The 144,179-nt window shown below is 45.4% G+C and overlaps 2 long non-coding RNA genes and 1 pseudogene across 3 annotated transcripts; 2 read left to right on the top strand and 1 right to left on the bottom strand.

Annotated features, from left to right (window-relative positions):
- The first annotated feature begins 25,081 nt into the window (after nt 1–25,081).
- LOC147017055 (uncharacterized) lies at nt 25,082–48,618 on the top strand. Its single transcript, XR_015049711.1, has 3 exons — nt 25,082–25,945; nt 47,493–47,665; nt 48,391–48,618. It is a non-coding gene; the product is annotated as an uncharacterized LOC147017055 (long non-coding RNA).
- An 8,557-nt stretch (nt 48,619–57,175) lies between these two features.
- LOC147017054 (ribosome maturation protein SBDS-like) lies at nt 57,176–61,915 on the bottom strand (annotated as a pseudogene).
- Nucleotides 61,916–63,965: 2,050 nt separating this feature from the next.
- LOC147017053 (uncharacterized) lies at nt 63,966–137,104 on the top strand. Of its 2 annotated transcripts, none has more exons than XR_015049318.1 (3): nt 63,966–64,105; nt 126,650–126,748; nt 135,989–137,104. It is a non-coding gene; the product is annotated as an uncharacterized LOC147017053 (long non-coding RNA). The 2 variants fall into 2 exon arrangements; XR_015049319.1 differs by lacking the exon at nt 135,989–137,104 and adding an exon at nt 127,327–127,518.
- Nucleotides 137,105–144,179: the final 7,075 nt, after the last annotated feature.

Below are 144,179 nucleotides of genomic sequence, written 5' to 3'. Positions count from 1 at the left end.
CATGAATCAGGAACCACCGGGAACCTATCCACCTTTTTCCATTGAAAATGCACAACATTCGTGGCTTTGCCATGAATCAGTAACCAGTGGGAACTTATCCTCCATTTTCCATTGAATCTTGCTCAACATTCACGGATTCGCTATGAATCACGAACCCCTGGGAACCTATTCCTCTTTTTCCATTGAAACAATGCACCACTTTGGCGGCTTCACCATTAGCGGATTCACATTGAATCAGGAACCGCCAGGAACCTATCCCTCTTTTTCCATTGAAACAATGCATGACATTCGCGGATTCGCCATAAATCAGGAACCGTCAGAAACCTATCCACATTTTTACATTGAAACAATGTGTGACATTCACGGATTTGCCATTTTCGTTTTGCCATGAATCAGGAACCACCATGAACCTTTCTCCCTTTTCCCATTGAAACAATGCGTGACATTTGTGGCTTCGCCATTTGCGGAATTTTTCATGAATCAGCAACCACTGCGAACCTTTTCCCGTTTTTCGATTGAAACAATGTACAACATTCACAGTGTCAACATTCATGGATTCGCCATGAATCAGGAATCGCCGGGAACCTATCCCTCTTTTTCCATTGAAACAATGCATAACATTCGCGGATTCGCCATAAATCAGGAACCATCAGAAACCTATCCACATTTTTACATTGAAACAATGTGTGACATTCATGGATTTGCCATTTTGGTTTTGCCATGAATCAGGAACCACCAGAAACCTTTCTCCCTTTTCCCATTGAAACAATGCGTGACATTTGTGGCTTCGCCATTTGTGGATTCGCCATGAATCAGGAACCATCCGGAACCCATCCTCCTTTTTCCATTGAAACAATGCATGACATTCGCAGTTTCAACATTCACTGATTCACCATTCGCGGTATTTTTTCATGAATCAGGAACTGCCGGGAACCTATCTCCCTTTTTCCATTTAAACAATGCACAACATTCACGGATTCGCCACGATTCAGGAAGTGCCAGGAACCTATTCCCCTTTTCCCATTGAAACAATGCATGACATTCACGGCTTTTCCATTCCTGGCTTCATCATGAATCAGGAAATGCTGGGAACCTATCCAAAAATGGAAACACCATTGTAAAGTCACTTAATTGGACATTGGGCCACCATATGCAGCCAGTTCGGCCTATATCAGTCTGGCATGGGTGTCCACCAGTGTTTGGAATTCTGCAGGAGGAATGCGCCACCATTCTTCCATGAGAAAAATCAATCAACTCACACCTGTTTGATGGAGGTGGAAAATGCTGTCTCAGGCGTCATTCCAGAATATCCCATAAATGTTCGATTGTGTTCAGATCTGGTGACTGAGAAGGCCATGCCAAATGGATAATATCAGTATCATGCTGGTAAAATTACTGGACGACCACACATGCTCTGTGGATGGGGGGAGGCATTGAGGGGGTCTCCTCTTGCAGCCATAATTATAGGCAATCAGGCCTGTGCATCATTTTTAGACATGATCCAAGCATGCTGGGGTGTTATTTACTTAATTAACACGTGGGCCACACCAGTGGAGAAGCCATTGTTTGGTGTCCCTCATTTTTTTTTGTCCACTGCCATTTTTTTGTCCAATACCTGTATTTGCAATACAATCTGACATCCTGCCATACTCTCCAAACTCTCTGCCTATGGCATCCAAGGCCAACTCCATGCATGGCTCACTGACTTCCTCTCATTGTAATCCTTTCCCTCCTCTTCCTGTTAAGCCACAAGGGTGAGAAGGTTTGGGATGGAGAAGAAGATAGGAGGAGGGGGTGGATTTAGGATGGGGGGGTGAGATGGGAGGGGCAGGATGAGGTGGAAGATGGGAGGGGTGGAATGGGAACAGAAGGGAAGGTGAGAGGGGATGGGAAGGGGGGGAGATGGGAGGTGGCGGCATGGGATTTTACGGGATGGGGAAAATGACAGGAGGCAGGATGGGGGATGGGGGTGCTAAGGGGGGAGGACACTGAGAGGGGCGGGACGAGTCTTCATCAATGGTCTTTCTGTTAAATCTACTTTATCTAGTAGCTGATGATATTTATTTGCGATCTTTTCACCGATATTTGCTCTCTGGAAAATCCACTTTATCTGTTCCCTGCCATGACATCCCTCATCCTTCAGATAGGCAGAAAACCAGCCTCTTTCCTCTCCCCACAAATGTAACAACTCATTATTCCCTCCAGGTCACCAAGACAGCTGTTCACTTCCATCTTTGATCATCGACATCCAAAACCATGATCTTTTCTATCCCCATTAACTTGTCCCTCCATCCCCAAGCCCACCTCCTTCCAAATTTCTAGTTTTTCCTTCCTGAATTTGTGGCTGAATCCATCATGTCTACCTTGTGTATCTTCCCCTTCCCCTCATTCCTCCCCACATCTCTTATTTGTCCAAGTCGCCCTCTATTTTATCTTCAAACCCCTGCTGTTGGTGTGTTTCCGCAACCTCTTTCGCTTGTTCCTTTTGTTCCGTTGCATCCTGATCCATTCAGTGTGATAGCTGTTCCATGAGCCTTGACTTTGTAAGCAAGAAAAAAAGTCAGGAAATGTTTTTATTTGTGATATTGTTCACTTTTCGAGAATCAATAACTAGTGCAGTAATTGGCATCCACAACCATCCTTGACCATGTTGTGGAACATTGACAGAGGCTCTCACTTTTTCACCTTTCATCGATTTTAAATTCCTTTTGTCTGCAACCGCTTGAGCAATTGACACGAAACTTTCACCATCGGAGCACCTACCCATGGAGATTTATTTAACAAAGTTACATGATTGGATGGAAAATGTGGCCAGCGTTCTAAAAAGCCTAATTTCTGTAGGCTGTTTCAGGGTTTTTCAGGGTGTTTCACATGTCGGGAATAAATAAACAAGAAGACGTTGTGCAGAGCATGATACTTGCAAAATTCATAAAACAAATTTGACCACAAAAATAATTGGTGGTTGAATTAAATGACCAAACATGCAAATCCTCTTCAAATTGCAAGTGAATCGGATGAAAATTGATAATTTTGGCCTATATTGACCTCCAAAAGAATTGGTGGTTGAATTCAGTGACCTGAAATATATATCCTGTTCAAATTTCATATGAGTCTGATGAAAATTGAGGAATTTAGAAATCCCACCTAATTTGTTGACCTTGGGCCTATGTTGACCTTTTGGTCAACGTTGACCTCAAAAATAATTGACTGGTTGGATTCAGTGTCCTGAAGTATAAATCCTCTTCAAAGTTCAAGTTAATCGGATGGAAATTGAGGATTTTAGAAATGTCACCGAAGATGTTGACATTTGGCCTATGTTGAACTTTTGACCTCAAAAACAATAGGCTTCTTCCTTATGCCAAACTCTACCACATGGTGAAGTTTCGTGAAGATCGGTTTAAAATTGTGACCTGGAGGTGACAAACAGACAGACAAACCGAATAACAAAATCGACTAACCAATACAGTTGAAAAATCTTCGATTTCGCAAGTAATAAAAATGTGGGTATTTCTTAAACTCTTGTGTATAACTCATTCCGAGGACTGGAGAGGTATGCAAGAAATAGTAAGAGGAAAAGAACAATCATAAAGGAGTGATATGTCATCGACTCAAAAAATTGGAAATCAATGTTTACTCAGCAATGCAAATATTCTTTGCTGAGTTATGAAACCCGTTACAAATGCATTCCCCATCGAATTTAAACCCATCCTCACATTGCCAACTCCTTTGCAGTTTGATTCCGAGCGATCACTTTGTGTCGTTAAAACCTCTAAAGCGGACAATATTCCGTTCAGACGAATCTTCATGCAATTACCTTTGTTATATGTAGTCACAGCAAACGATGCCAAATCCACCAAAGCATACTCTTTAATAATTTGATGGGTATCCATTTTGGCAGGTCTGGTACAATGCCTGCAGGACAATGTACAATATTAGGTCGACTCCCTCGTACCATTCCCTGTCTCTAACCGTCTCAGAGGCCCCATAATCCCTTTACGTGACAATCTTCTAAGAGCAGATTAAATCAGATCAAATTCCAAGTACAGTGCTCTGTGCTATTTCCTTCTGACGTCGATCTTTATTGTCAGCTCTGCCTTGGATTTTGTAAGCTCACTTTGTGGCTGGCTTGAGTTAAGCCAGGCATTTTCTTTTGTCAATAAATTAAGCTTCCTTCAAGAGCTTGTTTCTACACAGACCTTCCACGCAGTCTGAGCATGCCCTGTGGCTGTTTCACCAATCTGGGGTGTTTGACAAATTGTTCTCAACATGCAGAAGAAGAAGAATATGAAAAACATTCAAGCAATGGCAGAACTGAAATTGGAACAGGAGATCTCGTGATCTTGATTTGGGCAAAATCGTGGCTACTGGCTACTTGCATTTCAGGTTTTAGAGGACATGATACCAACCTCAGCGCATACATCATCAGGGGTGACTGTGCCAATGTTGCCAAGCCAAATGACAGTTTCTAACTTTGGTCTCCTTACACACCGCCATCAAAGTAAGGTGAGATAAATGTACAAGAAGGGACTTTTATTGTCATGTTCCTTAGATGCAAAATGTAAGCTGTTTTGCATTGCTTTGTTTTGATATTTGTTGGGCGGGGGGGGGGGGCAGTACGTGAATCCGTCGATCAAATTGTGAAAAATAGAAGGAAAAAGGGGAAGCTTGGAGTTGGAAGGTGTTGGATGTTGGAGTTGGTCAGAGGAAATGGAAAGAGAGTTAAAATTTAAGAAGATGAAGAGAAAGGGAATATAGAGAAGGGGATGAGGGAAGGAATGGAGGATTCCACCAGTTTGTTAATGATATATATATATATATATATATATATATATATATATATATATATCCCCCATTATTCTTCCCCTGTGCTTTCAACAACTCAAACCTACATGCAGCTCCCTATCTACTCTCTTTACATCTGTTTCTCCATTAAATGATAAGCTAATAGGTAAAAAGGAGCCAACGAATGATCCGTGAGAATGCAGATAGTCTTGTAGTTTTAAATCTCCTGCCTTTTAATCCATCTGCTCTTCCCAACCACAGGAATCTATCCAAATTCAACCATGAATGCTCTCCTTGTTAAACTCCTTTAAGTTTAAAAATGTTATTTCCCTTACATACTTTTGTGCCTTTTCTCCCCATTTAAAGAATCCCTTTTATATCTGTCCAAACCTGCTCTTCTCTCCACTCTTTCAAGACATGAGCTTATCACATCACCACCTCATTTCCCATTCCTATCTTTTCCATCCTCCCGAATACTATTATGTTGACCTGTAATCTTTTCGACCCCCCTATATTGAACTTCAAAAGCTTCAATGTATGTATAAAGGGACTTCAATGTATTCGCATTTTTACTATTAATACACTCTGCCTCTAAAATACTTGGTCTTGCCACCATTTCTATAGTGATCATTTCATTATTGTAAAATTCACTATCATTTCCAAATTTTCTTTGCTTCAAAAAGTTATGCGAGTAAGATATTGTAACATTTGTGGGGTAGGAGCCAAAAGTTTAATTAAGGCCTTAGGTGGCATGTATGTACTGTAGTTTTAGAAGTTCTTACCCCATATTAAGTGTGTTTAAGATAAAGTGTTCGTATAAAATGCTGCCCGCGATGGAGACTGGAGGTTGTGATTTTAGAAATAGATACCTTAAGGTGTCCAGTCTCTCCCATCTCTAGTTCTTCGCTGTACACCTTGTTGGAGGGTGGAGGTAACATGTCACATCCCCTGCCAGTAATTTGTATATTTGTGCCGACCATGTGTTCCTCTCCAGCCACCATCATTTGGGCTCACCGAGTCCTCTCCGGCCCCTGTGGCCATCTTCCTTCGCTTGCCATATAGCCTACTGTTGTTGCTGCCAGACGCTGGCATATTATTTCTAACACTTCCAAGGTTGTGTGAGTGAAGGTGTGTGTGAGATACTTTGGGTGTTGGGGCATAGGAGGGGGCAGTAAGATATAATGTAGTCAAAATTTTTTGTGGATACATGTTGTGTCCTCATTTATTAGTATTGTCATGTAAGAGGGTCTGCCAGTGCACGTCATCTGAGCAAGAGATGTAAGACCTCCATGAATGGCCAAATGTTCATTAAAAGTCTTGCTGAGTGGGCAGGGCATGAATTTTCCTCTTCACACTCTAATAGCAAGAGTCTCTGTTGCAATTTAATATTTCCCCAAGGCTGTTCAATATGACCAAACGGGGCTGTCTTTTCTATACACGGGAAATGAAAAGCATAACCACGCTTCTTACAAATGATGGTTTCTGAAAATAAATGACAAAGGGAGTCGAGACAACAAAACTCAGGATAAATTCAGCGCACAAGACAAATAATAAGGGGGACGAAAGAAATGAACTTTTCATGCAATAAAACTAAAACCACACAAATGGCACCAATCTATCAGCCTCAAACGAAGAACGTGGACCGGTGATGACTTGAGTGAGAATAAGCAGATCTCACAAGATTGGGGGTCTTTGCGCTACTCCGATACAGCAGAGATGGTCCAGTGGTGTCTGCTGGCAGCGAAAAATGTGTTGGCTGGGTGTCCCTCGGACTGAAGAGCAGAGTACTCATCGGCTCTAGCTCCACAAGAGTTCAAAGCTAACAGAGTTCGCATGGATATGACATCCAGGGCCTTCTGCAGCTCATTACACCTGCTGGTGCACAGTCCTCCTTAAAGCGGTCATCGGGGGAGAAATCCCAAAGCTGTGCATGTAGCGTATTATAGACCCATTTGCACTCACCTCAAGTCCTTCACCTGACCTCGTCTGCAGACAGGTTTTACACAAGACGTGCTTACCCTATACTGCTCTATGAGAGATGCCCACTGCCTCCTCAGTGTACATATTACAAACGACTTACCTACGATGTGTCCCTAGTACAGGTGTAAATCTAATCTACATGATGCAGACGGTCCATATGATATTTATCCCATTATGGCTATGGACAAACCCCCTTCCCCCTCCATCCATATAACAATATTATTATTTGTATTTTTGGAATGACCTACATTATGTCACTGGAACATTGTCTCATGAACAACCAGGTTCATTTGAGGTCCCAAGAGAGTTAAATTATTGTAGCTTAAAAAAAAAATTGGGTGTGAATGACCTTGCCACTCCATGCAGACATGTGAGGAAAAGCTTACGTTTTGCCATCTTTTTGTATTCAGAGTCGAGGTTCGTGGGAGAGCTAGTCGACTGAACAGATCATAATGCTGCATGACAAATGGAACAGCACAGACAAGAGGGAAGAGGGTGAAACACAAACATCAAAGTTTAAGGATAAAATAGAGGGAGACTTGGACAAACAATGGGTGTGGGGAGGAATGGGGACAGAAAAGGATGCATGGGGTGGACAATATGGATACAGAAGGAAACACTCAGGAAGGAAAAGCTTTAAATTTGGCTGAAGGGCTGAGGGGGTGGGGTTAACAAATAACGAGGGTAGAAAAGATCATGGTTTTGGATTGGGGATGATCTGAGATGGTGATGAACAGCTGTCTTAAAAAACTTGGATGGAAGAATGAGATTGAAGAGAATGTGGAAGTTGGTTTCACAGGTGGGGGGAAAAAAAAAGAAGGAACGAAGGAGTGGAGGTGAGTAATGATCCCAGATTTTTAGAGTTTCACCAAAAAGGGTTGACGGTGGACCATGTGCGCCCTGCAGCAACCTTGGGAGGACAGAGCATAGAAAGGACAGAGGGTGCAAGACCAGAAAGGAGGTGGTTGAAGACAGACACACCAGCAACCTAATTTTGTCCAAAAAAAAAAATAAAAACCCTGCTCTGCTGTTCTTGCTCATTCTCTTTATACTCTGTTCACTCAATCATTCTCCCTTCATCAATTTTTGTCTTCTTGGAAATTAGCCAACATCACTAAAATAGACAAACGTAGTGCAGAAACAGATCCTCTTATCCACAGGCTGATTCGCTTGCTTCCAATTACCAGCAAGGTCATAAAATCCATCACTGCATTTGACATAAAATCCTTCATTTTTTCCAACGGCCTGATCTCAGATCATCAGTTGTTTCAGATTGTAATTCTTGTTTTTTCTTTTCTCCATTTTTTCTTCATTTCTTTTTGTTTATCTATCTGTCTATGGAGAAGTGAATTATTTCAGAAAATTTTCTGCTCCTGGATGGGTTTGAGCAAAGAGGAGCTGCAACTGAAACCCGAATTATGTCCAGGTTCCTCCTGATGACTCCATCTTTGCTCTTTACTTATTCAGGTTCCTTCTGATGACTCGAATGCAGTATTTGGTCTTCTATTTGATCATTATACCTTGGGCATGCTGTTTATATTCTCACAACAATGTATGAAGCCCTCAATCTCAGAAATGAGATCAGGGTCGCCCCACTAGACATATCTCGAGCATGTGATACAGTCTGGCACCCCACCTTGATTTCCAAACTTTCTAGTTATGACATCCAAGGTTATAACATCCTCTCATCGATCACTAACTTCCTCCACTGCCGTCATCAGTGTGGTAACTCTTAACAGGATCCTCTCATCAACTATCCCTGTCAAGGCTGGAGTGCCCCAAGGCAGTGTCTTCGGCCCACTCTTGTTTCTCATCTTCGTCAACGATTTTTCTCATTGCATGGAAAATTCTGCCTATCTCTGCTGATAATTCCACCCTCTGTCATACAATTTCTCATCCTTCAGAGAGGCAGCAGCAGCCTCTTCCTTTTTGCAATCCTTGAGAGAATCAGTCGCTGGTCCAACACTTAGAATGTCTCTCAACCCCAACAAATCACATACACTCAGCCTGTCTTTCCAAAAGGACCAGCTGATACTGCTGGTACTGTTGACAATCGATTCGGTTGAGGACGAAAGCCCAAATTCTCCAAAAGGTGATGTGAGGTATCTGAGGGTGTATTCTCTATGTGGCAAACAACGATCCAGTAGAAATGTTGTGAAGGACCTCACTGAAAGTAAGACACTCATTTGCACCAATTTAACTCAATGGATGTGTGGCTGGCCAAAAGCCATTGATGAGGGGAGGTGATCAAGTAAAAAGACTGAAATGAGCAGCAAAAATGAGATGACCAAACACGGAGGAATGCACTCTTTACAGATGATTCCATGTTTGACTTGTTTGCCGATAATCAACAACTTTATTTGAAGGGAACCAGCGAACAGTATGACGGTCAGTGTCCAACAGCTGCGGTGAAGCATGAGGGTGGATTAATACAAGTTTGAAGCTGAAACTCATCCAAGTTTGTCAGAGAGTTCATTAAAATTAAGCTACAGTGATTGTCGACAGGTACAGGCAGGTTCTGATCCATCATTCCATTCCCTCAGGAACACGTCTCATTGCTTTTCATGACGATGAGCCCAAGAATAAAGCCAATGTGATGAAAACTATCTGGAATGCAAGTAGGCCGATAGCTCACATTGGTCAACTAGATTGGAGTAGTTCATTGAAAGACCTGTGAGCCTGAGTGAAGATATTAATCTGATAACACATGTGACTGCAGGTGAAAGCTTTTCTCTTACAGGCTTGTTAACCATTTTGTACGTCTCAGTTGCAGATGTACCAAGCTTAATTGATTTTTTTTTTTTAGCAAGTCATTGTTTTGTTGGGGTTGTTATTGCAACTGAGCTCTCATTTACGTCTGTGCAGCATCTGGCTGTTGGCTACGTCATCTTCAGAAGGTTCACTTATGCCACTGATGCAGTGCCCCCACGACCCTCACCTTTTCCTATCTCCCCAAAAGATCACGGTAGGAATTTGGAATTTTGGCCAATAGAGTGGCATACAATGGCCCACTTATTTAAAAAGTTGTTGCATGCTCTTCAACATACACCAGAAATTGCTAGAAAATTGGACAGTTGGCTTATTACCCCCTACCCAACCCCCACCCCAAATGACAATGTACTGATTGATGTAATGCCGTGCTTTAAAATCACGACGGATGATGGCTTACAGTCGAGTCAAAGATCAAAAGCAGACAAAACAACTCAAAAGAAAGTGGGCCATCTTCAAGCGATCCAGCCAGCCTTCAATGAGCAAGCACTCATTTGAGAGAGCATCGAAATCTCCAGAAGATGATGTAGCCATATGCAAAGAAAAATATAAAGATTTCTTCACTCAAGATAATTTTAGACACACGCGCTCATGATATTACAATGTCCGTTCCAAAGGTGATCAACCCGTTTTTTTTTGAGACGGGAGCCATTACTACAGTCTTTTAAAAGGAATGATTGATCCTGGCATTTAAGTATGGATTAACGAGACACCGATTAGTGAGAATGTCTATTTTTGAAATACAATGCTTAGTTTAGGCAGCAGTTCATTAATTGCAATGATGTTGCAGTCTTTCATCCTCCTTCCACCCCTCCCCATCTCCTTTCCATTATCTTCCATCCTCACCTCTTTCTCGACTAATGATTGTCTTTCTTTCTTTTCTGCACACCTTTCTCTACAACAGATTTTTCAACATTATACAATGAAATAAATACACAGATTTTGTCAAATTTGCTTTGTCTGTTTCGATCCTCTCCCCCTAAAGATTAGTAGTGTTGTGATGCGTATGCTGTCTCTAACCTTGTTAATCCTATATTACGAGTACAAAAGCCAATCAAAAATGACGGGTGGGAATTATTTTATTTGAAATATTCAAGGAGACTGGAAGATATGATGTTTCGCAGCAAGAAGCGTTATTTTATAACACTGCATGCACAAATGCGACCCTATTTTCTTGATCTTCTGTGACGTTCCATTTTGACGTTACAGCCTCGTGAGTGTGCCAATGTCTGAACCCTCGGCCTAGTGTGGGTGTGCTTTTATCTTCTTTATCTATCGGAGATACTACGGACGTAAATGAACACTCGTTTTGCTCTGTGTGCATTGCACATCATGTGCAGCGAATTTCACCTCCCTGCACCTTGTATGTAGTTTTTGTTATTTTTTAAAACGTTTCTGCACACGAGACCCGGTTTGCAAGTCACCTTCTACATTTCTAATACAACAGACGTAATTATCGTTCATGAAAAATGTTTTTCGAGATTTTTTTATCCTGAAAAATGGACCATAATGAACACACATTCATATTAAAAGATTGACGTTTAATACCCGACTTAAATTGTCCTTATAAAGGGGGACAGACATCCCATAAACAAATACACGAACACACAGAAACACAGACACAAAATACACACTATGATTGTTATAGGTAGATATTCGACCACCAACAGTGATATCTGTGTTGGAGTGGCGACCCGTCCAGGATTGTGCCCAATAGCTATGGAGACTGCTTCGGCAGCACCAACGCTCTGCACAGAGTATGGTCCCAATGGATTGGATGGAACAGTGATATCTGGCCAGAGAGGAGTTTAATTATTTTTTTTTTCCAATGGACCAGAACACTGCCCTCAGATTTGTGTGAGATTCAGCAGGATATTGTAACTTACACACAAGCAGAAACTAGCAGGTGTGACTCACAGGATGAATGTCACATCGTAAAGTTTGGCATGCTTCATGATGCAGCATCCTTCTGTGAAGCGCCATTCCTGGTTTTTGGTTGGATCGGACTCTGTTGGGAATCTAACCCAGACTGGAAAACTCAATCGTAAGAAACGATATCTGTAATAAGGTTTTCGTAAGAATTTTTGTAACACTGTGTTCTGATTCTGATTCCGATGTACCATACTCTCTTACAGAGCCTCAGTGTTGCCAAAACAGTTTCTTGGGAAGGGTTACATTGGGTGGCTTGCCATTGCCTTCCCAGCAACACTGGGTCGATATCCTCGTGGTTTCTTTTTTGTATCAAGAAAGATTAATCATTTCGGCCTGAGTTTGAAAATGACAGCTTATGGAACAGCAATGACTCCACCATGGTAAAGGACGTTATCACTTTTATAACGGAGGTAATGCAATTTGCTTTGCCAAGCCTTTTCTCCACACCTCCTGAACCCTGAAGATAATGGAAGCACTAAAATATCAATATGTATTTCGAAAACAACTGCACCTACAGTGGGATATTCTTTCTGTGCTGGGATCAGCTTTTCAATAATGCTGTAGGTTGCAATGCCTCCCTGCCTGCTCTCAGGAAAGGTCACCGAGCTCAAGTCTCAACACTTTCCACCTACACCCCACACCAGTAGGCCTCAGGCCAAGTCTACCATTACTTTAATAGAGAAATCAGAAACTCTGCTTCTGCACCTCAATGAGGCAGCATTGTGAAGGGGAGACAGAGTAAAAATTACATTAATGTTTGAATCAATGTGCACTTGTCAAACACTTTTTGTTGCTCGAGCCAGCAAAACGACACGGAAGCCAAATCACCATCTTTCATCTGATTTCTTGGGGTTTTATTTCCTCAGGTCCTCCAGCACCCAGTCTTCCGCTCACCCATCCCCCACACCCGGGCATGCCTCCATCCTCCTTCCACGTGCCCTCCCTCCTGCTCTTCCCAACAACAGCCTGACCACCTGTCTTGTGAGCTGATGTGGAAAGGACAGAGCACTGGCTGTGCTCGTGGCTTCCATCACCTTGTCATGAAAGGAAATGGCAAATGCAAATCCCAGGTCTCCGTGGCATGCAGGAAGCTCTCCATGCTCATGGCACCTCGTTGGTTAAAAGAACGGTGTTGGTTGAGATTCCACTTTAATCCCCATCATCAACACATCTGACATTCACCCTGGGCAAAGGAAAGAATAATAATTTTGAAAAAAAATTCAATATCATCCAAAAAAAACAAAAAAACAACCACCTTAGGACAGGCTCCCTTCTCAAAAGGGTCAAAGGTTGACAATGATGAATGAGGGGTCAAAGTTTTCCCCTACTAGGCAACTGGCTGATTAATACTGGAAATGCTCACTAAGGGGAATTCATGGTGTGCGGTAAGATAGTGAGAGATGTACTTGTTCCCTCCACCACCAAAGGTGGATGGAGGTTATGTTTTCACCTCTGTCTGTCTGTCTGTCTGTCTGTCTGTCTGTCTCTGAGCAGGATATCACAAAACGTTACGAACGGATTTGGACGAAATTTGGTCGACAGTTTGCGGGTGTGACAAGGACGAATTGGTTCGATTTTGGTGAAGATCCGGATCCGGATCCAGATATACGAGAATTTTTAAAGTGATTCTTCACAATTGAGAGATGGGGACAAATACCATATGTAGCATGATATTTCAAAAAGTTGTGGATGCGTTATGACAAAACTTAATGGATGAGTTTGTTCATTGAAAAGAACAAGCTGATTAGATTTTGGTGTCGGTCTGGATGTAGATCCGGTCCACCAGTGGGATTACAAAACATAAACTGTTCAGGCCTGGCAGAGGTATGCACACTACCGAGTTCTATTCTCATTCTACTCTGATATACTTGGCTCAACTTGTTGTTGATCATCTTTCGGCTGCTCCCGTTCGGGGTCGCTACAGTGAATCATCCGTTATGATCCGTATACTGATTTGGCATAGGTTTTACGCCGGAAGCCCTTACTGACGCAACCCTGGTCACCTCTTACGACACAGGGATAGGGATTGGATTTCGCCATGATTCTGGGCTGCCCTACACCCTCTCATAGCGTAGCCCAGCGCAGAGCTCCCGTCCTCAAGCGATCCTCCAACCCAAGCCTCCGAGTAGCCGGATTACAGGCGCACGCCACTACGCCCGGAATATATACTTGGCTCAAGTAGAAATTGAAATACAACTAAAATAATACATCTATTGGTATAAGTAGATAACAATTTAAAAAAGATGCTTTATAACTGATTTAGGATTGAAGAGAATTGGAGGACCTGGGAATGACAAATGAAAAGGGTTGAAAAAAGTATCACAAGGAGCTGATACTCTCGGTCCCCACCTTTGGGTGGTATGAGGATTAGATATCTGTTATATAAAAGCTAATTCTTGAACGGTTTTAGAAATATCACATACACAAACCAAGTTACCTCGATGGTTGCCATGGCAACATAATTCAGCCAATCACAGCCCTGATATAATCAGGTTGAGATAATGTCATGATGAATCGATATCTGCAATATGAAAGGTAAATGGTCAACGGTTTTTGAAATTTCGTGTACACAAAAGTACATGGATGGATGATTGGTCGGTCAGTCAGAGCTCATTTTAATGCCTCGTGTCTCTGACCTTGAAGGAGAGGCAGGGGGACAAAATCAGAACAGGATTGGACATACACAGGAATGTGTCCAATGACAGAGAAAAAAAGGGGGGCAAACAAGTACAATGGTGAAAGTAAAACTGGGTGGTGGGCTCAGCAATCATAATCTTATGTATTGCTGTGGGTTTGCAGATGGCATTGAGAAGAAGGTAAAAAAAGAAAGAAGTTGCCAGCCAGTTTCCATTGAAGACAAAGCAACACCATTTTCTCATCATTATCTTAAGAGTTATTGATGGTGTTCAAGATTTTTTTTGACTCCACTGTGTTCAGTAATTCACTAATATGAAGAGCTTTCATGCAACAATGGACTGAAAATGCTGAGAAAGTCTTTTATGGAGTATAGTCGAAAATGATTTCTGACAGATTAAGTCCAAAGAAAATCGTACTTTACAAAGAAGAAAGCAGAACGGTTTGTGCATGATCATGAGGACATTCAGTGATATGAGCTCAAGAGAATGGCTCAATCATCCCAGCAAGCTGGTACTCGTTTTGTCGACCTCGGAAGGATGACGGGCTGAGTTAATTGAGTCATTCGAGTATCTTGCGTCGGAGTGGCGACCCGTCCAGGATTGGGCCCAATAGCCCAGGAGACTGCTTCGGCAGCACAGATGCTCCGTACAGAGTATGGTCCCAATGCAATGGAATGGAAGAGAATGGATCTTTGATGGGAGTCATCTAAGATGGAGAATGGATATCACTTTAAAATAAGAAAGAAAAAAACCTTTTATTCAATGAAGTGCTTGAGATCGGGAAGAATAATTTCTTCTTCTTTTGTATACAGCAGAAGCTCGTGGAGGAGCTGGAACATCGAATGGATGAGGACGTAACAGAACAAAAGAAACAGTTGAAAGAGAGGAGTAAACACACCAACAGCAGATTTGAGGGACATAATAGAGGGAGACTTGCACAAATAAGTGATGTGGGGAATAATGAGGGGTATGGGGAGGATGCACAGGGTGGATAAGATGGATACAGAAGCACTCAGGAAGGAAAACTCAAATATCGGAAAGAGATGGGGTGGGGGAAGGTTAACGGGGGTAGAAAAGATCATGGGTTTGGATGGGGAAATGATCTGAAATGGTGGGGAAAAGCTGTGATGATTACCAAAGGCAAATTATAGGGTAAAGAAAGAAGAAAGAGGATGTGCAAGAGCAGCAGAGGTTGGACAGATGTTGCATTCTGGTTCTCCTAAGAGTGGACACATACTTGTTATGGGCTTTGTGGAATGATTTGAGATTTTCTTTAGTAGGGTTTGCTTTCCAGGAAGAGATTCAGTGTACCATGGGTGGGAAAGAGGGGAGGAAAACTGAAGACGAGATGAGATGGATCTGTGCATAAATGAGAGTAGGTTTTCTTTAGAAGAATTCCTAGGCCGAGTTAATACCAGGGAGAGTAGATATGGGAGACCAGTTCTGAAGATAGATAGCTCCTGGCAGTACCTACCAATCTGCTTGAGTGAAATCCCAGATCCGACGGCATTGAGGCAGCTCTCTTTGAATAGCGTGAGATATGTTGACTCTCACAATCATATGATAAGATGAACCAATTGGAGTAGAGGAAGAGCGTGACACATTTACAGGGAAGTTTGTCATCACCAAGTCGAGAAGGGAGGATTTGCCTCTGGGAGAAATCCGGGTGGGAAAGTTTATAGATTTCTTCAGTCCCATGGAGTCACAGAAGTCGTTTGCTGAAGTGTCATGGCTGTTGAGAGAGATCGGAACAAGCAGCCAATTTGCATGGCGACAATTGAAATAACCACAGATGAGAAATAGAGAGTTGGGATGAGTGGATAGAAGTTGGTCCATGTTGTCTGAGAGTGATATAGATGTTGATGCAGTCATCACTGTTTGAAGGATGGTACAACACAGACTAACAAGAGGTGGCAGTGGAGGGGAAGTTGCAGCCAAAGGTTGATATAAGAATCAAACAAGACACAGTGGTGTGGCTGCTTCGAAGGATGTAGTGGGAGAGAGTGTGCCATTGAGAGAAAACAAAACAGCATTGCTTGTGCATATTAAAGGAAAATGGTTATCTGATATCAAATAGAACCATTCACACACCAGGCAGAAGTTGAGAAAACAAAAATTGAGTGATTAATGTGAGGGAAGTGCATGCAGTGAAGTTGTCTTGAGTTCGTGTTTGAAGTTCAAGGTTTTCCATTCATTGTTCAATCAACAAGAAGAGCATTGAACAACCAAGAACAAAGGCAAACTTATTTTTGTGATCAAGGGCTTGAGAAAGAAAAGTGACTTGAGGGCACTTGCAAATATGGATTCAATTGCATTGTGACGAATGTTCACTCATCTGCCGCTCAGATGTTTTGTTTTAATTGTACCCTTCTCACTTGCTACTTGATGTTACTCCATGGTCTTTCCTATCATCTATCCAGTAGATGAGCAGAATGAAAAGGATAGGCAAGAAAGGCAGTAATACATAATTGTAAGCCATGAGGACCTGAAATATTTCCACAAAAGAAGACACCCTTTTTTTGTTTTATGAATGGGATATTGAATCAGATACTTCTTAGTCTTAGATAGAGACATTTCTCATGACATTTGCTGAGTTTTTGCTCAGATCTCATGAGAAATATATATAGGCCAAGAGTTGGCGCACTTATATTTGACTTTTATCTCCCATTTGGTTGGAGGGTTGTTTATCGGCAAACATGTCTCAGGAATCTGAAACTGGCTGTCTGATAAAAAAAAAATCTACTTGGACACTTTTTCACAAATTAGTTTTAATGTGTGGCTCCCCCAAAAGTATTTTGTGCAAAATTGCTCATGTGCAAAAGTGGTTAACAACATTTACTCGAGTAAAATATTATGTAATATGTCACTATATATTCCAAGATATATACCTCGTAATGGCCAAGAACACCTGGAATAACTTCTCTTCATCCACTCAGTGGCCAGGAACCTAAAAAGTGCCATCTTTAAGGCGGAGCACTTCATAGTTGCTGAACAATCCTTTGGCTGATTCTGGAATGAACCAGTGATATGCAATACCACATCTTGAGAACTATGTCACTGTCATTCAGAATATTTGATTGATGGGTTGACACAGGGTTGGCTCTAAATAAAATGACACCCAAAGAAAGGGCATCTTTGGCACCCCCTCTCCATTTCAGGGGGGTAGCAAGTGCAGGCAGTGGCGAGGGGTAGCGAGTACAGGCAGTGGTGAGGGGATAGCATTGATCAGAGAGTGGTGAGGGGGTAGCATTGAGCAGGCAGTGGTGAGTGGATAGCATTGGCAGGTAGTGGTGAGGTAGTAGTGAGGGTATGAAGTGGTGAGGGGGTATGCATTCTTTAAGTCAGGTCAGGTTTCGGAACATGCACTGGAGCAGCATGTCACTGCATCCACTTTCCATCAGAACTCCAGGGGACTTCGTCTGGCCATCCCCCAGGCAGACGCTTTGCCCATCCCCATCTCCTTGAGATGCCGATCCATCTGCTGCAACCACAAGAAACATGGTTGACCAGTTGGCCTCGTACACTCATGAGGCTCCCTCACTAAGAGAATCTGGTGAGCAGGATCAGCGACAGGAAATGAGCCACATGTGCGTACAGCTGCAGCTGATGCTCACAGACTATACAGGTAACAAGTCTCATTTTTTTCTAGCTCGCTGGGCAAAGTCTGACCAGCGACAGCCAAGGATTCTCCGAAGATACTTGGCACTGAAGGAGTTAAGTCTTCATCTCAGATGCTAGGTCAGAGTCCAAGTCTCACATCCGTAAAGAGAGACTGGAAACACCAAGGACCTGAAGACTTGGACTTTCGTCCTCCTGCACAGGTACCGACAACGCCACACCCCATGATCCAGTGAATCCATGACTCCCCCGGCCTAACCCAGACATCTATTGTCCTCTGGCTCACAGCCAGCAGAGACATGAATGTTACTGCCAATGTAAGTGAATCTCTCCGTGACCTCAACATCCTCACCACAAACAGGTACAGAGAGACAGCAGCATCCAAGATGTCATTGAAAGCCTGGATCTTAGTTTTTATCAAGGAAACTCATAATCCCAGCAGCTCCAACACCTCATTCAGCACCTCAAGGGCCCCCATAATGATATCCAGCGTCTCCGCAAAAATGACGGCATCATCTGCAAAATCAAGGTCAGAGATCATGACATTCCCAAATGATGCACCTCAACTTGATCTCTCCGACATCCACCCCTGTTTCCAGTCCATACAAGTGCTGAAAAGTGTAGTAGCCAGTGGACACCCCAGACAAACTCCTGTAACAACTGGAAATAAGTCAGAGATGGAACCACCACACCTAATAGCACTCTCAGTACCAGAATATCGTTCAGAAATCAGATTGATCAGTTTTGGTGGCACCCTTGAAGACCAAGAATCCTCCAGAGGGCAAACCGATTCACTAAATTGAACACTTTGCATGCAGAGATCAACAAAGGCTGTGAGCAGACCCTGCCAAAACTCTCATATGCATTCGGTGAGGACAATAGAGCAAGGATACTGTTCATCATTGACCTCTTTGGTGTAAAGCCTGACTGCTCTGCTCGTGCTCAAGCAGTTGGTGGTGAATCCGATAAATAATTATCACAATTCCTCCTGGAATTCATCACACTAGGCCTGTCTCTTTTCAAAGAAATTCAGCATTTGATATTTTATAGGATCATCAACTCATCTTCCCATAAGTGAGACAGTACAAATTATCATCAGCATCTTGCATGAATGAAGTGATTGTAGAATCAAGACCAGCAATCACTCCAGTTAGATCCCCATTGTCCTTCTGAACTCTGTAATCCTTTAGGTTTTTGTGATGTTTTCTAATACCACAATGCCTGCCTTGGAAAATAGATTACCAAGTATGGAGCTACACACTTCTCTCATCACCATCTAGCACTTCCTTGCTGTTTCAGGCTGTGTGAATGATCCCATAAATTGTCAGCCGAGATGCAGCATCAGCATTCACTGTCTGTTCCACAGTCATGTCTACTGATGTGCATGAGAAGGTCTTGCTGGTTCGAATCACCAATAGAGGTTCCCCTTCTAACATGTATCAGACACCAGAATGTGTGTTGTCCATATTGAGAAGTGATAGGTGATAGCAAACCATCCATCTGGCATAATTGGGCCTATTTATCATCTGCCCAAGAGGATAAACAGGTCCACATTATTTGACCCACGTGCCTGGCTGAACACCATAAATAGATTTACGAGCTCAGCATTGATCATCCAGTACTTGGCAGTACCTCCATGGTGACCTGTTTCTATCTCCTCTGTGTACCTACTGTATTCTGTCATTAATTGCTGCAAGTCATCAGATTTTTAAATGGTCTGCATCATCTCAGGAGAGAGATCATTTTTCAGCTCTGTTATCAACTGTAGCATCCGAGTTGGGCATTTGTCCATCGAGTGCCAATAAACTTCTGAAATGCAAAACTTGGATGGCAGTAGTCAACAATGGATGGATATGTTTACAGCGGTTGAAGTGTTTCTCCAAGAAGAAAACCATTCAGTGATCCTGGTGCTTGTGTGGTATAGTCTTTGTCAGTGTACTCGGTTCACTAGAGCCATCAATGAATTATGCCAAACACCCAAAACATGCCGGTTATTTGTGAAATTGGCCAAATCAGATAAAGACATTGTCAGATGTTGGTGTTTCACTTGCCGAGATCTGCATCACTGGTTTTGTCATGACCAGGTCATGCGTAACAATTGCATAGTATTCGCTACACTTTCTGGCTATCCTCGGTGAGATCTTCAGAGTTTTGAAAACATTTAACCTTGTTGGAGGTAAGCACATATTCTCCATGTAGCCAGTTTGTTGCCTTGGCAATGGATCATACTTCTGGCACTTGAGCATTCCACCTAACCCACACTGGTGTCGGCCCAAAAGACAAAATGATCATCCACAATGTGGATTAATGTCATTCAGATGAAGGGGTCGTTCGATACTCTTGATACCATGTGGAAATGCCAGTCTTTGGCTTCTTTCTGAATGGCTCCAGTGCTTTATATTTTGGGGTGAACAATAGTGACAACATCAGTTTATTTTGCTGTGGTGGTCTGGGCTTGTCATCTTTGGGCTCCTCATCTACTGTATTATCTTCCCTTTCATCTTCTGTGTCTCTCATGATTATGTTTTGGTAACAAATGCCGACTTGTCGTGAACCGTGCCACTGACAGAGAGAGCTTCAGTATTTTTGTATAATTGTCCCATGTTAATCCTGTCGACAAGCCAGCTTGCTGCAGCAATCCATTGAGGATGGCACACTTTCTGTCAGTTATTTAAGTAGCCTGCTTGGTTTCAAGTTCTTAGACAGTGTTATAAATGATGGAATGACCCAAACGATTCAGGAGATGTACAGTATGACTTTATGTGGACTCGTGGTGGTCTTCATTCCAAGTCCCATGGTAATGTGTTTAGCTGGTTTGATTCTACCTCCATTGGAAGCAAACATCACATCATCACGTAGTGGCTAGATTCACCTCAAAATTTTCTCCGATTCTGAAGCAACAGATGAACCAGTACATATAACCCTGAAGAATGTTAGGTCATCTGGGGTGTTTCGCTGGCCTCTGCCCAATATCTTTTCTGGTAGGTTGTCTAGCAGGTCTTCCTGTGTTCGTTGCACCTGTATTTTGAGTGACCTTAGGTGGAAGGCCATTTCATGGATCGGATCTCAGACAAAAAGGGCTATTTGGGCAGTGACATACTAGATATCACATTTTCCTTTATTTGTTTATATTGTACTGTTGGAGATGTCGGGAGAATTCCTTCAGGATCTTCTCACAAAGATATTTGGCTGGATATGTAGGCATTCCAAATAGATATGGAATGGAGTGAGGTGGATAACTTAACTCCATCAATTTCAATGACATTGTGTGTGATGTGGGATATCAAAAGAGTAAGCACTATCTCATGTGCTGCTGTTTTGGTACCCTTAACTCTCATGAACTTGGGATTGTTTCGCTTTGTCAATATATGCTCATCCAAACGTGTGATGGTATTTCGCTTCCTTGGCTTTCAAGTCAATGCCTCTTATTTTAGCCAGCATTGTATCATCAAACAGCTTCATTGCTGCATCTTTGATGTCTTTTCACCCTCTTCAGTTTCAGAACGACCAAGAATTTTCCATTTGCCTTTGCCAAATAATTTGAGAAATTTCCACAGAATATGCATTCAACGAGAAATATTCCAGTGGAAGTAGTACTTGGGTGGCTGATGTCAGATTGAAATAAATGCTATTTTTGCAAGTCACTTTCCTCCACACTTGTTCGCCTGATGGCTGTAATATCTTTATTACACCACTTATGATATCTAATGGAGTCATCATAAGCATCAGGAATTTTCACGTCAAAGTACTTGGATATATTGATTTGACTTCTTCAAAGTGAGTCAACAGATATGTATATATATATATATATATATATATATATATATATATATATATATATATATATATATATATATATATATATATATATATATATATATATACACACATTGGTACTCACTTCACCGACCGCGGAAGGATGACAGGCTGAGTCAACCTCCTGGTGTGTATTAATTCAAGCGGCCAACGGGGCTTGAACTCAGGGCCTTTTGGATCGCAAGCCGCTACCCTAACCACAATGCCAGTGTTTCTCAACCGGGGTTCCCCGGAACCCTATGGTTCCGCAATAGGTCACTAGGGGTTCCGTGAGAAACAGTAATAAATAGGCTAATGTATTTTTGAGTAGTTTTTGTTCGATTTAATACTCGTAATTTTACTATACACGTACGGCATATTGTTGGAAACTCCTTGGTTATTATAATAGAGGCTTGAACCTCTTATATTATTTCGAATTATAACAACAATAGGGAATGTATTTAACGATGTCTATATGGCGCCAGTGTGAAACCTCCCTCACTGGTTAGTGGACGTCCTGTACGCGGCAGATTCGTGCATCATTGAGTGACTGACTCAAGTACGGGACGCATGCACGGTGTCCATCTATCTTCTCTGTGCTTCCTCGCGTGAAGTCTCTCTCTCAAGGTTTGTTCTTCTGTTTACCTTTATTGCTTCAGCTTTATTTGTTTAAGTTTTGTTTATGAAGTTACATGAGGTGTGTTTTTTAATTGTCAAACAGACTCGGGGTTGACAAACACTTTCAAAAATGACGTTTTTTAATTGACCAAGCAGCACAACCCAATTACAAAGCAAGCAGATTGGCCCAATTCAATTAGATTTTTTTCATTGCCAATAAATTTGAAAAAAAGGGGGTCATTTTTTCCTTAAACTAGGTATCCGAAAAAAATATATTATATTTACCACGTGAACTACGATAAAAATATAAAAGAGCTAGATATTAATAATAGTATATAATAATTTTTATGCAGGGGTTCCCTGAGACATGAAACCTATTTCAAGGGTTCCACAAAGGGAAAAACGTTGAGAAACGCTGCACTACGCCAACACCAGTGAGTACCAGTGTACTGGGCCTGGTGTATGCCCCGGTTAGAATAGGTGTACCATATCCCTGTGTCGTAAGAGGCAACCAGGGTTGCGTCAGGAAGGGCATCCGGCGTAAAACCTGTGCCAAATCATTATGTGGATCATAACAGATGATCCGCTGTGGCGACCCCTAACGGGAGCAGCCAAAAGAAGAAGAAGAAGAAGATATATATATATATATATATATATATATATATATATATATATATATATATATATATATATATATATATATATATATATATATATATATATATATATATATATATATACACATGAGCAATTTTGTGTAAAAAAACTTTTGAGGGTGCCACACTAAATTTGTGAAAAAAAATGTCAAGGTAGATTTTTGTCAGATGGCCAGATTCAAATTCCTGACACATTTTTACCCTCGAAAGAACCTTCAAACCTTTTGGGAGATAAAAGTAAAACAAAAGTGTGTCAGCTCTTGGACTTATCGAAGTGTTTTGTCAGGGAAGCAATATTCATCATTAATTATTGCTCGAAACAACTATTGCTAAGCCATTTATCATTGGGATCGACATTGCAACAAGAATTCCAAAGCAGCATTTGATGGACATATAGTCTGTATGAGAGCTGTTTTGCTGTTCGCAAGTGCATTCCATTATGGCATGACCTTGTGAAGGCCTGTGCTAAACGCTTGGCTCCCTTACTGCATAAAAAAGAAACACCTGTCAGAGTATTTGAGACTGCAAGAACACATAGAAGTTGTGACTACACTGCAGGTGATGGAGCAGGCTGTTGACATAAAATTATGATCATTTCATCTGTTGACAACTCACTAGAAGGTCGTCAGAACTTACCAATTCATTCGCACCAGATTGTCCTTGGCATGGTGCTGGCATTTCCCAAAATGCCATAAGATTGTGTGTAATTTGAGTAAGATTGTCATGTCTGAGCCTTGTTCGTGCACAAAACTCACAAAATAGTCAGGGAAGATGCGATGCCTCGTAAGGAATAGGGCACAATTGTTCCAAGTTCTTCAGAGTCATTTGAATGGTTTGGTTGTGCAGCTAAGTTTACCATGCATTTTTCGTTAACTCAATGTTTAACATTCATGATCCAAAATAAAGGTGTAAAACTTAATTGCTGAAATTATATGAGAATATAAAGTCTGAGTGGAATTTATTAACCTTTGCTAGATTTCTCAATTTTTTTGAAAGAATATGTATGACCAGCAGTGAAAAAGAATTCTCTGGGACTGTGCCATCAAGGCTGAAATATGCTGATGTTAAATAATCTCACCAGATGGAAGATATAGGTGGATCACCGATATAGGTGACTACAAAGAAAAAGATAAGAAGGCATAAGGAATAAAATGTGGAGATATACGAGTGACAGGAAAGAGACCTAAGGAGGTCAAGTTGGTATCAAGGAGTATGGACTTGGAGAAGAAAGAAGGAAGGATGGCAGGATAGTGACAATATGAAGTTAAATGTAAAACGAGATGGATAGAGCACACAATATCACTATCAGCGAAACGGTATTGGTACAATGGCAAGAACTACAGTGGTTTGCTTAAATGTTTTGCTTGTTTCGAGTGCATGTGTGCAGTACAGTTTTTCTCGCCCCAGGACAGATGGTCGAAAACCTGCCTGCACATGCAGGTCCTCATTCTGAGCCATCCCCCTCTCCCCACTCTCTCCCTCCCTCCCCGTCTGTGATACTGGAAGCTGCCAGCTGCAGCAAAACCCAATGTTCTGCTTCTCCATTTTCCTGCGCAAACGTCGGTCAGGGCGGTTGCCTGGTGAGAAGCCACCAAGGCCACATGACTCATGAAATGAGCATTTGGGAGGGAGACTGCATGCGGGGTAGCGGGGCATAATGGCCTGTTGTTAAATGTGACGATTTTGTCTTTAACACTGAATGCCTAATGAACCATTTCAGAATCACATTTGCATAGTGGGTAATTCACGTTTCCTAATATTCCATGCAGTTAATTATGTTTCTAATTCTTCACAAAGGCATCATAATAACATTCCTGGAAATGCATTCACTTTGTGAATTATGCCACTATAAAGGCTTTATTGAATTGTCTTACATTACTATGATTTCCATTGCCAGAGTGGTAGCCATTTTAAAATGGCTTGCCCTATTTACACCACAAAGATCTTTCCTCTCACTGTAACAAAAGAGAAGTGAATACAGTTTTGATGACTATATGTATATACATATATATATATATATATATATATATATATATATATATATATATATATATATATATATATATATATATATGTATATATACCTACTGCACATGTGTTTTTAACACAAATATATATAAAGCATTTCATTTATTTCTCCACATGCCCTTTTCAAATCCTAGCCCAGATTTTGTGTTAATACTTAAGCTTTCCTCCATTTCCACTGTGTCCCTTCCCCACTGCCCCCTCCCTCCCTTCTATGTCTGCCCAACCCCCTCTCCCCCTGACTTCTCAGCACACCCAGGAGCCATTCTACTTGCTGCCAAGACTGCTTGCTGTTTGAGTCAGCTGAAAGGCAGCCAATACAGATGCCTGACATGCCATCCACTGCCCTCGCCCTACTCCCACCCGAAACCCCTACTAAATCCACTGCTGCTTAAAACCAACATATCTATCTCTCTCTCTCTCTCTCTCTCTCTCTCTCTCTCTCTCTCTCTCTCTCTCTCTCTCTCTCTCTCTCTCTCTCTCTCTCTCTCTCTCTCTCTCTCTCTCTCTCTCTCTCTCTCTCCCCCTTTCTTATTTATCTTCTTCTTTCTCTTACTCTTCTTCTCTCCACCTCTGTCCTTCCTTCCTCCACCACAAATGGCTTTTTGTGCCATTAATTCTCAGTCGAGACTCAAACTTTCTCCGACAATGCATTGCTGTGGTCTGCCTCGGGATAATCATATTCTCTTTCCTTAAGGAGAAAAAGCATTCTATTTGTGTCCACTGGTGATATGAGGCAAAATGCTCATGCTCTGAGCGATGTGGAGTGTCCTGAAAACAAATGCCACATGGAATGTGGCATTGCATTTGTTGTTCACACATTCCGACTGGGCCCAGCTAATGGCATGTAAAAATGTGAATACTAAGGGCAGCAGCAGACCGAGAGACACAGCGCTGAAGTCTGGAGCAATTAAGAATCAAAAGGCTAACAAGATCACGTGGCTGCAAAGACGGGCGTGGCATTGATTCAATGCCAGAAAACGTCCAAACAAGTCTGCCTTTGTTAAAATGGATCTCTTAACATATATTCATACCAGATAATAATAAATGGAAGATGTTGAAAATCCTCCGTAGTTTTTGGGGTTTTTTGTTCTTCATTTTGAGGTTCAGTCTTTGGGCAAGCGGCGAGAGCAGGTCAGCCATGGGACGTGGCATGTTGACACGACAGACTTCAAATATAATTGCGTGCATGGTGCAATGATGTGTTTGCAAAGTCATTTTGAATCGGTTTTAAAGACATAACAATCTTAGAAACTTTCAGCATCATGTGGTACAATACACTTGATATCATGATGTTTCTCAACTGGGGTAGCAGATGTTCTTCAATATCCCATGTATGCATCTGGAAGGGTTTCATCACTTTCCTCTTTCAGACATTTCTTGCTCTATAACCATCTCTGTGGTGCCTTTTCCCATTTTAGGCATGGGTATATATATATATAACTAACAAGATTTTTTTTCCGATGCACACGGCACTATTATTTCACCACTGATGCAACGACAAGCAAAGTGTTGTCATCACTTCCATTGTTTTGCACTGTTGTCATCAAAGATTTTGGCTGCATTTCCAAGTTGGTGTACAGTTGGATTTGCTCCAATTTCTTAATTGGATTTTAAGAATAGTTTTAGCATTTCGATTTTTTTTACAAGAGTGAAGCTCATGGAAGAACAATGATTTGGTGATTGTTTTTTGTTGTTTTTATCAATAGCTGCAGACGAGACTACACTTCGCTGCCACTGGAATGAGTTGATATAAAAGTCAAACTTGTCGTTTTGTGGGTGATTCCAGCCTGATTATTTTGGTTAATCCAACGGAGGGATTTCAAAATTGGAATAGCATTACAATTTGAGTCCAATCCTGGTTGGTGTTCCTAGAGTATCCCTTTGTTCATGATGCTGGGAACCCAGGTTCAAATGTCATGTGCTGTCCGTGGAGCGAGGAGAAATCATCAGAAAGCTATCATCAGAAACTCTGGCCAAATTCCAAATTCCTGCCCTGACATTCGGTGTCAGAGTGACAACCCAACCAGGGTTGTAACGCAAGACAAGAAACTGCTTCTGGGAGAAGTGACGCTCTGTATAGAGAATGTTTGAAGATGATGATGATGATGATGTTGATGATGATGATGATGATGATGATGATGATAACAATGATCTCTGGAAAAATATCGATATTATGATATACCTCCCTCCCCCCTCCCCACTGAAAACCCACTCCGTGGGAGTACTTCCTGTGCAGCTTCCCTTCACAGGGCAGCTCACCGGATGACAGGATTGGGGCAAAGCCTTCGGGACCCCCAATCTTTGATGACAGGAGGGAAACCACGGGGTAACATTCCCGGGTCAGATTGCGGGAGAGTGTGTCCGAGTGGTGCTAAGGTGTCGTCCACTAGATGGCGGTCTCCTTGGGTTAACCTGAGGCGGTCTCATCAGGTGGGTGCCTGCAATGTCCTATCCCTACGAGAGGATGATCACCTGTATCTGTTATCATCTGAGCTTAAGCGTTTGGACATCGGTATTGCAGCACTCTCTGAGGTTCAGAGACCAGATTGCGGCGAGATCATGGTGGGTGGTTACACGTACTATTGGTCTGGTCACTCTGATGGTTACCATGCCCAAGGAGTTGCTGTAGCTGTGTCCAATAAGCTGACTCCAATGATAATTGAGGTAATTTCCCTGCTCTCTGTTTATGCTCCGACTGAGGCGAGTGACCTCACCGTGAAAGATACATGCATTCTACACCACGCTCGAGTCTGTGGCTTATCAGTGCCCCAGACGAGATACACCTCTCGGCTTGAGGGATTTGAATGCAATGACTGGAAGTGATAGGGATGGCTATGAGATGTGAGTTGGTCCCCATTGGCCTGGAACTATGAACCAGAATAGCACGAAGTTCCTTGGCTATGCAAGAAGTCATGGACCGAAGGTGGCCGGTTCATGGTTTCAGTGCCAACAAACTCATCGCTGGATTTGGTATTCCAACGCTGGTGGTGTGGCAAAAGAGATTGACCATGTCCTCGTTGATGGTCACTGGAGGATGATCCAGAACTGCAGGGTCTACCGGAGTGCTCAGTTGCTCAATACTGACCACCGGCTTGTAGCAACTCTGAAGTTGCACTTGAAATCCAGGAGAATGGTACCATCCCAGCCTCGGCTGGATGTTGGCAAGCTCAAGGATGAGAGGGTAGCTGAGAAGTTTGCGAACAAGCTGAGTGGAGATTTGGGGGGTCTGGGTGCTTTGGGGGTCCTGAAGAGTTGTGGAGTGCCTTCAAGACCACCATCCTTGATGTTGCCAGTGGATGTCTTGGAACTCACCGTAGGGCAAAGAAGAATTTTGTCTTTCAAGGGACACTGGATACCATTGACCAGAGTTGCAGGGGCAGGCTGAATGGCAGAGCTGAGCTGTTCAGGGAGCTGAGGCATAAAACTGTACGTGTGCTAAGGGTGGACAAGGAGGCCTATGTGCGAGGAATCTGTGAGGGGGTAGAGCATCACCTGTGATCAAGAGATTCTCGTCCCACTTACAGTGGAATTCGCACATTGCGTTCATCCAAGCCCATCCCTCGGTGTACTGCAGTTCGAGCAGAGAGTGGTCGGCTCTTGACAGAGGAGTCCGAAGTGAAGGCCCGCTGGGCCGGTTACTTGAGCGGTTGTACCAGCCTGATCCACCAGCTGTCGAGTTGGACATCAGGGGTGTTACAATCCCTGTTGCTGACACTCTAATCAACTGTGGTCCACCTTCGCTAGTGGAAACACAGGCTGCGGTGAACTGGTTGAAATGGGGTAAAGCTCCAGGCATCTGTGGCCCGTCCATGCTGAACTTTTCAAGGCTGGTGGAAATGTTGCACTCGTGTCATTGCATGCAGTTCTGTGCTCTGCCTGGAACACAGGCATCATCCCAACTGACTGGAAGAGGGGCTTCGTTGTCCCTCTCTGGAAAGGGAAGGGTGATCGCCAAGACTGCAACAACTACCGAGGGGTGACGCTGCTCTCAGTGCCAGGCAAGGTCTTTGCTCGGATAATTCTTGATAGGGTTCACCACAATCTGCTTGAGCACCAGCATACAGAGCAGTCAGGTTTTATACCAAAGAGGTCAACGATTGATCTTATCCTTGCTCTTTGGGTCCTCACCGAACGCAGACGAGAGTTTCGGCAGGGGCTGCTTGCAGCCGATGTTGATCTCTGTAAACCACTCGATTCAGTGAATCGGGATGCCCTCTGGAGGATTCTTGGTCTTCGTGGGGTGCCACCAAACTGATCGATTTGATGTCTGAACTCTACTCTGGTTCGGAGAGTGCTGTGAGATGTGGTGGTATCATCTCTGACTTATTTCTAGTTGTTGCTGGAGTTTGTCAGGATGTGTGTACTGGCCCCCACACTTTTCAGCACTTGTATGGACTGGATTCTTGGGAGGATGTCGGAGTGATCAAGCTGCCGTGCATCGTTTGGGAATGTCAATATCTCTGACCTTGATTTCGCGTATGATGCAGTCATCTTTGCGGAGACTTTAGATATCCTTATGGGGGCCCTCGAGGTGCTGAATGAGGAGTCGGAGCCACTGGGATTACGGGTTTCCTGGGTCAAAACTAAGATCCGGGCTTTCAATGACATCTTGGATTGTGCTGTCCTGTCTGTGATGTTTTTGGTGAGGATGTTGAGGTCGTGGAGAGATTCACTTTCCTTGGCAGTGATATTCATGTCTCTGCTGGCTGTGAGTCAGAGTTCAATAGACGTCTGGGTCGGGCCTGGGGAGTCATGGATTCACTGGATAATGGGGTGTGGTGCTGCCGGTACCTTTGCGGGAGGACAAAAGTCCGAGTCTTCAGGTCCTTGGTGCTTCCAGTCTTGCTCTATGGATGTGAGACTTGGACTCTGACCAAGGATCTGAGAGGGAGACATAATTCCTTTGCTACCAGGTCTCTTCAGAGAATCCTTGGCCATCGCTGGTCTGACTTTGTGTCCAACGAGCGGCTGCTGAGAGAGACACAAATGAGATTTGTTACCTGCATAGTCCATGAGCGTCAGCTATGGCTGTATCAACATGTGGCTCATTTTCCTTGCGCTGATCCTGCTCACCAGATTCTCTCAGCGAGGGAGTCTCGTGAGTGGAGGAGGCCAATGGGCTGACCACGTGCCTCATGGTTGCAGCAGGTTGATTGGCATCTCAAGGAGATGGGGATGGGCCAGGCATATGCTTGGGGGATCGCCAGACAGAGGCCCCTGGAGTACCAGCGGAAAGTGGACGCAGCGACGCACGCTCCCTTACCTGACATCCCTTACCTTCAGATAATCAGTTTCCTGGAATGTCTGGTGTTGGCTTTATGTTTAGGGTTGTGGGCTTGTGGTCCTTGGATCCTGAGTTCAAATCCTGCTCAGCCATCGAGTTAATACCAGGTGGGGTTGACTCAATCTGTCATCCTTCTGAGGTTGGCAAAATGAGTACCAGCTTTCTGGGATGATTGAGCTATTTGAGTATCCTGTGTTGGAGTGGTGGCCCGCCCAGGATTGTGCCTAATAGCAAAGGAGACTGCTTTGGCAGCACCAATGCTCTGCACAGAGTATGGTCCCAATGGCTTTGATTGATTATTCTTGGGACACTCTAGTTCAAACATGTTCATTTTTGATTGAATGAATAAACATTAAAGTGATGAGGCTATCTCAAAAGTAATGTCTGCTGTTTTATTTCTCAATAATGACTAATTTTTTGAAAGAACAACTACTAAATACATGCGGATGATACAATGCCAAGAAATTGCTGAATATTTCAACATTTTCTTTGGCTGCAAATTATTTTATATACTTCTTCAATAAAAGGGAGACATCAATTTTGGACTTAACAGGAAACACTAAATGGAGGGAATACAAAAACTATGTATCTCTTCCATTTATGAGTGGAGTAAACCTGATTCTTAACTTTACTCCTTTTGATTGAAAGGGATGAACATCTTGGACTCCTTCCTTGTATCAAGTGTCTTTTATTGGACCGATTTGTACGACTTGTGAAGATATCTTGTTATTTTTCAATGGAATAATCATGCTTTTTCTGTTTTGTTTTTTTTGTGGAGCTCCAGCTGTTCATGTGTCACGACTGAAGTTTCTTTTGAGTAATGGACATAAAGCATTATCATAGGAAATTGCATCTAATGTTGCTCATTGACCCACCAATTTTGGAGTTCTCTGATGAGGAGCATGACCTTTCCATGACGCCTGTTTATTTTAATCATCCAGCAGCTGTTAAAGGAAAATAAGCATGCCTTTACCCCCCCACCCCCCCAAAAAAAAAATTGTAAGTAGATGGGAATATCCTTATTCGAAAATTAAAGGCATGATCAACTAGTATAGCTGTCCAGAAGAAAGACTAAAGTCTGACATATATTGTGTATGTCATTACTGGATAAATCTAACTCAGTGGTAAAAACTTGAGACTTACTTATTGGTAATAATCAATCAAAGTTGGTGGTGCCTTCATTTTTGAATATCAACTTTAATCTGACCTTCTTTTGATTTTTCTTCTGAATGTATCTCACAAGTCACCTGTATTGTCTCCCCACATATTTTTGGAAATTTTTGGTTTTCTCTTCAATCCTCACTCAGGTTATGAGATCCTTTAAACTTTGTTCTGGTTTAAAGAAATTGCTCTTCAGCAAATGCTGATGAGCCCTCTCACTCTCTATGATGTGTTCTACACCTTTTGATTTGATGTACAGTGTTTGTTTTTAATATTATTTTAAAAGTGTGGAAATGTAATGCCATTCTTGTGGATTTGACTGAGATAAGAATAATATATTAACCCCTCATTAAAATCAGTGACTGTGAAGAATAATGGGATCATTATTTTGTGATGTTCCAAAGATTTAACAGTTTATTTTTTTGTTTATTTATCCTCCTCATGCCATGAAGCACATAAGGCGACCGAGGCAGTTTCATTGGCTGGGGGATGCAATCCTGAATGGGGGACACTTCGACCCAGAATAATTGACTGGGGGAGTGATAATTTGTCACTTGCTCTGGGTGCTAGCGATAGCTCACCTGCTCTTTGTAAAGGATAATGTGGGATCTTTAACCTCCACCAGCTGACGTTAACACCAGGGTGCCAGTTTATAACTGGGTCTCGATTTTAATCCAGGTTAGACATATCAAAGGTGAGTATACATAACTCGAGGCTCTACTGCCAGCCCCTCAACAGCTTACAATACCTTTCTGTTATATTTTCAGACTGGCAAAGTTGATTTCCACTCTCATGTAATCATTAAACATTTTGGTCTCATTGTGGCCTTAAAGACTTAGGAATTTGTGGTGTGGAACAATGAACTCCATGTTATTCATTTTTCATGCTGGCACAAGCTATAAAGCAGTTCTGGACTCACAAACACAACAAAATGCATTACTAAATGTGATGTGCACAAAGCATGCCAGAATCAATATACTCAGCATGTAAGCTTTCTTTTCCCCAAAGGGCTATTGAAAGAGACAAATTTTCAAGACCAGCTTCATCGTAAAGATTTACTTGCATCCAATTTTGTTCCTTTCATGACATCACAACAAAGAATGAAGAGAAAAATAAACGCAAACAAACAAGCTCTATTTGAGTAATAGTAGTCGGTATGTACCGATTACTTTAACCCTACTTTCTTCAATTTCCGTTCACAAACCCAGTAAGTAGAAAGTAAGGAACAAGTCATTAAGACAGCTTTTCCTCACCTGCCAATCTGGAACATCATTATCTTTCGTCATCTCTTCCATCCTTCACCCAAACCCGTCAAACACCAGGTTTTAATTGAGACTCAAAGACCCAAAGAATGATGTGCTTGCAGAAATGGCAAGGTGTTTCCAAGGCAAACATTTTTACTCTCTGCTTTTCAAAAGATTTTACATTAATACATAATTGATGGGATTCAGGATATCTTGAAGCCATTTGCAGTGGTACTTCGAAGCACCACAGTCGCAATGCATTTATCAGTCTCTGTGGTGCATAACTATCCACTAAACCAGGCACGGATACCCATCGCTTCACTGACGGGTTTAATCAAAACACGGCATGTTGCACTTCTCAAACATATCACATGTCTCAATGAGGATGTAAAATGAAATGAAACTCACAGAAAAGGATCTTTTATAACACGTAGTTTTTGTTATCGTGGTTATGTTTGTTGTTGTCTGTGAGCTATGTATACGTACAGTACTATTATATATTTTTTCTATTGCTTCAAGAAGTATTACTATATTTAATTTTGTGTGCTCTTTCAGAGTCTGTCATGTTTAACATTCTAAAGGGTTCCTGCTGTCATATAATAACAAATATAGGGGCAATACCCCTGGACACTCACCTGGTAGTGGCTGGATACGAAAACCAGAGACCACTGGTAGGTGTGGATGACTGAGAAAATATGTGATAGAGAAGAAAGTAAATACCTATTGATTTATTTTTAATGCTGTGAACAAACTTTGGAACATCACGGGTGATGAAGGTTGTGGTCAAATTTCATCGAAATGATATGTGTAGTGTCAGAGAAGTTTAAAATGTTTGTGGATGGACGGAGGGATGACGTGCCATCCCATCAGCTCCCTGGAACTGCGTTCCAGGTGAGCTAAAAATGGAACTGTTGGAATCGCTGCATTACGCTCCAAATCCTGCTTCTTCCTATGGCATTTAAAAGGAGATGGCTTTTTAAAATGGCATTTTTATGATTAAACGGACACGAATATTTGTTCCAAGTAAATCGATTATTACATTTCCAACGAAGTAAATTGATTATTATCTTTTCGACAGTACCGATTTTATGATTCGACAACAGCAGGAACCCTTTAGAATAAAATGTGACGGACGGACACTGTTCCTTTTTGTAATAGGATTATGATATTTCCCAAGAATCACTTTTTGCTCACAGGAGTTTAGGGTTACATTAGAGCTGAATCCACAATCACACACCAATGCACCCTAAAATATCAAGTCAGGCAATTATCTGTATGCGTGTATGTATGTTTGAAAATTATAGAAAAAAAACCTCGGCTGGGTCAATTTCCAGCAAATTTTGCGTACTTGCTGGGTGTACCTAGGGTCAGGACGTGGGTAAAAAAAACAAGTCACGGAGCTTATGGGAAGTCGCATCACTTCCCAGAACATTCTGGGTACCATTGATGTTTTTTGAGACATCGTTTTCCTTTGAGCACCCAGTGAGAGCAATTTAGTTTGAATAGTTTCCTCCCAAAGGATGCTAACCGATAAGTGTTTGTCCTGCTCTATCCCTTCCAAATGCTGACCATAAACCAAGGTAGCAGCACATCTCATTTTTGAAGTCTTTGGTATGACGAGGCCGAGGTCAGAATTGAACCAACGACCTCCCAAACACAGAGTGCATACTCAATCGATTACACAACAGAGTCTGGTTGGTTTGAAAACATTATTTTAAAAATATTTTTGACCAATTATGAGAGCAATCTTTGCTGACACACATTTTAAACAATTACCTGGATATGATTTTGAACTTCATCTTGAACATGCAAATAATAAAATTAAAATGGTGAAAAATTGAAATTTTTAATTTTTCCAATCGTGATGGTATAGTGGAGTATATCTTTTGGAGATTATGTTACTTTAGCCCCCTTACACCATAGCTGGGTGTGCGCTGCCGCTCGCCACGTCGCCACAGGGTGAATCCCCCTTACCTGTGGCTAATATTTTAAACCACCCATTAGCCACTGTGACTAATCCATGTTTTAGTGGTTTTTTTTTTTTACCAGTTTTAGACGAATTTTGGGTGATTTTAGCACAGAATTCAACCTTCGTTGAGACGGCCGAAACGGCCGCCATTTTGTACGTTTTGATTATGGGAATCACGCGTGATTTCATACAAGCTTATATATAATAACTTTAGTAGTTTTAAACTAGTTTCTTGTAAATAAATAAATAAATAAATAAATCGACCGAAATTACGCATGATTCCCATGATTCTCGTCTCAAAATTTTATTTAATTTTTTTGAATTATTTTTTTCTTTTTCCCGGAATGATTTGGCGCTACTCGGTGCTACATGCTTCGTTGGGTCAGTGGTTTCCAGGTGAGTTTTGACACAATCAGTAGTAGGACCTGTAGTAGGACGAGTTTGTTTGGATGAGTGAGTTTGATGGGTGACTTTGGTTGGTTGGATGAGTGAAGTTGATGGGTGAGATTGGTTGTATGAGTGAGTTTGATGTGTGAGATTGGGTGGATAAGTGAAGTTGTTGGGTGAGATTGGTTGGATGAGTGAGTTTGACTGGCATGAGGTTGGTCCAATCCTGGTCCACAACCACCCCCATCTCCCACTACCACCTACTAAAGGCACAGCAACCATACCCCCCCCCAACACACACACACACACACACACACACACACACACACACACACACACACACACATACACACACACACACACCACCACCACCATCCCTCACAATCATCACCTCCCCTGATGGTCGTTCATTCAACCAATCTCACACGTCAAACTCACTCATCCAACCAATCTGAACAATCCAACTCACTCATCCAACCAACCTCACCCATCAAACTCACACATCCACCTTAAAATTAACTTATTATTTCATATTGCTAAAAAATACATTTGAATAAAATATGTGGCTATGTCCTTTCTCCTGTGTCTAATCATTCTAAACCTGGATTAGCCACAGTGGCTAATTCCTTTTGAAAGCCAGAGCACACCCAGCATAGTGATATTGCAGTGTCACAGTATTGCCAATGTGAGCAGTTACAGAACAGATAATACTAGACCTTGTCATGGTGAGTGTCAGTGAGCAGATTCAGCAATACATGTTTCACTGAGATTATTATTTGTGGAAATATAATTACTTGAACAATGACTTTGAGTGTATCAAGTAGTAATGCTGGTTTAGTAAATTAAAATGGCTCAAGCAGCAGAGACCTTTGGACCACCCAAGTAGAGACTTACTGCAGTGCCAGCTGCCAAGTGGGTGGCCGGGAGGCAGCCTTTTCAGCAGCGCAACTGCATTTTGAACCCGTGACCCCAGGCCTGCAAGAGCATGCTGTCACTCCTCAAACTCTGTCCCACAGAACCTAATGGTGTTTTCCCTGAAAGGCTGAGGATTTGCTTTCCATAAGTCTTGAGACTTCCCCATGTGTTTTCTTTTGTCATTGCATAGTCCTCACAGGCGCTGAGCATTCCTTCAGTAAGCACCCTTTCTTCCGGCCATTAGCACGATGGTCACGACTCCGCATCGGCCTTCATTCCCAGCATAGTGAGCAGACAATAATGTCATTGATAAAGAGACACACCAGCTTCAGTTAAAAAGGTTTGCGGTTAATTCACTGCAGATGGGGAGAGGTGGTACGTCTTGGAATGATGGAAAATTGTGCTAAAGATCCTTTGCCTAGTGTTGCGTTGCTTCCATATCTCTGCACTTAGAGCAGGTATGCCAATTTGGTGCCGACAAAGAGCAGATGTAATTGTGGATCTTAGTCATTTTAAAATCATTTTTCCTGTTGTGAGGATTCCATTTAAAGCTGACTGCTTTCTGAGATAAATGCTCAATCAAATGCCTTCACATAACTCTTCCCTTTGGTAAATCCCACTGTGGATGAAATAAGCCTTCTCAACTGATGTCTTCCTCAATGTCCCAATCATAGTTTTGATAACTATCCTGTGTTGATATGATGCTTTGACCCCAAGTTTACATTCTGCAAATTAAATGCAAGTTTATATCCGGTAGGTAATCTCCGACTGTCGATATTCTACATTGTCAACACAACTACAACACTTGCTCATTCTCCCTCCTTCTTCCTTTTGCCTCATTCACCTCAAACATCAATTTTTATCGAGAAACTTCCGTGACAGATTCACAAGATTTGACGAAAGGGTGGAATATATCCACAACGAAGTCAAGCAGGAGTATCTAACATGCAGCGGTACTTTCAGATGTGTCTCACAGAATATTTCATAGCAAACTCACAGGCGACATGCAACCATTTCCTCCTGGCATCTGGACTTCTGTCTATTAAATGCTTAACGAAACTTTGCAGATATAACGTGGCTTCAACAATTCAAAATGATATGTCGCAGAGAGCATTCGATTTTGTGAAAAGTTGAGGTCGTGAGAATTCATTTCCTCCTTCCCCCTTCCCATCCCTGGAAACAGATGGTGCGGGGACAATAATATTAATTGCTATCCATTTCCTGTTTCCGACTCTAAATCACATTGTGATTATTGAAACAAAAAATTTCCTTCATGAGAAACTCGAGTCATAACCATAACAGGAAGTAAGCAAACACAATAGTTGCAAAATGAACTTTCAGTTTTCTTTGAAAGAAATTATTATATTTGCATTGCCAACAAAACTTAGAAAAATAATATCTTCAAAAAGCCCAATAAGAAAATATTTCCAGTGTGTTTGAACGATCCATTAAGGGAATTTTGATCGCAGTCTGTAATTTGGTAGTTAGCAGGGATGTACAATGTTTTTTGGATAGTGTTTTTTTCCCCAGCTCAAACCATCAAGGTGCAATTCCATTTGGAGAAATAGTGTAGGTGTTGTGGCCAACCTCGGGGTATTCAGCACTCGAGGCAGTTCAGAGCAAGAAGCTCAACAATCAGACAGCAAACACAGACACTCCCTATCCCTATTCCCTTGACTTCATAAGTCACAACACTAAAAGGGCTCATGAGCCAAAAAAAGGGATCGACCACATGACCACAAATTATGTTCTAAGCTCATGATTGTTAGGTTATCACCTTGAAATTATTTCACCTCCTCTCTTTTCAACCCTTCATGTTCTTCCAAAAAGAAAAAAAACTTACATGGATAAACACAGGAAATTTCAATCCCAACCTTAGCTTTTCTCTTCGTGCTACTATCTTTGTGAACTGTCTATCATCTGGTGCTCGAGGAAACACTTTTTTTCTCATGCTGCCTCACTTGCATTTTCTTCACTGTAATTCCATCTCCTCAGACACCTTGACTGTTCCCTCTTTTCTCATTTATAAAATCCTATTCCAAAGTTTCCTCATTTTGTCACAGGCAAGGCACGATATTGGGGGGTGTGCCGTCCTTCAGAGAGACTAAAGCCGGCTGTCTCATGTACGAGCGCTCACTGGTGGACGTAAAATACCTCCATCATACCCTTTAGAAACAGCCCTCTAATGTGTCATGTCATTCTAGCCGAGAGTTCTTAGAGTTCTAAGGGTCCTAATGGGTCTAAGGGTTTTAATGAGGTCTATAAGATTTCAGGGACTTAGGATCCTAAGGTGTCCTAGTGGTTTCAGAGGGTCTTAAAGGTCTCAAGGTTCCTCAAGATTCTTTGGGTTAAAATGGGTCTAGAGTGTTTTAGGGGTCTTAAGGGCCTTAAGTGTCTTGGTGGTGTTAAGGGTCTAAAGGGTTATAAGGATTTTATGATCATCAAGGGTCTTCGGAGTCTAAGGGGTCTTCAGGGTCTTAAAGGGCCCAAGGGTCTTAAGGGTGTTAAGGGTCTCAAAGGGTCTTAAGCAGTCTTCAAGAGTGTTAGGGGTCTAAATGATCTTGAGGGTCATAAGGTTCCTTATAGGGTCTTAAAGGGTTTTAGGGGTGTTGGAGGTATTAGGGGTGTTGAGGGTCTTGGGGGTCTTAAGCGTCATATGGTCTTTGCAGTCTTCAAGTGTATTAGTGGTCTTAAAGGTTTTAAAGGTTTTAGTGGTCTTTACAGTCTTCAAGAGTATTAAGGGTCTTAGGGGTATTAAACTCCTTAAAGGGCCTTAGAGTGATAAAGGGTCTAAAGGGTATTGAAGGCTTCAGGGTCTTAACCCTAACATATCCTACCAACATATTTTACAACCTAATCTTACTAACTGGGGTCTTTTCGGATCCCAACTTAAAACCATTCATTTTCACCGAATCGGCCGAAATTTCACATCAATTACTAAACATGGTGTTTTATTCATATATTCAACAAACATAAGAAAAATAAATATAAAATATAAAATTAACCAAACAACTGGGGGCTTTATGACCCCAACTCCCGAAGCACTAAATTTCATTCAATCTGCTGAAGTTTCATATCAATGAGGAAACGTAATACTTTGATTGGATGAAGTTTTAGTGATAAAGTAAACAAACATAAGCATTAAAAAAAATAATTGGAGGACTTGCTCGATACAAATATCTTGTGAAGTAATCAGATGCAAAAAATAATGAATGAAAATAATTGGGGTCTTTTTGGACCTCAAAAGATTTTCTTGTAACTCTGTGCAGCAAGGTGGGATCTTAAAACATCAAATATATTTATATTTTCCAAAAGGTAAACAGTGTACAGTGTAAAAGTGTAGAGGGAACATCATTCAATGGCAATGTCACTGGGGACACAAAACAAAAACACACACACACACACACACACACACACACACACACACACACACACACACACACACACACACACACACACACACACACACACACACACACACCATTCAGCTTCATTCCTTTAATGACTGCTCATCAAGGATCTTGCACTTTACCTTCACAGTTTGTTTCCTCTGGGGCTATTTAAATGAACTGACATCGGACTGTACAGCTTGATAGATGTTAAAATTGTTAAAATTCTCAACCGAAAATAAAAGTCAATTAAGACAGCTAAAAGTCATTGTCGTGAGAAATATTTTCCATATATATTTTGCCTTTTCACACCAAACCTTCGTGTCATGGAAATGCTGCCATTGCACTCACAACAGCTGTAATCCAAAATGTTGCATTTACCATTTTCATTTACAGACAATCACTTGCTCACCTGTGACCAACACAATGTTGCAGACTCAGCATGGAGAAAGAGAAAGAGAAAGAGAAAGAAAGAGAGTAAATCTGGACATTGTCCCTTCTTAATTACACACGGGGACTCATGATTGAAGTAAGAACCCTTTATTTTGCTTATAGTTGAGACAATGAGCTTCCATGAAAGATCGAAACTGACACGTTAAACAAGAAGATCCGATTTCCTCATGCAAGAGCAATCTGGTCGATACTCAGCAGCCATTTTTGAACAGACTGCCTTGATTTCAGGTGAGAAATTACATTCCAAAACACCAGAGATTATTCCTATTCATAGTCTATATGTACTCACTTCACATTTCAAGATTTATGTTATCATACCTGACTTTTTCATTGCCTGATCAAAAATCATGATAGTCACATGGATTGAATTATAGCAGTCGTGAAATGATTCGTGTCATTGAAAAGGAGGGGGAGAGGATGTGATAGTTAAAAGTCTCCTTTACTTCCAATTCACCCTTCATGATTGTAATTTTACAAGTCATAGATATGTCTGGTTTAAATAACAATTCCTGCTTATTGATTTGACCAGCAGGTTTCATCATGTTTCTATGCACCCCTCGAGAATAGTGTTTCATTTGTATACTTTTTTGCATGCAAGGTCGAGGTTCGTGGAAGAGCGAGAACACTGATTGGATCAAGACACAACAGAACAAAAGGAAGAGTATAAGCAGGTGAGGAACTCCAACAGCAGCGTTGAAGGATGGAATAGAGGGAGACGTGGACAAATAAGGAATGTGGGGAGGAAAGAGGAGTGGGGGAAGACGCATGGGATGGACAAGATAGATACAGAAGCAGAAGCAAACTCAGCTGCAGATTCAACCTAAATGTGGAGCAACCCCGAACCAGAAGTCCTTGTTGGACAAGTTCAATAAAAGGCAAGGAGAAGGGCACTGGGGTAGAAAAAAGGAGGTGGTGGGGAAATAAATAATAAAATGCCACAAAGTGAGATAGTCTTCATTTTGGAATCAAGATTAACTATGACAAATGTCGATGGTCTAAAGACCCTGGTTCGATACCGGGTTTTGGTATTATGTATCGTGTCTGATTTGATGGTGCATGAGATAGCAGACTCGTCTTTGGGATGTTCAGTGTGCGTTACATTCGTAACCTGACCATAAACTCCTGCATTGGTGCTCCACAGACCTTGTATCACAGGGTGCGCTGTCCCTCAGATGGATGTTAAGCCAGATATCCTATCAACCAGCATTAGCAGGAAAAAATTTATAAAGGATTTCACACTTTCTTTCATGAAGACATGGTGAGTCAACACAAATTAAAAATTCCTGCCACCATTAGTGAAACATCAGGCCTGAAAGACTTGGACATAAAAGCTTTCCCTACCCTACAAGAAGGGGGAATAATCAAGCATGGCTCCTAGGGTATAATGTAGATTGTCCATGGAAAGGTAGAGGTATGGATGGGCTTTCACCTCAGACTCTTGAGATGCTGGTTGCTTCTCATCTGCAGGCCACATGCCACATGGTGCATCATTCTCTTGGTGTGCTCCATCCAAATAATGAGGACTATTCAGAGGATTTAGGTAAAGTACAGCTTTGGATTGATCAGTCAGTTCACCAGACATGAAGTCCCATGGATGTTCAACCAATGATGTGGTGATTGAAACTCCATTTGGCGACTTACTGACTCATACGATTACCGAAGGCGATTCCTCTTCGGAATGAAGTGTAAATTCCGAAGGTAACCCACTGGGTGATGTCCTCACCTTCATCTTTGATGTTCGGTGATGGCTCCATCGGAGGTGATGGCTTCAACATGACAAACACAGGGCAAGAAGGCCACTTGATGATTCGAATTTCCTGACAAATCTTCAATTTACGTTCGCAGTCAACATATTTTGGAGACACCACTTTTTCACTACCGAGGCATGTTTGGGCCACTAAATGTTCAACGCTGCATCAAATTAAAAGGATAATTTCAGACAGACGATCAGTTTATTCAGCCGCTGAAAAAGCGGTGTTTCACCATGGCATATGCACCGTGAACCGGAAATACATCAACTGGAAATGACCATCCGCAAACACAAAGGGATAAACACAAAAGGCAGGACCTTCAGGATCAGAGCAAGTGACCCCATTCGAAGTACTCCCATTTTCCAGGTTATTGTGATTTTTTTTCACCTTCTCTCCATCACCTCTTTTCTTTCGTAAGTTTGTTGGTAAATTTGTTCCTTTTCTGTTTCATCCATGCTTTCCCTTTCCTCTTCTTGCTGTGTTTCATCTTGTGTGCAGCTTGTTCATCCCATGCGTCCTCCCTTGATCTCACTCTCACTTCTACTTTGCTGTTGGTGTTTCCCCTTTCCATTTTGTTTTATTCTATTCTGCTCCAAGTCTTCCATTAGCCTCGACCATGTATAAAAGATAGTTATTTCCAATTAATAAGGATTAATTATTAATGTTGCGTTACATTGTTGTAAAACAACTTTGATTCGATTCTGAAATACAATTTATGCTTCATTCAGCCTTGACATGTAAATTTTACCATAAGGAAAAATCTCCTGTGCTGAGGATAGAATATCATTTCTCATAGTAAAAGAAAAGGAAGCACAAATTAATACCAATCATAACAAGAGAAGTGTATATGAGAACTCTAACTTAGAGGGCTTCAGTTGAGCAAAATATGCTTTTTACAATGCCACTCGGTATCCCCATTTTGAAGAAATACTTTCAGTTCCCAGGTGTATTGCTACAAATGACCACAATTTAACAGCAGGTATCCCTGAGCACGACTGCATTAGCATCTCACTTTCACAGTGTGACAGCATCAAGGGTTAACAACCTTCCCGAGCTTCCATTGCCGTTTGGCTGAGAACGCAGCCACTTGGCCTTGCAATGCAGCCAATGGAGTAAATTAAAAAAATAAATCAAAGTTAATAATACATAAAAAGAGGTGCAAAAAAAAAAAAAAGCTCAGTCATTGAATCTGTATTCTGTCAGGTTCCACGGAAATGTGTTTTAATACAAGGTGGGCTGGGAAAAGTGCGGCAACACAGATAAATTGTATAATTATATAATTGTATCATTATTGACAAAGTTTCTCTTGCAGGACAACTGTATGGTGAGAAATTATTGGTGTAAATGAGTTCAAGATAGCAAAATAAACTCAATAACGATTTCAAACTGATTAGGTCATCAAACACGGTTTGTAAAGAGAAATCAACGACCATGGCAGGACGGGCCATCACACCATGCTTGTGGGATTCAAACGAACGTATGTCAAACCCATGATTAAAAGCACAGTTGTGAACAAAATGAGGTGAAGAAATAACTATCAAAGGTAAGGGTGTTCTGGTTGCTTTCTCAGTGAACTGTCAATAGTTGCAAGGCTGATATATAAATATTACTCGAGAGAGTGAGCAATGATCTAACTTCAAGGCATTCAAGCCCATTCATCATATTTGTAATATAACAGAGGCACAGGTCAGGCATAAGGCGAGCATAAAGAGATTCTGAGGCAGGGATATACACAGTAACGTCAGCAGTGGTCTTGCTGGCAGGGGTATACTTCCTTTTTGAGAAGCAACTTTCGTCTTTGAATCAGTTGCAACCCTCAGGCTTCAGTTCTTGTCCTCTAGCAAGGCAGACACTGACCTTCCAGGTGTCCTTTAACATATAACATTGTGTGCAACAAGACACATCGCAATAAGGTATATATATATATATATATATATATATATATATATATATATATATATATATATATATATATATATATATTTGTATTAAATGCAAATACGTTGAGGATACCAATGTTAATTTGCCATGAATGTGCCTTGAGCAGCCTTCATCAGGTAAATCTGTTCAAAACTAAATGCATGACAGATGGTGAGACTGGCAATGAAATCAACCAACTGACCATTTTGTTACAGATATCTCACAATAAATACGTTATGTTAATAACCAGGTGCATGTGGGTGGGGGGGGGGAATAGAGGGAAAAGGGAGGGGTTGGAGGGGAAAATCAAACAAGACACATTGCAAATGAAGTTTTAGTAGAGAGTACCTGAACAAAAATTATGGACCAAAACGATCATCTTGCATGGAGTGCATTTTATAATATGTATATCATTGACACTAGTGTCGTGATCAAAACTCGACTGACACTCGACAGGCACTTTTCTTGGTGTGAATGTAAAACTGAGCTTTGTGTGTGGCAGTGCGATCCATGCCTTTGTGATCTTTGGGCAAGGGTCTTGCGTTCTGGAGTAGGCACCATAAATTTGTATTCAAGCAATATTTGTGTTGTGGCCTAAAATTTAGGAGCAAAGGTTTAACCTCTGGTCATAATTCTAGTCCATAGATCAAGGGAAAAGGTCGCACCAATACTATTAGAGACCTGCCTGGTTGGATCGGGTTGCAGGTCTTTAATCTATGGTTAGGCGAATCCTTCCACCATGTCCCTGTAAATTGTTGAGGTCACTGTGTCCTTGACAACGAAAAACGGACCTACCAAATGGTCATGAAGAAGGCCACACTACACATTGACCTTTGGACTATCACGTGTGTTCAATGATAAGGTGGGGGCTTTCAGAGCCCCAGATTCTCACATTGTGCCAGTTAACCTACCCTGTTTCATGAAAGTAAGCTTCGTCTGTGAACATGACCTTATTCAGGTAATCTTTGTCATCCTCTATGTGACTGAAAATTTCCAAGGCAAATGCCTTGCATTTGGGTCCATCATTTGGTCTGAGTTCCTACAGAATCTGCACCTTATATGCACAAAGCTTCAGTGTTTTATTCAAAATCCTGTGTACAGTGGTGGTTGGTCTTACCAGTTCTCTTGATGCACCTCAAATTGATTTTCTGGGACTTTGTTGAAATGATTCACACACTCACTCATTCAACGTCTGCTGCACTTGTGCTTGGTTGATCGATACTTTTCTGTTTCTGACAACTTCCAGTCTCCTTATACCCCCTTGTACCACTCTCTCATACTAGTCCATGATGGCACATTCCTTCCATACGTTGATCGGATATTACACTGAACTTGCGAGTCGGATCTTGTCTCAATGTGCCATTCAATGCACTGAGCTTTCTCCTGTGGAGTCGCTATGTTCTTTTACATTAAACCACCAGACCTGAAAAAGAAGAATACTTTTTGAGTTTCTGTATCATATAATACAAAGCGTATTGTTGTTTCATTTGTGGTCCTAAATATATTAACAACCAAAGTTTTCCAGATATTTTTGGAACACCCTGTATTATTATCAACATTTTTTTCAACCATTGTTAAGGTTATTACTGAGAGAGCACCATTCTTGGCAAGAGGCCTGTTCCCAACCTTGAGATATTTGCCATCAATGACAATGTATGCCAAAGAACCAATATGCAATATTTGTGTCTTGACTGTGATATCTGAGATGCGCCAAAAGTGTGGAACCAGACACTTATTTCCGAACCGTAAAGAAAGAAGTCATCATCCATCAGATAGAGGTTAAAAAGTCACTTTTTGAACTGTATAGAAATATTAATTTTGTTGTAAATTGATATATTTTCCATGTCCGACAATTTGTCAATATTAATTAAATGTTTTTGTGCTCTTAAAGAGTAAAGTCATCAGAGATAATGCTGTGTTCAACATATGTTCCTCCACTACTTCTTTCCTCGATTTGTGTGAAGGTTCATTTTACATCAGCATTGTGATTTTGAGACATGTTAGTCAGAACTCACAAAAATCCTTGTTGCTTAACAGCTGAGAAGTTGAGGCACTCTTTATCAAATAATAAATTCAGTTCTCAAAGTTGAAATGACAGATCGTGATGTTACTGCTCAAATAGCAATATCATCCTAAATGTGGTAAATTACAGGAAATCAAAATCAATATAAGAAATGCACATACAGCAATCAACTTTAAATTGTGGAATAAATAAAGCAAATCTACACATTCGAACATTGATGAACAAAACACTTATAAAAATAGGTTTAATTTATGATGAGTGGTTCAGTATTATTTGAGTGAGCATGCAAGCAAAAAACTCAATGCTCAACATTAAATAGTCATTACAGGAGTACCCAATCAAATTGTCATGAAATGCAAAAAAATTGTTGGACGGACAACTTAAGTAACGTTCATGCAGTTGTTGCACAAACATTCAGCATGAAGAAACAAACTGATATACTGTACATCAAAATTAATTTTTCCCAAGACAAATTACAAAAACAATACTAAACATATAACAATGTAAATTGGTTTTGGATGAAAACGCAATTACAGAAAAACTTATTTCTATGACTCCATGGACCCAAATCAATCTGCGAACATTACAATCCAGATTTTCCACCAATGGCAAATCCTCCCTTCTGGACTTGGCAATGACCAACTTTCCTGTTCATGTCTCTTATTCTTCTTCGTGCCAAATTGTTTATCCGATCATGTGCTTGTTGGGTCAATATCTCTCTGACTATTTTCAGAGAGCAGCCCCAGCATCGGCTATCTGGGAGCTCTCTCTGACTGAGTGGCAGAGACTGCAAGTCTCCATCTACCTTCAGGACTGGTGTCATATAATCTGCCACCAGTGAAAATATTAACTTGAGTTCAGTACTTAGTGAAAGCCCCTTTTCAAGCAATGACTGCGATGAGTCTTTTTGGGTCGGTCTCAACCAGCTTTGCACAGTGAGATGGTGAAATATTTGCCCATTCTTCACATGAAAATTGCTCCAGTTCTGCCAAGTTTGATGGACATCGTCGATGGACAGCAATCTTCAAGTCTAACCATAAATGTTCAATTTGGTTCAAGTTAAGACTGACTGGGCCACTCATGAACATTTATTTACTTCTTATTCAGCCACTCCAGTGTGGCTGGAACTTTGTGCTTCTGGTCATTGTCCTGCTGAAATGTGAATGTCCTACCCAGTTTCAGATTCACGGCTGATTCAAGCAGGTTTTCATCAGGGATTCTCTTCTACTTTGCACCATCAATTGTCCCTTCTACCCTGATAAACATGCCAGTCCCTGCTGATGAAAAGCAGCTTCATAACATGATGCTGCCACCACCATGCTTGACAGTAGGGATGGTGTCTACTGGGTGATGTAAAGTGTTAGACTTGTGCCAGACATCACACTTTGAATTTAGACCATAAAGTTCAATTTTTGTCTCATTTGACCACAAAAGTTTTCTCCACATGCCTGCAGTATCAGTAAGATGTTTTTTCTTTTTCTTTTCGCAAACTCCATATGACCTTTTATATGCCACTATCAGCAATGGCTTCTTTCTTGCAACCTGTCAGTAGAGGCCAGCATTGTGAAGGGAACTGGATATTGTTGACTGATGAATACTGACTCCATCTCAGCCAGAGAGCCTTGGAAATATTCCAAAGTCATTGATGGATTTACAGTGACATCTCCAACCAGTTTCCTGCTTACATGGCTGCTGAGTTTGGATGGGCGACCTATTATTATTCAGTATCAGTCTCGGTTTCTTGGTCTGGTTTGTCTTGGTGGTGTGATACATCTTTTACTTCTTAATGATGGATTTCACTCTACTCAAAAGGGATAATGAGTGACTTTGAAATCCTCTTATAACCCTTGCCTGAACGGTGCTTCTCCATCATTTTATGTCTGACTTCTTTGGAAAGCTCTTTGGTCTTCATTCATGTTTGCCTTGTTGGTTCACCAAGTGAGTTGCACCTTAAAACTCCTAAGATAAGTAGAGGAGCTGAATTTTTCAGTTCAACCACTGATTGCATACAGGTGAAACATATTACATTTATTCTGAAACCGTTCAAACAAATAATTTGCTCTTGAAGTGATTTAGGGTTAATTAGGCAAATAGTTTGAATACTTATACAACTGAGAATCATCTGATTTTCTCTGTTAATCTAACTTATTTACATTTTATCTGTGTTTGTCTCTTGTGCCAGTAAGGAACCCTGTGGAGAGAATGCCGTCACTCATGCCGGTAAGGAACCCCGTGCAGAGAATACTGTCTGTCATGCTGGAAAGGCACACCATGGATAGAATGCCATCTCTCGTGCCAGTAAGGCACCCCATGGAGAGAATGCTGTCTCTTGTGAGAATGCTGTTGTTCATGCCGGTAAGGAACCCCATGCAGAGAATTCTGTCTCTCTTGCACCAATAAGGAACCCCGAGGAGAGAATGGCATGTGAAATTGTTGAAGAAAGTTGGAGGGAAGACCATGTGAATGAGGTGTGAATTATGGTGTGAATTGGGAATCTCGAGGTCCAATTCCTTGCTTTAAGCACTCAGCATGTTATGTTCAAAAAGCCATGTTTGTATGAATGTATCAAATGTTTGAAAGACTGAAACATGGTCATAAAGTGTAATGTTCATATGAACGGATATTCAGAAGCTGGGTGTTTGTAAACCGGGGACTGCTTGTACTTTCAATATCCCCTTTTTAACATGACTGACTTTGTAACAATTTTCGAAGCATCGATAATAATGCAATCAGGATATAATGTCAGTTCATTTGCACAACAGTCAAATAAACTAAGGGGAATTATTAACACAGTTATCACTTACACAGGGGACATCATTCATTGTCAATTCTGGAATATCCTGAGCAGGATGCTGAATGAGAGATGCAGTCGGAATTGGGGGAAAAAAACTGGAAATCCACAAGATTTTCATGGTGAAGTGATAATATAAGGTTCTAAAAACAATGTTGTTCAGATGACAAATAGAGGCATGTTGTGTTCTGTACACATCACCACCAGAGTTGTTTCCTGGTGTTTATGCCAGTGATTGTTATCTCACGGCTGTCTTAATCAAATCACTCTTTTGTGTTGTGTCTTGCAGATGTGAGGAATGTCCTCAATTGAAGGATAGATGCTTCTGCATACAGCAAGAGGCAATGCCACATAAAGGAGCCCATTTATGGGCTATGGGATGACTATTGTCCCATTTGTCATCATGAGGATTTAAAACATTGAAGTATATTCTATTGTGACATACAATGTTGTGGAAAAGTCTTAAACACATTCTGGAGTGAGCAAATATATGGATGTCATGAGTATCAACAATTTACTCAAAGCCTCCACTGGTGTTTTCTACTATTATAACAACATTGATTGTTATTAATACAGTTTAGTTTGGGTGAGAATAAAGCAGGCCTGTTATTTAGCAATCTTTAATTCACATTGATTAGAATATTCAAAAACTTGTAATCAAAACTCAAAGTAAACTACAATGAGCAGTTATCATGAAGAGTTGTAACTAATCCATCACAATTACCAATCAAATATAATTGACGACTCACTGTCAGGTGTTCCTCATGATTAACATTCGGTGTTCCTCTATACACATCCATAAAGCTGAAAGCCCACTTTTCATATGACAGAATATAGATCTATCAGGATTAACTGTTAGCTGAAAACAAAATGGCTGAAATTTCAGGGGACAATCACCAACTAATTGCATTTCTGCATAAAGAAGGAAAAACATTGAGTGAAATAGCTCACGTCACTCAATTTTCCAACTGTGGTAGCCGAGACGCAATCAATGAGTACAGAGAAACATCATCTGTAATTGATAAACCAGGACTGGAAGACTCAAAAATCTGTCGAACAATGAGCAATACTTAATGATAATATCCTGAAGGAATACAAAGAAGACACATTGAATTGACTATGGAACTGGCAGAAGGCTCAGGTGTCTTTGTCCATTTATCAACAGTATGAAGGTCACTTTTGAACTCGGGTTTTAAAGGATATGTTGCAGTAATAAAACATCTGTTGAGAAAGGGAAACAAGACTAAAAAGGCAAAATATGCACAAGAACACAAAAATTGGACTCTGGACCAATGATCAAAGGTGCTTTTGACAGATAGACAAATTTTCAGTTATTTGAATTCAATCAAACACAGTATGTGTGATGATAAAAACTGAAACTTATAAAAGCCCCTGCTTGAAGCCAACAATTAAGCATGGAGGAAGCTCAATTCAAGTTTGGGGTGCATATCCTCAAGTGGTACGAAGAAAAATTGCTGAAAACGAATGATATATTGACTGCAGCAAGATACAGACATTTAAATTCACCAAGCGATCTTTTTTTTTCTTCGTATACACTGTAGAGGCTTGTCTGAGAGCAAACAAACAGAATGAACAACAAGGGGAGCAGGAGACAATGGGGGGGGGGGGAGGAGAAAGGAAAAAAACAGTGTGGAACAGGGACATGAGGAGATCTGTGGAAGGGAGAGGGATGGGGCTAATGTTGTCTGTCTGCCTGTTTGTCTGTCTTGGTGAAAATGCTCCTTCGAGAGAAAAGAAAAATGGTAAAAGTTGCTTCAAATTAATCCAAATCAACGGAAAAATTATAACTTTTTCAATCAACCAAAAAATTGAATCCGGGCAGTGTATAGGTAACCCAGCTGCCTCCCGAGTCTGAAGATATCTGGACCAGGGTGGAAAAAAAAAACCCGTGCTCGAGAGATGGGTGGCAAATTGCCGCAGGTTTCGATGAAGCTCATTGTATCGGAGCATCACATCATCTAACCCCCTCTTGAACTTGAGGTAATGCTCCATCATCTGATCGGCACCTTGCAGCCTCTCAGTAATTGACCACATGTCCTGCAACATCTCACCCAAGAATTTGACCATTATGTTGGACCTCAGCACCTCTTCTTTCTCATTACTGCCCGCTTCCTCCTCCTCCTGCTCCTCAGAAACCTTGGTAATGGCTTCCAACTCCTCCTCGGTGAGCTCCTTGGCATGTGAGTCAATAAGAGTATCCAACTCTTCAGGCTCCATGTCGTAAAATCCTTCCCCTCCCACGTGCCAGGCTAACCCGACAATTTCATCACATCACTCTCATCCATGTTGTTATACCTGATGTTGGCTTAATAGTTAGGGTGATGGGCTTGGGATCCAAGGGTCCTGAGTTCAAATCCCGCTCAGCTGTTGAATTAATACCAGGTGGGGTTAACTTGACCTGTCATCCTTTCGAGGTGGGCAAAATGAGTGCCAGCATGTTGGTATACTGTGTAGGAATGGCGACCCGTCCAGGATTGTGCCCAATAGCCATGGAGACTGCTTAATCAGCACCAATGCTCTGCACAGAGTATGGTCCCAATGGATGGATCCCAGTTGTTGGGAAAGTCTCTGAAGTTCTTCACTGCCTGTGGCCACAATTTGTGCTCACAGGCATTGATGGTGGAGGCTCTCACCCCGTTTTTGATTTGACTCTTGATTCTTTCATTGCACCAATGCAGTGGGTTGTGTTGAACTCCTTACAACATTGCCCGATGGTGAGCTCTGGGTCGGAATCCATCACATGCAAGATCTAGTGAAAGGTGTGGTGGGTATAATAGGTTTTGAATGCCGAGATTATTCTTTCGTCGAGCAGCTGGATCAGAGAGGTGGTTTTGGGCAGCAGGAAGATCACCTCGACATTTCGACATTCAGGTGATCCACCTTCAGGTTCGCTGGTAGCTAGGAACTTGTCGATGAGCAAGAGAACCTTGAACGCAAGATTTTGTTCTGCCAGATACCTCTCCACCTGAGGGATGAAACAGTTATGGAACCAGACCATGAAAATTGCTGACATCACACATGCCTTCCTGTTAATTCTCCAAAGCACGGGCAGCATGTGCTTGTTCTGCCCCTTGAGAACATGCGGGTTCAAAGAACGGTACAGCATCATGGGCTTTGTCATAGTCACCTTTTGCATTTGCACAGAGGAGAAGAGATATCCGGTCCTTTGTGGCTTTGAATCCCGATGCTGCCCCCTCGCCCTTCAAAATAAAAGTTTGCATTGACATTTTTTTTTCCAAAACAGGCCAGTCCCATCAGCATTGAACACCTGCTTTGGCAGGTACCCCATCTTCTGGATGAGCTGCGCGAGTTGTGCAGGGAACATTTCAGCCACCTACTGGTCCGCAGAGGCATGCTCACCTGTCAGTTTTTCATTTTGGAGACTGTAGCACTTCTTGAAGTTGTCAAACCATCCCCTGCTCGCTTGGAATGAACTGAGGCCACTCATACCTGCATCATTCATCCTTGCGCCACCTGAGCAAAAGAATGCCAGCAGCTTTGATGATCTCTGGAAGGTCCTGGAAGAAGCATGAAACATCTGTCCTTCCACAAGAGTTGATAATAAGGTTGTTAGAAAGTGTCCCTGGAAGATTAAATGCTGTTTTGAATGAAAAAGGCGGACTTACTTGTTATTAGTTTATACCAAAGCACATTGTGTATAAATGTAGTTATTTTAATAAGATTTTCTTTTTCATAAAGGTGTATTTGCATTAAACACAATGCATTAGTTTCCTTCTGCATCAGAGTAGAAAAATGCAAAATGACTAAGGCTTTTCCTCAGCTCAGTGTCTTGGTAGCATTATCATACCATTTCATGAGTTGCTTATTACCTGCCATCTTGCAAACACAGTCAGCCGTTTAAACTACTCGGAGAAGCCAGCAATACAATGGAGAATTGATGCTGATTAATCTCAAATGAACATGTTTGTGTGGTCAACTTGGCTCTCATGTGCTTGTGTGGGGCAAGTTGTGGGGTCAATTGGTGCTCTACAGGATTGAGGGTTTATTTGTGGCTCTCCAGAGTTGAGGGTTCATTTGAGGCTCCACAGAGTTGAGGGTTTATTTGTGGCTCTACAGAGTTGAGGGTTCAATTGTTGCTCTCCAGAGTTGAGGGTTTATTTGTGGCTCCACAGAGTTGAGAATTTATTTGTGGCTCTCCAGAGTTGAGGGTTCATTTGAGGCTCCAAAGAGTTGAGGATTTATTTGTGGCTCTCCAGAGTTGAGGGTTCATTTGAGGCTTCAAAGAGTTGAGGATTTATTTGTGGCTCTCCAGAGTTGAGGTTTCATTTGAGGCTCCACAGAGTTGAGGGTTTATTTGTGGCTCCACAGAGTTGAGGGTTCATTTATGGCTCTACAGAGTTTAGGGTTTATTTGTTGCTCTGCAGAGTTCAGGGTTCAATTGTTGCTCTCCAGAGTTGAGGGTTTATTTGTGGCTCTATAGAGTTGAGGGTTCATTTATGGTTCTACAGAGAGGAGGGTTCATTTGTGGATCTATAGAGTTGAGGGTCAATTTGTTGCTCTCAAGAGTTGACAGTTCATTTGTGGCTCCACAGAGTTGAAGGTTCATTTATTGTTCTACAGAGTTGAGGGTTTATTTGTTGCTCTACATAGTTGAGGGTTCGTTTGTTGCTTCACTGAGTTGATGGTTTATTTGTTGCTCTGCAGAGTTCAGGGTTTATTTGTTGCTCTACAGATGTGAAGGTTTATCTGTTTCTCTGCAAGGTTGAGAGTTCAACTTTTGCTCGACAAAGTTGAGGGTTTATTTGTGGCTCTACAGAGTTCAGGGTTCATTCGTGGCTCTACATATTTGAGGGTTTATTTGTTGCTCCACTGAGTTGAGGGTTTATTTGTTGCTCTGCAGAGTTCAGGGTTCATTCATGGCTCTACATATTTGAGGGTTTATTTGTTGCTCCACTGAGTTGAGGGTTTATTTGTTGCTCTGCAGAGTTCAGGGTTCATTCATGGCTCTACATATTTGAGGGTTTATTTGTTGCTCCACTGAGTTGAGGGTTTATTTGTTGCTCCACTGAGTTGAGGGTTTATTTGTGGCCCTACAGAGTTGAGGGTTCATTCGTGGCTCTACATATTTGAGGGTTTATTTGTTGCTCCGCAGAGTTCAGGGTTCATTCGTGGCTCTACATATTTGAGGGTTTATTTGTTGCTCCACTTAGTTGAGGGTTTATTTGTTGCTCTGCAGAGTTGACGTTTTATTTGTTGCTCTACAGAGTTGAGGGTTCATTTATGGCTCTACAGAGTTGAGGGTTTATTTGTGGCTCTACAGAGTTGAGGTTTTATTTGTTGCTCCACAGAGTTGAGGGTTCAATTGTTGCTCTCCAGAGTTGAGGGTTTATTTGTGGCTCTATAGAGTTGAGGGTTCATTTATGGTTCTACAGAGTTGAGGGTTTATTTGTGGCTCTATAGAGTTGAGGGTTCATTTATGGTTCTACAGAGTTGAGGGTTGAATTGTTGCTCTACAGAGTTGAGGGTCAATTTGTTGCTCTCAAGAGTTGACAGTTCATTTGTGGCTCCACAGAGTTGAAGGTTCATTTATTGTTCTACAGAGTTGAGGGTTCATTTGTTGCTTTACAGAGTTGAGGGTTAATTTGTTGCTTTACAGCGTTGAGGGTTCATTTGTTGCTCTGCAGATTTGAGGGTTTATTTCCTTCTCTGCAGAGTTGAGAGTTCAACTTTTGCTCGACAGATTTGAGGGTTTATTTGTGGCCCTACAGAGTTGAGGGTTCATTCGTGGCTCTACATATTTGAGGGTTTATTTGTTGCTCCACTGAGTTGAGGGTTTATTTGTTGCTCTGCAGAGTTGAGAGTTTATTTGTTGCTCTGCAGAGTTGAGAGTTTATTTGTTGCTCTGCAGAGTTGAGAGTTTATTTGATGCTCTCCAGAGTTGAGAGATTATTTGTTGCTCTGCTGAGTTGAGGGTTCAGTTGTTGCTCTGCAGAGTTGAGGGTTTATTTGTTGCTCTGCAGAGTAGAGAGTTCAACTTTTGCTCGATAGAGTTGAGGGTTCATTCATGGCTCTACATGGACAAAGAACAGAAAGGGCAGAGGGTGCAAGAGAGGGTGAAAGACCGGAAAGAAGGGGGAAGAAGACAGAGAGTCCAATGACAAAGCCTTAAAAGGCCTATTGATTTAGCTTCAGCATGGGAGATTCCAATTATCTTGAAGGCCTTTGTTTCCACAGCGTCAGGCTGCATGTAAGGTGTCAGGCAGGGGTGCCAGCCTAGAGGGGAGAGCAGTATTCCATCAAGCTGCAGATGAAGGCCTTGTCAGTGGATATGAGTTCACATATGCCAAGGAAGGAATTTGTATGACAGAGGATGCTCAGTCAGCAACTGGTATTGGAGGCCAACTTTGAAATGTGGCTTGCCCAAGAAAGATCATGGTTGAGAGCAAGACCCAAGAGTTTGAGTGACTGAACTTCGAGAGGATGGAGATGGAGATGGAGATGGAGATGGAGATGGAGATGGAGATGGAGATGGAGATGGAGATGGAGATGGAGATGGAGATGGAGATGGAGATGGAGATGGAGATGGAGATGGAGATGGAGATGGAGATGGAGATGGAGATGGAGATGGAGATGGAGATGGAGATGGAGATGGAGATGGAGATGGAGATGGAGATGGAGATGGAGATATTTCTCAGACATGAAAGCTATATTCCAAGTTTTTAACCAGTTTGTGGTGTTGTTAAGATCTGAAGAGAGGGAAGAAGCTGCTGTCTGTCTGTCTGAAGGATGAGGAATGAAATAGTCGAGGGTGGAGTCATGAGCAAAGAGATAAAGGGGATTTTCCAGAGAGTCAAAGATAGAGAGATCATTGACAAAGATTATAAATAATATGGGGCCTAGAATACTGCATGTGGTACTTTAGCCTTGACAGGGAGAGGAGGTGAAAGGATTCCGTTGAGAGCCACACGTTGGCTACGAGAGTAGAGGAAGTCAGTCATCCAAGAGTGGAGTAACCCAAGATATATTTATTTATATGCACTTTACCATCTCCACTGCCTACATATTTAATGATTTTGTTAGTTATTTACATGTAAAATCTACAAATTCCATATTAAGGTGCAGTTGGGGACTTCATCAATTTGGACTTGCATTATTGTTCCTTACCGCATATAATTTGCTTCATAACTTCACCAAATATGATAATGAAATCCTTACTATCTCATCTGCAGTCCATATCTGGATCTCACTGTGTAAACACTAAAAAGTCATTAAATCCAACATTGGGGAAATTACATTCATTGTTTTCCGGTGGGCTGCACAGACAGTCCTTGGAAAATCTTGATAGAAAACAATTAAGGTTACAATTCTCGAGGCATCCTTCATTGTTCTGAAGCAGCTGGGCAAATATTTGTGATGGAGAAATCATAGCAACTCCGTTGCAACGTTAAGAGTCTCTGTATGGCATTTGTATGTGTATCTGTCTTTTGTTGATTTAATGTCAATGATTTAAGACCTGATAGTCAAGGTTCCCTATCTTTTGGAGAGTTGACTGACACACACACACACACACACACACACACACACACACACACACACACACACACACACACACACACACACACACACACACACACACACACACACACACACACACACACACACACACACAATTTATTTAACAAGAAATATGGCAAGAGGAGCCTCACAAATATCACATACAAGCCAAATTACCGAGATGGTTGCCATGGCAACATTATTCAAGCAATCACAACTGTGATCTAATCAGATTGAGAAAATGTCATGGGGAATGGATCTGTGTAATATGAAATCTAAATTTTGAACGGTTTTTAGATCCTCGTGGAGGATCTCTAAGTCTTACTCACGTTGTTGTTGTTCTTCTTCTTGTGGACTTTTTTGTTTCACAGCCTACAGTTTTCATCGAAACTTCCTGAAACATGGCACATATATATATATATATATATATATATATATATATATATATATATATATATATATATATATATATATATATATATATATATATATATATATGTAAAAATACCCTGCGCACACAGAAACCATCTCCGATTTTGAAAATTCCTCCTAGAAAAAAAGTTATGACATCAAAATATCTCCGCTAATGGAAATCGCCTAAAAAATTATCTCCGAAACTTGGCAAGCTTTTTGAATTCTGTTTGTGGGAATCGAACAGGGCATTAGCAGAGATGAATTACCGCACATATGATACATCACTATGACATCATATCAATCTTTATGACGTCATTCCTATTTTTTGACATTTTTTGTTTCACAACCCAGAGTTTTCATCGGATCTTCGTGAAACTTGCCATGTATATGCAGAAATCCCACGCGCAGGCAGTAACCATCTCCGATTTTGGAAATTCTTCCTAGAAAAAAAGTTGACGTCATAATATCGCCGCTAAGGGAAATCGCCTATACCATTATTTCTGAAACTAGGCAAGCTGTTTGAATTTTGTTTGCGGGAATCAAGCCGGGCATTAGCACAGATAATTTATCGCAAACCTGATAAATCACAATGACGTCATATTCGGTTTTATGACGTCATCATTAAAAGGACGAGGATCTTAGCTCATTTGAGCTTGTTGAAATATCAGGTGCACAAGCCAAGTTGAAAAAAATGGTTGCCACAGCAGCATAATTCAGTCATTCACAGCCGTGATATAATCCGGTTGAGATAACGTCATGAGGAATGTCAGATATTTGCAATATGAAAGCTAAATGTTCAATGTGTTTTGAAATATCACATACATGGACCGATGGACGGATGATCGGTCGGTTGGTTGGACAGATCTCATTTTAATGTTCACCGTCTCGAACCTTGTCAGAAGGGCAAGGGACAAATGGGTGTTAAAAAATAATTTAGTTTATTTTTGTTCATATGCTAGCTCTGTTCTCTATTCTGTTGGTGTCTATGGTGAGCAATTGAAGTTATGTAAAGTAAATTTATAGTCACAGTCGCAAGGGCTTTATCGGTTTGGCTCGTCATTGTGATTGGATCACAGCAAGAAGGTATTTTGTACCATCGGAGCTAAGGCACATAATTCCTTCGAGAAAGTCAGTTGGGACTCTGGAAGTCCACCAAGACTCCAGGTCACTACACAATACATTACATCATCTCTTTCTTAAAAGTGAAATCAACAGAACAGATGTAGTTTGATTGTGATTTTAATATTTGACATGGAACTAGCTATTAAGGAAAATGAATACAATTGTAACAAATTGAAGTTGAGATAAAATGTAATGTTCGAGAAAATCACAAGACAAAAAAATGTGAATCTTGAGTGTAAGGGATTTAGTTTGAGAGAAAGGAAAAGGCGATGAAGTGGGGAATTAACGGATAGCTATTCCAGACTTTCATCTCCCTCTTCGACTTTCCTTGACACCGAGGATGTTCAGACAGGCCCAGCATCTCTGACAACTCCCTGAAGCTGTCTGGATCATCAGCAAGGCATTCAATTTCCAAAAGATCTTCATCCCATTTCTTCGAGTCCACAACCTTGATCAAAGGCATGATACATTGGCAAAGCCATTTCGCATTTGCTCCTCCAACCTGCACCCTGAGGTGCATAAGAGCAATTTCAATCGGCACCGTCTCTTTTATCCGGCGTATTACCTCCAATGCCTGCTGCTTCCTGCTCCATCCTGGCTTCACAGTGAAGTGAATGTCCATCACGGCTAATTCTACCTCCCCAGGAGGATAGAGTCGTTCACTGGTCGGATTAATAACTTGTCGCCCGTGATCCTCACGTCTTTAAATGCTTACTCCAACAGTGCTGCCTGCTCACTCTCTGACATTTGCAAACTCTAGATTTTCCCAGAAGCTTTCTGCAAATCTCTGTGGTGTCTTTGGTACCAAAAGCCATCATTGTGTCCTTATGTTTGCTATCTGTCCCTTAGTGATGTTGAAGAAGACACTCCATGTGCTTGCAGCACTCCATCACAATCATGCTCTCGGGCTTGGTAGGACAGTCACACCATCATTAGCACAGCTGGGATCCTCCCATCCAAAACCATGCAAGTTCATAAGGAAAAAATTTGAAGTAAAATCACGATGATGGATAAATACTGAAAGTGTTTAAAAGGTTAGTAATAGCTCATAAACATGAGGGTAGTAATACACAATGGAAAAGTTCAGAAGGAAAATAGTTAAATTAGGATGATCAATGAACAGTGGGAAAGTTCACAAGGAAAGTATAATGCTTGTAAATGCAGGATACATGGAAAAGAATACGAGTCGAGTCGAGAGACATGACCGGCCACATGTTGAGCGAGTAGGACAGGTTTGTAAATACCACGTATCGTGTTTGTGCCGAGTTAGCATCAACAAAATAGAACACAAGAGTACCCAATATGCATTGATGCTTGGAAGTATTTGAGATGAGGGTTGAAAATAACTTTGATTTGTTTTTTACTATTCCGAGAATGTGCAATGTTTGCATCTGCGATGTGCTTCTAATGAGGCCAAATGTTACGAGCATTATCACACATTTGTATGGAATTTAATGCTCAACGGGGGAACAAATTCCGCGTCTCCCTACGAAAGGTATCACTTGTGATTTGCGTCTTATTTCACCAAAATTATTGCAGCAATAATAACGATGATGATAATGATATTAAAGTGAAGAATATATTTGTTTAATTCCTTAATTATTTAACTCCCCCTCCTCATTTTTATGGCCAATTGTATATGCTAAAAAAAAAAAATTGATGAAACCAATCACCTTCACTTGTAAAATGGTTGCTGTTTCAAGCCCACAGGTAACCAAACCAGTTGTTCACAATTTGTCAACCATGAGGCAGTGCCTTAACGAATGCAGAGAAGGTGTTTATGATGGTTAGTTTTCCGACACAGCTGGAAGATGAAGTTTTCACTTTTGCAAAGTTGCATTCAACCATGTGACCAGTGCATTCATTGTTGGTTTACTGGTGTCATTCCTTGCCTTCTCTCATGTTTTGGAAGGTTTTAAATCCAAATTCGATTGTTGCAATGATATATAATGAGGTGTTCATCACATGGAACAAGATGTACACAGGAGTCCAAACAAATGGAAATGTTTTTGATTTTCAATATATGGGTCAGTATAAATCATAAGAAACATTTCCTCAAAATCATGTCTTGGGCTAAAAGAATAGCAGCTTTGAAGTACTTATACACACTGACCTTTGAACTGTATCACCTGGTTCAGTAAATTGACAACCTGTTGTTTCACATGCAGGGCAGTGCATCAATGGGTGTGTGGTCATGACATTAAGCCAGAGGACCTGTCGAACAGCAATAGTTGTCATTGAACGTAAAATAGCTCAGGGTGTCCTTTGCAAAGAGTCGGCGTGTTATCGCCGGCACCCTAAAACAAATGACTAATTCCTTGTATGCTCGGTTGAGCAGTGGCGCTCCATCCAGGATTGTCATCCCTCGCCGATGAAAAGTACCTTGGCAGTATTATGCATGCGTAATGGCACGGAGGAGGATAAACAAAAACAACCAAAACACATTGAAGCACAATGGTTGATATTTGAACATTTGCATCACATTCTTTACTTTGCTGGACCATCAAGCCATGAACAATAAATCACATCAAATTAGTGTTTTGGAAAACAAAGGAAGGATAGTAAAGTAAAGAAGATCATCATGAACAGCAGAAATCAGAAACGTGTTCGTAAAGTCAAAAGAGTAGCACTGTGTATAAATGAAGTCATTATGTAACGATTTAGAACAGTGGTTGTGATTATCTCCCTCCAACTACATCGTTGTAAGTTTGCTCTTCAATCATGAACTAATGCTTCACCCCACGTCATTCTAGAAAGATCACCAAATGAACACACTTATCTATATCTGTGCAAGCCACTGGAAGAGGTTCAGTCTCTTGATTCTCCAGGCCAGAAGTTCTCAAACTGTGGTTCACGGACTCATCATTAGCGTGTGAGCTCCACTCAGGGGTTCCACAGAAAGGTTGCGGAACAATCGAGAATATCTGTACTTGGCCCTGTACTTACTTAATTTTTTGATCTTGCAAAATGAACTGGCTCTTGACGAAAAAAATTAAAAAAAAATGACATCGAGGAACATCTTGTTGCTCTTAAAAAATAATTTGAAGATTACTTTTCAGTAGAAGCCAAACCAAACAACTGGATACACAATCCTTTTGGGATTGGAATCAGTGAGCTGCCCTCTGGTTTCTCCAATTAGGCATGAGTGTGCTTGTTGAAGCTTTAAGACCAACATTAATGTCAGAATTAAAAGTCACTGCCTATTTGAGTTTTGGATTCAAAGAACTGTAGAGTACGCAGAATTTGCAGGCAAAGCAGTGCGTTTTCTGATGATATTTGCTACAATGTACCTGTGCGAGACTGGCTTTTCATCACTTACTGGCCTCAAGTCCAAATACAGAATCAGGATGAATGCTGAACCTGGTGCAAGGCAAAAGCTGACAAATGTTACACCCGACTTCCCCGAACCTTACTCCAAAAAAAAAAATTAAAAAAACAGACACACCCATCGCATTGAAAAGGTTAGACTACAATATTAAAATATGAGTTGTGTGCTTTGATTTGTAGAACAAAAAAACGTTTAGCAAGTGGTCCGCCAAGACATTCAGCAATTTTCAAGTGCTACGCAAAAAAAAAGTTTGAGAACTACAGCTCTCAGCCACATTATCAGACAAGATCTCTCGTGGGCCTACCGCATTGTATGCTGGTATTCAAAGCCAGCTGCAGACCAGGTATCCTCAATCATTCCAAGACATTCCTTGAAAAATGAGAACTATTGACAGCCTACAAGGTCTTTGTCCACAGCTCAATGGAGTACTGCTTTCCTCTATGGGCTGTGGCCATAATATCACATTTGTCTTTTCTGAAATCTATAGAATTTAATACTTTCAACATTACTGGCTTCTTCCATAATCAAGCAGAAGCACAAAGACTGCTGCTCTCACAATGCATGCAGGTTTGTGGCCTATCTGTGTTTTACCGCATATCATCTGGTTTAGCCCCCTCTGCTCATCCTTCCCCTACCCTCGCCCTCCACTCCTCCAGGATGCATTTGTTCTTCCAGCAACAGCCTAATGGCTTCATTTCAAAATAGCTGCATACCTCCACTCCTTTGGTTCCCCTAATCCTCCGTTTTTGGAACTGCTTTCCATAAACGGTTCAATCGCACTCTATCCTTCCTCTTGGCTTCAAACAATTGGTGCACTACCATCTCATGTCAACCTTCATTCCCACCTGCCATCCTTTCTAGCTCAATAAAACCCAGCCTAACTCAAACCACTTCCTTTCAGGTTGCATTTCTTTCCCTCCATCCCCTCCTATTTTGTTGTTAGTTCATTCCCTTGTTTGTTTTGTCAAATTGTGATCTGACTGCCCCACTCTCACTACAGATTGCTTTTTCGCCATAAAATTTGTCCACAAAATAAATAAAAGTAAACTCGACGTCATCTTTAATGTGTTTCTATTCTTTATGATAAATATATTATTTCATCCAGGCCACAGACCACAGTTATTATATTTACATTACATTTATTAAATGATTTTCTCACTTACTTGCTTTCAATTACCATTTCTCTTTCACTCAGCGCTAAGGACACGTCAGTTTCAGACAAATAATCTTTGCCCCTTCATTGCCAGGCTAATTGTGGTGGTGACCGATGGTGATGTGATTTAGGGAGTCCTCGAGTCAAAGGATGATGTAGCAATACTTCAGTGAAATAGGGTGCCAGTGACAACCTAATGCCGGTGACAAGACTTTAATTACACTCACCACTGGATGCGTAAAACATTTGGTTGTCAAACATGGTGACAACATAAGTGATTTTCCTTGTTGTGGTGTACCAAAAATATGCAAATTTTATGTGACTTGTCCGCTATCTCCTTTGAAAACAGAAAAGAAACAAGGACAGATCAGACAAAAAGATAATTATACCCACTTTTCCCACTAAACTACTACCAATCCGAACATTCTTGTACTGTATACCTGATAAAGTTCTCATATGTCTTATAAACAGGTTAAAACAAGCAGCAGATACTAATATCTCAAAGGGAAGACGAACGTCTGAATGCATTGGACATATGTTGCCCATTTTTGAGTGTACAATCACGCTGAACATTTATCTTCAACCGAAACCGAGGGAAATCATAGCCAATCAAAGATCCTGGTTCCTGATCGGTGGAAACCCCTTACCGTGCTGATTCGATCCATCCAGCGGAAATGAACTCCTGTCAAGTTTCTATCAAGTCGTCATTTGTCAGGGGGGTAAATATAGGTGTCTGAGTTGTAAAAGCATTCTGAATTCAGCTTCTGCTTGACTTCGAGGGTAATACATTTCATCTTTTCATCGTCAAGTTCCATGGATCTCAAAGAGAGACAATTCTGAAAAACAGCAATATCATCATTCATTCAGATTTTCCAAGAAAGATTTCACTTCATCCTTAACATGTAATAAAAACACTGATGTGAAGTGATGTGGCTTTTCATTCAACCTACACATTCCTACAATTTGCTTGCACTGAGTAATGCTTGCCTAATGGATTGAAACCAAGCAATAGTTGGCTGTCCAGATAGCGAAATAACGTTGGCCATATTCTTGCCAAGGACAACTCGCTGCCAAATGCAAAATGACGTGAAAAAAACTTCTGCTTGCTGCAGTTATGAGCTCGCCATTATTTTTATAAAGTCTAAAATGAAACTAATATGAAGATAAATGTCAAGGCCTGGATTTCATTTGAAGTCTGACGTGCAGCACATTCCTCTGTCTGGATCATTTGAAGTATCACGATATTAATGTCACACTTTTGCACACTGGTGTTGCATATGGGGCATTAATTCCCTCTGCATTTCATTTTCCTTTACAACAAAGCAATATTGCACTTCGAACCAGAATCTCCACGTTATCATTTGTGTGCAGCTCTTTTGATGCATGTGCTCACCAATTCGGATGACCTAGTCAAAAGTGGTCACTTTACTTGTGTCCAAATAAACATGTTTGGATTGCTCGGCAATCCTATGCTAACACATGACTGATGATGCTGGGATACCAGATGATTTGTCTTGTGATGTCCTTGTACTTCAGGTGATGTATGTGCAAGCTCCTCCATTTAGCATAGTCTCCCTATAAAATAACTATTTAACTAAATGCCACATATTAACTCACATGGCTGCACTATCAAGTTACTGCAACACAAGACTTTCGCAATTCCAGTCAATATATTGTGGATACACACAAAGTTTGGTTGCCCATCTCCAGTCAGACCTTAATCTTGTGCATGCATGTTTATTATTATTTTTTTTTTACAATATCTAAGGCTTATAGCGGAGCTGCCACCACATACATGGGGATATAGAAGAATACGCGAGACACAACACAGGACCGTTAGACAAGAAAAAAAAACAGACAGAGCTTCGGTGGGAAGTGCCATCACTTCCCAAGGCACACTGGGTACTAGCAACATCACAATAATGGCAACACTTTTCTCACCATGCACTCATTTGGGCATTTCCAAAGGAGAAATTATTTCCTTCACATGAATGCCACCCTACAGGGATTGTCTGTGCTCAATCCTTTTAAATGCTGAACATTAAGTTTTAAACGTATTAAACTCTTTGGTATGACTCAGCCAGGGTTCAAAAACCCAACCTCCCAGATCCAGAGCAGACACTCAAACCATTACACCACCAAAACTGGTCACACAAATACAAATGGGGAAGTGCCACATATCTGCGAATGATGCACTTGCTGATTATATTATCCCGCTGGGAGTTGACCTCGGGGACCCCTCCTCGTGCCCACCCCCTCATTCTCTGTGTACTTGGATTGACTCTTTGCATCCATTGAGAATGTTGTGTATCACAATTCCAAAATGAAGATCGTTTTGTGATGCAGATGAATTATGTATTATCTGGGGTAGTTGAAGTCGAAGTAACAGGATATGAGACAGTGGAATCAAATGTCGCAAATGTTGATGGTGCAGGAGATTCATCACTGACAGTAAGATTAATCATTTCCAGTTCCATATCTTTCACATTTTGGGTATTGCAATTGTATCTCTGCTCAGTTCATTCATAGGGGTTTTCATGAGAGCACTTTCTGTGTCTGAAACCTCATGTTAACATGTTTAAGAGCGATTTTGAATGAACAAACTTCAGGTATTCAGCAAACATGGTTGGCTTTAGGAGAGCAACTCGTGATGTTGCACCATGTTGACCATCAAACCCGGACTGGCTCAAATTCGGATTAGGTTTTGTTCGATGATAAAGATTGTCGACAAACTGTTTTTTTAACGGGATTTTGACTGCCACAAAGACGATGGCCACTCGAGGTGGGGGCTACACAAAAGAACGTATACATATTAAACAGAAAGAATAAATATATTTATATTCCTCTTGAACTGTGGTAGATTAAGATGGAGGGAGGAGGAAGATGCAGATAAAGAGTTCCAAAGTGATGCAGTGTGGGGTGGGGGGGGGGGGACTAGAAGAGTACCTCATAGTCTTACACTTCGGTACATATACAGTGTATGGATGGAAAGAAACTACCAAATGTGAAGAGCGACGCTCTGGTGGAACAACCTGTGAGAGACCCTCAAAGTACATTCCATAAAAAAATATCAATAGAAAAGGCTCTAAGAAGCAACAGAGCGGCAAACTGATGCTTCAGTGATGATGCCAAACTCCTGTCCCACCAGATTGGCAGTACATTGCTGGATTCTATCAAAGAGAGAAAGGTGACAGATCAGAGCACCAGCCCAAATATGGCAACAATACAATACAATATGGCAAGATGCTGAGGGGCTCTTTTAGCTATACAGTAGCACAATATGCATCATTGATCGCTCTGACTCTCTGGAAAATCCTCTTTTTGCTGATGACTCCATCATCAGCCGTTACATCTCTCATCCTTCAGAGAGGCAGTAAGCAGTCTCTTCCCTCTCTTAAAACTTTCCCAAAATTACAAGCTCGTTAAGTCTTTCAATCCAGACAAATCACACACACATATATATATATATATATATATATATATATATATATATATATATATATATATATATATATATATATATATATATATATATATATATATATATATATATATATATATATATATATATATATATATCTCCAAAAGGCCCATCTGGCAAACCCAAACCCTCCCATCTACTTTCTCAACAATCATCTTGAGGAAGTTCAGTCACTCAAACCTTTTGGTTCCACTATCAGCCAGGAACTTTATTGGGCCAATCACATTTTAGAGTTGGCCTCCAAAGTCAGTCACCGACTCACATCTTCCATCGCACAAAGTCCTTCCTTGGCACACCTAAACTCCTATCCACATAAATGCTTTCATCTGCAGCTTGATGGAGTACTGCTCTCCCCTCTGGGCTGATGCGCCTTCCTCACACCTCCCTAATTTTGATGCCGTGGAAATCAAGGCCTTAAAAATCATAAGAATCTCCGGTGATGAAGCTGAGGATATGAGCCAATCACTTTCCCATCACAGACAGGTCAGTGGTGTTGCTGTCTTCTCACACTTTCCTCCCTGGTCTTGCACCTATTGTGCTTTGTCATGTGGTTTCTGCAGGTCATGTGGTCCACCATCAACCCCTTTCTGGTGAAACTCCCAAAATCCAGAATCACTACTCACCTCCACTCATTCGTTCAACTTTTTAACCCACCTGTGGAATCAACTTCCACATTCTCAATATCTTTCTTCTCTCCAAGTCTTCACAATCTCTGATCATGTCCCATCAAAAAAGACATTATATTCACTTCCCCTGTTAAGCCCCCTCCCTCCCCTCCCCTCGCACACTTCATTCCAAATCTCCAGTTTTTCCTTCCCGAGAGTTTGCTTTTGTATCCATTTTGTCCACCCCATGTTCTCTCTGCTTCCCCTCATTCCTCCACACGTCCCTTGTCTAAGTTTCCCTCTAGTTTGTGCTTTAACCCTGCTGTTGGTGTTTTCCCCCTCTTTCTACTGTTCTTCTTGTTCTGGTGCATACTGATCCATTCAATGTTTTAGCTCTTCCATGAGACTTAACATTGTATGAAAAAACTGGGAATAAAAAGAGCCGGGGTGATGGGGTTGTCGGTGTATGAATACATTGGGCATGAGGTTGCGATGGGGGGGTTGAAATTCCACTAACTTTGAATACTATATACTACTGCATGCATATGGCTGCCAACAGAACAGCTCTTTGAAGGATAAAGGTAAGTATAAACAAGTATATGCAATTGATTACCCAGGCAGCCAACAATTCAAGACCAAATGTGACTGTCGTTAGAGCTGGTAGAGCGATTCGATTTTGGTTCAGGTCCCGATGCAGATCTGACCTATCAGTGGGAAGCAAAATGTAAACTGTTCATCCTGGTGGAGGTATGCGTCCTACCAAGTGTCATTTTTGTTATTAATTTCAGCTTAATTGTTGTTGAATAAAAAAGCACACTGGTTACAGACAACACTACACCCTCAAGCAGCATTTGGTGAAAAGATAAGGTTCACTTGGTGCCCAGAACTTTCCAGGAGATGTGTGCAATTTCTATTTTGGATAGGCTCGTGTCGGGGCTTGTTGCGGAAGTAGAAGACAGAACAGGACATGACACAACAAAAAGAACAGTGGAAAGAGGGTGGGGAGAACATACCAACAGCAGGGTAGAGGGATAAAATAGAAGGAGACTTGCAGGAAGAAAGGACCTGGAAAAGAATGACAGCAAGGGATGGGTAAGGGAATCTACCAGTATCCAAGTCATTATTGTTGCTTTTGTATCTTGAATCAGGAATATGTCTGATTTGTTCGCAGTGAACTGCTCATATATATATATATATATATATATATATATATATATATATATATATATATATATATATATATATATATTCATATCCAATATAGGATGGGGGCCTCTTGGTATGTATTCAATCACATGACCTGTAACAACCCTGAGAGGTTTTAAGTTTATTGACGTCATATCACAAAGCGGTTTCACATGTGGTGGAATAATAATCTTCTTCTTCTTCTTTAATGGCCACAATTATCACTCCTTTCTTTGGGGGTCGGTGGGGGAAGTTTGGCCCGATTCTTCATGAACTGGCTGGCAAGCCTGATGTTCGACTCGTTAGGGCAGGGATTTGGGATTTGGCCATTGTGCCGGCGACAGCTCGCTTACACTTCATGAAGGACACCATAGGATCTTGAACGTCCACCAATGAATCCTGGCAGATGGGACGCTCATTTAACGTCCATCCGAGGGATGGCACACGCATTGATGAATCACCCTATCTGTGAAACACTGGACTGACAGTTTATAGCTGGGTCGGGAATCAAACCCAGGTTAGACGGCTGAGAGGTAAGTGTGTTTCTCCAGGTGATCCTGTCAGTTCTAGCAGTCATAATAATTCTACTAATAATCCACCAAGAACAATTGCATTCCAGCCATACTGCCTTGGAAACCTAAAAAATAAGACTATTATTATATGATAGTTAATCTACCAGGAATAATAATAAGAATCCTCATGGTCTTCCTGGGAGCAATTCTTAGAATGAACTTGGAAGTCATCTCGTATGCTTGTCACACAACTAGGCACTACTCATTTTGATAGATACTGTTAAATGGAAAGGGGTAAAGGGGTGAGGGGGGATGATAGTTAGATTGTAGTAAAAAATAGCATCGACTTTTTGATCGCATAGCTCATGAGATTACTCTTGCAACAGGGAAAATGTTAGAGTAAGTCGTCTTGTCAAACCTGCAATGAGGAGGTAGCGAGTGTTAACCTCAAGATGGTATTGAGTAAGTTTGTTGTGTAAAACCTGTTTTCGAGCAAGACCGGGTGAGGACATAAGCACAAAGGCATGACGGGAAAGCACATTGTAGTTTAAGAGGAGACAACACATACTGTTTGGCCATTGAACAGCAGGCCAGGGCGGCGAGATCACTTGCAGGGCCTTGGAATAAGGCGTACGACTTTTTATTGGGACCGCACTGTGAGGCAGGATTGGCAGTTTGAGTTATAGTTCTGGAGATGGAGTGGTTTTTGTGGAGTTGGACTTTTTGGAGGTACAGTTTGGAGTTGGAGTTCTTGGAGTTGAAGACCCAGTTTTGTGTTGGAATTAGAGTTGGAATCAGACCTTGGCAGAGGCAGCATCCCTCTCCTCATCGTCATTATCCTGCCCTGTGCCGCACCACACCTATGCAGCACCAGTCTGAATGGATCCACAAGCCTTCACTCATTCCCCATTGTTGTGCAAGTCCCGGTATTTATTTTGGTGCCATAGATGGGTTAGGTTGGGCTAGGTTAGATGACCCATGAACCCGTTGGGTTCCCGTTATGACAGCGGTTGATAAAAAAGAAAAAACAACCATAAAAAAGATAGCTCCAGCCAACTATACCGCTGAGGTTGTTTGCATTGATCAAGTAATTCGGAAGAGTACTTGACTGAATCGGGAATCGATTTTTTAATAATTTTTTCGTTGCCCGATTTGAATGAAACTTGATACTGCACACCGCAGGAGAATGGTGAGTAAGGTGGCTGAAAATGTTTGTGCTATCGTGTACCGTTTTGGCTGTATTTTAGGAACATAGATACATACAAGATGAGAGGTTCAGTAATATATTTAGATAGATGTACATAAGTGCATGTGCCTCACTAGTTGTTTGCTATTTTAGTGCATGGTCTGTTTCAATCATTACCTCTGCCACCGAGCATGGCACGGAGGTTATGTTTTCACCCCTGACTGTCTGTGAGAATATCATCTCAAAATGTTATGGACGGATTTGGACAATATTTGGTGGACATGTTGTTTGTGTGGCAGGGATGAATTTATTAGATTTTGGTGAAGATCTGGATTCGGACATGAGAATTTCAAAAATTTTAAAGTTATTATTCATCATTGAGAGATACGAGTGCTGCCAAAAACGATAAAAGGCATTATATTTCAAATACACTGGCAGCCATTTTATTTGTAAAAAATTTTAAAAACACAGTGTTGAACAGATCCTCAACCATTTTTCGGACATGCATCCAGTGTTGAACAAATCCTCAAACATTTTTCGGACATGCATTTACCGATCTGTTCAAACTTGGTACATATAATGAACTAGTAAAGGTGCCCGTATTCAACGGGCGTCACTGGCAACATATGATAAAAGACAGATAGCATGAATGTACTTTAAACAATATATTATATCATTTTTATCCATTGATTTATGAGGATGTTCAATATCACTGTTAGGATCAAGGCTAGGGCTTGGACTTGAAAATTCTGTTGCAAGAATCCCCCCATCAGAGGAGTGACTTGAGGAGTCTTCATATTCCTTGTTATTATTGGCATGTGCCATCACGATCGAACTCTTACTTGTGAGACGGTTGAATAAGTACTTTTACAGAGCGGTAGACTCAAAGCTCACTGAAGCACTGCAGGCTCGAAGGCTATTTCTGTCGGTTCAAATTCCAAGGATCAAGTGGCCATTGTTGTTCAATTCAAGTTGGGTTGCCAGATTTTTATGAGCACGTGCTCAATCCCGCACCCACTCGGAAAAGAGTCAAGTACACTGTCAGTACTCACGTCCACACTAAAACGATGATCATGATTTTGGGTTTAACCATAACTGACCGGGCGATACTTTGTTGGCAGTTGGTCCGGCTGGGCAGCGGGTATCGGTCGATGAAAATTTCAAAACGGCAACCATGTATAAAAAAAGCAAAGAAATACTTTGTACTTGGTCAGAAAGTCATGGATTTGTGAAGAAACTACAGCATATGGAAAGTGCAAATTCATCAGGGATGAACTCAACTGTTTTCTCCCCAAATGGAGCGTGATTCTATGAGCCGAACTCATCCTAGTGGTCCTCCAAAAAAATGGGAAATATTTTTATTTCTATTTTTGTGCAATAATTCCTCCCATTTTGCAAATGGAGTTTTTGAACTGTTTAACTACCATAATCATCAAAACGAATTTTGAGGAGCCTCTGAAGGAAGACAATAATATCATTACTATATATGTCAAAGCTTGTTTCATTTCATGCAGTAACAAAAATCTGATGGTGGAACAAAAAAAAGGGGCGTGCCGAAATATATATATATATATATATATATATATATATATATATATATATATATATATATATATATATATATATATATATATATATATATATATATATATATATTTACTGAACAAAAATATAAACGCACCAACCTAAATATCTAAGTCAAGATTGCCATTATGGGAAAATGGTCAAACCGATGATATGTTTGAGCAATGGTTCCTTTGTTTTGCTCAAGACAGATGTTCCCATTGAAATTGACCACTCTGAGTGTGTGGACTCACACGTTGAGTAATCCTTCCCATGAGCACCATGGGGCTTGACAGAGTGATGGTCAGTGAGCGTGACCAGGACACAAACATTCCCTATAGCTTGCCCTATAAAAGGCCTCCCCAAAATGTGGACTGGTGCCAAATGTCAACATGCCACAGATGTCACAAATCTTGAGGGAGCGCGCCATTGGCATGCTGAATGCTGGGACGTCAGTACGGGCCGTTGCAGCACACTTCAATGTCCACCACTCCACCATTAGCCGCCTGAGAACGCGCCTCAGAGAGACTGGAAGCACCGTGAACCGCCCACATGCCCGGCGACCACGTGTGACCACCGCCAGTCAGGATCGTCACATGAGGCTGCAACATCTCCGGGATCGACTCCGACCGGCCACGAGGACTGCCGATGAGACTGTCGGGCTGCATAACAGGCGCAGGCGATAATCTGGTGATGTCCATGCGCCGGAGATGCACCACTCTGCACGACGCCAACGGTGGACACACCCGCTACTGAATGTGTGAACTCTGACAGTGACACCTCGGTTGTGTCGGCTGTTATAGCGCAAAGACTGTCGCCAGAATTCTCAAGGAACTCTTTGAAATTTAATGCTCAATTGTCATGGATTCTATAACCAAATTGTTGTGAAGATTTAGTATTAATCACTTGGTCATTAAATCACTTGGTGCGTTTATATATATATATATATATATGTATATATATGTATATATATGTATATATATATATATATATATATATATATATATATATATATATATATATATATATATATATATATATATATATATATATATATATATATATATATATATATATATATATATATATATATATATATATATATATATATATATATATATATATATATATATATATATATAAGATCATGACTTGTATATGATGCGCGTCATTGATTTTCGAGAGAAGATCCAAATGGCTGATTGGCGGCCATTTTGTTACTGAAAAGTGTCCCCAACCATTTCTCAGACATGCATGGTCCGATTTTGTTCAAACTTCGCAAATGTCACGTGTCACAAATGTTATTGTAGGTCACATGACCACTCAAGTCATTTGCGCTTACTGATAAATCTTGTAAATATTGTAGCTACCTGCAGCACACCAAGCCGACATATGGAGAGGGCAGCTGGATGACCAAGCAAAGAAGAGACTGATCAGAGAGGCCATTGTCCAGGCATCCCAGTAGGCCCCAGGCAGGCCCAAACAGGCCACAAAAGTAGGTCCCATCAGAAGGCCCGAGGCAGGCCCTGACAGTGGGAAGGGCTTGACCAAACATAACCTTCCAATAACTATATTGCATAAGGAAACTCCAAAATATCCACCATCACCACCTCTTGCCCAACGGCCAATCACAGGCTTTATACCCGTGGGTGTAACTATTGGGTCCAACTCGGGGGGAGGGGGGGCTGGAGGGGGGAAGAAGAGGAAGAATATCACAAACTGTAACAATGCGGGCTAACGCTTTTACTCCATACAACAAAATTACTCAAACCATGGGGGCTGTGACATTTTATGTCTTTTTCTCCTTGTTACTAGTGTATTATCTCCCCCTGTCAAAAACCAGCCAATCAACAGGATTCTCTCCCTCCCCACCATCTAAACCTCACTCCAACGCAGAGTCCTTCGAAAAAGAGCAGTGTATACTTTATTCGTTTGTATTACAAAAAACAATAATGTAAGTAAACGTGGGTGGAAATTAGCTCCAATGATGTTCCTCTTTAAAAGTATGACCTATTCAACATTAACCACCATATCGCACTGTTCCATGAACCCTGAACACTACATCAAAAAATATTAATGCTTCTTTGGACTTGATTATTTTGCAAATGTATCTCCATGGAAACAAGTAAAACAAAACCACGACTGCAAAGGTTGCAATCTCCTCTCAAAAGGTAATTATGGGGCTACGAAGCATTTGAAATCAACCAAAATAACATTGCTTTTTAGAAGGATGCCAGCTGCACAGCAAACTGCTAAAGCAAAAAAAACCAAGCTCAAAACCGGACAAAGGCAATTAATTCATTGGCACCTGGGCATGCGAGCAGTGACTTTCACAAAACAACCTGGAATGCTCATAATTGAAACCTCCACATATATGTAATTTTAGTAAATGCGCTGCTTTTAGCGGGAACACAGGACTCTCAGAACTCACAGCATCATGTGATGGAGAAACTAACAATCTCCATGTGTTGTGCAACACAGAAGGCTTTACATCAGTCGATGTGGTTGGTGGAAAGTAAAAGAAATATGAAGGCCGATTGCAGACTGTGTGCACTCTGTTGCCGAAGGATTAGACAGGTTTCCACAGAATGTGGGATATGTGCAAGCTTAACGAAGGAACCCTTCACAGCAGTGGATGGTAGCCAGTAGGAATCAAAGCATTATATAGGGATCTAGTGTGTGAGTAATCTAGCATGCGCGGCTCAACATTGTGGGTATTTGTGCAGGCAGGTGATGGGCGATGGGGAGAAGTGGAGAGAGGAGGCAAGGGGGATATTTTGCTGGCATCTACTCTTAAATGCTTGTCAAAGGAAGTCCCATCTATTCGCATTTATTTGAGGTATACAGCTCAATGATATTCATACAATGATTTGGAATAAGACGTTGATCAAATATCATAAATAGATTACTTTAGAAGAGCTCCATCACCAATAATAGGCCTCTAAAAGGCTAATCATGAAAGGCAACACATATGCAGCTCACCTGTTGATCATATGAAGTCATTTGCTCTAACTGCTGCTGAGACTAATGTGTACCTAGAGATCAAGTAGTAAACAGAGCACAGACTTTAATACCCAAGAAAACAAGTGTAGACTAAGAAAGCTTTCTCCGTCACACTTGCAAGGTGCAAGAGAAGCTTTGCATTATAAATTTCTGGTTTTGTGACTCAAATCCGAGTATTTACTGCCTAATAAAAAAATAATTAATGTTGACCTGCTGTGCAACATCTGCTGATGGGTATATCCCACAAAATGTGACCATTATTACAGAAAACCATCTTAAGCTCAGTGTACGTCATCTGAGACATTTGGAGAGTTGGGACAGTAATAATGGAGGGGTTTTTCACTCACAGAGTCATTAATGCATGGAATGATCTCCCTTGAAAGGAAGTGGAAGCAGAAGCAGTAGCTAGGTTTAAATTGGAATTAAATAGATACCTCGGTCGACCGTGCTGGGCATGGTTAAAGGAAGAAGAGGAAGAGGCAGACCTTGGAAGTGCTGGATGGATGGGGTTAAGACTGCAATTGTCTGTGCCAGATCTTCAGGAAGAAGTGCAAAATAGGGATGTTTGGAGAAATCGGATCATGAATGTCACCAGAAGTCGGACACAACCAACAGAACTACATGACTAGATAGATACTTTGAAGCATTAGGGATAAATGGGTGCATGGATATTAAAAGGAATGGTGGGAAGTTGAGGTATGGATTGGTGATTGGATAGCTGTGTCATGAGATGGTCTCGTAGAAATGTGAACGTATGAGATGGTCTCGTAGAAATGTGAACGTATGAGAGGGACTCGTAGAAATGTGAACGTATGAGAGGGACTCGTCGAAATGTGAACGTATGAGAGGGACTCGTCGAAATGTGAACGTATGAGAGGGACTCGTCGAAATGTGAACGTATGAGAGGGACTCGTCGAAATGTGAACGTATGAGAGGGACTCGTCGAAATGTGAACGTATGAGAGGGACTCGTCGAAATGTGAACGTATGAGAGGGACTCGTCGAAATGTGAACGTATGAGAGGGACTCGTCGAAATGTGAACGTATGAGAGGGACTCGTCGAAATGTGAACGTATGAGAGGGACTCGTCGAAATGTGAACGTATGAGAGGGACTCGTCGAAATGTGAACGTATGAGAGGGACTCGTCGAAATGTGAACGTATGAGAGGGACTCGTCGAAATGTGAACGTATGAGAGGGACTCGTCGAAATGTGAACGTATGAGAGGGACTCGTCGAAATGTGAACGTATGAGAGGGACTCGTCGAAATGTGAACGTATGAGAGGGACTCGTCGAAATGTGAACGTATGAGAGGGACTCGTCGAAATGTGAACGTATGAGAGGGACTCGTCGAAATGTGAACGTATGAGAGGGACTCGTCGAAATGTGAACGTATGAGAGGGACTCGTCGAAATGTGAACGTATGAGAGGGACTCGTCGAAATGTGAACGTATGAGAGGGACTCGTCGAAATGTGAACGTATGAGAGGGACTCGTCGAAATGTGAACGTATGAGAGGGACTCGTCGAAATGTGAACGTATGAGAGGGACTCGTCGAAATGTGAACGTATGAGAGGGACTCGTCGAAATGTGAACGTATGAGAGGGACTCGTCGAAATGTGAACGTATGAGAGGGACTCGTCGAAATGTGAACGTATGAGAGGGACTCGTCGAAATGTGAACGTATGAGAGGGACTCGTCGAAATGTGAACGTATGAGAGGGACTCGTCGAAATGTGAACGTATGAGAGGGACTCGTCGAAATGTGAACGTATGAGAGGGACTCGTCGAAATGTGAACGTATGAGAGGGACTCGTCGAAATGTGAACGTATGAGAGGGACTCGTCGAAATGTGAACGTATGAGAGGGACTCGTCGAAATGTGAACGTATGAGAGGGACTCGTCGAAATGTGAACGTATGAGAGGGACTCGTCGAAATGTGAACGTATGAGAGGGACTCGTCGAAATGTGAACGTATGAGAGGGACTCGTCGAAATGTGAACGTATGAGAGGGACTCGTCGAAATGTGAACGTATGAGAGGGACTCGTCGAAATGTGAACGTATGAGAGGGACTCGTCGAAATGTGAACGTATGAGAGGGACTCGTCGAAATGTGAACGTATGAGAGGGACTCGTCGAAATGTGAACGTATGAGAGGGACTCGTCGAAATGTGAACGTATGAGAGGGACTCGTCGAAATGTGAACGTATGAGAGGGACTCGTCGAAATGTGAACGTATGAGAGGGACTCGTCGAAATGTGAACGTATGAGAGGGACTCGTCGAAATGTGAACGTATGAGAGGGACTCGTCGAAATGTGAACGTATGAGAGGGACTCGTCGAAATGTGAACGTATGAGAGGGACTCGTCGAAATGTGAACGTATGAGAGGGACTCGTCGAAATGTGAACGTATGAGAGGGACTCGTCGAAATGTGAACGTATGAGAGGGACTCGTCAAAATGTGAACGTATGAGAGGGACTCGTCAAAATGTGAACGTATGAGAGGGACTCGTCAAAATGTGAACGTATGAGAGGGACTCGTCAAAATGTGAACGTATGAGAGGGACTCGTCAAAATGTGAACGTATGAGAGGGACTCGTCAAAATGTGAACGTATGAGAGGGACTCGTCAAAATGTGAACGTATGAGAGGGACTCGTCAAAATGTGAACGTATGAGAGGGACTCGTCAAAATGTGAACGTATGAGAGGGACTCGTCAAAATGTGAACGTATGAGAGGGACTCGTCAAAATGTGAACGTATGAGAGGGACTCGTCAAAATGTGAACGTATGAGAGGGACTCGTCAAAATGTGAACGTATGAGAGGGACTCGTCAAAATGTGAACGTATGAGAGGGACTCGTCAAAATGTGAACGTATGAGAGGGACTCGTCAAAATGTGAACGTATGAGAGGGACTCGTCAAAATGTGAACGCATGAGAGGGACTCGTCAAAATGTGAACGCATGAGAGGGACTCGTCAAAATGTGAACGCATGAGAGGGACTCGTCAAAATGTGAACGCATGAGAGGGACTCGTCAAAATGTGAACGCATGAGAGGGACTCGTCAAAATGTGAACGCATGAGAGGGACTCGTCAAAATGTGAACGCATGAGAGGGACTCGTCAAAATGTGAACGCATGAGAGGGACTCGTCAAAATGTGAACGCATGAGAGGGACTCGTCAAAATGTGAACGCATGAGAGGGACTCGTCAAAATGTGAACGCATGAGAGGGACTCGTCAAAATGGGAACGCATGAGAGGGACTCGTCAAAATGGGAACGCATGAGAGGGACTCGTCAAAATGGGAACGCATGAGAGGGACTCGTCAAAATGGGAACGCATGAGAGGGACTCGTCAAAATGGGAACGCATGAGAGGGACTCGTCAAAATGGGAACGCATGAGAGGGACTCGTCAAAATGGGAACGCATGAGAGGGACTCGTCAAAATGGGAACGCATGAGAGGGACTCGTCAAAATGGGAACGCATGAGAGGGACTCGTCAAAATGGGAACGCATGAGAGGGACTCGTCAAAATGGGAACGCATGAGAGGGACTCGTCAAAATGGGAACGCATGAGAGGGACTCGTCAAAATGGGAACGCACGAGAGGGACTCGTCAAAATGGGAACGCACGAGAGGGACTCGTCAAAATGGGAACGCACGAGAGGGACTCGTCAAAATGGGAACGCACGAGAGGGACTCGTCAAAATGGGAACGCACGAGAGGGACTCGTCAAAATGGGAACGCACGAGAGGGACTCGTCAAAATGGGAACGCACGAGAGGGACTCGTCAAAATGGGAACGCACGAGAGGGACTCGTCAAAATGGGAACGCACGAGAGGGACTCGTCAAAATGGGAACGCACGAGAGGGACTCGTCAAAATGGGAACGCACGAGAGGGACTCGTCAAAATGGGAACGCACGAGAGGGACTCGTCAAAATGGGAACGCACGAGAGGGACTCGTCAAAATGGGAACGCACGAGAGGGACTCGTCAAAATGGGAACGCACGAGAGGGACTCGTCAAAATGGGAACGCACGAGAGGGACTCGTCAAAATGGGAACGCACGAGAGGGACTCGTCAAAATGGGAACGCACGAGAGGGACTCGTCAAAATGGGAACGCACGAGAGGGACTCGTCAAAATGGGAACGCACGAGAGGGACTCGTCAAAATGGGAACGCACGAGAGGGACTCGTCAAAATGGGAACGCACGAGAGGGACTCGTCAAAATGGGAACGCACGAGAGGGACTCGTCAAAATGGGAACGCACGAGAGGGACTCGTCAAAATGGGAACGCACGAGAGGGACTCGTCAAAATGGGAACGCACGAGAGGGACTCGTCAAAATGGGAACGCACGAGAGGGACTCGTCAAAATGGGAACGCACGAGAGGGACTCGTCAAAATGGGAACGCACGAGAGGGACTCGTCAAAATGGGAACGCACGAGAGGGACTCGTCAAAATGGGAACGCACGAGAGGGACTCGTCAAAATGGGAACGCACGAGAGGGACTCGTCAAAATGGGAACGCACGAGAGGGACTCGTCAAAATGGGAACGCACGAGAGGGACTCGTCAAAATGGGAACGCACGAGAGGGACTCGTCAAAATGGGAACGCACGAGAGGGACTCGTCAAAATGGGAACGCACGAGAGGGACTCGTCAAAATGGGAACGCACGAGAGGGACTCGTCAAAATGGGAACGCACGAGAGGGACTCGTCAAAATGGGAACGCACGAGAGGGACTCGTCAAAATGGGAACGCACGAGAGGGACTCGTCAAAATGGGAACGCACGAGAGGGACTCGTCAAAATGGGAACGCACGAGAGGGACTCGTCAAAATGGGAACGCACGAGAGGGACTCGTCAAAATGGGAACGCACGAGAGGGACTCGTCAAAATGGGAACGCACGAGAGGGACTCGTCAAAAAGGGAACGCACGAGAGGGACTCGTCAAAAAGGGAACGCACGAGAGGGACTCGTCAAAAAGGGAACGCACGAGAGGGACTCGTCAAAAGGGAACGCACGAGAGGGACTCGTCAAAATGGGAACGCACGAGAGGGACTCGTCAAAAAGGGAACGCACGAGAGGGACTCGTCAAAAAGGGAACGCACGAGAGGGACTCGTCAAAAAGGGAACGCACGAGAGGGACTCGTCAAAAAGGGAACGCACGAGAGGGACTCGTCAAAAAGGGAACGCACGAGAGGGACTCGTCAAAATGGGAACGCACGAGAGGGACTCGTCAAAATGGGAACGCACGAGAGGGACTCGTCAAAATGGGAACGCACGAGAGGGACTCGTCAAAATGGGAACGCACGAGAGGGACTCGTCAAAATGGGAACGCACGAGAGGGACTCGTCAAAATGGGAACGCACGAGAGGGACTCGTCAAAATGGGAACGCACGAGAGGGACTCGTCAAAATGGGAACGCACGAGAGGGACTCGTCAAAATGGGAACGCACGAGAGGGACTCGTCAAAATGGGAACGCACGAGAGGGACTCGTCAAAATGGGAACGCACGAGAGGGACTCGTCAAAATGGGAACGCACGAGAGGGACTCGTCAAAATGGGAACGCACGAGAGGGACTCGTCAAAATGGGAACGCACGAGAGGGACTCGTCAAAATGGGAACGCACGAGAGGGACTCGTCAAAATGGGAACGCACGAGAGGGACTCGTCAAAATGGGAACGCACGAGAGGGACTCGTCAAAATGGGAACGCACGAGAGGGACTCGTCAAAATGGGAACGCACGAGAGGGACTCGTCAAAATGGGAACGCACGAGAGGGACTCGTCAAAATGGGAACGCACGAGAGGGACTCGTCAAAATGGGAACGCACGAGAGGGACTCGTCAAAATGGGAACGCACGAGAGGGACTCGTCAAAATGGGAACGCACGAGAGGGACTCGTCAAAATGGGAACGCACGAGAGGGACTCGTCAAAATGGGAACGCACGAGAGGGACTCGTCAAAATGGGAACGCACGAGAGGGACTCGTCAAAATGGGAACGCACGAGAGGGACTCGTCAAAATGGGAACGCACGAGAGGGACTCGTCAAAATGGGAACGCACGAGAGGGACTCGTCAAAATGGGAACGCACGAGAGGGACTCGTCAAAATGGGAACGCACGAGAGGGACTCGTCAAAATGGGAACGCACGAGAGGGACTCGTCAAAATGGGAACGCACGAGAGGGACTCGTCAAAATGGGAACGCACGAGAGGGACTCGTCAAAATGGGAACGCACGAGAGGGACTCGTCAAAATGGGAACGCACGAGAGGGACTCGTCAAAATGGGAACGCACGAGAGGGACTCGTCAAAATGGGAACGCACGAGAGGGACTCGTCAAAATGGGAACGCACGAGAGGGACTCGTCAAAATGGGAACGCACGAGAGGGACTCGTCAAAATGGGAACGCACGAGAGGGACTCGTCAAAATGGGGAACGCACGAGAGGGACTCGTCAAAATGGGAACGCACGAGAGGGACTCGTCAAAATGGGAACGCACGAGAGGGACTCGTCAAAATGGGAACGCACGAGAGGGACTCGTCAAAATGGGAACGCACGAGAGGGACTCGTCAAAATGGGAACGCACGAGAGGGACTCGTCAAAGTGGGAACGCACGAGAGGGACTCGTCAAAATGGGAACGCACGAGAGGGACTCGTCAAAGTGGGAACGCACGAGAGGGACTCGTCAAAGTGGGAACGCACGAGAGGGACTCGTCAAAGTGGGAACGCACGAGAGGGACTCGTCAAAGTGGGAACGCACGAGAGGGACTCGTCAAAGTGGGAACGCACGAGAGGGACTCGTCAAAGTGGGAACGCACGAGAGGGACTCGTCAAAGTGGGAACGCACGAGAGGGACTCGTCAAAGTGGGAACGCACGAGAGGGACTCGTCAAAGTGGGAACGCACGAGAGGGACTCGTCAAAGTGGGAACGCACGAGAGGGACTCGTCAAAGTGGGAACGCACGAGAGGGACTCGTCAAAGTGGGAACGCACGAGAGGGACTCGTCAAAGTGGGAACGCACGAGAGGGACTCGTCAAAGTGGGAACGCACGAGAGGGACTCGTCAAAGTGGGAACGCACGAGAGGGACTCGTCAAAGTGGGAACGCACGAGAGGGACTCGTCAAAGTGGGAACGCACGAGAGGGACTCGTCAAAGTGGGAACGCACGAGAGGGACTCGTCAAAGTGGGAACGCACGAGAGGGACTCGTCAAAGTGGGAACGCACGAGAGGGACTCGTCAAAGTGGGAACGCACGAGAGGGACTCGTCAAAGTGGGAACGCACGAGAGGGACTCGTCAAAGTGGGAACGCACGAGAGGGACTCGTCAAAGTGGGAACGCACGAGAGGGACTCGTCAAAGTGGGAACGCACGAGAGGGACTCGTCAAAGTGGGAACGCACGAGAGGGACTCGTCAAAGTGGGAACGCACGAGAGGGACTCGTCAAAGTGGGAACGCACGAGAGGGACTCGTCAAAGTGGGAACGCACGAGAGGGACTCGTCAAAGTGGGAACGCACGAGAGGGACTCGTCAAAGTGGGAACGCACGAGAGGGACTCGTCAAAGTGGGAACGCACGAGAGGGACTCGTCAAAGTGGGGACGCACGAGAGGGACTCGTCAAAGTGGGAACGCACGAGAGGGACTCGTCAAAGTGGGAACGCACGAGAGGGACTCGTCAAAGTGGGAACGCACGAGAGGGACTCGTCAAAGTGGGAACGCACGAGAGGGACTCGTCAAAGTGGGAACGCACGAGAGGGACTCGTCAAAGTGGGAACGCACGAGAGGGACTCGTCAAAGTGGGAACGCACGAGAGGGACTCGTCAAAGTGGGAACGCACGAGAGGGACTCGTCAAAGTGGGAACGCACGAGAGGGACTCGTCAAAGTGGGAACGCACGAGAGGGACTCGTCAAAGTGGGAACGCACGAGAGGGACTCGTCAAAGTGGGAACGCACGAGAGGGACTCGTCAAAGTGGGAACGCACGAGAGGGACTCGTCAAAGTGGGAACGCACGAGAGGGACTCGTCAAAGTGGGAACGCACGAGAGGGACTCGTCAAAGTGGGAACGCACGAGAGGGACTCGTCAAAGTGGGAACGCACGAGAGGGACTCGTCAAAGTGGGAACGCACGAGAGGGACTCGTCAAAGTGGGAACGCACGAGAGGGACTCGTCAAAGTGGGAACGCACGAGAGGGACTCGTCAAAGTGGGAACGCACGAGAGGGACTCGTCAAAGTGGGAACGCACGAGAGGGACTCGTCAAAGTGGGAACGCACGAGAGGGACTCGTCAAAGTGGGAACGCACGAGAGGGACTCGTCAAAGTGGGAACGCACGAGAGGGACTCGTCAAAGTGGGAACGCACGAGAGGGACTCGTCAAAGTGGGAACGCACGAGAGGGACTCGTCAAAGTGGGAACGCACGAGAGGGACTCGTCAAAGTGGGAACGCACGAGAGGGACTCGTCAAAGTGGGAACGCACGAGAGGGACTCGTCAAAGTGGGAACGCACGAGAGGGACTCGTCAAAGTGGGAACGCACGAGAGGGACTCGTCAAAGTGGGAACGCACGAGAGGGACTCGTCAAAGTGGGAACGCACGAGAGGGACTCGTCAAAGTGGGAACGCACGAGAGGGACTCGTCAAAGTGGGAACGCACGAGAGGGACTCGTCAAAGTGGGAACGCACGAGAGGGACTCGTCAAAGTGGGAACGCACGAGAGGGACTCGTCAAAGTGGGAACGCACGAGAGGGACTCGTCAAAGTGGGAACGCACGAGAGGGACTCGTCAAAGTGGGAACGCACGAGAGGGACTCGTCAAAGTGGGAACGCACGAGAGGGACTCGTCAAAGTGGGAACGCACGAGAGGGACTCGTCAAAGTGGGAACGCACGAGAGGGACTCGTCAAAGTGGGAACGCACGAGAGGGACTCGTCAAAGTGGGAACGCACGAGAGGGACTCGTCAAAGTGGGAACGCACGAGAGGGACTCGTCAAAGTGGGAACGCACGAGAGGGACTCGTCAAAGTGGGAACGCACGAGAGGGACTCGTCAAAGTGGGAACGCACGAGAGGGACTCGTCAAAGTGGGAACGCACGAGAGGGACTCGTCAAAGTGGGAACGCACGAGAGGGACTCGTCAAAGTGGGAACGCACGAGAGGGACTCGTCAAAGTGGGAACGCACGAGAGGGACTCGTCAAAGTGGGAACGCACGAGAGGGACTCGTCAAAGTGGGAACGCACGAGAGGGACTCGTCAAAGTGGGAACGCACGAGAGGGACTCGTCAAAGTGGGAACGCACGAGAGGGACTCGTCAAAGTGGGAACGCACGAGAGGGACTCGTCAAAGTGGGAACGCACGAGAGGGACTCGTCAAAGTGGGAACGCACGAGAGGGACTCGTCAAAGTGGGGACGCACGAGAGGGACTCGTCAAAGTGGGAACGCACGAGAGGGACTCGTCAAAGTGGGAACGCACGAGAGGGACTCGTCAAAGTGGGAACGCACGAGAGGGACTCGTCAAAGTGGGAACGCACGAGAGGGACTCGTCAAAGTGGGAACGCACGAGAGGGACTCGTCAAAGTGGGAACGCACGAGAGGGACTCGTCAAAGTGGGAACGCACGAGAGGGACTCGTCAAAGTGGGAACGCACGAGAGGGACTCGTCAAAGTGGGAACGCACGAGAGGGACTCGTCAAAGTGGGAACGCACGAGAGGGACTCGTCAAAGTGGGAACGCACGAGAGGGACTCGTCAAAGTGGGAACGCACGAGAGGGACTCGTCAAAGTGGGAACGCACGAGAGGGACTCGTCAAAGTGGGAACGCACGAGAGGGACTCGTCAAAGTGGGAACGCACGAGAGGGACTCGTCAAAGTGGGAACGCACGAGAGGGACTCGTCAAAGTGGGAACGCACGAGAGGGACTCGTCAAAGTGGGGAACGCACGAGAGGGACTCGTCAAAGTGGGAACGCACGAGAGGGACTCGTCAAAGTGGGAACGCACGAGAGGGACTCGTCAAAGTGGGAACGCACGAGAGGGACTCGTCAAAGTGGGAACGCACGAGAGGGACTCGTCAAAGTGGGAACGCACGAGAGGGACTCGTCAAAGTGGGAACGCACGAGAGGGACTCGTCAAAGTGGGAACGCACGAGAGGGACTCGTCAAAGTGGGAACGCACGAGAGGGACTCGTCAAAGTGGGAACGCACGAGAGGGACTCGTCAAAGTGGGAACGCACGAGAGGGACTCGTCAAAGTGGGAACGCACGAGAGGGACTCGTCAAAGTGGGAACGCACGAGAGGGACTCGTCAAAGTGGGAACGCACGAGAGGGACTCGTCAAAGTGGGAACGCACGAGAGGGACTCGTCAAAGTGGGAACGCACGAGAGGGACTCGTCAAAGTGGGAACGCACGAGAGGGACTCGTCAAAGTGGGAACGCACGAGAGGGACTCGTCAAAGTGGGAACGCACGAGAGGGACTCGTCAAAGTGGGAACGCACGAGAGGGACTCGTCAAAGTGGGAACGCACGAGAGGGACTCGTCAAAGTGGGAACGCACGAGAGGGACTCGTCAAAGTGGGAACGCACGAGAGGGACTCGTCAAAGTGGGAACGCACGAGAGGGACTCGTCAAAGTGGGAACGCACGAGAGGGACTCGTCAAAGTGGGAACGCACGAGAGGGACTCGTCAAAGTGGGAACGCACGAGAGGGACTCGTCAAAGTGGGAACGCACGAGAGGGACTCGTCAAAGTGGGAACGCACGAGAGGGACTCGTCAAAGTGGGAACGCACGAGAGGGACTCGTCAAAGTGGGAACGCACGAGAGGGACTCGTCAAAGTGGGAACGCACGAGAGGGACTCGTCAAAGTGGGAACGCACGAGAGGGACTCGTCAAAGTGGGAACGCACGAGAGGGACTCGTCAAAGTGGGAACGCACGAGAGGGACTCGTCAAAGTGGGAACGCACGAGAGGGACTCGTCAAAGTGGGAACGCACGAGAGGGACTCGTCAAAGTGGGAACGCACGAGAGGGACTCGTCAAAGTGGGAACGCACGAGAGGGACTCGTCAAAGTGGGAACGCACGAGAGGGACTCGTCAAAGTGGGAACGCACGAGAGGGACTCGTCAAAGTGGGAACGCACGAGAGGGACTCGTCAAAGTGGGAACGCACGAGAGGGACTCGTCAAAGTGGGAACGCACGAGAGGGACTCGTCAAAGTGGGAACGCACGAGAGGGACTCGTCAAAGTGGGAACGCACGAGAGGGACTCGTCAAAGTGGGAACGCACGAGAGGGACTCGTCAAAGTGGGAACGCACGAGAGGGACTCGTCAAAGTGGGAACGCACGAGAGGGACTCGTCAAAGTGGGAACGCACGAGAGGGACTCGTCAAAGTGGGAACGCACGAGAGGGACTCGTCAAGTGGGAACGCACGAGAGGGACTCGTCAAAGTGGGAACGCACGAGAGGGACTCGTCAAAGTGGGAACGCACGAGAGGGACTCGTCAAAGTGGGAACGCACGAGAGGGACTCGTCAAAGTGGGAACGCACGAGAGGGACTCGTCAAAGTGGGAACGCACGAGAGGGACTCGTCAAAGTGGGAACGCACGAGAGGGACTCGTCAAAGTGGGAACGCACGAGAGGGACTCGTCAAAGTGGGAACGCACGAGAGGGACTCGTCAAAGTGGGAACGCACGAGAGGGACTCGTCAAAGTGGGAACGCACGAGAGGGACTCGTCAAAGTGGGAACGCACGAGAGGGACTCGTCAAAGTGGGAACGCACGAGAGGGACTCGTCAAAGTGGGAACGGACGAGAGGGACTCGACAAAGTGGCAAGGCACGTGAGGGACTCGCGCAAGTGGTAACGCACGAGAGGGACTCGTCAAAGTGGGAACGCACGAGAGGGACTCGTCAAAGTGGGAACGCACGAGAGGGACTCGTCAAAGTGGGAACGCACGAGAGGGACTCGTCAAAGTGGGAACGCACGAGAGGGACTCGTCAAAGTGGGAACGCACGAGAGGGACTCGTCAAAGTGGGAACGCACGAGAGGGACTCGTCAAAGTGGGAACGCACGAGAGGGACTCGTCAAAGTGGGAACGCACGAGAGGGACTCGTCAAAGTGGGAACGCACGAGAGGGACTCGTCAAAGTGGGAACGCACGAGAGGGACTCGTCAAAGTGGGAACGCACGAGAGGGACTCGTCAAAGTGGGAACGCACGAGAGGGACTCGTCAAAGTGGGAACGCACGAGAGGGACTCGTCAAAGTGGGAACGCACGAGAGGGACTCGTCAAAGTGGGAACGCACGAGAGGGACTCGTCAAAGTGGGAACGCACGAGAGGGACTCGTCAAAATGGGAACGCACGAGAGGGACTCGTCAAAATGGGAACGCACGAGAGGGACTCGTCAAAATGGGAACGCACGAGAGGGACTCGTCAAAATGGGAACGCACGAGAGGGACTCGTCAAAATGGGAACGCACGAGAGGGACTCGTCAAAATGGGAACGCACGAGAGGGACTCGTCAAAATGGGAACGCACGAGAGGGACTCGTCAAAATGGGAACGCACGAGAGGGACTCGTCAAAATGGGAACGCACGAGAGGGACTCGTCAAAATGGGAACGCACGAGAGGGACTCGTCAAAGTGGGAACGCACGAGAGGGACTCGTCAAAGTGGGAACGCACGAGAGGGACTCGTCAAAGTGGGAACGCACGAGAGGGACTCGTCAAAGTGGGAACGCACGAGAGGGACTCGTCAAAGTGGGAACGCACGAGAGGGACTCGTCAAAGTGGGAACGCACGAGAGGGACTCGTCAAAGTGGGAACGCACGAGAGGGACTCGTCAAAGTGGGAACGCACGAGAGGGACTCGTCAAAGTGGGAACGCACGAGAGGGACTCGTCAAAGTGGGAACGCACGAGAGGGACTCGTCAAAGTGGGAACGCACGAGAGGGACTCGTCAAAGTGGGAACGCACGAGAGGGACTCGTCAAAGTGGGAACGCACGAGAGGGACTCGTCAAAGTGGGAACGCACGAGAGGGACTCGTCAAAGTGGGAACGCACGAGAGGGACTCGTCAAAGTGGGAACGCACGAGAGGGACTCGTCAAAGTGGGAACGCACGAGAGGGACTCGTCAAAGTGGGAACGCACGAGAGGGACTCGTCAAAGTGGGAACGCACGAGAGGGACTCGTCAAAGTGGGAACGCACGAGAGGGACTCGTCAAAGTGGGAACGCACGAGAGGGACTCGTCAAAGTGGGAACGCACGAGAGGGACTCGTCAAAGTGGGAACGCACGAGAGGGACTCGTCAAAGTGGGAACGCACGAGAGGGACTCGTCAAAGTGGGAACGCACGAGAGGGACTCGTCAAAGTGGGAACGCACGAGAGGGACTCGTCAAAGTGGGAACGCACGAGAGGGACTCGTCAAAGTGGGAACGCACGAGAGGGACTCGTCAAAGTGGGAACGCACGAGAGGGACTCGTCAAAGTGGGAACGCACGAGAGGGACTCGTCAAAGTGGGAACGCACGAGAGGGACTCGTCAAAGTGGGAACGCACGAGAGGGACTCGTCAAAGTGGGAACGCACGAGAGGGACTCGTCAAAGTGGGAACGCACGAGAGGGACTCGTCAAAGTGGGAACGCACGAGAGGGACTCGTCAAAGTGGGAACGCACGAGAGGGACTCGTCAAAGTGGGAACGCACGAGAGGGACTCGTCAAAGTGGGAACGCACGAGAGGGACTCGTCAAAGTGGGAACGCACGAGAGGGACTCGTCAAAGTGGGAACGCACGAGAGGGACTCGTCAAAGTGGGAACGCACGAGAGGGACTCGTCAAAGTGGGAACGCACGAGAGGGACTCGTCAAAGTGGGAACGCACGAGAGGGACTCGTCAAAGTGGGAACGCACGAGAGGGACTCGTCAAAGTGGGAACGCACGAGAGGGACTCGTCAAAGTGGGAACGCACGAGAGGGACTCGTCAAAGTGGGAACGCACGAGAGGGACTCGTCAAAGTGGGAACGCACGAGAGGGACTCGTCAAAGTGGGAACGCACGAGAGGGACTCGTCAAAGTGGGAACGCACGAGAGGGACTCGTCAAAGTGGGAACGCACGAGAGGGACTCGTCAAAGTGGGAACGCACGAGAGGGACTCGTCAAAGTGGGAACGCACGAGAGGGACTCGTCAAAGTGGGAACGCACGAGAGGGACTCGTCAAAGTGGGAACGCACGAGAGGGACTCGTCAAAGTGGGAACGCACGAGAGGGACTCGTCAAAGTGGGAACGCACGAGAGGGACTCGTCAAAGTGGGAACGCACGAGAGGGACTCGTCAAAGTGGGAACGCACGAGAGGGACTCGTCAAAGTGGGAACGCACGAGAGGGACTCGTCAAAGTGGGAACGCACGAGAGGGACTCGTCAAAGTGGGAACGCACGAGAGGGACTCGTCAAAGTGGGAACGCACGAGAGGGACTCGTCAAAGTGGGAACGCACGAGAGGGACTCGTCAAAGTGGGAACGCACGAGAGGGACTCGTCAAAGTGGGAACGCACGAGAGGGACTCGTCAAAGTGGGAACGCACGAGAGGGACTCGTCAAAGTGGGAACGCACGAGAGGGACTCGTCAAAGTGGGAACGCACGAGAGGGACTCGTCAAAGTGGGAACGCACGAGAGGGACTCGTCAAAGTGGGAACGCACGAGAGGGACTCGTCAAAGTGGGAACGCACGAGAGGGACTCGTCAAAGTGGGAACGCACGAGAGGGACTCGTCAAAGTGGGAACGCACGAGAGGGACTCGTCAAAGTGGGAACGCACGAGAGGGACTCGTCAAAGTGGGAACGCACGAGAGGGACTCGTCAAAGTGGGAACGCACGAGAGGGACTCGTCAAAGTGGGAACGCACGAGAGGGACTCGTCAAAGTGGGAACGCACGAGAGGGACTCGTCAAAGTGGGAACGCACGAGAGGGACTCGTCAAAGTGGGAACGCACGAGAGGGACTCGTCAAAGTGGGAACGCACGAGAGGGACTCGTCAAAGTGGGAACGCACGAGAGGGACTCGTCAAAGTGGGAACGCACGAGAGGGACTCGTCAAAGTGGGAACGCACGAGAGGGACTCGTCAAAGTGGGAACGCACGAGAGGGACTCGTCAAAGTGGGAACGCACGAGAGGGACTCGTCAAAGTGGGAACGCACGAGAGGGACTCGTCAAAGTGGGAACGCACGAGAGGGACTCGTCAAAGTGGGAACGCACGAGAGGGACTCGTCAAAGTGGGAACGCACGAGAGGGACTCGTCAAAGTGGGAACGCACGAGAGGGACTCGTCAAAGTGGGAACGCACGAGAGGGACTCGTCAAAGTGGGAACGCACGAGAGGGACTCGTCAAAGTGGGAACGCACGAGAGGGACTCGTCAAAGTGGGAACGCACGAGAGGGACTCGTCAAAGTGGGAACGCACGAGAGGGACTCGTCAAAGTGGGAACGCACGAGAGGGACTCGTCAAAGTGGGAACGCACGAGAGGGACTCGTCAAAGTGGGAACGCACGAGAGGGACTCGTCAAAGTGGGAACGCACGAGAGGGACTCGTCAAAGTGGGAACGCACGAGAGGGACTCGTCAAAGTGGGAACGCACGAGAGGGACTCGTCAAAGTGGGAACGCACGAGAGGGACTCGTCAAAGTGGGAACGCACGAGAGGGACTCGTCAAAGTGGGAACGCACGAGAGGGACTCGTCAAAATGGGAACGCACGAGAGGGACTCGTCAAAATGGGAACGCACGAGAGGGACTCGTCAAAATGGGAACGCACGAGAGGGACTCGTCAAAATGGGAACGCACGAGAGGGACTCGTCAAAATGGGAACGCACGAGAGGGACTCGTCAAAATGGGAACGCACGAGAGGGACTCGTCAAAATGGGAACGCACGAGAGGGACTCGTCAAAATGGGAACGCACGAGAGGGACTCGTCAAAATGGGAACGCACGAGAGGGACTCGTCAAAATGGGAACGCACGAGAGGGACTCGTCAAAATGGGAACGCACGAGAGGGACTCGTCAAAATGGGAACGCACGAGAGGGACTCGTCAAAATGGGAACGCACGAGAGGGACTCGTCAAAAGGGGAACGCACGAGAGGGACTCGTCAAAATGGGAACGCACGAGAGGGACTCGTCAAAATGGGAACGCACGAGAGGGACTCGTCAAAATGGGAACGCACGAGAGGGACTCGTCGAAATGGGAACGCACGAGAGGGACTCGTCGAAATGGGAACGCACGAGAGGGACTCGTCGAAATGGGAACGCACGAGAGGGACTCGTCGAAATGGGAACGCACGAGAGGGACTCGTCGAAATGGGAACGCACGAGAGGGACTCGTCGAAATGGGAACGCACGAGAGGGACTCGTCGAAATGGGAACGCACGAGAGGGACTCGTCGAAATGGGAACGCACGAGAGGGACTCGTCGAAATGGGAACGCACGAGAGGGACTCGTCGAAATGGGAACGCACGAGAGGGACTCGTCGAAATGGGAACGCACGAGAGGGACTCGTCGAAATGGGAACGCACGAGAGGGACTCGTCGAAATGGGAACGCACGAGAGGGACTCGTCGAAATGGGAACGCACGAGAGGGACTCGTCGAAATGGGAACGCACGAGAGGGACTCGTCGAAATGGGAACGCACGAGAGGGACTCGTCGAAATGGGAACGCACGAGAGGGACTCGTCGAAATGGGAACGCACGAGAGGGACTCGTCGAAATGGGAACGCACGAGAGGGACTCGTCGAAATGGGAACGCACGAGAGGGACTCGTCGAAATGGGAACGCACGAGAGGGACTCGTCGAAATGGGAACGCACGAGAGGGACTCGTCGAAATGGGAACGCACGAGAGGGACTCGTCGAAATGGGAACGCACGAGAGGGACTCGTCGAAATGGGAACGCACGAGAGGGACTCGTCAAAGTGGGAACGCACGAGAGGGACTCGTCAAAGTGGGAACGCACGAGAGGGACTCGTCAAAGTGGGAACGCACGAGAGGGACTCGTCAAAGTGGGAACGCACGAGAGGGACTCGTCAAAGTGGGAACGCACGAGAGGGACTCGTCAAAGTGGGAACGCACGAGAGGGACTCGTCAAAGTGGGAACGCACGAGAGGGACTCGTCAAAGTGGGAACGCACGAGAGGGACTCGTCAAAGTGGGAACGCACGAGAGGGACTCGTCAAAGTGGGAACGCACGAGAGGGACTCGTCAAAGTGGGAACGCACGAGAGGGACTCGTCAAAGTGGGAACGCACGAGAGGGACTCGTCAAAGTGGGAACGCACGAGAGGGACTCGTCAAAGTGGGAACGCACGAGAGGGACTCGTCAAAGTGGGAACGCACGAGAGGGACTCGTCAAAGTGGGAACGCACGAGAGGGACTCGTCAAAGTGGGAACGCACGAGAGGGACTCGTCAAAGTGGGAACGCACGAGAGGGACTCGTCAAAGTGGGAACGCACGAGAGGGACTCGTCAAAGTGGGAACGCACGAGAGGGACTCGTCAAAGTGGGAACGCACGAGAGGGACTCGTCAAAGTGGGAACGCACGAGAGGGACTCGTCAAAGTGGGAACGCACGAGAGGGACTCGTCAAAGTGGGAACGCACGAGAGGGACTCGTCAAAGTGGGAACGCACGAGAGGGACTCGTCAAAGTGGGAACGCACGAGAGGGACTCGTCAAAGTGGGAACGCACGAGAGGGACTCGTCAAAGTGGGAACGCACGAGAGGGACTCGTCAAAGTGGGAACGCACGAGAGGGACTCGTCAAAGTGGGAACGCACGAGAGGGACTCGTCAAAGTGGGAACGCACGAGAGGGACTCGTCAAAGTGGGAACGCACGAGAGGGACTCGTCAAAGTGGGAACGCACGAGAGGGACTCGTCAAAGTGGGAACGCACGAGAGGGACTCGTCAAAGTGGGAACGCACGAGAGGGACTCGTCAAAGTGGGAACGCACGAGAGGGACTCGTCAAAGTGGGAACGCACGAGAGGGACTCGTCAAAGTGGGAACGCACGAGAGGGACTCGTCAAAGTGGGAACGCACGAGAGGGACTCGTCAAAGTGGGAACGCACGAGAGGGACTCGTCAAAGTGGGAACGCACGAGAGGGACTCGTCAAAGTGGGAACGCACGAGAGGGACTCGTCAAAGTGGGAACGCACGAGAGGGACTCGTCAAAGTGGGAACGCACGAGAGGGACTCGTCAAAGTGGGAACGCACGAGAGGGACTCGTCAAAGTGGGAACGCACGAGAGGGACTCGTCAAAGTGGGAACGCACGAGAGGGACTCGTCAAAGTGGGAACGCACGAGAGGGACTCGTCAAAGTGGGAACGCACGAGAGGGACTCGTCAAAGTGGGAACGCACGAGAGGGACTCGTCAAAGTGGGAACGCACGAGAGGGACTCGTCAAAGTGGGAACGCACGAGAGGGACTCGTCAAAGTGGGAACGCACGAGAGGGACTCGTCAAAGTGGGAACGCACGAGAGGGACTCGTCAAAGTGGGAACGCACGAGAGGGACTCGTCAAAGTGGGAACGCACGAGAGGGACTCGTCAAAGTGGGAACGCACGAGAGGGACTCGTCAAAGTGGGAACGCACGAGAGGGACTCGTCAAAGTGGGAACGCACGAGAGGGACTCGTCAAAGTGGGAACGCACGAGAGGGACTCGTCAAAGTGGGAACGCACGAGAGGGACTCGTCAAAGTGGGAACGCACGAGAGGGACTCGTCAAAGTGGGAACGCACGAGAGGGACTCGTCAAAGTGGGAACGCACGAGAGGGACTCGTCAAAGTGGGAACGCACGAGAGGGACTCGTCAAAGTGGGAACGCACGAGAGGGACTCGTCAAAGTGGGAACGCACGAGAGGGACTCGTCAAAGTGGGAACGCACGAGAGGGACTCGTCAAAGTGGGAACGCACGAGAGGGACTCGTCAAAGTGGGAACGCACGAGAGGGACTCGTCAAAGTGGGAACGCACGAGAGGGACTCGTCAAAGTGGGAACGCACGAGAGGGACTCGTCAAAGTGGGAACGCACGAGAGGGACTCGTCAAAGTGGGAACGCACGAGAGGGACTCGTCAAAGTGGGAACGCACGAGAGGGACTCGTCAAAGTGGGAACGCACGAGAGGGACTCGTCAAAGTGGGAACGCACGAGAGGGACTCGTCAAAGTGGGAACGCACGAGAGGGACTCGTCAAAGTGGGAACGCACGAGAGGGACTCGTCAAAGTGGGAACGCACGAGAGGGACTCGTCAAAGTGGGAACGCACGAGAGGGACTCGTCAAAGTGGGAACGCACGAGAGGGACTCGTCAAAGTGGGAACGCACGAGAGGGACTCGTCAAAGTGGGAACGCACGAGAGGGACTCGTCAAAGTGGGAACGCACGAGAGGGACTCGTCAAAGTGGGAACGCACGAGAGGGACTCGTCAAAGTGGGAACGCACGAGAGGGACTCGTCAAAGTGGGAACGCACGAGAGGGACTCGTCAAAGTGGGAACGCACGAGAGGGACTCGTCAAAGTGGGAACGCACGAGAGGGACTCGTCAAAGTGGGAACGCACGAGAGGGACTCGTCAAAGTGGGAACGCACGAGAGGGACTCGTCAAAGTGGGAACGCACGAGAGGGACTCGTCAAAGTGGGAACGCACGAGAGGGACTCGTCAAAGTGGGAACGCACGAGAGGGACTCGTCAAAGTGGGAACGCACGAGAGGGACTCGTCAAAGTGGGAACGCACGAGAGGGACTCGTCAAAGTGGGAACGCACGAGAGGGACTCGTCAAAGTGGGAACGCACGAGAGGGACTCGTCAAAGTGGGAACGCACGAGAGGGACTCGTCAAAGTGGGAACGCACGAGAGGGACTCGTCAAAGTGGGAACGCACGAGAGGGACTCGTCAAAGTGGGAACGCACGAGAGGGACTCGTCAAAGTGGGAACGCACGAGAGGGACTCGTCAAAGTGGGAACGCACGAGAGGGACTCGTCAAAGTGGGAACGCACGAGAGGGACTCGACAAAGTGGGAACGCACGAGAGGGACTCGTCAAAGTGGGAACGCACGAGAGGGACTCGTCAAAGTGGGAACGCACGAGAGGGACTCGTCAAAGTGGGAACGCACGAGAGGGACTCGTCAAAGTGGGAACGCACGAGAGGGACTCGTCAAAGTGGGAACGCACGAGAGGGACTCGTCAAAGTGGGAACGCACGAGAGGGACTCGTCAAAGTGGGAACGCACGAGAGGGACTCGTCAAAGTGGGAACGCACGAGAGGGACTCGTCAAAGTGGGAACGCACGAGAGGGACTCGTCAAAGTGGGAACGCACGAGAGGGACTCGTCAAAGTGGGAACGCACGAGAGGGACTCGTCAAAGTGGGAACGCACGAGAGGGACTCGTCAAAGTGGGAACGCACGAGAGGGACTCGTCAAAGTGGGAACGCACGAGAGGGACTCGTCAAAGTGGGAACGCACGAGAGGGACTCGTCAAAGTGGGAACGCACGAGAGGGACACGTCAAGGATGGAACGCACGAGAGGGACTCGTCAAAGTGGGAACGCACGAGAGGGACTCGTCAAAGTGGGAACGCACGAGAGGGACTCGTCAAGTGGGAACGCACGAGAGGGACTCGTCAAAGTGGGAACGCACGAGAGGGACTCGTCAAAGTGGGAACGCACGAGAGGGACTCGTCAAAGTGGGGAACGCACGAGAGGGACTCGTCAAAGTGGGAACGCACGAGAGGGACTCGTCAAAGTGGGAACGCACGAGAGGGACTCGTCAAAGTGGGAACGCACGAGAGGGACTCGTCAAAGTGGGAACGCACGAGAGGGACTCGTCAAAGTGGGAACGCACGAGAGGGACTCGTCAAAGTGGGAACGCACGAGAGGGACTCGTCAAAGTGGGAACGCACGAGAGGGACTCGTCAAAGTGGGAACGCACGAGAGGGACTCGTCAAAGTGGGAACGCACGAGAGGGACTCGTCAAAGTGGGAACGCACGAGAGGGACTCGTCAAAGTGGGAACGCACGAGAGGGACTCGTCAAAGTGGGAACGCACGAGAGGGACTCGTCAAAGTGGGAACGCACGAGAGGGACTCGTCAAAGTGGGAACGCACGAGAGGGACTCGTCAAAGTGGGAACGCACGAGAGGGACTCGTCAAAGTGGGAACGCACGAGAGGGACTCGTCAAAGTGGGAACGCACGAGAGGGACTCGTCAAAGTGGGAACGCACGAGAGGGACTCGTCAAAGTGGGAACGCACGAGAGGGACTCGTCAAAGTGGGAACGCACGAGAGGGACTCGTCAAAGTGGGAACGCACGAGAGGGACTCGTCAAAGTGGGAACGCACGAGAGGGACTCGTCAAAGTGGGAACGCACGAGAGGGACTCGTCAAAGTGGGAACGCACGAGAGGGACTCGTCAAAGTGGGAACGCACGAGAGGGACTCGTCAAAGTGGGAACGCACGAGAGGGACTCGTCAAAGTGGGAACGCACGAGAGGGACTCGTCAAAGTGGGAACGCACGAGAGGGACTCGTCAAAGTGGGAACGCACGAGAGGGACTCGTCAAAGTGGGGACGCACGAGAGGGACTCGTCAAAGTGGGAACGCACGAGAGGGACTCGTCAAAGTGGGAACGCACGAGAGGGACTCGTCAAAATGGGAACGCACGAGAGGGACTCGTCAAAATGGGAACGCACGAGAGGGACTCGTCAAAATGGGAACGCACGAGAGGGACTCGTCAAAATGGGAACGCACGAGAGGGACTCGTCAAAATGGGAACGCACGAGAGGGACTCGTCAAAATGGGAACGCACGAGAGGGACTCGTCAAAATGGGAACGCACGAGAGGGACTCGTCAAAATGGGAACGCACGAGAGGGACTCGTCAAAATGGGAACGCACGAGAGGGACTCGTCAAAATGGGAACGCACGAGAGGGACTCGTCAAAATGGGAACGCACGAGAGGGACTCGTCAAAATGGGAACGCACGAGAGGGACTCGTCAAAATGGGAACGCACGAGAGGGACTCGTCAAAATGGGAACGCACGAGAGGGACTCGTCAAAATGGGAACGCACGAGAGGGACTCGTCAAAATGGGAACGCACGAGAGGGACTCGTCAAAATGGGAACGCACGAGAGGGACTCGTCAAAATGGGAACGCACGAGAGGGACTCGTCAAAATGGGAACGCACGAGAGGGACTCGTCAAAATGGGAACGCACGAGAGGGACTCGTCAAAATGGGAACGCACGAGAGGGACTCGTCAAAATGGGAACGCACGAGAGGGACTCGTCAAAATGGGAACGCACGAGAGGGACTCGTCAAAATGGGAACGCACGAGAGGGACTCGTCAAAATGGGAACGCACGAGAGGGACTCGTCAAAATGGGAACGCACGAGAGGGACTCGTCAAAATGGGAACGCACGAGAGGGACTCGTCAAAATGGGAACGCACGAGAGGGACTCGTCAAAATGGGAACGCACGAGAGGGACTCGTCAAAATGGGAACGCACGAGAGGGACTCGTCAAAATGGGAACGCACGAGAGGGACTCGTCAAAATGGGAACGCACGAGAGGGACTCGTCAAAATGGGAACGCACGAGAGGGACTCGTCAAAATGGGAACGCACGAGAGGGACTCGTCAAAATGGGAACGCACGAGAGGGACTCGTCAAAATGGGAACGCACGAGAGGGACTCGTCAAAATGGGAACGCACGAGAGGGACTCGTCAAAATGGGAACGCACGAGAGGGACTCGTCAAAATGGGAACGCACGAGAGGGACTCGTCAAAATGGGAACGCACGAGAGGGACTCGTCAAAATGGGAACGCACGAGAGGGACTCGTCAAAATGGGAACGCACGAGAGGGACTCGTCAAAATGGGAACGCACGAGAGGGACTCGTCAAAATGGGAACGCACGAGAGGGACTCGTCAAAATGGGAACGCACGAGAGGGACTCGTCAAAATGGGAACGCACGAGAGGGACTCGTCAAAATGGGAACGCACGAGAGGGACTCGTCAAAATGGGAACGCACGAGAGGGACTCGTCAAAATGGGAACGCACGAGAGGGACTCGTCAAAATGGGAACGCACGAGAGGGACTCGTCAAAATGGGAACGCACGAGAGGGACTCGTCAAAGTGGGAACGCACGAGAGGGACTCGTCAAAGTGGGAACGCACGAGAGGGACTCGTCAAAGTGGGAACGCACGAGAGGGACTCGTCAAAGTGGGAACGCACGAGAGGGACTCGTCAAAGTGGGAACGCACGAGAGGGACTCGTCAAAGTGGGAACGCACGAGAGGGACTCGTCAAAGTGGGAACGCACGAGAGGGACTCGTCAAAGTGGGAACGCACGAGAGGGACTCGTCAAAGTGGGAACGCACGAGAGGGACTCGTCAAAGTGGGAACGCACGAGAGGGACTCGTCAAAGTGGGAACGCACGAGAGGGACTCGTCAAAGTGGGAACGCACGAGAGGGACTCGTCAAAGTGGGAACGCACGAGAGGGACTCGTCAAAGTGGGAACGCACGAGAGGGACTCGTCAAAGTGGGAACGCACGAGAGGGACTCGTCAAAGTGGGAACGCACGAGAGGGACTCGTCAAAGTGGGAACGCACGAGAGGGACTCGTCAAAGTGGGAACGCACGAGAGGGACTCGTCAAAGTGGGAACGCACGAGAGGGACTCGTCAAAGTGGGAACGCACGAGAGGGACTCGTCAAAGTGGGAACGCACGAGAGGGACTCGTCAAAGTGGGAACGCACGAGAGGGACTCGTCAAAGTGGGAACGCACGAGAGGGACTCGTCAAAGTGGGAACGCACGAGAGGGACTCGTCAAAGTGGGAACGCACGAGAGGGACTCGTCAAAGTGGGAACGCACGAGAGGGACTCGTCAAAGTGGGAACGCACGAGAGGGACTCGTCAAAGTGGGAACGCACGAGAGGGACTCGTCAAAGTGGGAACGCACGAGAGGGACTCGTCAAAGTGGGAACGCACGAGAGGGACTCGTCAAAGTGGGAACGCACGAGAGGGACTCGTCAAAGTGGGAACGCACGAGAGGGACTCGTCAAAGTGGGAACGCACGAGAGGGACTCGTCAAAGTGGGAACGCACGAGAGGGACTCGTCAAAGTGGGAACGCACGAGAGGGACTCGTCAAAGTGGGAACGCACGAGAGGGACTCGTCAAAGTGGGAACGCACGAGAGGGACTCGTCAAAGTGGGAACGCACGAGAGGGACTCGTCAAAGTGGGAACGCACGAGAGGGACTCGTCAAAGTGGGAACGCACGAGAGGGACTCGTCAAAGTGGGAACGCACGAGAGGGACTCGTCAAAGTGGGAACGCACGAGAGGGACTCGTCAAAGTGGGAACGCACGAGAGGGACTCGTCAAAGTGGGAACGCACGAGAGGGACTCGTCAAAGTGGGAACGCACGAGAGGGACTCGTCAAAGTGGGAACGCACGAGAGGGACTCGTCAAAGTGGGAACGCACGAGAGGGACTCGTCAAAGTGGGAACGCACGAGAGGGACTCGTCAAAGTGGGAACGCACGAGAGGGACTCGTCAAAGTGGGAACGCACGAGAGGGACTCGTCAAAGTGGGAACGCACGAGAGGGACTCGTCAAAGTGGGAACGCACGAGAGGGACTCGTCAAAGTGGGAACGCACGAGAGGGACTCGTCAAAGTGGGAACGCACGAGAGGGACTCGTCAAAGTGGGAACGCACGAGAGGGACTCGTCAAAGTGGGAACGCACGAGAGGGACTCGTCAAAGTGGGAACGCACGAGAGGGACTCGTCAAAGTGGGAACGCACGAGAGGGACTCGTCAAAGTGGGAACGCACGAGAGGGACTCGTCAAAGTGGGAACGCACGAGAGGGACTCGTCAAAGTGGGAACGCACGAGAGGGACTCGTCAAAGTGGGAACGCACGAGAGGGACTCGTCAAAGTGGGAACGCACGAGAGGGACTCGTCAAAGTGGGAACGCACGAGAGGGACTCGTCAAAGTGGGAACGCACGAGAGGGACTCGTCAAAGTGGGAACGCACGAGAGGGACTCGTCAAAGTGGGAACGCACGAGAGGGACTCGTCAAAGTGGGAACGCACGAGAGGGACTCGTCAAAGTGGGAACGCACGAGAGGGACTCGTCAAAGTGGGAACGCACGAGAGGGACTCGTCAAAGAGTGGGAACGCACGAGAGGGACTCGTCAAAGTGGGAACGCACGAGAGGGACTCGTCAAAGTGGGAACGCACGAGAGGGACTCGTCAAAGTGGGAACGCACGAGAGGGACTCGTCAAAGTGGGAACGCACGAGAGGGACTCGTCAAAGTGGGAACGCACGAGAGGGACTCGTCAAAGTGGGAACGCACGAGAGGGACTCGTCAAAGTGGGAACGCACGAGAGGGACTCGTCAAAGTGGGAACGCACGAGAGGGACTCGTCAAAGTGGGAACGCACGAGAGGGACTCGTCAAAGTGGGAACGCACGAGAGGGACTCGTCAAAGTGGGAACGCACGAGAGGGACTCGTCAAAGTGGGAACGCACGAGAGGGACTCGTCAAAGTGGGAACGCACGAGAGGGACTCGTCAAAGTGGGAACGCACGAGAGGGACTCGTCAAAGTGGGAACGCACGAGAGGGACTCGTCAAAGTGGGAACGCACGAGAGGGACTCGTCAAAGTGGGAACGCACGAGAGGGACTCGTCAAAGTGGGAACGCACGAGAGGGACTCGTCAAAGTGGGAACGCACGAGAGGGACTCGTCAAAGTGGGAACGCACGAGAGGGACTCGTCAAAGTGGGAACGCACGAGAGGGACTCGTCAAAGTGGGAACGCACGAGAGGGACTCGTCAAAGTGGGAACGCACGAGAGGGACTCGTCAAAATGGGAACGCACGAGAGGGACTCGTCAAAATGGGAACGCACGAGAGGGACTCGTCAAAATGGGAACGCACGAGAGGGACTCGTCAAAATGGGAACGCACGAGAGGGACTCGTCAAAATGGGAACGCACGAGAGGGACTCGTCAAAATGGGAACGCACGAGAGGGACTCGTCAAAGTGGGAACGCACGAGAGGGACTCGTCAAAGTGGGAACGCACGAGAGGGACTCGTCAAAGTGGGAACGCACGAGAGGGACTCGTCAAAGTGGGAACGCACGAGAGGGACTCGTCAAAGTGGGAACGCACGAGAGGGACTCGTCAAAGTGGGAACGCACGAGAGGGACTCGTCAAAGTGGGAACGCACGAGAGGGACTCGTCAAAGTGGGAACGCACGAGAGGGACTCGTCAAAGTGGGAACGCACGAGAGGGACTCGTCAAAGTGGGAACGCACGAGAGGGACTCGTCAAAGTGGGAACGCACGAGAGGGACTCGTCAAAGTGGGAACGCACGAGAGGGACTCGTCAAAGTGGGAACGCACGAGAGGGACTCGTCAAAGTGGGAACGCACGAGAGGGACTCGTCAAAGTGGGAACGCACGAGAGGGACTCGTCAAAGTGGGAACGCACGAGAGGGACTCGTCAAAGTGGGAACGCACGAGAGGGACTCGTCAAAGTGGGAACGCACGAGAGGGACTCGTCAAAGTGGGAACGCACGAGAGGGACTCGTCAAAGTGGGAACGCACGAGAGGGACTCGTCAAAGTGGGAACGCACGAGAGGGACTCGTCAAAGTGGGAACGCACGAGAGGGACTCGTCAAAGTGGGAACGCACGAGAGGGACTCGTCAAAGTGGGAACGCACGAGAGGGACTCGTCAAAGTGGGAACGCACGAGAGGGACTCGTCAAAGTGGGAACGCACGAGAGGGACTCGTCAAAGTGGGAACGCACGAGAGGGACTCGTCAAAGTGGGAACGCACGAGAGGGACTCGTCAAAGTGGGAACGCACGAGAGGGACTCGTCAAAGTGGGAACGCACGAGAGGGACTCGTCAAAGTGGGAACGCACGAGAGGGACTCGTCAAAGTGGGAACGCACGAGAGGGACTCGTCAAAGTGGGAACGCACGAGAGGGACTCGTCAAAGTGGGAACGCACGAGAGGGACTCGTCAAAGTGGGAACGCACGAGAGGGACTCGTCAAAGTGGGAACGCACGAGAGGGACTCGTCAAAGTGGGAACGCACGAGAGGGACTCGTCAAAGTGGGAACGCACGAGAGGGACTCGTCAAAGTGGGAACGCACGAGAGGGACTCGTCAAAGTGGGAACGCACGAGAGGGACTCGTCAAAGTGGGAACGCACGAGAGGGACTCGTCAAAGTGGGAACGCACGAGAGGGACTCGTCAAAGTGGGAACGCACGAGAGGGACTCGTCAAAGTGGGAACGCACGAGAGGGACTCGTCAAAGTGGGAACGCACGAGAGGGACTCGTCAAAGTGGGAACGCACGAGAGGGACTCGTCAAAGTGGGAACGCACGAGAGGGACTCGTCAAAGTGGGAACGCACGAGAGGGACTCGTCAAAGTGGGAACGCACGAGAGGGACTCGTCAAAGTGGGAACGCACGAGAGGGACTCGTCAAAGTGGGAACGCACGAGAGGGACTCGTCAAAGTGGGAACGCACGAGAGGGACTCGTCAAAGTGGGAACGCACGAGAGGGACTCGTCAAAGTGGGAACGCACGAGAGGGACTCGTCAAAGTGGGAACGCACGAGAGGGACTCGTCAAAGTGGGAACGCACGAGAGGGACTCGTCAAAGTGGGAACGCACGAGAGGGACTCGTCAAAGTGGGAACGCACGAGAGGGACTCGTCAAAGTGGGAACGCACGAGAGGGACTCGTCAAAGTGGGAACGCACGAGAGGGACTCGTCAAAGTGGGAACGCACGAGAGGGACTCGTCAAAGTGGGAACGCACGAGAGGGACTCGTCAAAGTGGGAACGCACGAGAGGGACTCGTCAAAATGGGAACGCACGAGAGGGACTCGTCAAAATGGGAACGCACGAGAGGGACTCGTCAAAATGGGAACGCACGAGAGGGACTCGTCAAAATGGGAACGCACGAGAGGGACTCGTCAAAATGGGAACGCACGAGAGGGACTCGTCAAAATGGGAACGCACGAGAGGGACTCGTCAAAATGGGAACGCACGAGAGGGACTCGTCAAAATGGGAACGCACGAGAGGGACTCGTCAAAATGGGAACGCACGAGAGGGACTCGTCAAAATGGGAACGCACGAGAGGGACTCGTCAAAATGGGAACGCACGAGAGGGACTCGTCAAAATGGGAACGCACGAGAGGGACTCGTCAAAATGGGAACGCACGAGAGGGACTCGTCAAAATGGGAACGCACGAGAGGGACTCGTCAAAATGGGAACGCACGAGAGGGACTCGTCAAAATGGGAACGCACGAGAGGGACTCGTCAAAATGGGAACGCACGAGAGGGACTCGTCAAAATGGGAACGCACGAGAGGGACTCGTCAAAATGGGAACGCACGAGAGGGACTCGTCAAAATGGGAACGCACGAGAGGGACTCGTCAAAATGGGAACGCACGAGAGGGACTCGTCAAAATGGGAACGCACGAGAGGGACTCGTCAAAATGGGAACGCACGAGAGGGACTCGTCAAAATGGGAACGCACGAGAGGGACTCGTCAAAATGGGAACGCACGAGAGGGACTCGTCAAAATGGGAACGCACGAGAGGGACTCGTCAAAATGGGAACGCACGAGAGGGACTCGTCAAAATGGGAACGCACGAGAGGGACTCGTCAAAATGGGAACGCACGAGAGGGACTCGTCAAAATGGGAACGCACGAGAGGGACTCGTCAAAATGGGAACGCACGAGAGGGACTCGTCAAAATGGGAACGCACGAGAGGGACTCGTCAAAATGGGAACGCACGAGAGGGACTCGTCAAAATGGGAACGCACGAGAGGGACTCGTCAAAATGGGAACGCACGAGAGGGACTCGTCAAAATGGGAACGCACGAGAGGGACTCGTCAAAATGGGAACGCACGAGAGGGACTCGTCAAAATGGGAACGCACGAGAGGGACTCGTCAAAATGGGAACGCACGAGAGGGACTCGTCAAAATGGGAACGCACGAGAGGGACTCGTCAAAATGGGAACGCACGAGAGGGACTCGTCAAAATGGGAACGCACGAGAGGGACTCGTCAAAATGGGAACGCACGAGAGGGACTCGTCAAAATGGGAACGCACGAGAGGGACTCGTCAAAATGGGAACGCACGAGAGGGACTCGTCAAAATGGGAACGCACGAGAGGGACTCGTCAAAATGGGAACGCACGAGAGGGACTCGTCAAAATGGGAACGCACGAGAGGGACTCGTCAAAATGGGAACGCACGAGAGGGACTCGTCAAAATGGGAACGCACGAGAGGGACTCGTCAAAATGGGAACGCACGAGAGGGACTCGTCAAAATGGGAACGCACGAGAGGGACTCGTCAAAATGGGAACGCACGAGAGGGACTCGTCAAAATGGGAACGCACGAGAGGGACTCGTCAAAATGGGAACGCACGAGAGGGACTCGTCAAAATGGGAACGCACGAGAGGGACTCGTCAAAATGGGAACGCACGAGAGGGACTCGTCAAAATGGGAACGCACGAGAGGGACTCGTCAAAATGGGAACGCACGAGAGGGACTCGTCAAAATGGGAACGCACGAGAGGGACTCGTCAAAATGGGAACGCACGAGAGGGACTCGTCAAAATGGGAACGCACGAGAGGGACTCGTCAAAATGGGAACGCACGAGAGGGACTCGTCAAAATGGGAACGCACGAGAGGGACTCGTCAAAATGGGAACGCACGAGAGGGACTCGTCAAAATGGGAACGCACGAGAGGGACTCGTCAAAATGGGAACGCACGAGAGGGACTCGTCAAAATGGGAACGCACGAGAGGGACTCGTCAAAATGGGAACGCACGAGAGGGACTCGTCAAAATGGGAACGCACGAGAGGGACTCGTCAAAATGGGAACGCACGAGAGGGACTCGTCAAAATGGGAACGCACGAGAGGGACTCGTCAAAATGGGAACGCACGAGAGGGACTCGTCAAAATGGGAACGCACGAGAGGGACTCGTCAAAATGGGAACGCACGAGAGGGACTCGTCAAAATGGGAACGCACGAGAGGGACTCGTCAAAATGGGAACGCACGAGAGGGACTCGTCAAAATGGGAACGCACGAGAGGGACTCGTCAAAATGGGAACGCACGAGAGGGACTCGTCAAAATGGGAACGCACGAGAGGGACTCGTCAAAATGGGAACGCACGAGAGGGACTCGTCAAAATGGGAACGCACGAGAGGGACTCGTCAAAATGGGAACGCACGAGAGGGACTCGTCAAAATGGGAACGCACGAGAGGGACTCGTCAAAATGGGAACGCACGAGAGGGACTCGTCAAAATGGGAACGCACGAGAGGGACTCGTCAAAATGGGAACGCACGAGAGGGACTCGTCAAAATGGGAACGCACGAGAGGGACTCGTCAAAATGGGAACGCACGAGAGGGACTCGTCAAAATGGGAACGCACGAGAGGGACTCGTCAAAATGGGAACGCACGAGAGGGACTCGTCAAAATGGGAACGCACGAGAGGGACTCGTCAAAATGGGAACGCACGAGAGGGACTCGTCAAAATGGGAACGCACGAGAGGGACTCGTCAAAATGGGAACGCACGAGAGGGACTCGTCAAAATGGGAACGCACGAGAGGGACTCGTCAAAATGGGAACGCACGAGAGGGACTCGTCAAAATGGGAACGCACGAGAGGGACTCGTCAAAATGGGAACGCACGAGAGGGACTCGTCAAAATGGGAACGCACGAGAGGGACTCGTCAAAATGGGAACGCACGAGAGGGACTCGTCAAAATGGGAACGCACGAGAGGGACTCGTCAAAATGGGAACGCACGAGAGGGACTCGTCAAAATGGGAACGCACGAGAGGGACTCGTCAAAATGGGAACGCACGAGAGGGACTCGTCAAAATGGGAACGCACGAGAGGGACTCGTCAAAATGGGAACGCACGAGAGGGACTCGTCAAAATGGGAACGCACGAGAGGGACTCGTCAAAATGGGAACGCACGAGAGGGACTCGTCAAAATGGGAACGCACGAGAGGGACTCGACAAAATGGGAACGCACGAGAGGGACTCGTCAAAATGGGAACGCACGAGAGGGACTCGTCAAAATGGGAACGCACGAGAGGGACTCGTCAAAATGGGAACGCACGAGAGGGACTCGTCAAAATGGGAACGCACGAGAGGGACTCGTCAAAATGGGAACGCACGAGAGGGACTCGTCAAAATGGGAACGCACGAGAGGGACTCGTCAAAATGGGAACGCACGAGAGGGACTCGTCAAAATGGGAACGCACGAGAGGGACTCGTCAAAATGGGGAACGCACGAGAGGGACTCGTCAAAATGGGAACGCACGAGAGGGACTCGTCAAAATGGGAACGCACGAGAGGGACTCGTCAAAATGGGAACGCACGAGAGGGACTCGTCAAAATGGGAACGCACGAGAGGGACTCGTCAAAATGGGAACGCACGAGAGGGACTCGTCAAAATGGGAACGCACGAGAGGGACTCGTCAAAATGGGAACGCACGAGAGGGACTCGTCAAAATGGGAACGCACGAGAGGGACTCGTCAAAATGGGAACGCACGAGAGGGACTCGTCAAAATGGGAACGCACGAGAGGGACTCGTCAAAATGGGAACGCACGAGAGGGACTCGTCAAAATGGGAACGCACGAGAGGGACTCGTCAAAATGGGAACGCACGAGAGGGACTCGTCAAAATGGGAACGCACGAGAGGGACTCGTCAAAATGGGAACGCACGAGAGGGACTCGTCAAAATGGGAACGCACGAGAGGGACTCGTCAAAATGGGAACGCACGAGAGGGACTCGTCAAAATGGGAACGCACGAGAGGGACTCGTCAAAATGGGAACGCACGAGAGGGACTCGTCAAAATGGGAACGCACGAGAGGGACTCGTCAAAATGGGAACGCACGAGAGGGACTCGTCAAAATGGGAACGCACGAGAGGGACTCGTCAAAATGGGAACGCACGAGAGGGACTCGTCAAAATGGGAACGCACGAGAGGGACTCGTCAAAATGGGAACGCACGAGAGGGACTCGTCAAAATGGGAACGCACGAGAGGGACTCGTCAAAATGGGAACGCACGAGAGGGACTCGTCAAAATGGGAACGCACGAGAGGGACTCGTCAAAATGGGAACGCACGAGAGGGACTCGTCAAAATGGGAACGCACGAGAGGGACTCGTCAAAATGGGAACGCACGAGAGGGACTCGTCAAAATGGGAACGCACGAGAGGGACTCGTCAAAATGGGAACGCACGAGAGGGACTCGTCAAAATGGGAACGCACGAGAGGGACTCGTCAAATGGGGAACGCACGAGAGGGACTCGTCAAAATGGGAACGCACGAGAGGGACTCGTCAAAATGGGAACGCACGAGAGGGACTCGTCAAAATGGGAACGCACGAGAGGGACTCGTCAAAATGGGAACGCACGAGAGGGACTCGTCAAAATGGGAACGCACGAGAGGGACTCGTCAAAATGGGAACGCACGAGAGGGACTCGTCAAAATGGGAACGCACGAGAGGGACTCGTCAAAATGGGAACGCACGAGAGGGACTCGTCAAAATGGGAACGCACGAGAGGGACTCGTCAAAATGGGAACGCACGAGAGGGACTCGTCAAAATGGGAACGCACGAGAGGGACTCGTCAAAATGGGAACGCACGAGAGGGACTCGTCAAAATGGGAACGCACGAGAGGGACTCGTCAAAATGGGAACGCACGAGAGGGACTCGTCAAAATGGGAACGCACGAGAGGGACTCGTCAAAATGGGAACGCACGAGAGGGACTCGTCAAAATGGGAACGCACGAGAGGGACTCGTCAAAATGGGAACGCACGAGAGGGACTCGTCAAAATGGGAACGCACGAGAGGGACTCGTCAAAATGGGAACGCACGAGAGGGACTCGTCAAAATGGGAACGCACGAGAGGGACTCGTCAAAATGGGAACGCACGAGAGGGACTCGTCAAAATGGGAACGCACGAGAGGGACTCGTCAAAATGGGAACGCACGAGAGGGACTCACAAATGGGAACGCACGAGAGGGACTCGTCAAAATGGGAACGTACGAGAGGGACTCGTCAAAATGGGAACGTACGAGAGGGACTCGTCAAAATGGGAACGTACGAGAGGGACTCGTCAAAATGGGAACGTACGAGAGGGACTCGTCAAAATGGGAACGTACGAGAGGGACTCGTCAAAATGGGAACGTACGAGAGGGACTCGTCAAAATGGGAACGCACGAGAGGGACTCGTCAAAATGGGAACGCACGAGAGGGACTCGTCAAAATGGGAACGCACGAGAGGGACTCGTCAAAATGGGAACGTACGAGAGGGACTCGTCAAAATGGGAACGTACGAGAGGGACTCGTCAAAATGGGAACGTACGAGAGGGACTCGTCAAAATGGGAACGTACGAGAGGGACTCGTCAAAATGGGAACGTACGAGAGGGACTCGTCAAAATGGGAACGTACGAGAGGGACTCGTCAAAATGGGAACGTACGAGAGGGACTCGTCAAAATGGGAACGTACGAGAGGGACTCGTCAAAATGGGAACGTACGAGAGGGACTCGTCAAAATGGGAACGTACGAGAGGGACTCGTCAAAATGGGAACGTACGAGAGGGACTCGTCAAAATGGGAACGTACGAGAGGGACTCGTCAAAATGGGAACGTACGAGAGGGACTCGTCAAAATGGGAACGTACGAGAGGGACTCGTCAAAATGGGAACGTACGAGAGGGACTCGTCAAAATGGGAACGTACGAGAGGGACTCGTCAAAATGGGAACGTACGAGAGGGACTCGTCAAAATGGGAACGTACGAGAGGGACTCGTCAAAATGGGAACGTACGAGAGGGACTCGTCAAAATGGGAACGTACGAGAGGGACTCGTCAAAATGGGAACGTACGAGAGGGACTCGTCAAAATGGGAACGTACGAGAGGGACTCGTCAAAATGGGAACGTACGAGAGGGACTCGTCAAAATGGGAACGTACGAGAGGGACTCGTCAAAATGGGAACGTACGAGAGGGACTCGTCAAAATGGGAACGTACGAGAGGGTCTCGTCAAAATGGGAACGTATGAGAGGGTCTGTTCAAAATGGGAACGTATGAGAGGGTCTGTTCAAAATGTGAACGTATGAGAGGGTCTGTTCAAAATGTGAACGTATGAGAGGGTCTGTTCAAAATGTGAACGTATGAGAGGGTCTCGTCAAAATGGGAACGTATGAGAGGTTCTCTTCAAAATGGGAATGCATGAGAGGGTCTGTTCAAAATGTGAACGTATGAGAGGGTCTCATCAAAATGTGAACGTATGAGAGGGTCTCATCAAAATGTGAACGTATGAGAGGGTCTCGTGAAAATGTGACTGTTGTCTGTGCTTGTTCATTCCTCATCCTACAACTGTAAGATGAGGAATGAACAAGCCACCCACCCTCCCCTAAATAAAACAAAAATTAAAATAAAAGTGAAATACAAAAATTATTTTTGATTTTTAAAAATTAATGGTATGTTTTGTTGTCATAATCTTCTTCTTCTTCTTTCGGCTGCTCCCTTTCGGGGTCGCCACAGCGGATCATCCGTATGATCCGCATAGTGATTTGGCACATGTTTTACGCCGGATGCCCTTCCTGACGCAACCCTGGTCACCTCTTACGACACAGGGATATGGTACACCTATTTTAACCGGGGTATACACCGGCCCAGTACACTGGTACTCATTTCGCCGACCTCGCAAGGATGACAGGCTGAGTCAACCCCCTGGTGTATTAATTCAGTGGCCCAACGGGGCTTGAACTCAGGACCTTTTGGATCCCAAGCCGCTGCCCTAACCACTGCGCCAACACCAGGCTGTGTTTTGTTGTCATAATATACTGTGTAATATGTATAAACACCCTGGTGAACTGTGCAAAACCCACTGTTGTCATCCTCACTCCTCCACCCCTACACTGCCTTCTCCAGTCAATCAAAGTTGACAAACTGTCGGATTGAATTGATATGGTGTATACATAACGCAGGATCTTGAAGGTCCAAATGACCTCCTCTTGCTTCGAAGTTCCTTGTTTGTCCTCACGTCTCTTTCCAAATTTATCATCAAACATTGAGCTATTTGAAATGAAACTGAAATAGGAATTCCCAATGGGATAATTTAATGAAGCTGCTCATTAATTCCAAAAAGACCCCAAAATAACGAATATTTCTAAAGAAGGATACTTGGAAAGCCCATGCAGCTCATTCCTAGTTTTGAGTTATCAGTGGCATCATTACAACAATGGAATGGATACTTCATCATCTAGGAAGAGCACTTTGGCCCAACGATGTCGTTTTTATGACGTTAAACCATATTAAGCTAAGTAGAGATCTTTCGAGATATCATCGTGGAAGCATATATGTGGATAATGTCATTATTGCTGGACAAGTGTGCAACACTGACCTTCCTTATTCCAGACCTAACAGGAGCACATCCAAAGCTCTGGAGGTGAAGGTGAAAATTGCAAACATTTCTCACCCCCTCAAAGCTAAATCGTGGCCTGAATAATCTGGTATTAACATCTCAGCCATTTGTAAAGGAGTATGCATGCATCCAGCATCAGTGTGGCTCAATGAGCACATTTATCTGTCTGTATATTTATGTGTGCTGAATACAAAAGCTGTTGATGGAATATGGTGATGGCTAAATGTATTTTTCAGATCCCCTATCAGTATTCTGTAGCCCCATCCGGTTTCCATTCCATTTTCCATTCCCTTTCTCTGCACTGAGTGATTCACTTCCAAAGCTAAGTATACCATTCCAGATTTGTCTCCATTGCCATCGATTGTTGCCCAATTTTGTGCATGTCATGTGCTCATTGCTGAGTCTTCTTGTACGCCTGTTTGCTTATTTTGATCTGCGCCTTCTGCATCGGCCTGTATTTTGTCCTCATCCATTTAACCCCTTACCCTCACACCCATTAGTCAGCCTTTCTTCCCATTTCTATTCCCACCCTCGTTCTAACTCCCTCCTTATACTCTCTTAAAAAAAGCCCTCTTATAACATTTTGTACTTGATGGTTTTGTTTCAATCCAGTCTGTTCTGTTGGTCACGGATTTGAAACTCCTTCCTCATCCTTTGTCACACTCATACTATTCACCCTCATTCCCATCAAATGAACCATTGCTGTCTTCTTCTTTATTCCAAGAAAAAGACTGATGAGAATAAAATCGTCATTCCTTCTTCACTCAATTCAGCTCATTCCTTTGAAGATTAAGTCAAAAAGCGAGGGCAACCTTAGATCATTTTGTATGGGTTACAAACAAGTGAGGTTTCATCAACAGGTCAGCCAGACAACACCACCTGGCTACCCTTACAGCTGAACTCTCTGACCTGTCTCCATTCTCAAAGTCCTGATGACACCTTATTAAGTCTGTCCTCCGATGTTTGTTCCCCTTTCATCCTCTCCCTCACCCCAAGTGGAATCACAAGCAACTCTGCACAAGACAAAGCTGATTGTTTCAACTTGGTATTTGCCTCCAAAGCTTGTGTACTCATTCATCCCTCCCTGTTCCCATCTACATCAACTGCCACCTCGACACTAATTTTCTTTTCCCAGAGAAGGTAGAAAAGTTCGAAACTGCCTTGACCAGATGGCATCAGTGCTTGTGTTCTCAAATTTTGCAGTACTGCTCTCACTTCTCCTCTGCCTGTTCTTTCTGGCTTATCCTTCCTTTACCTTGTGTTACTTTGTCTGCTTATAAGATACCCAAAAATACTCCCATCCAGAGGATTTCATAAAATGGATTTTTGCATCTGAGTCTCTGTCTCTGTCTCCATTTAAAGTTGCTTGAAAAGGACATAACCACAATTATGATGTTAAAGGAGGAAACAACGTATTTGATATTACCATCACAATAATATGAGGTCACATCACTCAACTGATTTTTAATCCAACTGAGAAAACAGGCTCACTCAACAAACGTGAGCTCCATTACCAGATATGGGAGCAAATGATGTTGCATTCCTGGCCTGTTGCAACTTAACATCTGCCACATGAAATGTTTCGCTTAGGCTTTGAGAGAATTTTGCCAAAATAACAATCAACCAAAGAAGGACACATAAAAAAAGGATCCACTTTGGTTACAAAGAAAGCAAGACAGAGCATTTAAAAATGCAGAGCCTCACTGGATGTATTGATTTTTGTACATCTGAGAAGCAGTGCACACTCACTCTTTCATTCATTCATTCACTGAAACACAGCAACATAAGAATGCCTTTTCGTGTTCCACTAGGAACGTGCGAGACGACCAAGTCACACAATAAATATCTACCTCATTCAAAAAAAACAACAACCTCATAATGGTCTCTTTGTCATAAAGAGAACCTATCTCATCTTCATGAATTATTTTTATATCAACTTGGAGGATACCTGTCACACAAACTTTTATATATGGAGTAGAGATACGAAAAGTATGGACATTGACAACAACATGCAGACAGACAGACAGACATGGGGTGAAGAGACTGTGAAAATTGAGAAGATGGCAAATACAATTCATACTCACCAAATGTATTTGGTGAATTGTAAGAACAGTTGGAATACACGTTCACTGGTGAAAATTTGGATTCAAGTTCACAATAAAACCCTCTCCACTTGGGAATCACGAATGACTAAACCGACTCCCCCACCAGGTTTCCGGATGAAGAGAGTGTATGGATATGGACACCCAGCAGGATTAAAAACAAAACCTGGTAAAGGGAACAGAAGTGCAAAACCTTTGGGACACCCATTCTTTGATGATCGGGGGGGGGGGGGGGAGGCAGCCCTGCTGGGTTGGGTTGTGGTGGTACGTGTGGAGGTTTGCTGAAGTGTCATCCACCAGATGGTGGTTTCTTCAGGTCAACTTGAAGCAGTTCCTCTGGGTGTGTGTCCGGAATGCCCTCACTCTAAGAGGATGATAACTTGTCTCTGCTGTCTTCTGAGCTTGAGTTTCTGAACATCAGTATTGCAGCACTTTCTGAGGTTTGGAGACTAGTTAGTGGTGATATCTTGGTGGGTGGTTACACCTACTACTGCTCTGGTTGCTCTCATGGTTACTATTCCGAGATAGTTGCTGTAGCTGTGTCCAAAAAGCTGGCACCTATAGTAGTCGAGAAAATACTGATCAACGATCATATAATGAGATTAAGGATTCGTCGCTATCTGGGTATCATTTCCCCGAACTCTGAATATGCTCTGACTGAGGCTAGTGATCTCACTGAGAATGAGACATTCTCTGCCACACTTGAGTTGGTAGTGGATTGGTGCCCCAGGTGAGATACTCTTCCAGTCTTGGGGGATATTAATGCACTGACTAGCACTGATAGGGATGGTTATGAAGCATGCAATTGTCTCAATGGGGCTGGAACCAGGAACCAGAATAGCACTAAGTTCCTTGACTTCACAAGCTGTCGTGGATTTAGGGTGGCTGATAAATGGTTTCAGCACCCACAGCCACATTGCTGACGTGGTATTCCAATGCTGGTAGTGTGGCAAAGGAGACTGACCATGTTCTTGTTGATGGTTAATGGAGGTTGCTCCAGAATTGCAGGGTTTACCAGAGGGCTTGGTTCCTCAGTACCGATCACAGGCCAAATCCAAGAGAATGACACCATCCCAGCCTAGAATGGGTGTTGGCATGCTCAAGGATGAAAGGGTAGCTGAGGAGTTTGTGATCAAGTTTAGTGGGGGTCTAAGAGGACTGGGTGTTTCAGGGGATCATGAAAATATATGGAGTACCTTCAGGACTACAATACTTAACGTTTCCAGAAGGGTGTCTTGCAACACACCATTCGGCAAAGAAAAACTTTATCTGCCAAGGGACACTGTACACCATTTACCAGAGTTGCAGGGCCAGGCTTGATGGCAGAACTGAACTGTTCAGGGAGTTGAGGTGTAAAACTGTCCATTTGGTGAGTGTGGACATGGAAGCCAATGTGTGAGGAATCTATGTCAAGTGATTCTCTTGGTCAAGTGATTCTCATCTTGCTTCTAGAGAAATTCATGCATAGCGTTCCTCCAAGCCTGTCCCTTGGTGTAATGCAGTTGTAGCAAAGGGGTGGTGAGCCCTTGACAGAGGAGTCTGAAGTGAAGGCCCACTGGGCCAGTTACTTTGAGCGGCTTCACCAAGCTGACCCACCAAATGTTGAGTTGGATGTCAGGGATGTTACTATCCCTATTGCTGACCCTCCAATCAACTATGATCTGACTGTTTGTGGAAACACAGGCTCCAGTGAACCAGATAAAAGGGGTCAATGCTTCTGGGTCTGTGGCATCCATGCTGAACATCTCAAGACTGGTGTAAATGCTGTACTCATGTGTGTTGCATGCAGTTATGTGCTATATTTGGAACACAGGCATAATCCTTAAATGACTGGAAGAGGGGCCTTGTTTTCCTTTTCTGGAAAGGGAAGGGTGATTGCCAGGACTGCAGTCACCACCAAAGGCCAACACTGCTCTCAGTGCCAGGCAAGGTCTTTTGTCGGATAATTAGAGAGGGTTCACCACCATCTGATTGAGCACCGGCTTCAAGAGTGGTTTGGCTTTATACCAAAGAGGTTTACGATTGACCGGGTCCTTGCTCTTCAGTTCCTAATTGAATGCAGGTAAGAGTTTCAGCAGAGGCTGCTTACAGCCTCTGTTGATCTCTGCAAAGCATTCAATGCAGTGAATCTGGATACCCTCTGGAGGATCATCAGTCTTCGTGGGATGCCACCAGAGCTGATCGATCTGGTATCTGGATGATACACTGGTACTGAAGTTCTGTGAGGTGTGTTAGTTCTATCTCTGACTTATTTCCAGTTATTACTAGTCGGGGGGCGTGGGGGGGGATTATACACGCACCTTTGGAGGCTTCCTTCTCTTTGGTGTACTTATGTTGTTTGTGATGCCAGACTCAGCACGTTCTCTAGCAACTGCAATCCAGGGTCATGAACAAACGTACAGGTCAGCTACCATTTGAATGGATCTTTAGTCAGTAGGTGTCTGACTTCTGAGTGATGTTACAGTGACCACATCAACAATATAATGTTTGTGATACTTGTATTTCAAATAAACAGACAAAAAGTCAAATGAGGAAGTTCACCATTACATAAAATGTCCAACTATGATTAGTTGGTCAGGTTCGATCCGTGACCTGCTACAGGTACCATGTAAACCTGTACTAACCTGTTCCATGGTCGGGTTGTCGGCGACTAAACCGTCTCCCCCACCAGGTTTTCTGGTGAGGAGGGTGTTTGGATATGGACACCCAGCAGGATTAAAAACAAAACCTGTCAAAGGGCGGAGAAGCTCCTTGTGAGCCAACGGCCATCCATATCTAGTGCCCAACTGTGTCTGCGGACGTCCTCCTGCAGTTGGGTCACTTCTTATTAGGAGGTTGGTGGCAGGATTTGCACTCCGGCCACCGTAAAACCCTTCATTCCGCAAAACGCAAAAATGCAAAAAAATCTGAAAACCCACTCCGTGGGAGTACCTCCTGTGCAGCCTCCCTTCGCAGGGCAGCTCACCGGATGATGGGATTGGGGCAAAGCCTTCGGGACCCCCAATCTTTGATAGGAGGGAAACCACGGGGTAACATCCCTGGGTCAGATTGCGGGAGAGTGTGTCGGAGTGGTGCTGAGGTGTCGTCCACCAGACGGCGGTCTCCTTGGGTTAACCTGAGGCGGTCCCTTCGGGTGGGTGCCTGGAATGTCCTATCCCTAAGAGAGGATGATCACCTGCCTCTGTTATCATCTGAGCTCAAGCGTTTGGACATCGGGATTGCAGCTCTCTGAGGTTCGGAGACCGGATTGCGGCGAGATAATGGTGGGTGGTTACACCTACTATTGGTCTGGTCGCTCTGATGGTTACCATACCCAAGGAGTTGCTGTAGCTGTGTCCAATAAGCTGACCCCAATGATAATTGAGGTAACACCGGTCAACGAGCGTATTATGAGATTAAGGATTCGTCACTCCTTCGGTGTCATTTCCCTGGTCTCTGTTTATGCTCCGACTGAGGCGAGTGATCTCACCGTGAAGGATGCATTCTACGCCACACTCGAGTCTGTGGTTGATCAGTGCCCCAGACGAGATACACTTCTAGTCTTGGGGGATTTCAATGCATCGACTGGAACTGATAGGGACGGTTATGAGGTGTGTGTTGGTCCCCATGGGTCAGGAACTATGAACCAGAATGGCACTAAGTTCCTTGACTTTGCAAGAAGTCATGGACTTAGGGTGGCTGGTTCATGGTTTCAGCGCCCACAAGCTCATCGCTGGACTTGGTATTCCAACGCTGGCGGTGCGGCTAAGGAGATTGACCATGTCCTCATTGACGGTCGTTGGAGGATGATCCAGAACTGCAGGGTCTACCGGAGTGCTCAGTTCCTCAATACTGACCACAGGCTTGTTGTAGCAACTCTAAAGCTGCACCTTAAATCCTGGAGAATGGTACCATCCCAGCCGAGGCTGGATGTTGCTAAGCTCAGGGATGAGAGAGTAGCTGAGGAGTTTGCGAACAGGCTGAGTGGACACTTGGGGGGGGTCCTGAAGAGTTGTGGAGCGCCTTCAAGACCACCGTCCTTGATGTTGCCGGTGGATGCCTTGGAGCTCACCGCAGGGCAAAGAAGAATTTTGTCTCTCAAGGGACACTGGATACCATTGACCAGAGTCACAGGGCCAGGCTGAATGGCAGAGCTGAGCTGTTCAGGGAGCTGAGGCGTAAAACTGTACGTGCACTGAGGGTGGACAAGGAGGCCTATGTGCGAGGAATCTGTGAGGGGGTAGAGCATCACCTGTGGACAGGTGATTCTCGTCCCGCTTACAGGGGAATTCACGCATTACGTTCATCCAAGCCCATCCCTCGGAGCACTACAGTTTGAGCAGAGAGTGGTAGGCTCTTGACAGAGGAGTCTGAAGTGAAGGCCCGCTGGGCCGGTTACTTTGAGCGGTTGTACCAGGCTGATCCCCCAACTGTCGAGTTGGACGTCAAGGGTGTTACAATCCCTGTTGCTGACCCTCAAATCAACTGTGGTCCACCTACGCTTGTGGAAACACGGGCTGCGGTGAACCAGTTGAAACGGGGAAAAGCTCCAGGGATCTGTGGCATCCATGCCGAACTTCTCAAGGCTGGTGGAAATGCTGCACTCGTGTCGTTGCATGCAGTTTTGTGCTCTGCCTGGAACACAGGCATCATCCCAACTGACTGGAAGAGGGGCCTTGTTGTCCCTCTCTGGAAAGGGAAGGGTGATCGCCAAGACTGCAACAACTACCGAGGGGTGACGCTGCTCTCAGTGCCGGGCAAGGTCTTTGCTCGGATAATTATCGATAGGGTTCGCCACCATCTGCTTGAGCACCAGCGTCCAGAGCAGTCAGGCTTTACACCAAAGAGGTCAACGATTGACCGTATCCTTGCACTTCGTGTCCTCACCGAACGCAGACGAGAGTTTCGGCAGGGGCTGCTTGCAGCCTATGTTGATCTCTGCAAAGCGTTCGATTCAGTGAATCGGGATGTCCTCTGGAGCATTCTTGGTCTTCGTGGGGTGCCACCAAAACTGATCGATCTGATGTCTGAACTCTACTCTGGTACTGAGAGTGCTGTGAAGTGTGGTGGTACCATCTCTGACTTATTTCCAGTTGTTACTGGAGTTCGTCAGGGGTGTGTACTGGCCCCCACACTTTTCAGCACTTGTATGGACTGGATTCTAGGGAGGATGTCGGAGAGATCAAGTTGCGGTGCGTCATTTGGGAATGTCAAGATCTCGGACCTTGACTTTGCAGATGATGCAGTCATCTTTGCGGAGACTTTAGACATCCTCTTGGGGGCCCTCGAGGTGCCGAATGAAGAGTCGGAGCCGTTGGGATTACGGGTTTCTTGGGTCAAAACTAAGATCCAGGCTTTCGGTGACATCTTGGATGCTGCTGTCCTGTCTGTGTCTGTTTGTGGTGAGGATGTTGAGGTCGTGGATAGATTCACTTACCTTGGCAGTGATATTCATGTCTCTGCTGGCTGTGAGTCAGAGGTCAATAGACGTCTGGGTCGGGCCTGGGGAGTCATGGATTCACTGGATCATGGGGTGTGGCGCTGCCGGTACCTGTGCGGGAGGACGAAAGTCCGAGTCTTCAGGTCCTTGGTACTTCCAGTCTTGCTCTATGGGTGCGAGACTTGGACTCTGACCAAGGATCTGAGACGGAGACTTAATTCCTTTGGTACCAGGTCTCTTCGGAGAATCCTTGGCTATCGCTGGTCGGATTTTGTGCCCAACGAGCGGTTGCTGAGAGAGACTCGGATGAGATTTGTTACCTGCATAGTCCGTGAGCGTCAGTTGCGGCTGTATGGACATGTGGCTCGTTTTCCTGACTCTGATCCTGCTCACCAGATTCTCTCAGCGAGGGAGTCTCATGAGTGGAGGAGGCCAGTGGGTCGACCACATTCCTCATGGTTGCAACAGGTTGACCATCATCTCAAGGAGATGGGGATGGGCCTGGCCAGACGGAGGCCCCTGGAGTACCGGCGGAAAGTGGACGCAGCGACGTGCTGTTCTGGCACATGTTCCCATACCTGACCTGACCTATGATTAGGTTGTTTTCGCCGCCCAGTGTCCCAATTCTGCTGGCACAACTCATGTGTGTTCACCTCGTCTTTTGTGGCTGTTGAACCTTCCATTCCTATTGTGGTGTTCTCTCTCATACGGTGGCCCATCCAGGATGATTTCAAGAGATCAAAGGAATTATTTTCCAATACACAATGTTATTGAGTTTTAATCAACCTGATAATTGGTTCCACGCATTAACAACCGCTCTGGACATTAACACCTCATTCACTCAGAGTTAAATCGAGCACGGGGACAATCCAAACACAAGGCATGGGGACGATCGTCACATGTCACCAGTTCCTCCACACCTCTGTCTCAAGGGTTTATATAGTATCACAGAACAATCCCGTGGTTTCGAGCAAATGCGATTCTCGTCCATACTGGAAATTTTGTCTGAGAATGTTCCAGCACCTTCACAAATCTCACCAGGCAGTTTACAGTACAATACTGCCATCTAGTCAACATTAGCTCATTACATCAAGTAGTTTACATTACAATTTACCAATCCGTGCTAAACAAAACTGATAATATACAACCGTCAATTTTAATCATTCATTTAATTGCATTTACTAATGCTAACAAATCTCACAACATCAAGCTTTTAACTGACATTACTGGAGATCGTCAGGGGTGTGAGCTGGCTCCCACACTTTTCAGCGCTTTCATGGACTCTATTCTATGGAGGATGTTAAAGATCTGCTGTAGCTGCCCTTGTATCATTTGGGAATGTCAAGATCTCCGACCTTGATTTCACAGATGAAGAAATCATCTTTGTGGGGACTCTGGGCATCCTTACAGGTGCGCTCAATGTGCTGAAATGTGAGTTGGAACTACTGGAATTACAGGTCTTCTGGGTCAAGACGAAGATCCAGGCTTTCAATGGCATATTGATCTATTTTGTCTGCACCTGTCTGTGGTGAGGACGTTGAGGTCACAGAGAGATTCATGTTCCTTGGTAGTAACATTCATGTATACGCATGTTGCGTGATAGAAGTCTATCGACGTCTGGGTCGGGCCTGGGGAGTCATGGATTCACTGCATTGTGTAGCATGGTGCTCTGTCGGTTCCGATGCAGGTGGATGAAAATCCAAGTATTTCAGTCCTTGGTGCTTCCAGTCTTGCTATACGGATGTGAGACTTGGATTCTGACCAAGGATCTGAGACAAAGTCTCAACTCCTGGCTCCGTACTCGGTCTCTCGGAGAATCCTTGGCTAATCAATGAGGTTGGGCTTTGTGCATGACGAGCATTTGCTGAGAGAGATTCAGATGAGATTTGTTCCCTGTATGTTCAGTGAGTGTCAGCTGCAGCTGTATGGACTTGTACCTCATTTTCCTGATGCTGATCCTGCTCACCAGATTCTCAGCAAGGGAGCCTCGTGGGTGGAGGTGGCCAACGGGCTGACGACATGCCTCGTGATCACACCAGGTTAATCCATATCTCAAAGAGATGGGGGATGGGCCAGGCATCTGCCTGAGGAATGGCCAGAAGGAGGCTCCTGGAGTCCTGGTGGAAAGCGGATGTGGTGATGTGCTGCTGTGGCACATGCTCACATACCCAACCTGACCTGATCCATTCCCAATTCCTTATAATGAAGGAATTTACTATTTTTTTTCTGTACACCAACACCATTATTCCTATTTACTTCTACATTCCTTTAATCGGTAACTGGAATATAAGACCCGCCGCTTTGCTGATGGAAATATCAATCTTTGCTGTGATGGTTAATCAACAGGTCAAAAAGAAAAAGGATTCCTGGGAGTGTGGGGATAAGCAGCATTGCAAGTTGGCATTTGCAGCTTCGCCATGTGGGCCCATGTCCCCATAAACAATAATAATAATTAAAAAAAATTGACACAAACCTTCCCGTGAGTTCCCTGAATCCAGCATAGTTCAAGTGATTGAAATCCGTTTTTCCATTCTCAAGTTTTAACATGACAAACAAACAGACAGACAGACAAACATGGCTCCTGATACAATATAGATGTAGAGGCATGGAATTTAGAGGGGGGACCTGTACATAACAGTCAAGACTTTTCGTGAGGCATCATGGGATCTTTCATGTTTCTGTCCTAAACATACTCGTATATGGGAGACCCTGCTTCACTTTCCTGTCTGAAAAATCCTGCTTTCGGAGATGCAGTGCAACATCTCGACAGAAATGGACCATACCAGCTGTTTAATTGTTTGTTTGTTTTTGGAGTTAAGTTTGAAAAAATTGTGATTGAATCCTGACGAACTAGGCCGATGGCAGCACACGGAACTATCCGACTATCCCAATTTGTTGGAATGTTTTTAAAACACACTATCGTAGTGTGTGTACACAGAATATTCATCCTACACCTGACTGCAGGTAGCTTTGCATGACCTTTGCCGTGAGTATTATCGTCTGTGCAGTGGTTAATGATCGCTCTGAGGAGTCTGAGCACCTGCTCCTGTTCCCGACAGCCTTTTTCTCACACTTCATATGCTTTAGCACGGAAATGCAATTATGCAACTGAAACTGGTAACTGGTGTGTGCTTTCTTCTTCTTATTTTTTTTTTTACATCTCCACAATGACTCTCTTCAAACAATTACAAGACATTTCCTGCACACAAGTGAAATTAGCTTCTTAAGGAAACAAACAATGCAAAGGCCTTGTGTGACAGCCAAAAAATGTAATTTGAGCATACTATATAGTGTATGTATGCGGCCAAGTCCAAACTTAACAGCTGGCCCTGTGTGGATGGAGAAAAGGGTGGGAGCTGTTGGAAGGTCAGATTCCGCAGCCTCGATATTGAATGCATTGGTTCATATCTGGTGGGGATTCTTTTCTTTGTGAATTATAATTCCCAGCTTGCAAGTATTGTGTGGTCTATGAAAGGTATATGCAGTCACATAAGTGGTATGACTGTGCTGAATGGACACACTAGCCCTGAAACAAGAGGTCAGTGATAGTTTGAGTGTATTTATTCCTCCTATTTGACACCATCTGGCATCCATCCTTGCTTGCTAAGCTCTCTGACTGCTGTGCCAAGGGTGCTCTTTAAGCCTGGCTGGCTCATTTTCTCTGTGCGAGCGAGCAGAGTATTTTCCACAGCAGTTTCTTTCATTGTAACCTCGGTAACTGGTCTCCCTCAAGGCGGTGTTCATTGTCTGTATTAATGATCTTTCCACTTACTTGTAAAAACTCTCCACACTCGATCAAGTGAGAAATATTCTACCTTGTGTAAAATATTTCTTTATACAACATCCATCAAAGATACAACAGTTGAATGAACACCACCTATCTGTCCTATAATCTAAAAAAAAGAAAGAAAGAAAAAAGAACACTGTATTGGAATTTCAAGGCTGAAGGTAACTTCCATTACAGATATAGTGTTGGTTGAGTGGTGAGGACACGAGCCTCATATTGCTCGGGTGTGAGTTCAAATCTCACTGAAAGCACTCTTCATGATTTGGAATACAAGTTTCTCGACACCAAGCTACCTTCAGGAAAATTGAAATGTTGCCATCATATTGTGGGGCTGACTGGACATCCTCGCGGGATACGCACTCACCTCTGAGCCGACTAGCCTGGGTTCGAATCTTGACCGAATTATAAACCGTCACCCGAGTGGTTCATGTGCAGCGCAATTCATCTGTGTGCATGGCCCCTCGAATCGATATCAAAACTGACTGTCCTGTCTGCTAGTGTTAGTTGGTGCCGTAAATTAAAGACCCCATGGTGTCCTTCGCGAAGAGTAGGCAGGCTATTGTCAGCACACTGGCCAAATTCAAAATCCCTGCACCCACAATTGAGTATCCTGCATTGGAATGAAGACACATCCAGGGTGATAACCCTACCCCAGAAATTGCTTGGGCAAAGGATATATCGTGATGCACATGACACATTATATTGTCAATAAAAATCCTTGTTGCCAGTCCCAAGTTTGCATTTGACTCTTCATAAGCTTCAGGGCAGTGTGATATGGGCAGAAAAATGGTGAGAAACAAAAAAAAGAGAAAGGTGCTTAATATTCCTTGTACCTCAAAAAATTGATTTTCCTTGTTTATCTGGAACATCATCTTGTGTAAGCGAAGGCTCATATCAATTCATAAAGGGGGCAGAGAAGGCAGTCTTCATTCCTGGATTTCTGACTGTCTACTCATGCAGTCAATGTGTTGCAATCAATGGGAGCCTTTCCTTCCCTCTCCCAATGGAGATTGGAGTTCCCTGAGGCAGTGTTTTAGGCCTGGTCATCTTCCTCATCTATATAAAGGACATCTCTGATGCTCTGGAAATCCCTTTCTTCCTTTGTGCAGACGATGCCACATTGTGTCATACAGTATCCCATCCCTCTGAAAGTCACACATTAGCTGCATCTTTCTTTACTGATATGGAAATGATTTGACATTGATGCGATAAATGGAACATGTCTTTCAATCATTGAAGATCTTCCATTCTCACCCTATGACTCTGGAAGAATCATGAAATGAACCCACCTATTTCCTTTGTCGTCCACTATAAGAGATTCAATCTCTTGAACTTCTAGGCTTTGCTATCAGCCCTGACCTTTCCTGGACCGACCATATAGCAAAGGTTGCCTCCAAAGCCAACGGCAGACTGAGCATCCTCCATCGATCCAAGTCTTTCCTTGTAAAATCAGAGCTACTCAGTCTATGAGGCTTTGTCTGCGGCTCAAATGAGTACTGCTCAACACGATGGGCTGGTGTCCAGCATCACATCTGTATCTCCTACATTCTGTGGGATCTAAAGCTTAAAAAAAATAGTTAGAATCTCCTGTGATGAGGTCAAATCACAAGATCTGTTGCTTTCACATTGCAGACAGCTCAGTGATCTTTGTTTTTTTTTATCACAGCTTCTCCAATATAGCTCCCTGTGCTCTCCAAGCAATCCAACTCTATCGACTCTTGGATGCACATGTTCTTCCACTAACCAACTCCTGGTTAAACTTAGAAAACCCTGACTGGCTGCACACCTCAATTCTGTTACTCGCTTCTTCTGTCTATGGAACCAACTTCCAAAAGCTGTTCTGTCTCACACCTCCCTCCAACACTTCAAGCAAGCAGTGCACCACAATCTCTTCCAATCCCCAATTCTGACCAATTTCTTCATTACCCCCATTACTACTTTCTAACCAAACATATTACATTTCCTCCAATCCTCCCTTTCCTCTTCTCCTGTTCATTCATTCACTATTATTTTTATGTGTACATCCTCAAGACTCATGGAGGAGCTGGTACTAGTAAATTGAATGGATCAGCACACAACAGGAGAAACGGAACAGCAAAGAGAGTTAGGAAGCACCAACAGCAGAGCCAAAGGCCAAGACAGGGGGAGGCAGACAAACAATGGGTGCGAGGAGGAATGAGGGGTAGGAGAGGATGGAAGGGGTGGACAAGATGGATACAGACGGAAAATATCAGGAGAGAATACTGGAGTTTTGGAAGGAGGGAGGGATTGTGATTGGATTGGGAGGGGGGAGGGTTAATGAGGACAGAAAAGATCATGGCTTTGGATTTGGAATGATCTGAAATGGTGGTGAACGTCTTGAAGACCAAGAGGGAAGAATGATTTTGAAGAGGATGCAGAAGTTTGTTTGTTCTTCAGTTCATCAATTGGTAACTTCAGTTCATCACACCTGTGAAAGCGATGTAGGAAAACAGAAGAACAAATGAGTGGAGTTTTACCTGAATGGGGTTGATGATGGACTGTGGGAGCCATGTAAAAAGCTGTGAGGGGGGACAGGACAAGGTACAGAAACGGCAGAGGGTGAAAGACCATGAAGGAGGCAGTATAAGATAAATAGACTACTGACCTGTCTGTGATGGCAAAGTGATGTGATAAGCTTATAGACTCTGCTTCATCGTGGGAGATTCCAATAATCTTAAAGGCCTTGGTTTTGATGGCGTCAAGCTAAGCAAGATGAGAGGCAGGGGAGCCATCCTCGAGGGGAGTGCACTTCTCTATCAAGCTGTGGATGAAAGCCTTGGAGTTGGATAGGAATTTAGCTGTGCAAAGTAAAGACTTTGTATGACAGAGGATGCCCTGTCGACAGCTGGCTTTAGAGGTCAACATTGAAATGTGGTTTGCCCAAGAGAGATCATGGCTGATAGTGAGACCCAGGAGTTTGAATGACTGAACATCTTAATGTTTGTTCCATTGTCGGATCAACCTTGCTTTTTAGACAGGTCAATGCACCATCAGACCTTCAACAAATTCGAACAAAAGGTTTTTCAGTGTCTTTCTTACCTACTGGATGTTTTAAATGACAGAAAAAAAGTCCACCAAAATCTGACCACCGGAAGTGGGTTAAAACTGGGTCAGTCCCAAGATGGCCACCGCTGACCCAGAAAATCAGGAAGGTGGCTGTAACTTCTTATTATTAGATGTAGAACAATAATTTTGGTATCTAACCTAGGATTTTATGGGTCAAGCAATTCATTGGTGCCAATGGATTTATGACTTCGTCCATCAAATCCATAAATCCAAGATGCTGGCCAACAATCATGAATGAAGGCACCTACCAATAACTCACATATTATTTCACCGGTAAATCAGTTTTAGAGCCAAATAATACAAATATCCGTTTTTTTAGAGTACATTTTATTGACATGTTTCAGAATAATGTATTTCAGACTACACTGAAGAATTCAATGAAAAATATTATACAAACTAAATGCAATAGTTTAAAAAAAAAGTAACTGTCACTCTTTCAGCATCTCGGTTTCGTCCTCAAAAACTGTCCTCCCGTTTCTCTGAAAGCTGGTTGTGCGAATTGTCACAGGAAGTAAGTTGGCATGATCCACATGCAGAAGTACATGGAAGCCTATATATTTTGCAACTGCAATGGAGAGTATGCAACCAGTTGCGCAATTGCAATGTACCATTTTCAATAGAGTGTTAGGTGCAGCATTCAGATCAGATATTATGGGTATAAGTTGATTGTCTTCAATTCTCCAACCCCAGTTGAAAGGATCAATATCACTGTCCATCCCCATCCATGTTATGGTCTGAAAGTACACCCTGAGACAATGGAATTTGGTGGAAGACTCAGTTGGGGCAACATGTTCGGGCATAACAAATTATTTTTCAGAGACGACTTTCTTGGTGAGTATATCATAACGCAATACTGCCAGAGAACATGTAATTTTCCCACCAAACATAAGAGCCATTCCTTGGCTGCTGAGGTTCTCTATGTCAGTGCGGTTCTTGCCTCATAAAGTGATTGCATTTGCATAGGACTGGAGGACTGGAGCACCTTTCATGAGTTTTTGGAATGCCGATTTCTTTCCAACACCAAAAACACGGAACGTTGAATCCCATCTTCTGAAAGCATGAAGAAATAACAATTGTGTTCACAACTTACTGCCATGAACATGCTTTGTGCAAATGATGTTGTACACTTTTGGAATGCCTCTTCACCGATTGTCTGATCAAAAAATACTGTGGTTTTTCAAATGCTGTGGCGTAATTTGGAAGAAGAATGAATGTCCGTGTCCTCTCCAATCAGAGTGGTGGAATGTGCATATGCAGTGTTAATTACAGCTTTAGTGATGTCCACATCAGTGACCCCTTCTGCCTGAATAATCGTACAGCCCACCCTTTTCAGTTCATCACTTATTAAGCTGATTCGTTGTTGCTTGTTACTTCCCCTGAAAGGAATTCTTCTTGCTTCCCAACAAATTTGGATCCACTGGTGAAGTTCACAACCAGATAATTGATGTTTATTTTCCTATTTCTGGTGTGCGTTATCCTTTATTGGGGGACCCAAACAGCTCAATAACCATCAAACACAGCAGTTGCTGCCCTGTAGTGCTTACTTGTAAAGTCAGCAATATTCCTTGGCTATTTTACCATAGGTATTTCCCCTTCTCCACCTCAGCTTGCATGGTAAGGGGCCTCCGTCAAGCACATATCTTTCAGTCTTTGGGGTAGCATCTGATGTCGCATCACTTAATGGTATCTTGTTACAGTGTTCATCGATGGCTTGGACTAGTTGAGGCTTGTCGGCCTTCCTCAATATTTTTATGTCCTCAAAAAGGGGTGACGGATATGGACACAGCTCATATCTCGTCACCTCTTCTTGAGACAGACGTCCTGTCCTGGACACTACAAGGAATTGCTGGAACAGTCAGCCAGGATCAATGTTTCTGTCAGGAGCAACCTTGAGAGCAGATGAATTTCCCAGGGTCTTGGCTTCGTTTTCCTCTTGAAAGAGAAGGAAAATACAGGCTGTCCAATCATTCTGTCAATGATGTTCCTTCCAACGGATTTGTATTCATGCACATTGACATCTTCTTTCACCACCATACCATTGATATTTCTCAATGAGGGGTCAGAGGAGAAAGGTGTACATGAAATAAGCTTTGTGCTTATTTTCAAAAGGTCTGATGCGTCTCTGAATTCTGGCATCAGTTGAATCTTTGTGTTGTTCACGTGTGGTGTGTGTGAGATCATGGAACTCCTGCACGGCAGTGTTGAACTCGGACATTATTACAGAATTTTAAAAACATTCAAGATTCAAGAAAATAACGCTGAAAGAACGTCAAAATAAGGAATTTTTAAGAAAACAATGAAGCAAAAACCACTGTCCGATATCAAATCGTTTGGGAGTGGTGGCCACCACATTGGCCGACATCTTGGATTTTCGGATTCGATGGACCAAGTCATAAATCCATTGGCACCAATGAATTTCTTGACCCTTAAAACCCAAGGTTAGATACAATAAATATTGTTCTACACCTCATAATAAGGAAGTTACAGCCACCTTCTTGATTTTCAGGGAAAGCGGCGACCTCCTCGGAACTGACTCAGTTTTAAACTACTTCCAGTGGTCAGATTTTGGTAGAATTTGTTCTGTCGTTTAAAACACTCAGTAGGTAACAAAAACACTGAAAAACCTTTTGTTAGAATTTATTGAGGGTCAAGGTTTTTTTTTCATAAAGTGACCCACCTATTTTGATGAGCCTCAGTCCGAAAAAGAGAAAAAAGTATTTTTCCATCCTCTGGTTATTTTGCATGATTCATCACTTAAAATATTGTTGTTAATGCTGAAAGGCAATGAACACGTCATCTTTGCAGAATCGAGTTTTGATAATATATTTGACCTATTTGTTCATAAAATAAAATTTGTGATAAAATAAAATTTGTTGGGGACGCTGAGACAATCTTCTGTGAGGGTGAGAGTGAGAGGCTAATAGAGGGGGTTGCCAATGTTAGAGGATAATAAAGAAAATGCTGGGATGAGAGGCGAATATGGGGGATGTTTGGGTGAAAAGTGAAAGGTTACGACAGCAGCAGCCAGAAAGTGAAGAGCTGTGAGGGTCCAGATAAAGGACTGCAGATACAACTAGCAAGATGCAAAAGAGATGGCAGATGACCCAGTTATGCTGAGGGCAACTAATCGTGGAAGGACCGTGGAAGATTGTCAGTGTGTGCTATGGGATGGGCCAAATGGCTGAGAGTGAGCATGAGTGGTGCCCAAGCCAGTGTGAGTACTGGGGAAGCCACACAGTAGCTCACATGCCTGTAAGCCAATCGGACTGAGCATGAGTGGTATAAGCAAGTCCTGTAGCTACTGGCATTTTAAAAGAGTACAACTCATGCTTCTCAGCCACACACCAGCCATGCTTTTCAGTGACAACCATATGGCTGGCTTAGGAGGATTTCACTGCACTGAGAGTCAGTGCAAGCACTGAGGAACCCACAACCGTACGAAGCATGCTCAAGGAACTTTTTAGAGGAGCATTGCTGATCAGCTGCTAGGGTAGATCTTCAACATCCTTGGCATGGGCTGAAAATGATGTGTTTAAATACGTGAGAGTGAGGTGGTCTCAACAGACAACCATCCCCATTCCTTGCTTCTCTTACCAAAGTGATGGCACTTCCCTCAATTTCAGCAGCAGTGTTTGTGTTGTTACAGATCCGAGGTTCGAGTTTCACCACGAGGGGATGAACTGGAGTTCCTCTCGAACACCCAGTCCTGAAGCCACTGACCATGGATAACTCTGCGTGCCGGCAGGTAGCTAAACAACCATGAGCACCGATTGGTACAGCCAACCCGACAGGGTTACACTACTTTACATGATACCTTATGTGTAGATGGCCGCACCAAGGGGTTCTTGTGCCCTCGATGCATACTCCAGTTAGCATACTGGATCAGGTTCAGCCAAGCAGAGCTGTGAGTATGCACTGGCTAATCAGAGAAAATCACGTGAGGCAGAACTTCCCAGCTAAACTGCATGTGGACCATGCTGGAGCAATAGGGAAATGATGCTACGAGCTGGGTACATTTATAACACAAACAATTTATTACAATAAGTGAAGCAAAAGGACATGCAAATATTTACAAAGAACATTAAAGCACACATGGCAGAACTATACCGACAATCTGAACATCTACAATCTTAACTTGTATTAAGACAGGCACCATCGAAATTGTATCCCGAAGAAAGTTTGAGAGCAAAGAAAGATGAGAACAGCCGAGGTGTTTGCGACCTCAGGTGTATGACGGACCAATGCTTCCTAGTCACTTATGAGGTGTTTTTTAATTTTTAGATTGTGTTTTTTGTCATTTTTGTCCCCCCCCACTACCCCTAGGGGAGGAGACATAAGCTTGGGTAAAAAGCACACATCAACCACACAACACCCCTTTGATGAGAACCCACCAACAGCACACCATACACGGGCACACAATTACCCATCAATGCTCAAACAGGTACCTATCTAATTCCAATTTAAACTTATCTACTGTTTCTGCTGCCACTACCTTTCCAGGGAGATCATTCCATGCATTATGCCTGGTGTTCGCTTAATGGTTAAGGTGGTGGGCTTGGGATCCTAGAATCCTGAGTTCAAATCCCACTTGGCTGTTGAATTATAATCAGGTGGGGTTGATTCTGCCTGTCATCCTTCCGAGATCGGCAAAATAAGTGTCAGCTTGCTGATATCCTGTGTTGGAGTGGCGACCCGTCCAGGATTGTGCCGAATAGCCAAGGAGACTGCTTAGGCAGCATCATTGCTCTGCACAGAGTATGGTCCCAATGGATGGATTGCATGCATTAACTACTCTCTGAGTAAAAGACCCCTGCATTATGACCACCTTAACTCTTCTCTTCTTTACTCTCAAGCGATAGCCCCTGGTCCTATCACTGTCTACTATGCTGAATAGTTCATCTGCACTTATTTTATACATCTTAAACATCTCCATCATATCTCCTTGTAACCACCTCCTTTCTCACGTATAAAGCCCTGTCTCCTTCAGCCGCTCCTCATAGCTGAGTATAGCTCGGCCCGGAATCAATCTAGTAGCCCTGTGCTGAACCCTCTCTTTGGCATTAATGTCCTTCCTGAGTTGTGGTGACCAAAACTGCACACGATATTCCAGATGTGGCCCTCACAAAATTTATACAATGTTAACACCACCTCCTTTGATTCATGAAATGATTCCCCTCAGAATACAACCTAAAGCCCTTCTTGCTTTACCCATAGCTGCCTGGCACTGTGCTGCCTGCTTACCTCCCATATTTATTACCACCCCCAGATCCTCCTGTGTGACATGCTCCAAAATGACCCCTTGCATCATGTAATCTCTAATTTCATTATTTTTACCCATCTCCAACACCTTACACTTGCATCTGCCAATCTTTTGCCCACTCTACGCAAGTATCAATACTTTCCTGAATCTGATCACCACCCCCTCTGCTATCCAACTTACATCCAAGCTTGGTGTCAATAATAGCTCCATAATGAAGTGTAAGGAGGTCTGTCAGTGTAACTGTGTTTCAGCTTGGTCCTAATAAATTCACTCAGCCTGGCACCTACATTGCTCACCCAACCAGCGCTCCACTTCGCCTGCTTCGTTCCTCGAGATCAAGCTGACTGTTCAGCTCCGCCTTCCGCCCTGAACCGCCGACCAAGCCAAAAGCATGTCTGGCTTCCCTTCTTCTCGCAGGGTGTTTTGTAGTCATTTAGCGAGGGAGGAGCCTAAAGACAGATCAGGACAGATGGTCGGACTTTCCAAGCATTCAAATTGGTACACACGCTTCTCCAAGTGTTAGCCCCGCCTACGCAAGCATTCGGCACGGGAAATGGTTTCATTCAATCCGCACTTTGCAACTCAAAGGAGTTCCAAGGTTAACGTGAGGTGAGAGTATCTGGTGGCACTCTCCTGCCACAAACATGTGCTGGACACCAAATGGTTATTGAGTGGAGTGCTAGAGCTATCGTCACGACATTGAACTGCCCCTAGCACACACTTGTGCCCTGAGCTAGACACCAGAACATCCAGCCACGAGTATCTCTAAGGGTATGGGCCACTCCCTTGTCTCCTGCCAGTTGAGAGGGAGGTGGTTAACATTGGTGGTGATGGTGGTTGAGTCATGGCAGCAGTGGTGTAGCATAGCGATTGTAGTGTGGCGAGTTTGTGATGGTGATGGTGGTCGTCAAGATTGTGACGTCAATGATGAGTGCAATTGAGTTTGAGCTATGGTCCTATGATATGGGATTTTTAGGAAAGCATTGTGGTGGTTGGAGAAATGTTGCAACGTTGGGGTCCAAGTACGGTGAAGGTCTGAAGTGATGTGTCATTAGAGAATGGCACGAGGTTTGAATAGGGTTTTGGGTGAATATGCTGATGAAGGTTGCCACTGTTGCTATGCATCCAGGCATGCATGAATAAAGGAGATCCATGTGTGCAGAAAAGTAAATGAGATAAAAGAATAAAGAATAGGAATACACACCTGCCGAAAAGCCCACACAATGCATTTTGTCCCATAAACCCACTATACATAAGGGAAGGGCTATCTAAAATGGATATTAATGAAATAACTGTCTCAGGACCACGCTATATATTGTGTGCCATTGCCTAGGGGGAGTGCCGGCTTCACAGAACTGCAACAGTGTAAAAGTCAATTGTGGTGTTGTCTCATGTATCTCTCTGTATGTGTACATGATTTTTATCACAGCTCCTCCACGAGCCTCAGAGCCGATAACAAAAACACCTTCCCTGTTCTCATTGGAGGTGTGCATAAATAAAATGGAATTTCTGGACTTTGGTGTGGTCTATGTTACACAATATGGAAATTAGAAAGCCTTTTGTTAGAGACAGTGAATACATTTTAGTTGTGTTATTTAGTCTTAATTGACTTGTTCAATAAAATTTACTGGGATGGCCCAGCTTCAGAAATGGCAGAATGACAAGTTGTTATGAAAGTGAGGCCCAGATGTGTGTGGATGAATATTGAATTGTGATTGTTAACTATGGTTTATGCATTAAAATAGACATGATTTCTTGATTTTAGGAACCAATATTGAGTCCCGGGCATCATATAAATTGGTGACGAGGTAAAACACATTATTGAGATGACCGTCTCCATAAAGTTTTATGCGTTCCAGCTTGCGATGGCGTTATGAGAAGCCTGCATTGAGAGTGTCATTCTCCTCTATGGTTAATCATATTACCAACAGCAAAGAGAGGGCAAATTTGCAGTGTCATTGGAGCTGAAGTGCTTTGAGTGATACCATCACTCGTATCACCTTCCATGACTGGAAGGGTAATCTCTGATGACATTGTGAAGAAGGTGAGGGGACGTTATTCTCTGAGGCTGCGTAAAACTTTCGTGCAGTTTCAGTTAAGTATGCGTGTCCAGCAGCTGGGTCAGGCTATAAATTCATACCTCAATCGATTGAAAAATGAGTGAGAATTGTGAATATGGAGCCCCAAATGAGGGACATGATATGGAACTAGTTCACTTATCAGATGCATGAGGGTGAGGCCTTACAGAATAAACTGTTATAGTCAAATCTCAGACTGAAGCAGGCTGTATAAAAGCCTTGACTCTTGAGGCAGTGAGATGCAGAGTGGTTGTGATTGTGAGTTGACAAGTGGAAGAACATCAAGTAGGTTATTGAATGCATGGCTCTACACGCTGACCTCAGGAAGCAGCTGACATAAGGATTCTGCTTGATCGATCATAGGTTTCTCGAGGTGTGGAGGCAGACATGCTCCAGAAATCTGTCAATTTCAGAATGCAATGTCTCATTTTTGCACTGAGGCATGTAAAACATCCAATGTGATAAACGGGGATACATTGCACAATGCTCTACACCAATATCAACTGTGACCAAGGCTGGCAAGCCAAGTCTTAGTCAGAAGTCAGAGGTGAATCACATGGAGCTGTTTAACAACAATGAGGCCCAAGACCACATCACCCATCAGGTTTACCCAAGGGTTAATGTGAAGTACGTTTTTCAGTGCCTTCAACAACAAAAAATATTATCTTCCATGCAATTATCTTAATCCGTTTGTCCAATTTGGGAATTTGGAATCGGCATTCCTTCTCTTCATGTCTTGCTTTCTGCTTCCACTCCTACCTCACCCCATTCCATTTCAGGAGGACCATACTCTGTGCAGAGCGTTGGTGCTGCCGAAGCAGTTTCCTTAGCGATTGGGTACAATCCTGGATGGGTTGCCACTCCGACACAGGATATCAGCAAGCTGGCACTCATTTTGCCGTCCTCGGAAGGATGACAGGCAGAGTCAACCCCACTTGGTATTAATTCAACAGCAGAGGTGGATTTGAACCCAAAATTTGAGGATCCCAAGCCCACCACCCTAACACCCCACCCCCTCAAATCTTCATGTTCTGCCTTTCTGCATCCCATCTCACCCCACCCTCTCAACACTTCCCTATCACCCCATCCTCGAGATGCTTCTCCCACACCCCACACACTCAAACCTTCCCTTCCCTTTACACCGCTCCCTAAAAGCCTCTCTCTCTCATCCTGCTCCAATCATGCACACTCCAAAGCCTTGCCCCCATCCTGTACCTTCCGTTTGCCTCCCCTCCACCATTACTAACGGTGTGAAACAAACAGCTCTGTTCTCTGCATCAACTTGACATATCTCTCAATCCAGGCCACTTTCGAGAAACCTCACACCATCTGTTTAATAGAATTCCTCAGAATACAACCTCCCACAGGATGTCCCTGACTCCTCAGTCTCTCCTCAGCTCTCGTCTCCACCAATTTCAAAGGCCTGAACCACGCCCCGGTGGCGGAGTATCACTTTACATTACTAACTCAATTCCTCACCGTACTTGTGCTGATCTTACACCTCCAAATCCTGAAGAGTACTCCTGGCTGCGACTTCCCCTCTGCTCCCACTAATTTTTTGTTTGTGTTGTATGGACCTCCCGAGATAACTCCATCTACATCTACATCTCTCTTAGAAAACATGGACCAACTTTTAACTACTCATTACAACTCTCTCTTCCTCATATGTGGCGATTTCAATTGTCACCATGCAACTTAACTGGGTGTTGATACCTCCAACACCAGCCATGGCACTTCAGTGACTCCAAGGGACTGACTCAATCCATGAACTTTCCAATCTAGACTTGTCCCAATGGCAAATCCTCCCTTCTGGACATGGTGATGACCAACTTTCCTTCAAATGTCTCCTGCTCATCCTCTGCTCCAATTGGTTCATCTGATCATGCTTGTGAAGGTCAACATCTCTCTGGCTATTCTCAGAGAGCTGCCTCAATGCTTTTGGGTCTAGAATTTCATGAAAGCAGATTGGCAGGGACTGCAAGCAGCCATCTCTCTTCAAAACTGGTCTCCTATATCTACCAACCTTCATAGTAACTCAGCCTGAGAATTCTTCCACAGAAACCTGCTCTCTCTTATACACTAATTAATCTCATCTAGTCTACGGTTATCCTCACTTTTTCCTGCCCATGGTACACTGAATCTTGTGGTGTGGCACTTTCTCTGAAAAAAAAACTTGCCTTCTCTTCCTGGAAGAAAGATGAGTGAAGTCAATTGCAGTTAATTCCATAAAGTCTAAAACAATGGTATGTCTACTCTCAGGAGAGTCAGAGAAGAACATCTGTCCAACCTCAAAAATGAACCTTCAAATTTGTCTCTTTCCTCCAAAACCTGGTGGTGCATTGTTTACTATGTTTCGGGAGTATGCTCCCCTTCCATTACTCCCCCCCCCACTTCAAATTACATCACAGCTAACTCCGCTCGCTTGTGAGAAGGCCAAATGGCTCATCATGCTCGTTGGTGCATGATAGCATAATCTATGCAGTGCCAATGCTTGTACTTTGGATGTTGCAATGTTTAATTATGGATGTCCTTTTTCCTGAACCAGGTGTTAGACACAGTAGCCTCAATTGTGGACAGGAGTGTTAGAAGCTCTTTTCCTGCATCATTTGTCTCTTCGTACCCCTGTGGTGCTTAAACTCCATCCCACGGGACAAATGTGTCATCCCAAGAACCCATGTGGGCAAGGAGGTCCCCAAGAAGGATGTATAGCATGTCTGAAGGTATTCTGAGGCCAGAGTATAACATGTAAGTGGATGAATGCAGTCTGTTTTCATCCTGCCTGTTTGTTTGCCTGTCTTCAGGCATGCTGATACCAATCTGGTACTCCAAACTTTTAACTGTTTCCCTGCTATTTTCCACACCTGGATAGCTGTACCAGAAATTATTATGGCTACTCCCTCTCCACTCTGACTCGAATCTCATCTCGACAGGTCGACTTGCTGCCAGCACATGACTCTCCCCTACCTGGTGCACTGTTTTCCTGAACCACTTGGTCTCCTGCAGTGCAGCCACTGTCATGTCATATCTACACTATTCACACACTATCAGGTCGACCTTCCGGTCATCTGCTTTGACAGCATCTATACCCTGTCTTGCTGTTTTCACTGATCCTTCAGAGTCCAACATTTATGTTATGGCAAGTGTGCTTTTTGTGGAACTCCAGAACCTATAACTGTATAAAAATATACATTTGAAAAATATTTGTGAAGTCGTACTGTTGCCTATACCGTAGGGGAGTTCATTATAAAGGAAGGACGTCTTGTCACAGCTTAGTGCTCACATAGCAGAAAAGCTGGAAACTTTCATTGAGAAATTGTGGCATATACATTAGGTGCATTTATCTTCGAAAACAAAATGGTGTTATCATGTGCTCAAAGTGGAATTGCCAGATTATTAGCCCTCTACCGCTTTCACCGGAAGGGACGATAGGTTTTTTCTCCATCTGTCCATCCATTCGTTCGTCTGTCTGTACGTCCCACCTGTGGTTTTTCAGTCTTTTTGCCCCATACCGTTCAACATATTCAATGGAAACTTGGTGCATGGTTTAATTATGGTAAGTTACAGAACAAGTTCGAGTTTCAGGGCATTTAATCAATTTATCACAGTTTTGCCATTTTTAAATTTCGAAAATATCACGTCAGTGTTCAGTTGCCCTGACTCCACCCCAGTAAAATCATGCACCGCCATTGAATGAAGTAGCACAGATCGGCAGGCATCAGGCCTGAGCATTAGTCCATGGCCCATTGCAATTGGAATGATCCCAGGTATATAACCACGATGTATTGTTACGAATTTGGAAGCTTACTGCACACAACATCCAGAGTCCTTATAGCTCAGTTATATCGGTAAGTGTGTTTCTAGTTAGAATCCAACCACTGTGTCTAATGGGAATTTTGTACATACGCTGTGGGTTATTTTATAGATAGGATTTTTACATTTTACATCAACAACGACAATGACAACCCTCTGCTCACGGCATTGTTAGCGCTCTTCGCGCGCTCGCCGGCATGCGGGCGGGACTGGAATTCCATGCCCAGGCGGTGTGCGTTTCGGTGTGGATTTCGCACTGTATATGGTCACAAAGCGTTTCGCTTTGGCTGCGCGCCAAATAAGGGTATGCGTAGTTTTTCGCCTAATGGGCGATGAGCAGACCAGAGTTGGGGCAGTCCTTGGCAAGAAGGCAGAGTCACGACACGCCGTCCACCCAATGGGAGCAGGCCACGGGAGCGGACGGGCCCCAAAAGAAAAGCGACAAAGGTGCTGGATTTGCGTTCAGTCTGCTCAAGTGCACGTCTTTGTCCGGGTCTGCGGCTGACTGCATCACGCGGATCTGAGGCGTCTCGTCTGGCGCATTGCTGCGGGCGGTCGATCGTCTCAACTCGGGAGATCATCTCGTGTCGCCTGCCTGTAAGCCGGAGGAGCGTGCCAACACCCGACGCTACCTGGTGCTTGGAGCGGCCTCGTGTTGCGGGTTCGAGTCCCGTTACACCAAGATCGTCGAGAATCACACGAGGTGGACAGGTCCATCTCTTTCTGGGCATTTGTGTGTGTGTGTGTGTGTGTGTGTGTGTGTGTGTGTGTGTGTGTGTGTGTGTGTGTGTGTGTGTGTGTGTGTGTGTGTGTGTGTCCTTGGGCCCCGTCTATAAGTAACAACTGTGCAAGTGCTTTCTTTGTTCATTGTTGTACATTGCATTTCTTATAGTCGTAATAACTCTGCTGTGTGTGTGCTTCCCCTCCTCGATTATTGTAAAATAAATTCCCCTTTTGTTAAATGTCCCAGCTCATCCTTGTCCTTTCTGCCATTGGTTTGCCGTGATGCGAACAGAAATTAGGAAGGCCGTTGCCGTAGTTCTACATTTGGACTGACAGGCCTCGGTAACCATCTGCTCGGGTTACGCATGGTTCGAGGACGGTAATGGCTCGTTCCACTTGAGGCCTGCCGAGGGTGTGAATTCCCCGGTAGCTTTGCCGCGTGGATACTTAGGTATATTGAAGTTGGCAATTAACTCTACTCCACGCGGTTGAATTATTGGCAATTTATGATCCTGTAAGGGACCCATACCTTCGGACTTATCCGAGGGTCACGACCTAAATTCCAGTGTGTTCGGTGGAGCCGACTCTACTGCTCCCCCTAGCAGTCATGCTCGTCACCGAGACCCGGCACCAAAACAGTATTCTATATGCACATAAGCCATACATATGTTTTTGCTTCATGTACGTACATTGGGTTGTTTTTAATATGAAATAGGCAAAGCCTAGAAACGAACAAAACACGGTGGAGTAGAAAGGTTATTTTCCTTAATTTTTATTCCGTATCGGCTCAACCTTGCATGAAAGCAAACCAACTTTTATCTCTGGTTTGTTATCCTAGTTTTCTTTATTGGTTTCTCGTCTACAAAATATAATGGGAAATGAAAATTGCTCTTACTTGGATTTTGCCGAATATACCCAATCTCTGTGGGTTATAAGGTGTCTTCTTTGTCATTGGGACAGGTGGGGGACATGTATTGCAAAAATATTCACACTTTTGTTGATTTTCTGTTTCTCATTATTCCTCTTCTTCTTTATCTGTCCAAACTCTCAATGTTAATATCTTCCCTTTTACACTCTTGATGTGCCTCTACCTTGAGCATTTTATTCTCAACAGGATTGTATAGAATTTCAAGAATAAAAGGCAGAAGTACGATGAAGAGCGTATGGAGACATTGCTGCTGCGAATGTACCGAGTTGAATCTGAATCCATGGGATCTACAAATTATCACTGTGCATTTGTTCTGTGCTGAGCTTCTCCAGATTCAGAATTTTATCCATCTAGTTCCACCCTTGCCTCGAGATTAATGTACTTCAAATAATAAGTTTGTGATTTACACCAGGATGAATGAATGCAAATTCTTTTGATTTGTCGTAAGATTTTTCTTGCTATAAAAAAGGACACGCGTGGCTAAAATACGAGATGGCTTGAAAACAAAATAAATAGTGGCAGAAATAAATGTAGTACATCTATTGAAGCAGCCATGATTTAAAAAATATGGTCACATGACCTTGGGGTTAGGCATAACTCACCTTGAGGAATTATGATAATGCTGAAACTTTGATGTGATCATCTCAGAGGTAATATCTTTTCCCTCCTCTGTTTCGTTTCCTGTTCGTTCATTGCACCACATCATCACCTTTTTCCCCACTGTAAATTCAATCTCCTACGAGCCTAGATTTTTATGTAAATAATGATTAATATTCAACGAAGCAGAAGCAGGGCCAACGTCACAAGAGTGGTTCTTTGAACAAGTCAGTGGCTTTGCAAAGTGTAAATCTTTATAATGAGCGCTCATGAGTTCAGTTGAGAATATTTCTTCCCTTCCCTTCATCCAGTAATAAAACAAAACAAGCATTTGAGACAGGTGAGTTAAGTTGGCTAAGGTGAGATAATCCTATCTCACTGTAATAGTTCTCAAGATGCAGGAAGAAATACAATTATGCTGAATACACCTGTATTGTGATAGTGATAGACTTTTACTGACTGAGCCAGGCCTTTGTTTGAAGGATATAATAGGTGATTTAAAAATCTGCATTATCAACAAATTAACTTTCTCAATTTCCCAGAGCTGTTTTCCACAGATCTCTACAATTACAGCCATTCGGTCCATAAATCTCTATCTAATCTTTAACCCAAGGAAATCGCCATAAATCTGTTTATTTATTGGTGCGTTGCAGTGTTCTACTGGATGATTGGTCACTTTTAATAAAGGCAAACAAAGATTATACATTCCAGTTGTCGAATTCAATTTCTTTTAAAGCCATCCGAAACTTGTATGTGACTACAATTGTCATCGGCAGTTGAATACAATGAGAATTGTTACACGGGGCCTGTGCATTTGTGAGCAATTTCAATCAATCTCTTAACAGCTGTCTTATCTCTAAAACTGCAAAGAAAAGTAAATTCAACACTTCTAAAGACTTGCTTTTAAGCAGTATCTTAATCTCAATGAGTTATTAATGGTACACACACACAAGGAACTTTGGGGGTAGGAGGATGCCATGCAACCATCAAACCTGAGCTGCACCAACCCCAGCATCCATCACCCATCTACACACAAGAACAAGTGCTGCCAATATCTCCATACCTCTCTATCACCAATGCATCCAGGTATCTATCTAATTCCAATTAAAATATATCCACCCCCTAGACTACCACCACCTTTCCAAGATCGTTCCAGGTATGAACAATCCACTCTCCGACTGACAGACCCCTGCCATAATAGAGTCCTAATTCTCATCTTCATTACCATGAATCTGGTCCTAGCACTGTCCACTCTTCTGAAAAACTCCACTTCTCGTCCTCCCCTTCATTATCTTAAACATTTCCATCAGATCTTCTCATAATGACCTCCTTTCTAATGTATAAAAGTATAAGCTTCAGAGGATGCTTTTATGCAAGAACCATAACAAAACTGATTTTTTTTTTTTTAGGGAAGATGAGAAATGATGCAACTGCCAATGTGAAGACAAAATTACCTTCAGTAAATTTTCAAGAAAGGATTTCCAAATAAACACAAAAAACAATGAAAAGAAGATATATAGCTTATTGCAATTGTTGTGCCAAACTGCATATGGGTACGCATAAGAATTGTGTGTGCAGTCTTGCTTAGTCTAAAACCAAACTGCAATCAAAATGTCAGACCAGTGTCTGCCAGATCCCCCCCAAAAAAATCATTGTCTGCCTGCAACTACACATCATTGTACCAAGAACAATCTGTTTTGCGAGCTGTCGTAACAAAGGCCCAGAAGAGTGCATGCCATTGTTGATTGAAGCATTAATCAAGATGTCACAAAATTATTTGTGGCTTCCCAGGCTATATTTTATAAGCAAATTTGCTTATTCTCTTGGCACGATAACAAGTGTTTCAGTCCAGTGTTTATTTAACTACACTCCGTTCTTGCTTTCCACAGCCACACGGTCTGCCAAGGCCTGGTGTGTGTGTGTAGGGAATACTGAGGATGTGTTTGTCCGTCTGCTTTCAGTTTGCTAATCTCCCCACTTTCCCCTCCACCAGCAATGTCTTTGAAACTACGATTCCACTTCTTGAGCATTCAGCTCATCCGCCCATATTGCTATGTTACATTCCAATTCCGATTTCCATTTCCTACAACCCTTGCACAATGACAGATCAAGGGTTATGGTTTGTGGGTGATGATATTGAGTGTTAAATACAACTCGGATATTCCGTATACCGTAATTGTATTATTATATAGTTTAAGGAAAGGAAATAGAGGTATTGGAATGCAACTCATTGGTTAATAACTGATATTTTCTGCATGTGTAGGAAGGATCATTAATTGGATATCCATTAACCAAAAGCTATAAACAAGGTTGTTTTCACATGAATAAATTGCTGAATAATCCAATCAAGAACTCACCCCTGACCTCTGAATAACAACCTCTGCAGAAACGAGTGTGCTATCCTTTTGAGCTAAATGATTTAAGTAATTCATAATGCCAAAACGACAAGCAAAAGTAGGCCTAATGGAAGCAAAAAGGAAATTCGATTCAACAATGAGATAGTGTCCTGGGAGGGAATACAAACAGATCATCATTTTCTCGAGAGGTTCCATTCCTTTGAGTGATGCAACGAGAGAACAATGTATTTTTTTTAAACTTCTGGATAAAGCATGGCCCAGTGAGGCAGTGCTTTCCTGAGAAAAGCAAGCAACAGAGATCTGGGGTCGCGTGACATGTTGGAGTATTGCCGCAATGGGAGAGGCCATATTTACCATGCGTAGCACGGAAGATAAGGGTTACATCGCCGCAAGTGTGTGTGTGTGTGTGTGTGTGTGTGTGTGTGTGTGTGTGTGTGTGTGTGTGTGTGTGTGTGTGTGTGTGTGTGTGTGTGTGTGTGTGTGTGTGTGTGTGTGTGTGTGTGTGTGTGTGTGTGTCACAGCCCTCACATTTCAGAGCAGACCTCGTCAAAAAACACCCTTCGTGAATCTGTCACAGCCGTCAGCAGTTTATGCCAGATGCTTTGAGATGGATGCTGGCAGCCCATCGAGAGGCTGCTATTCTGACAACAGAATATGAGACTATTTCATGACATGCTTTTAACTAAGGAGGCCATCTCTTGCACATGTGGAAAATTTATGAACGTGATAAGTTTTTGCTCATTTGTTGTGTGTCAAAAGCTTACAATGTAAGCAACACAATGGGGGATGGAGGGAAGCACCTGGTAAATTACCTCGAATGATAGATGCATAAGATGTATCCTCTGTAACAAAATAGGGAGATGTGGAGAAAAGCAATCGATCTTCATTGCCATTTGAGGCACCACAAATATACTTGTCATGAAAATCCATTAAAGCCTGCTTTGTGTTCGCATTATATCTGGGGTCCGAAGGAGCAGAAAGGGTGGGGGGAGTTGAGTGAAGGGGAACATATACTCCACATAAATATTGGCTTCATGGTAGAGTTGATATATTGCAGTGTTGTGTCCATATTACAATTAATGTTGGAATTTATTTTAAAGCAGCATTCATATCAGTACGTGATAGAGATCTCTGTCCTATTACGATACGTTTTTGAGTTTTCTGAATACTTTATGCTATTTTGGGATTTCAAGATGAGAGCTCGCTTGGGTAGCTCCTGTATCTCACCTGTGTCACTTCGGAAGGATCCTAAAGCTAAGCCAACTATCAACCAAGGATGTCCAGTCTGCGGCTGGTTTTGATGTCTGGCTTTGCTATGTTGTTAGCCCAGTTGAGGTTATGACTGCTGGTGAGGTAAGTTCAAGAGACTAGAACTCTTGGTCAGCCATTGGAAGAGTTTTAGTCTGTTGAACTTACTATGCCTCACCATCAGTCATAACCTCTCACGGGCTAAAAACATAGCAAAGCCGAACTCCAAAACCAGCCGCAGACTGGGCATCCTTGGTCGATCCAAGTACTTCATTGGAAAATCAGATCTACTCACAGTCGACAATGTCTTTCTCTCCACCACAATGGAGTACTGCTCTCCTTCATTGGCTACAGTGCTCTTGCAACATACTGTATCTATCTCTCCTGCATTCTGTGGAATCTAAATCTCTAAACAATATTAGCATGTCATGTGATGAGGCCAAAGCACAGGGTCTGTTGCTTTCATATCGCAGGTTCTCTGATATATATATATATATATATATATATATATATATATATATATATATATATATATATATATACATATATATATATATATACATATATATATATACATATATATATACACATATATATATATATATATATATATATATATATATATATATATATATATATATATATATATATATATATATATATATATATATATATATATATTTTTTTTTACTTCATGTTCTCTGATATAGTCATCCAACCCTCTGCAGAAACTCCAGGATTCATACATTCTTCCAGTAACCCCCTCCTGGTTAAACTTCCAAAACTCATACTGACTGGACACCTCAACTCTTTTGTTCCTCACTTCTTCCATTTATGGAACTGGCACAGTGTAAACTGCAGAATTTATGGAAAATAGAGGAAAAGCACAGTGTAAACTTCCTTGGTCAGATTGGGGTGGTGTGTGGCAGAGTGGTGCTGAGGTGTCGTCCACCAGATGGTGGTCTCCTTGGGTTAACCTGAGGCGGTCCCTTCGGGAGGGTGTCTGGAATGTCTTATCCCAAAGAGAGGATGATCACCTGCCCCAGGCGAGATACTTTTCTAGTCTTGGGGGATTTTCATGCATCGACTGGCACCGATTGTGATGGTTATGCGACATGTGTTCGTCGGCACTGGTCTGCAACTGTGAACCAGAATAGCACGAAGTTCCTTGACTTTGCAAGAAGTCATGGACTTAGGGTGGCTGGTTCATGGTTTCAGCACCCACAGGCTCATCGCTGGACTTGGTATTCCAATGCTGGTGGTGTGGCAAAGGAGATTGACCATGTGCTCATTGATGGTCGCAGGAGGATGATCCAGAACTGCAGGGTCTAGCGGAGTGCTCAGTTCCTCAATACCAACCACAGGCTTGTTGCAGCAACTATGAAGTTGCAACGCAAATCCAGGAGAATGTTACCATCCCAGCCTTGGCTGGATTTTGGCAATCTCAAGGATGAGAGGGCAGCTGAGGAGTTTCCCAACAGGCTGAGTGGGGATTTGGGGGGTCTGGGTGCTTTGGGAAATTCTGAATAGTTGTGGAGTGCATTCAAGGCAACCGTCCTTCATGTTGCCGGTGGATGTCTTGGAACTCACCATAGGGCGAAGAAGAATTTTGCCTCTCAAGGGACACTGGATACCATTGAACAGAGTCGCAGGGCCAGGATTAATGGCAGAGCTGAGCTGTTCAGAGAGTCGAGGCGTAAAACTGTACGTGCACTAAGGGTGGACAAGGAATCTGTGAGGGGGTAGATCATCACCTGTGGTCAAGTGTTTCTTTTCCATCAAGTGTTTCCACATATACATATATATATATATATATACATATATATACAGATATATATATATATATATATATATATATACATATATATACATATATATACATATATATACATATATATATATATATATATACAGATATATATATATATATATATATATATATATATACAGATATATATATATATATATATATATATATATATATATATATATATATATATATATATATATATATATATATATATATATATATATATATATATATATATATATATATATATATATATATATCTGTATATATGTATATATATATATATATATATATATATATATATATATATATATATATATATATACATATATACATCCCTCACAAGAAGGTGGGATTAATTGAGGCCTTTAAAAAAAAGTGTAAGAGTTATTAATTATTTTTGGAATATCATCACAAAATTGCCTCTTAAAATTCAAACAGCCTCATCAATTATGATTTTCAAATGTCTGCTTAAATCACAACTTTTTATGTTATTATTTATTTTTCTTTATTTTACTTTCCTTCCTCATCCTTTATTGAAAAGTGCTTTTAGATTTTGATCCAAATAAAAGCACTGTATGGGAACAAAAATAAACATTAATATAATTACTTCACCAATAAAGAATGGACTGTCACAAATGGAAATATTAAAGAGGACTACATTCATAACCCAGTAACCAGGTAATAGAGAAAAAAAGTCATGAAAGAAAACACGACAAATAGGTCAACACTAAAATTTCAAGGTGTGACTAATTAAGGTACATGCATATGAACATATGACAAAAGTGCGAGGATAACAAAGAATATTCTCTGGCCTCCCTTTGTCTTATATTTCAAGACTGCGGACTGCTTGGGTAGAGTACAACAACTACCACCTAAGAACATTAAAATAATCATTTAGAAGTTTGGTGGTCCACTGGTGGTAATGTGAGGCATTTCAAAACCTTGTTTTTGCCCAAGAGGGATAAAATAAACAAGCAAACCTGCTATCCCAACATATCAGCATGGTCAAAACTGTGCCCACAGCCTCTGACCAGGACAGACCAGAAAGAGGACAGGACTGCTGCTTAAAGCAGATAGCAAGGACATTCAGTTCCTCCATACTTCAAATAACCCTCTAGACCAGAACCTACAAGGAAACAATCTGAAACCTGCACAGGACTTAGTCATATTAACCCAGAGATTGCTGACTGCTTCAAAGTCAGACAAAATATGTCAACGACTTGCAGAAACCCATCATTCTTTACAACCAATAAAAGGTGAACATTTTTATAAACTTGCTGCCATTTGTCATTTAGCACTCTTCCATAAGCCTAGATCATTGTATTAAAAAAACATAAAGGCCAGGCATTTGAGCTGACATCCTCCACTGCTCTGCAACTCCAGAACACAAATACCTTCTATATTTGGTCTAACAAAGGATTCATAATCACAGAAAATAAAGGATGGGGTGGGGAATCGGTGGAGCCGTGTGGGCATCCTTTTCATACACAATAATCTCCCAAAAAGGCATTTCGTCAGCCAGGCATGTGAAATTAGCCATTGAATACAATATATTGATGGTATGTTGTCATCTCTCAGGGTCGCTCGCATGCCCACCACAAATATACACAGTTGCGCCAATCAAAGGCTTTGGCCATTTCTGCTTTCAGCAAAACAAGTGGATAATGACATGAGCAGGCAAAATCTAAAGCATTCCTTGCAACTGCAAAATCAGCAGTGCTGCTCTGCTTACTCCATATCTGCAGAAATGACATCATTTTTTTGCAAAAACAGTAAACAATCTGCCCCAAAGAACTCATACCAGGAACTTATAATCACAATTAAGGGGAGTGATTGGTTCACCCAATGACCCATGTGAGCCCTCCACTCAAAAATGTGAGTGTTACAGCCCAGCCATCATACTTGGATCACATCCATTCAACACTCGATCCATCATTTGACTTTCAGTTGCAACATTAGGATCACGCTCATGAAGAGCGGGGCCACCACATCTCCGTCAAAGGTCCTGGGCCATCATCTTCATTGCTCAAACCTCTGTGCCATGCCAACGACAGAGCCAAAGGCACTGAACCACAAGACGGATACACAGCACTCACCATCTGAAATGATAGACACAATCTCTCTCCCCATCCACCCATCATCTTGTAGCCAAGACAATGGAATGCTCACCACACAGTGTAACAATAAATCATAAAAGAGATGAAATCACACTCATTCCCCTGTATCTCGGTATCAAAGGCAATGAGTCAGGCCAACCCACCAAATTTGAGCATCATGTGTTGCCATAATGCCACCCCACAGCCTCTGCAGGGAGAGATGGCGGGACATCGCGATTGATAGTGTACTCACCTGCAACCCGACT

This window comes from Eptatretus burgeri, chromosome 11 (genome assembly GCF_056783735.1).
Source record: "Eptatretus burgeri isolate ZD-2024b chromosome 11, Ebu_testis_v1, whole genome shotgun sequence".
Lineage (NCBI taxonomy): Eukaryota > Metazoa > Chordata > Myxini > Myxiniformes > Myxinidae > Eptatretus > Eptatretus burgeri.
Note: the sequence above shows the minus strand (reverse complement) of the source record. Positions and strands in the feature narration are given on the sequence as shown.